General features: G+C 42.1%; 7 protein-coding genes and 1 long non-coding RNA gene across 31 annotated transcripts in view; 5 read left to right on the plus strand and 3 right to left on the minus strand.

Moving 5' to 3' along the window:
• Nucleotides 1–3,580: 3,580 nt before the first annotated feature.
• On the plus strand, nucleotides 3,581–55,349 carry ptprfa (protein tyrosine phosphatase receptor type Fa). 9 transcript variants are annotated; one of them, XM_020702199.3, is made up of 35 exons: nucleotides 3,581–3,718; nucleotides 12,753–12,842; nucleotides 13,042–13,194; nucleotides 14,033–14,178; nucleotides 15,613–15,754; nucleotides 16,280–16,468; nucleotides 19,848–19,865; nucleotides 22,700–22,810; nucleotides 23,352–23,363; nucleotides 26,698–26,967; nucleotides 27,651–28,232; nucleotides 28,459–28,595; nucleotides 28,810–28,954; nucleotides 29,186–29,379; nucleotides 29,804–29,921; nucleotides 29,993–30,574; nucleotides 32,316–32,413; nucleotides 33,397–33,656; nucleotides 34,147–34,222; nucleotides 35,690–35,887; nucleotides 36,304–36,464; nucleotides 37,278–37,289; nucleotides 40,854–40,963; nucleotides 41,168–41,265; nucleotides 42,059–42,182; nucleotides 42,272–42,447; nucleotides 44,399–44,518; nucleotides 44,928–45,082; nucleotides 46,825–47,110; nucleotides 47,182–47,360; nucleotides 48,631–48,757; nucleotides 49,488–49,613; nucleotides 50,327–50,481; nucleotides 50,895–51,030; nucleotides 53,569–55,349. In XM_020702199.3, exons 3-35 carry the CDS (start codon nucleotides 13,056–13,058, stop codon nucleotides 53,635–53,637), a joined length of 5,451 nt encoding a protein of 1,816 aa, XP_020557858.1. In that variant the 5' UTR covers nucleotides 3,581–3,718; nucleotides 12,753–12,842; nucleotides 13,042–13,055; the 3' UTR covers nucleotides 53,638–55,349. The 9 variants fall into 9 exon arrangements, with proteins under 9 accessions (XP_020557858.1, XP_020557860.1, XP_020557859.1 ...); XM_078946503.1 differs by lacking the exon at nucleotides 3,581–3,718 and adding an exon at nucleotides 4,234–4,268; XM_078946502.1 differs by lacking the exon at nucleotides 3,581–3,718 and adding an exon at nucleotides 9,532–9,678.
• A 4,773-nt stretch (nucleotides 55,350–60,122) lies between these two features.
• Nucleotides 60,123–81,601, plus strand: kdm4aa (lysine (K)-specific demethylase 4A, genome duplicate a). Of its 12 annotated transcripts, none has more exons than XR_013655492.1 (22): nucleotides 60,123–60,333; nucleotides 61,475–61,640; nucleotides 63,352–63,527; nucleotides 63,611–63,725; nucleotides 63,793–63,986; nucleotides 64,329–64,378; nucleotides 67,117–67,220; nucleotides 68,482–68,619; nucleotides 69,048–69,277; nucleotides 72,074–72,234; nucleotides 72,721–73,124; nucleotides 73,191–73,305; nucleotides 73,386–73,570; nucleotides 75,177–75,378; nucleotides 76,898–76,974; nucleotides 77,772–77,827; nucleotides 77,934–78,042; nucleotides 78,978–79,166; nucleotides 79,242–79,412; nucleotides 79,944–80,080; nucleotides 80,975–81,067; nucleotides 81,142–81,601. XR_013655492.1 is itself a non-coding variant. In XM_023954054.2 (22 exons), the coding sequence occupies exons 2-22, from the start codon at nucleotides 61,503–61,505 to the stop codon at nucleotides 81,280–81,282; spliced, it is 3,168 nt and encodes a 1,055-aa protein (XP_023809822.1). In that variant the 5' UTR covers nucleotides 60,123–60,333; nucleotides 61,475–61,502; the 3' UTR covers nucleotides 81,283–81,601. The 12 variants fall into 12 exon arrangements, 9 of the variants coding, with proteins under 9 accessions (XP_023809822.1, XP_078801823.1, XP_023809818.1 ...); XR_013655493.1 differs by having other exon boundaries at nucleotides 73,206–73,305; XM_023954054.2 differs by having other exon boundaries at nucleotides 79,961–80,080.
• Nucleotides 81,602–84,215: 2,614 nt separating this feature from the next.
• On the minus strand, nucleotides 84,216–96,227 carry map1sa (microtubule-associated protein 1Sa). Of its 2 annotated transcripts, none has more exons than XM_004067808.5 (7): nucleotides 96,041–96,227; nucleotides 92,758–92,859; nucleotides 91,562–91,644; nucleotides 91,328–91,468; nucleotides 87,111–90,144; nucleotides 86,819–87,033; nucleotides 84,216–86,749 (listed from the first exon to the last, which is right to left on the minus strand). In XM_004067808.5, exons 1-7 carry the CDS (start codon nucleotides 96,162–96,164, stop codon nucleotides 86,594–86,596), a joined length of 3,855 nt encoding a protein of 1,284 aa, XP_004067856.2. In that variant the 5' UTR covers nucleotides 96,165–96,227; the 3' UTR covers nucleotides 84,216–86,593. The 2 variants fall into 2 exon arrangements, with proteins under 2 accessions (XP_004067856.2, XP_078801819.1); XM_078945693.1 differs by having other exon boundaries at nucleotides 96,055–96,192.
• Nucleotides 96,149–107,082, plus strand: trmt13 (tRNA methyltransferase 13). Of its 2 annotated transcripts, XM_004067656.5 has the most exons (12): nucleotides 96,291–96,430; nucleotides 96,590–96,741; nucleotides 99,297–99,346; nucleotides 99,477–99,543; nucleotides 101,623–101,682; nucleotides 101,769–101,838; nucleotides 102,219–102,325; nucleotides 102,725–102,910; nucleotides 103,569–103,641; nucleotides 103,723–103,797; nucleotides 106,129–106,519; nucleotides 106,599–107,082. In XM_004067656.5, the coding sequence occupies exons 1-12, from the start codon at nucleotides 96,391–96,393 to the stop codon at nucleotides 106,777–106,779; spliced, it is 1,452 nt and encodes a 483-aa protein (XP_004067704.2). In that variant the 5' UTR covers nucleotides 96,291–96,390; the 3' UTR covers nucleotides 106,780–107,082. The 2 variants fall into 2 exon arrangements, with proteins under 2 accessions (XP_020557867.1, XP_004067704.2); XM_020702208.3 differs by lacking the exons at nucleotides 96,291–96,430; nucleotides 96,590–96,741 and adding an exon at nucleotides 96,149–96,283.
• On the minus strand, nucleotides 105,756–111,607 carry lrrc39 (leucine rich repeat containing 39). Of its 2 annotated transcripts, XM_004067809.5 has the most exons (9): nucleotides 111,468–111,607; nucleotides 111,075–111,352; nucleotides 110,513–110,621; nucleotides 110,289–110,445; nucleotides 110,024–110,160; nucleotides 109,565–109,710; nucleotides 109,325–109,477; nucleotides 107,389–107,567; nucleotides 105,756–107,185 (listed from the first exon to the last, which is right to left on the minus strand). In XM_004067809.5, the coding sequence occupies exons 2-9, from the start codon at nucleotides 111,191–111,193 to the stop codon at nucleotides 107,166–107,168; spliced, it is 1,020 nt and encodes a 339-aa protein (XP_004067857.2). In that variant the 5' UTR covers nucleotides 111,194–111,352; nucleotides 111,468–111,607; the 3' UTR covers nucleotides 105,756–107,165. The 2 variants fall into 2 exon arrangements, with proteins under 2 accessions (XP_004067857.2, XP_078801826.1); XM_078945700.1 differs by lacking the exon at nucleotides 105,756–107,185 and having other exon boundaries at nucleotides 107,424–107,587.
• A 2,549-nt stretch (nucleotides 111,608–114,156) lies between these two features.
• dbt (dihydrolipoamide branched chain transacylase E2) lies at nucleotides 114,157–120,956 on the minus strand. Of its 2 annotated transcripts, none has more exons than XM_004067657.5 (11): nucleotides 120,808–120,956; nucleotides 118,341–118,473; nucleotides 118,140–118,215; nucleotides 117,840–118,021; nucleotides 117,639–117,766; nucleotides 117,273–117,528; nucleotides 117,034–117,200; nucleotides 116,883–116,960; nucleotides 116,607–116,798; nucleotides 116,460–116,531; nucleotides 114,157–115,753 (listed from the first exon to the last, which is right to left on the minus strand). In XM_004067657.5, the coding sequence occupies exons 1-11, from the start codon at nucleotides 120,850–120,852 to the stop codon at nucleotides 115,586–115,588; spliced, it is 1,497 nt and encodes a 498-aa protein (XP_004067705.1). In that variant the 5' UTR covers nucleotides 120,853–120,956; the 3' UTR covers nucleotides 114,157–115,585. The 2 variants fall into 2 exon arrangements, with proteins under 2 accessions (XP_004067705.1, XP_078801829.1); XM_078945703.1 differs by having other exon boundaries at nucleotides 120,788–120,875.
• Nucleotides 120,957–127,790: 6,834 nt separating this feature from the next.
• On the plus strand, nucleotides 127,791–130,007 carry LOC144991846 (uncharacterized). Its single transcript, XR_013655499.1, has 4 exons — nucleotides 127,791–127,896; nucleotides 128,621–128,801; nucleotides 128,876–129,006; nucleotides 129,183–130,007. It is a non-coding gene; the product is annotated as an uncharacterized LOC144991846 (long non-coding RNA).
• Nucleotides 130,008–130,578: 571 nt separating this feature from the next.
• The window catches only part of LOC144991845 (uncharacterized), a 13,416-nt gene continuing 3,949 nt past the window's right edge, over nucleotides 130,579–140,045 (plus strand). The window contains exons 1-3 of the mRNA XM_078945704.1: nucleotides 130,579–130,698; nucleotides 130,818–130,947; nucleotides 135,885–135,980. Coding sequence (XP_078801830.1) covers nucleotides 130,630–130,698; nucleotides 130,818–130,947; nucleotides 135,885–135,980 — 295 coding nt within the window. The 5' untranslated portion in view covers nucleotides 130,579–130,629. The remainder of the gene's footprint in view (nucleotides 130,699–130,817; nucleotides 130,948–135,884; nucleotides 135,981–140,045) is intronic.

The raw sequence follows: 140,045 nt of genomic DNA on the forward strand, positions 1-140,045 counted from the left end.
TTTGATGCTCCAACCAGCGGAAACGTGCTGGAGCATAGAGGAGAGGGACGACTGGCTGATTCAGAACTAAATACAGGTAGCTCCAGTAAAAATGGAAAGAAAAGCATCTATCTATGCTGTTTTGATAAAAATGATTTTACCTTTACCAACTACCCTAAATAGAGAAACTAGTCTTTACCACAGAGTTATTTTGTCAGATGATGTCAGAATAACTTTCGCATTTCAAACTAAGATTTAATACAGATTGTTTAAAATGTTGAGCCAGGAAAACTGTGGAGGAGCTGCTTGGACCAAACAGTATCAGTTCAGAATTAGTCATTTATTGTCATTGCAATTTACAATTGCAATGAGATTCAAACAGCTCAAAAACAGTCAGAAGAGGTCAGTTGTGCAAAAATGAAAAGTAAACACAGTGTGCAAAAATGCAGATGTAAAGAGATGAAAAAAAATGCAGTTTATTAATAGAAAGGAGTAAATGAGTAAACAAATGAAATACAATTAAAAATAAAATAGATTAAAGTAAGGAGTAACAAGTAAACAGTCACTTCTGTCTTATTGTAATTAAAACTTCAAAAGGTCCAACTGAGCAATCTTTTTTTAATTGGTAATTGTGAAAGGAAGTGATTTCACAGAATGGAAGTCAGTGAAGTTAGGTGGTGGGAAATCAAAAAAGTTCTAAGATAGAGCCTTGAGGAACCCCAAACAAGAGTGGAGCAGTTCAGGAATCAGAAATACTTACACACTCGTTCTGTACTTCTTTAAAATAGGAAATCTACTCTATCAAGATTAAGAATTGTTTTTTTATTGACTATGCTATGATTAAAGGTGTTTTTTATTCACATCTGCAAAGATCTTTCCTTTATAATCTCAAGATTATCTATCATCCAGGGCCTTCTAACCACTACTCCACTGTGTGAGCTTTCATCCATCTAACTCCCTCCTCAACCATCCTTGGTGTAGATCCACCTCCATCTTGAACTCCTCTGTCACACCTACAGAACATCTCACCACTGTCTTCCAGCTCTCATTCATGCCCTGAACATCTCCAACGTTCATCCAAACCACAGCTCCTCTCTCTGGATTCTTTCAAAGACTTTCTGTAGATACACGATGCAGCTCTTTCTGACCACCTCTGTTCTTCTCCAAAAGACCCTTAAAGCAAACATACAGCAGTGAAGCTTTTTCTCAGCATGAAACCAAAGTGTTGTTCACTCCTTACCTCAGTCTAGCTTCTATTAGTCTTTCCTATAACTTCATTGTGACTCATCAGCTTGTTTTTCTCTGTTGTTTGTACCGCTCGGCATGCCTCCACTCTTGTAGAAAATGGGGACCAGGACATTTCTCAGACATCCTCTCACTCTTTTGTTGTCAGTTTAGTCAAAAACTCTACTTTCACCTCTGCCAAACACTGCATTTCTTCCGTGTTGTCAGGACGAACTGACTTTCCACTTTTCATCCTCTTCATTGTCTTTATCATTTCATCCTTACTGATCTGTACTACCTCTACTCTGTTCCTTCTGCAATCCACACCGCAGGAAGACAGTTTCAGCAGTGATCAGGGAACAGCAACTTGGTCTGATTTCAATGATCTGGACTGAACTGGATCATATACATCAAAGTCCATTGTCTTTTTGCTTTTGCTTTTTGTGTTGAGAAATTTTGGGTTGTGAACTGGTAAACTATAAATAAACTGAATTGAAAATTGACAGTTGACGGTTATTTTGGTTACTGAAAACCTACAATCCAACAAGGTATATCTTTCTTAAAGGTGGTTGGGGGTCTCAACTGTTTCATTTATTTCAGGTTGCACAAATAGAGTTTAGTTAAACAAACTCTGAGTGAGGTTTTTCCACACACACAAAAAAATCCCATTTCAAAAGTTTGTTTCTGGAAATATGGCAGATGTTGCAGATGTTGCTATCATTGTTGCTGCAGTTCTTGTTTTGTCAGATTCTTTAAGTTTCAGTTAAAGATGCTTTTTGATATTTGTGTGTAGAACTCCAGGAGAAATGCTTACATGTGCCTATTAATAGATCTATTTCCCAGCATACATCTCTTCATTTGCTGCATCCTGAGGGAGACCATCTGGTGGCTTGTTAGATGATTTGTTTTGCTGGCAGGGGTGGAAATGAGGAGAATTAGACAGTTTAGTTGCTTCCAAAGGGTCTATACTTTCATTAAATTAGACATGCCTTGATACAGAGGAGAATGGTTGAATATTTGTTCAGCGCTCGCTCTTGTATCTGTACCAAAGCAGGAATATCACTGGATCAGAGCTCAGCTGGGGGCTTGCAGCACATTGCTTTGCTGAACGAGTTTTCTCTGGACATCCAGCCTCCTCCCACAGTCTAATAAGACCTGTCCTTACTAAGGGATTTGCCCTCCTGTTCTTTTCCTGTTTTAATGGCATAATAAAAGCCCCTTAGACCTCCTAAAAACTGACTGATCGGTGGATACTATGACAGAGCAGCTGAAGACACTGATCTGCAGCTAAAAGCCAATTTACTTGTGGAGTCTCAAAGATGTTAACATCATCATCATAAAAAACAGAGTTACAGTAAAATGCTGAAATTTTTTCTACGTGTTAGATCGTTCTGTACTAAAAGCAATCAGTTATGGTGCAGGCATTTTGCAGAGGTAGAACGTTCAACCTCTGATCAGAAGATCGCAGGTTCAGTCGCTGCCCTGTCAAAGTGTCCTTGGGCAAGACACTGAACCCTACATTGCTCCTGATGTGGGCTTCGTCCAAATTCCCACCCTAATCCCTAACTACTTAAAAACTATATATTGCAGGACTATGTAGTGCCCTGGATTTTAAAAGCAATTCGGACACCATGCTCACAACATTTCTTTTTTTTTAAATGGGAAATGTGACGTCACAGATTACACGAAGTGAAAATTTAATCAATACGAGCATTTTAAAAATACTATTTATGAATCCACTGAGTTCTGAAGATGAAAATGTTGATTGTTTAATTAAAAGATACATTTAAACACACTTTTTGTTTGCAAAAAATGTTCAGATGAAATGCATTGTTGTCTACATTTGCCAATTTAGTGAAAATTGATGCACACTGGTTTTTCGCAGAGACTTCTGGGAAATCTTTATGAAATTGTAGATTGGGACACCACTACAAAATGGCGAACGCACTATATAGAGCACAATGTAGTGAATAGGGAAGAAATTCGGACACAACTATGGTTTATCCCCAGAGAACCCGAGCCTTTTAAAGTTGATTAAACAATTTTGGTTTTCGTTTGGTCATTTTGGGGAGCAGCAATTGACAGCAGCCAAAGAAATAGATAATAATAAAAACATACAAAAAAATTACATAGAAAAATAGGAGCAGATTTGATATTTTGGGTTGCTGTCACAGTCTTTGTGAAAATGTAAAAAAAAGTGAAAACTTTTTTTTTTATCTGAAAAAAGAATAAACCACTTTTTGAAGTTGTGACTTTAGCCTGAGAACAGGTCTGACACCGTGCACGTGAGCGCTCGGACAGCGGAAGATGTTGTGCGAACAGCTCCGGAAACAACCGAACGTGGCCGAAAAGTCCCGAGGGAAGAAGCGTGAAAGTGAGAGTCTGCAGCTCTGAGAGCAGCGCTCCTTCACGGAGGAGCCTTCATCGTCTGCGCTCCCGGGAGCTCCGCTTCCTCAGGACTCCCAGAATCATCTCCCCTCTTCTGGTGGACATCTTCTTCTTCAGAAGTTCACAGGTGAGGGACGTTCACGGTCTGTCAGAAATGCAGAGCTTTGAGTTTGAGGAGACTCTTGTTAGAGGAACTGGGGTTTCTAGACACTATTAGGATCTCTAAATGTTCCAAAAAAAATAAAAATAAAATAGGAATATTTAAGAACTAAACTATTCTGTTTTTTATTAATTCAGCTGGTTAGGATTTGGTCAGAACTAAACCATCTGTCTGCTCTGAGCTGTTGAAACGGGATGTAGGTCGTTTGGAGGATCTCTGACACCTGTTTGGCTCTGGAATCATCATTAAAGGAACAAAATAACACTTTGAGAGGATTTTTCCCGTACCAAAGACACTGGCAGCTCTGCGCTCACTCTCCTCTCTGAGGATGCTGAGATGCTGTCAGCATACCAACTCAGCCAGATCCCTCCATGAAGGCGCACACTGTGCATCGGAGGAGCAGGCTCACTCAGAAAAGCAATACCAACTTAACATCCTTTGCAGTGAAATTCCTAAGGGAAAAAAAAAGCCTTAAAAGCAACAAAACAAGAATATTATGTGGAAAAATACAACAAAGGTAAACAAAAATTATATCAGCATGTTTTTTACTTATGTGGTTATTTAACAACAATCACAACACTAATACAACCAGCGATTGAACCACTTGGCTTCTGAATTTGTTTCCAGCCATCAAAAAAAAAAAAAAAGATGCTAAATTAAGGTAATTTTGGAGCCAAAGTGGAATGATGCATATATGCATCATTAAGGTATTCAATCTGTGGACATTAATGGTGGCCAGGCTTGATCGGAGCAGATCTAGGGCTTTATGTGTGGTGGTAGCATGTCTGATGCATCGTAAATCAGTTCTTAAGAAGTTTTTTAAAACCAATTTTGTAATGGCAATTCTCTGATGGCTTGAGGAACAGAGCTCCACTCCTTTGCAGCTGTTCCAGAGAAAGTTCTTTGTCTAAAGACACTTTTTTGCAGATGGACCATACAGCCATCAGTCACTTCCAGAACTTTAGAGCGGGATTTAACTTTGACAAAGACCCAAATGTGGTTGCCTATGTTTTTATTCCTAGAACATTAAACTTCAGTGTGGGATTAACAGCAGCTCCGTAAGGTGTTGCTCTTTCATTCTCTCTTCCCTCTATCAGTTTTCTTTTTTCTGCTGCCTGATTAGTGGAAACTGGTGCCTAAATTTTCCTTCCTGCATATTTCTGATTCTGTTTCACCCTCAGTCTTCATGTTTATGCTCAGAAGGGTAGCTTCTTTGAACCTGAGCAGGTTTGTTTAGCTCTTCACCTGCAGACTCAGATGTGACCCTCCTCCTCCTCGCTCACTTCCCTATAAGCTTGCAGAGATTGTGAGGAGTCTGCTTTCCAGCCCGTACTGCTCTGCAGACCTGAAGTGCTCTGAAAGTAATTGCGTATATTTTCCACTGTGGACATTTTTAAAGAGGCTGGGAATCATCTGGTAACACATGAAAGAAGTTGTGTTTGACCTGGGAGAGCAACTTTTGTTTTGTTTTTTTGCAACTTTTTCAAATTAAAAAGTGAAATCCTCTTTTATTTAATTTGAAACCAATGCTAATATTTACTTTTACCTTTTTCTGTTAAAGACCCACTCAAATGAAAATGGAAATTTAGTTTTTTTAACATGTCATTGTAGAAAGTTTCTCTTGGTGGAAGACACATTAAAAGAAAATTACGTTTTAAATTTCATTTTTGAGTATTTCTTTATTCAAATTGTTGTGAATCAGGAGCAGATGAAAGATGCAGTTGTAAAAAGACTGTTGAGATGATGAAGAAGCTACAATGGCAGGCCACAAGCTCCCTGCTCTGCTCCATTCCGATGCATCACTTACAGACAAATAGATCCACAAACGTCTTTGTTTTCCTCGTCTCAGCTGAAATCTGGATCTAAACTGTAAGGCTGGATAGCTCTGGTATTGGTCACCATTTTTGTTGCACCGGTAATGTTAAGTTGGGGGTGTGACGGGGGATCAAGCTGATGGGAGAGAGTGTAAACGGATCGATGTTGGGAAGGGGATGGACTTACTCAGCACCGGCCCACAACTCAGAGGTCAATTTCTAATGATCTTCTGCCCCTCTGCAGGAACTATGTTCTAAATCAGTGTTTCTCTTTTTTTCTCCACGCGTTTCTTTGGTGACTCTGGAAACTGTGCTTTCTGGAATACCCCCCAGATCTGAAAGTCCTCTTGGCTGATATTATTAATACGTTTGTTGATGTTAACATCGGACTGAGGAGTACTGATGATTTATTTCTGCAACCTTGGGGAGGATCTTTGTCACCTGAGGCCTTCATGTCTCAAAAATCTTTTGTTGCATTATTTTAACCCTTGTGCCATCTTAGATGACCCCCCTCCCTTCCATTGACGTGTTCTCCCTACCATGACAAAGGTGGATAAAGGTGGATAGATTTCATGTAATCCATGGACACCAGTGAAGATCACAAATCACTGAAGAAAAAAGGTTCAGAGCACTGTCTAGTGGGTCTAGATGACCCAACTCCCAATGTTAAAGTGCCTAGGATAGCACAAGGGTTACAAACTCTAACATCATCATTTGACAGAGGAAAGGGTGTATTCCAGGAAGCATGTTTAAACTACCCTGACTTTAACCCTGAACTCTGGCTGAAATCCACCTGAACTCGCTTACTCTGGGTATGTCGGTTCCAAAAGACCAGATATGAGTTAGCCTAATAACGCTCGACTTGGTAACCCTGGGTTAATGGGCGCGCACGGCAAGTACATAAAGACATTCTCAATGGATCGCTGATATCCCGAGTCACCATGGAAATTCGTGGAGAAAAAAAGAGAGCGCTATACTTTAGTGAAGCGGAGTTGGAGATTTAAATGACGGCGTATGAAGATTATAAACCCATCAATAAAGTAATACTGGTGCATCAGCAAGAAAGAGTTTCTGCTTGGAGAAAAAGAACGGACAAAGTAAACGCATGAGTTTCTGATCTTATTTCCAATTACATTGTGATATATACATTTATACAACTTATAAAACTAAAATGAATTGATTCAATTGGTAACAAGTAATTGAATTAAATTTGTTCAACCTAATTTCTTACGTCTATCCAACTCAATAGTTGTTTATACAACTCAAATTTACATATCTGACTAAATGTCATATTACTCCAATTCAATTGAATGTTTTTCCATATCCTCCTGAGAACCAAGGAAAAAAAGTGTCTTACAATTTCTGTTTTTGTGTGATTTACTATCTATTTGGGCCTGAAAAAACACCTTACAATTACATTTTTTTTAAATATTTTTTATTTTAAATTCACAACACGTCCACTGTAGAGGACAACAGGACAATAGTTCCATACTAAATTCAATAAATCAGAACAATATTTCAACCATAATACAGAATCTGTTCCATGCTTAGACAGTTATTTCTAACAACTGTTGACTCAGCACCTGTGGAAAAGTACACTGTCCTACCACAATTGAACACAATGTCCAGTTTCTCTCCTGTAGCAACCAGGGACCTGAAGTTCTTGTCAGATGCTTGTCTTCAGACTCCGGTTAGCTGGCTCACCATCAGCATACAAATCTTTTATTGACAATTTAAGACTAATTACTTTATTGAATGTTAATAATAAATTATTCACTCATGTCTTAGCTGACAGACTGAAAAATGGGATCTCCAATTTTATTAGTAAAACACAAACTTTAAGCAATAAACACAACCCTAATAAACTCAAAGACAAAAGATTCAATTTATTTTCAACAATTTTGTAATATTAGGAATTTTTTTTATTTATACATTTCGTTTTCTGAAATAGAAGCCAAATTGTTTGTATTTCAAAAACTATTTTATGCTTTTTTTATAAATTCCTACAGAATTTATTGCAATTTTTATTTTGTTAAATTATATATATACTGTATATATATGTAGTTTTTTTTATTTCTTCTGTTGGTCAGACTTTGTACTAGTTTTTTATTTGCTTTGCATGCTTTGCAGCCATGTGTTTTGGATTACAGTTTTCCAAATGAAAATGTTGCGTATTTTGAAAAAATTTTGAAAAAATCAAGACAAAACTCTTATATCCTTCCACTGAAGTTCTTCTGCACTTCACAACATACTTCATAGGCTAAAAATACCATCCTCTCTAACAAGGTCTAGTAACCTGGGTTACAATCGCATCTGTCGGTACTGGAGGTAGAACTAACAGGGTCAAAGTAACAAGATGGGAAAGATTATTTTCTGAGAATTTAGATGCATCCTCATGCTTGTGTGGAAACAAAGGCTCTCTTCCTCTATACTGAACTAACATCAGCAGGAGCTCTGGAACAGAGTTTTAACACAGGAGATAGCCCAATTCCTTTAACCAAAATGAAATAAAATACAGATATGCTCATAGTACGGTATTAGTACAGTTAGTATTGTTGTTGTTCACCTTTCGGCATATGCCTTCAGGGGTCCCACAGCAGGTGGTTTGGCAGAGACTTTTACGCCGGATGCCCTTCCCGACAAAACCCTGATTTAAATCTGGCCTGGGCACAGGGGCACAGGGGACCAAGACTTGACCCCCTAATGGCTACATAGTTAGACGGTACTGTGAAGGGTCTTGCCCAAGGACCCACACTGAATTAACCTCATCACGCCCCTGGGAATCAAACCCTGACTTCCCATCCGCCAGTCCTCTGAGACAGCTCTGAGACTTCCAGCTGCCTTAGTGTTAGTATTACTATAATATACCATAGGGTAGTATAGCATAGCACAGTATGGTAGTATTAGTATCACTGTGATACAGTTTAGTATAGTATTTCTATAGTATAGTAATACTATAATACAGTTTAGTATTAAGTTTATATTCATATTTTTACATGGTCCCACATTTGTCCATTTATTGCCCCAACTCCCTCAGCGCAGTAGTTGTAGTAGTTTCGCCCACAGCAAAAAGACTCTGGTGGAAATTCCGGTTGGGAATTTTTGAGTGGAGTTTGCACGTTCTCCCCGTTCATGTGTGGGTTTTCTCTATGCACTCTGGCTGCCTCCTACGGTCCAAAGACATGCTTCTTAGATGAACTGATGACTCTGAAGTGTCCCTAGGTGTGACTACAAGTGTGAATGGGTGTGTGATTGTGTGGCCCTGCGACAGACTGGCGACCTGTCCAGGATGTGCCCTTCCTTCACCCCACAGTAGCCAGAATACTGACAGAAAATTAGCTTTATTTGCACGATATTATTTGTAAAACAAATTCGAAAGTGTTTTTTTTGTTTCGTTTCTTAATTATCCTTTTTTTTGGACTGTCTCTTTCCGTTCAGAGGCTACAGGGCTCAGCTTGGCCCACCATTTTTAACACACCATCCTGTCTGCGAGGTCACAAGGCTGACCAGAGGTTATCATCTATGTTGTTCCCACGGCAGTGCAAAGAAACCATCCATGTGGTTTCTTTACACTGCCGTCCTCACATACGCCGCAATGTTGGATCCAAATGTGACATAATTGGACTGTGCGTGGTTGTAGGGAGGGGGGCTGGCTGTAGACAGCAGGGGTTGTTTAGTCCTGGTTGCATCTCTCATATATTGCTTTAATGTTTAAGTCTGAGTCTGATTCCTGCTGTAATCTACTTGCCCCCCCGACCCCCCCCTTCCAATTGGGGCAACAGCCCTGTCATTCACTCCCTTTTCACTCCTAAAGCTCGCTTTGCGGATATGAATCATGACCGTATGTCCGGGACATGATGTTCCTGTACGGTCAGCTAGGAGTTGAAGAAAGAGGTATGTGTGTGAGTGGGGTGGGGGGTGGCTGGCACTGTGCTCCTCGAGGCGTGACGTCCACTCTGACTGTTGCTGGTTCGATGCCTCTAAGGGGATGTGACCCACTGAGCCTGGCACTCCCCCCAGCCCTGGCAATCTGCTGCTTTCCTTCATACTGGTGGATGTGGGGGTTGCAGGAGGAGAGGGAGAATCACAGCATCAGAGCAATTTCATGGCATGGTAAGTCGTCTCAGCCTAATGTTCAATTTATTTTAATCTAGATTAAATAAAATTTTTATTTAAAATGAAACCACATCAGAAAAACGTCACTTTTGAATTGAATCTGCAGAGATCCTTACAGTTTCAATGATTTAAACTCAGAAATTTTTATTTCATTTGGCCGAGCCTTTTTGGGTTTGTTTTTGTACTTACATGTCAGTAATTGTATACATTTGCCTATTCAGGGTGTATCGAGAGAGTGCGGTGGCTTAAAGTTCCCCTCCGATCATCTTTTATCTATTATAAAAGTATTCCCAGTGATCTTTTAACTGTGATTTAGCTGTTTAGTTAAAATAAAATAAAAAACTGTATTGTTTTCTAGGACATAGTTTCTGCAGAGCAGCAGTAGCTCATTAGAAATTCACCTCTGAATTTTGCACAGCAACCCTACTTTTATTTCCCATCATCCTTTTGTTTACATGCTCCCCCGCTAGCTTACAGCCCCTCACAACCCCAACCTAGCATTGCAAAAAAGTGTCAAACATCGAAGCTTTTCAGCCGTTGTGAGCCAGATTCCAGCTCAGACGAGGGAAACCAAGACATACGTGGATCTATTTGTACAAGATGGAGCGGAGCAGGGACCTTGGCACCTGCCAATTGTGGTTTGTGTGTAGCAACTACAAGCTCTTTCAAATGATATTTTTAGTCTGCTCTTGATTCATAATGATTTGAATTAAAAAAAAAGTAGAAATGCAGTTTTAAGCTTAATATTCTTTATGTCCTCCGTCATAAGAAAAATGCCTCAAGAATATGTTTAAAACACCGTAAACAGGATTTTCATTGGGGTGGGTCTTTAATGAATTTGTTTTATGGTGCTGCTTCCAGAAACAGACATGTAAACACTGGACCAATAACCACTGACGTCACCCGTCTGATGCTGAAAGGTGAAAATGAAGCCTAATATGGGATGGGCATGTTGACGGGAGTGTTTTCAGCCCACTACAACAACGTTGCTGAAAAGCAGCATATACGATTATAAGAACACACTACCAAAAGTGGTCTTTTTGGGATCGTCCGTGGACTACCTCACAAATCGTCCACATACGTGCGTCTGCACAACTGTGTGTCCGAGGTGATGGTCTGCAGTACTAGAGCCCCCTCGTGCCCTCACAGTTCTTCTTCACCCTCTACAGTTTGGCTCTAGCACTACGGGCGTCCCATGGTGCAGTGGTCTAAGTGTCCTTGGGCAAGACACTGAACCCCACCTTGCCTCTGGTGGAAGGTTGGTGTTTATGTTAAGCAGCGGAGCCACCACCAATGTGTGAATGTGTGTGTGAATGTAAAGCGCTTTGAGCCTTCAAGGAAGGTAGGAAAGCACTATACAAGTTTACGCCATTTGCCATTTACCACTTCATGTATTCCACCAGCTGTCTCAGCCATTGTGAGCTGTGTGTCTGAAGGAGATTATGGGTAGTACCAGTCAACCATCAGGTACTTTTGTTAGTGAAAGCAATCACCTGTGCTTAAAGACCTGCAAGACCAAAGGGATGGTGATTGACCCCTGAAGATGAAGAACAGTGGGCCACATTCCGGTGATCAGCTAAGAAAGTGACATTGACGTGGTTGACAGTTTCAAGTACCTGGGTGTCCACCTAAACAACAGACTAGTTCCACAACAGCGATGACCTGTAAAGGAAGGTCAAAGTCGCCTACAACTTCCAAGGTCCTTTGGAGTGTGCAGACCTCTACTCAGAACTCATGACTGTGGTGGTGGCCTCTGCCTTTTCTTACACTGTTGTCTGCTGGGGGGTGAGCAGAACTGACCAGAACTGAATAAGCTGGTCAGGAGGGCCAGCTCTGTCCTGGGCTGCTCGTTGGACTCTGTGGAGGAGGTGGGTGAGAGGAGGATGTTGACCAACCTCAGATCCTTCATGGACAGCAGATCTCACCCACTGAACCCGTCTGTGAAGGGACTGAGGAGTTCCTTCAGCGACAGACTCAGACATCAACAGTGTAGAAATGAGCGCTTCCCAAAACCTATTCAAACTCCTCCCCAAAAGTATATCAAGTATTCTTCCTTCTTTAATGTCCACCTCTTGCCCTTGTCCTCTTCATCCTCCTCACCACCAGAGTCATCCTCACACCACCAACCTGTGGTGTGCAGCTACACTTTCCCCAGCCACAATTTTGCTGTCCCTGATGTCCTTCAGATTACAACATCTGCTTAAGGTGTAATCAATGTTTATGCTGCTCCCTCCACTCCTATGTTCTTTTCTCTTTTCTAGAAAATGTCTTTACCACTTACATTCCTATCCTTGATCAAAATCGAACCCCATCTGTTCTTCTGCAATCCTGTCCTGAACACCAAATTTCTCTGTTACCTAATTTGCTCTGTTCACCACTCTCTCCCCTCTAAAAATACTCTGGATTTCCTCATCCATCTCCCTCCAAAATGTCTCCTTCTTCATGGCTACCAGGGAGAGTGGGGGGATAACCACTGACAACATTCAACAACAAACTTCAGCTGCCAGCTTCACACTCATCAACCTATCTGACACTCTCTTTGCTTCCAGAACATTCTCTGCAGACTCCTACCTCAGTATTACTCCCTCTCTGTTCTTTTTTCATCCACCTTTCTTCCTTCCATCATGTCTATCAACTGTCTGTCAAAGTATGTATATTCAAACTTTCTACGTTAAGCTCTTCACTCCTGCTTTTCCTTTTCTCTTCGTCTCCCTACAAACATGCCCTCCTCCTCTCCTTCTTCGACCAACAGTAGTCCTTTTTCTGTCTGTACCCTATATGTCTTCAGCACTGAGGACAGTCATTGTTAACCCGGGTATTGACAGATCTGTTATGAAAGTTCTGATCATATGTCACATGATTTGTTTGGCTTTGGTTTTGTTCCTGACAGAACCTTGAGCTGGATTTGAGACTGGCCCTTAAAAGAACTGGATTGTGCTTTTTTGTGGTTTCATTTCAAGTTTGTAGATATTTGCAGAAACATTCTTCGTGTGGTCTGACTTCAGATCTAAGTGATGTTCTCACAATATTTTTTATTCTGAGCTTGTTTGTCTGTGTGTTGATGTGCTCAGGACTGTGTCTGTGTCTATGGATGGAGCTGCGCCTCCTTCCAGCTGGGATTTCTGGAGCTTTCCTTCATTTATCCCATCAGCCAAGTCGCTGTGAGTTGAGCAAAATCATGTTTTTTTCAGAAAAACGTTCAGATAAGTGACTGCATCATAACTGTTTTGTTTTTGTTCATTTTTAAAACCTTCAAAGGTCTTATGTCAGACTCAGTCTTCACCCTCGTCTTCTGTACTTTAGTGTACATGTTACTTGCTTCAAATCAGCGGAAATCTGAAGTTTCCTGTTTCTCTGCAGGTCTTGGGGGATAAATGTGTGTGCCTGCAGCCAATGAACTCCAGTTTCAGGACCATAGGAGGTCCCTCACCCCTGAGATGATGGATCTTCAATTCAGAGGGCTTCTTTCCCTGCTGCTGCTGGCCCAACTGATCCTGTCTGTTCACACTGACAGTCAGTACCTAGTCTAGTTTGTTTTAGCACCAGTGGTCTTGTAAGTCATTGTGTGACAAACATGCATGAGGCATTCTAATGTGTCAACAATATTAAAAGAACAGACAACAGTTATGATCTTGCGCTGCTTCTTTTTTGGGTGGGAAAGGAGATAATCAACCCCTCCCATCAACAGATTTGTTTCAAGAACCAAATACTGAGATGGAAAAATCACACAGTTGTAATAGCTGCTTATTTGAGGTTATCATTCCTCCAACTAAGCTCTGTCCAGGACAGGAAGAAGAAAACAGATGATATGAATAAGCGCCAACAGCTCCTCACTATGCACCAAGTTTACCTAGCAGATACTTACACATTTTTGTACGACTTCTGCTTTTTCAGATTTACAGTGTGGTAGTTTTTTTTCTCCTAACAAACAGACTTCTCTTCATTTGGTTCTCTTCCAATCTCTTTAGTCCATGGAAAGTCTTTCTACATTCACAGTGAAATAAACCACACCAGAGTTCACTTGCAAATAAGGCAGAGACTCTGGTTCTCAGGGCCGGTGCTCTCTTGTTTAGAGATACAACACTTTGATCATCATGTTCCTGTTAAAGTCCAGGATAACTCAGGTCAACCATGTGCTTCTCTCCTTATCAAAGAAGTAAGGGTCAAATGTGAGTCCAGTAGTGATCCAAGCACAGCAGCAGGCATATGACAGACAAGGCAAAGACAGAAGAGGACTGAGGTGTCGCTGTAATTCAAACTCGAGATCTCAACCTGCTCAAAATACTCTAATAACAGACTAACTCTCAACCAGTTCATTGTCTTCCTCCAGCTAAACTTCTCCCTCCTATAGGCATGCCAAACTTCATCAAAGCACCGGATGACCAAATAGGGATTTCTGGAGGCGTGGCATCTTTTGTTTGTCAGGCAGGAGGGGAGCCCAAACCACGGATCACCTGGATGAAAAAGGGAAAGAAGGTCAACTCTCAGCGCTTTGAGGTAAGATAGGCTGCAGCTGTCAGCTTGATTCTATGGATCAGACTCTGAATGATGTCTGCAAATGTAACTGAAGATTGGAGGGTGGTGCAATGGGGGCCTTCATCCATCCATTTACCTTTCCAATTTCTGGGACCAAGACCCACACAACATCCTGACCCCCCTTTTCCCACTGAGCTCCTTCAGTTCCTGTAGATAGGCTGATGGAGCGGTCTGATCCCTCCAGGTCATTCCAGATCTGCTGCAGGACTTTGCTCCTTTTAGGATGTGTTGTAAATATTTGGAAGATATTTTAAAAGTTCAGAACAGATTATGTGATATCAAATATCTCATATTAATATGAAAAAAAATACACTCTGTGCAGGAACCCAATCTGATAATACACAGTGTTTGCTTTTGGAAACCAAAAGAACAAGAATCTGATGTTACAATCCAACCATTGATGCTGCTTGTTAACATGAAATAAACAAACTCTGTGGTCATGTGACTCCAAGGTCTTTACTATATTGGCTGGGTGTCATCAAATTTCTGCTTTTACAAAAAAATGAAAAATAGGTGGGACAAACACAACTGCTAGATGCGACCACAACTCCAGTTTGAAATACAGTGTTCCCCCACTATTTTAGTTTATGTTTTATGTTAAAGAAAAAGTAGACTGACTTGATTTTGCAACCAGCTTCCTGGGGGTTATCTGGTGAACTCACATGGCTTCACTCGTTTCGTTTTTTTTCTGCAGCCTGAAGGTAGAAATGTTAACCAGGTGTCCAGCAGGGAGGCTTTGTATGCTTATTTATTAATTGATATCTCCCAGTCTTTAAGTGGATAGGGTTTTTAAATTCGGTTTTCAATTGGATTCAGGATTGGGATTTGGATTAGGATTCAAACCTTCATGTGTGAAAAGGTGTTATGCAGAAAATGACAAGGATATTTTGGATTGTACTTGATCCCACAAACCAGACTTACAAGTCACACCAGCAGAAGACACTCACTCGTTGCGTAAAGACCTGAACCTGCTTCCGCTCCACAAAACATCCCCACCTGCAGGTCTGAAGGTCTCCCTGCCTTTTGTTTCTTGAGCCTGCAGGTTGCCCCATTACATAGATCCTTATCTTCATGATTATTTTTTCACTTTACAAATGACCAAAGTTGAAAGTAGAGATGAAGATTTGAATGGAATCTGCTCCATCACTCTGCCTTTTGTCCCGAAGCTCTCACTCTCTAAAGAGTAATTCCAGTGTTTGATTCAGTGTTTCTCAGTCCTGGTACTACCGACAGAAATCTTTGTGGTTTCCTGGAACTAGTCAACTCATTCATGTCTAACAGAAAGTCACTGCACTTCTGATGTTTGTGACTTTTCTGACCACACTCAGTCTCTTCCATCATTATCCAGCGCAGAATGTCAATGACTTGTCCTTGCATGACCTCTCAACCACTCAGGTGATTGACTTTGACGACGGCGCTGGCTCAGTGCTGCGGATTCAACCTTTGAGGACCCACAGAGATGAAGCCCTCTATGAGTGCACAGCCACCAACAGCGTGGGGGAGATCAATACGAGCGCCAAGCTGACGGTGCTGGAGGGTAAGTGCTGACCTCAGCATCTGATGACTCAAGACGTTTCACAAGTGGGGTTGAAGGTTTGTGACTGCTGGTGTCCTCAGGTGTTCCTGTATTCACCTTCTGCTTCCACAGGGTCAGGTTAAACCCAGGTGATCAAGATCCTGAGGAACTTTTCACATGCAGTCCCAGTTCTCTGTTACATTTTTTCATGTTTCGTGTTTTTTGCTCAGACTTGGAAAAAACTTCATTTGAGGAAGTTCTGCAAAAACTTAAATCCTTTACTGTCCTTGAGAGCTACATTTCAGCACGTGTGGTGTTTGTGGTGAATCTGTGTCATAGTGAACACTTGAAAAGATGTATCACAAATGGGAGAAAGCCTATCACTGCTTTCTCCCACTCACTTGGTCAGGGGTTCAAATCCCAGACCTCCATTGGGTCTTTGTACAGAACTTCAAGTCTCTCCTGAGAATAAAAAGAATCTTTACCTTTCTTTCTGCTAAAAGCGGTGTAATGTTGTGTGTAATGGCCTCTCCGTCTGTTCCACAGAGGACCAGATCCCCCATGGCTTTCCCTCCATAGACATGGGCCCCCAGCTGAAGGTCGTGGAGAGAACCCGCACTGCCACCATGCTCTGTGCCGCCAGTGGAAATCCAGACCCAGAGATCTTCTGGTTCAAAGACTTCTTGCCTGTAGAGATCGATAGTGGCAATGGACGGATAAAACAGCTGCGCTCAGGTAAAGTGAGCTTCTGAACTGTTCCTGCTCTGTCATTGGGGAGTCCCTTATTCCAGCTTTCACATTTGGCGAGACCATCCCAGAGAAGGAGAGCCACCGAAAGAAACCAGATCTGTGTAAATGTAGAGGAAAAAGACTGCAGGGTGACAAACCCCTCTAAACATTGTGAAAATATAATAAAGTCTTATTATTTTTCACAATGAAACCTGAAATTTGTCATGACCTGGATATGGAAGTTTTCTTTTTAGTCATAATTCAAAGTAATTCTTAATTGACAATTCAATTGGCATTTTTCAGTTGACAATTCAATAAGCAATTCAGGTTTGGAGTATGAAAATACATTTTGCAATTAAGAATACAATGTATAATAATTACAATTCAATATGACAATTTAAAAAATAAATTATTAAATAAAAACAAAATCAATTGCATTTTAGATTTTCATGGCCTTTTGATGCCATAATTCAAATGGAAATGCCGTTTACAATTAAATATGCAATTTGACCATTCAGTAGAAAATGCGTGTTGCAATTTACTGTACAACACATTTCAATACATGGTTTGCTTTAAATTCATTTTAAAGTAACTTCAAATCTATTGCATTTTTAAAAGTCATGCTGTTGTGTCAAAATTCAAATGAAATTGCAAACCAGGTGCAAGTAGTGTAATGCATTTTCATTTGCACGGCATAAATAGATCAAAATAAAATGACACAGCTGTCAAAAACTGGCATTTGCTAAATTTAACTATAAAACATAAATTCAACTGTCTGCAACTTTATTTTCTGTGTGTGAGAAATATTCAAAAGTTAGTTGCCGCATGTCCCAAGTGGCCCACAGACCGATCCGCAGCCCAGAGCTTGGAGACCCCTGTGTTTAAGGTCACAACAGCAATAAAGTTGAGTTCCAAAAATAACTGTTTAGGGGCTGCAACACAGCAGTTGCACTTGTATTCATAAAAATTGAGCTAATTCATTAGCAGATAGCATTTTGTCTTGTCTAACCTATGATGCCAAATTATTCCATTGGTTTGTTGAATGTCTTCAATATTTTTCATTGTTCGACCAAAGGAAATGGAGGCGGGATTTAAAAAATTTAGGGAGGTGGTACGCCCTGCCCTGATGAGTCTGATAGTTTGCATTTCAATTTGTATTTATAAAGCGCGATGCTTAGCAACTAAATATCCATAACAGCAGGGGGCGCTGTTTTGCAATTTCATTTGAATTTTGACACTAAAACAGAACGACAATAGATTTTATTTTTATTTAATATTCTATTTTTAAAATTGTCACATTGAAATGTTATTTTTTATATAAAATTCTAAATTGCAAAATGTAATATTGAATTTCCAAGCTTGAATTGCATATTGAATTGTGAATTGAGAATTGGATATTACTTTATAAAATGACTCAAAAAAACTTCCATACCTGGAAGCTGCTGATGTGCCTCTGAGCAAAACCCCTACAGGCCACACAGCTTCCAGTGCCTCATGTGTTACTGTGGGCTGATGAGTGGCTGCTTCATTATCAGATGGCTGGCATCTGCATAGGAACCACCACTCCAGCATTTGATACATATGTCCTGATTTGCCAAAATGCAAAGTTGAATCAGAAATATCAAACGACAGGAGGAGCGCAGGTGGAGTTGTGCAGTGATTGACTGAAAAAGCTTTAGAGCATCCACTTCCTGTTGTCAGCTGACTAACTGCTTCTCATGTAGACTACCAGAAGTTTCTTCAACCTGAGTGCTTCAGCGTATAGTTCTTTCAGTTACTGAAAGGAAAAATATAATATTTTTCAAAAGTTAACAAAAAATCTATTAACAAATGTGATTGCAAAAAAAACAGGTGATGGATGAGGTCATTTACAGCTGTAGTTGTGTTGCTGCTCTACACTAACACGTTGCAGATTCAGTGCCTAAAGCTTAGTCACAACTGCCCTCGTGGGTGGATACAGGTGGGTGAAAAATGGGCAAACCAATACGGGACACGCAGCTGGCCCGCAGGTAATTCTAAGATTATAGACCACACGGACGTGTAAGGGGAATATTCATGCACATTCTTTTCCAGAGCAAAAATTTTTTGTCACATTTTTTCTATGGGCATGCTGTGGCCGCAAGATTGTACTGAACACTTAAGCAACACATAAGAAAGAGGAAGGCGAAATGCAACGCAGGTGGGGCATTTCATTTTTTTCATCTCCCCAAAATCTGCACATTGCTCAGATAGTTGGTTAATGCACGCAGGGGACTCGCACAAAATCTTAGGATAGTAGACCACTCCGTCAGCCTGTGGAGCAAAAATGTTTATTTATATTCACACTTACACTGAAGTGTAAAACAGGGTAAAGAAGGTGAGATGCAGGCATGTCGTACGATTTTTTTATTCTTTCAAAGACCCCAAAACCTGCGCAAGGAGCCTGTTGATGCTGTTGAAGGGATAAGTGCGCCTGTTGCGCGCTTCATGCTCACAGTCTGACTGTTAGCATCCAGGGTATTAAGACAATCATAGAGTAGTTCGTGTCAGCACTTACATACAGTATTACATGCACACCCCGTGTGTCCAGCATTTTCACACGATCTGTAATGAGTCAGCACACGCACCTTAATGACTGGAGTACTGCGTGAAGGGCACCAAATCCCAGCATTCACCCATACGTCATAAGTGCGTGTAATTTGTATTATTCCGACAAACTCTTCACGATACACTTACCACATGTACGACAATGGTATGTTCCATTTTCATGATGTGCCTTAAGGCGGCTGCATGAGCCTCAAGGGAACTAACTGCAAGCCACACCTGCGCTCCCTTTGAGAAGCAGCTGCTCCTCTCGGTGACCCCGCATGGGTCCAGACAACCTAAAAACCCAAAACCCGCAGCCCAGCACGGGTAACCCCCATACGGGTGCATGCTACTAAGGCATTAGGAACGTTAAATTCCAGCTTGATTCGTCATGAAAAGTCAAACCGTGTTTTTTGATGATCTACATGGGTGACAACAGATGAGTTGTAGTGTTTAACTCCTGTACTGAGCATCAATATAGAATGGATCCAACTTTACCGAAAGTTTCTTGGGCAAAAATACTTACATAGACAACAGTGGAGACAAGCTTAAATCATCATTTAAACATACGGCTGAACACTGAATTTAGAACAGAGGTGTCTTCTGTCTTTCCCGTTTATGCAAACATGAATAAATTGTTACACTGAGTAGAATCCTCTCTCATCGTATCAAACTTTTGTTTTTGAAAATGTGCACTGAGGAAAACCTGGATAAAACAAAAGTGTTTAAGAACTTTTCTTCAAAAATCCTGCTGCTCTCCTGTTTCTGTCTGCAAACTAACACTTTTCTTTAATCTATTTGCATTCATATTACCTCACAGGTGGTACACCCATAAGAGGTAAGAATGCTGGGTACAGAAAGCACCCATTCACTCCCCCCGAACCCATCTCACTCCTGCCATTCTGTCTTCATCATCTCTGTTGGTCTGTTTCCATACATCCTCTTCCTCTTTCTGCAGATCAGGGTTTCAGACATTTGGATGGTTTTGTGCGCGAAAAAACCTCCAGAGCTGAGACTTTTGCAAACCAAACCTCCACCCCACAGAGAAGAACATGAGACTGTTTGAGATAACGTTCAGATTGAGACTGACATGAGAATGAAATCAAAAACCATCAGACACAAAGTGCTCTGCTCATGATTTCAGCCATGCTTTGTTGCAAAGATCCCATGATGCATTTCAGGTTTTCTTCTACATAATTTCAACATTTCCGTCTCGTGTTTCTGGTTCAGTGCATGTTTTGTGGAAGAACGCTTCATCCTGGTTTTTGTTTTCTTTGAGGTTTCGTCAAGTGTTAAAGGTTAAGAAGTCTCGTCTTGTTTCATCTTTATCAACAACAGGAAAATAGACAACAATTTCTTTCCAAATGTTACAAAATTGTACCGTTTTACTTTTCTGCAGCTGATTCTTATGAATCCATATTCAATACTGAGAGGGATCTGCAGAACACGAGAGTGAAGCTCATTCAAATGCAGTGTTACTGAGTCCAGATTAGTCCTGAAAGACCTTCGAATGCTCCTGCAGCTGGTCAAAACTATTGACTGTATAAGGGAACTGGACTGAGTGGCCCCCTCCCCATCATGTTCCAAGCAGGAATTTCCTGCTGGCCCCAAGAAGCCAAGATCCCATGGACTTCTATAGAGAAGTAAACAGTTGTTACTCAGTCATTCTATTGGTCAGAACAACCGTTTTAGCTCTGCTATCTTTTTTAACATGATCTTAATAATCCTCTTTTTTTCCCATATTTTCTTGAGGTTATTGAGTTTTTGAGGTATTGTTGTTGGCATATTCTACCGAGCTTGCTTTCAAGTGGTAGGAGTGTGAGCTTCCAATAAGCTCACTCCTGATTGATCAAAGTGGTTGACTTTGATGACTTGGACCAATCACTGCTTACTGACATCATCGGGCTCCAACATGGCCCTATCCATATCATGATAAAATGGCGACTGAATTGACTTATGCAGCTGGTTGGAGCTTAATTTAGTTGGAGCTGGAAGTAAGTAATTTTCTGTAGAAAAAGAAGTCATACTCACTCGATCCTGATACATACAGTCAATTGTCAAAACCAAATCTGCACAGGTAACAGGTAGAAATACAGCAGAAACTGAAAAAACTGGCTAATCTCAGAATAGTGGCATATATCTCAGAAAAATGCAGATCAAGGTTGCTAAATGCAAATTATAATCGTCAAGCATGCCTGTCCACCATGGACGTTCTTGATAACAGTCACTTCAACAAGCTGTGGTCCTGGAACAAGGCTTTGAGGAGTCTCTTTTGCACGAGCTTGCTTTCCACTGTGTTTACTGACTAGTCAGATGAGTTTCGGAGTCCCTGCAAAGATTCTGCAAACAATGTCATTTTTATTGTTGCCCTTTTCAGACAGAGATTTCTTCAAATTCTTTGATCTCTTGGGCTATTGGTGGTAGGAGTTTTAGGTTCTCTTTTTAACTTTTGAAGAGCTTTTTTCTGAATCTGATCAACTTTTGTCCGTTAGTCCCTGAGCTGCCTAAACCTATTTACATTCACAAATTTGTCACTCATCTTTACTGAGAGGTTTTCACTGAGAAGTGTGCTAATTTAAAACCAAAACCAAAACCATAGTCTGGATTTGTTTGGGGAAAAGTATTTTTGTTTGATCTTTTCCATCACGTAGAAAAGCACAGATGAGATCCTGAGAGCCTCTTATGTTACTCTAACAAGAGAAGTGAAGTAAACTTCACCTTGGAGACTTCAGGAGTATATCTTTTTTGAAAATCCTTAGTAAGCCAAATCTTTTATGTGTGTGTGTTTGTTGCCTAAAAATTATTGCGCAATATGGATGTGAGCACTGAATAAGTGACATTTTTTTCTTTATTTATTTTATTTGTGTGTATTTTAATTTGTGAATACATGTCAGGCTGCATTGTCATTGTCATCCTTTTTATTATTTTTAATTTGTGTTTTTACTGTTGTATTCATGACTGTAGATGTTTCTATTATATCTTTGTATCGCTGTCTTAGAAATAAATATTTTTACTATATATGTTGTAGTCAGTATAGTTGTTTTTATAATTTTTCTCATTCTTGTTGTTTTTTCTTATTGCTGTCAGTGTTTGTTTTTGTTGTTGTTGCTTTTTTATGGTTGTCATTGTCAATGTTTATTTCTCTGTGTTGTTAGTCCGGTTGTTGGCCCACTCACTGGTATCAGTGGTGTAGCTATTTTTCTCCTTATTGTTCTTATTAAGATTGTCACTGTTTCAATTTTTCTAAAATTTTTTTATATTGTTGTCAATGTTTTGGTTTTTTCATCAATAGTGTTTGTTTGATCTCATATTGTTAGTGGTTTTTTCTCACTGTTATAAGTGTTTTTTCTCACTGTTATCAGTGTTTTTTCTTATTTTTATCAGTGTTTTTTGTTATTCTTTTCATTGTTTTTCTTTTTCTCATTGTTCTCAGTGTTTAATTGTTTTTGTTGATGTAAGTCTTACTGTTTTTCTCATAGCTGTTTGTCTAATTGTTGTATGTGTTGTTTTTCTATTATTGTCAGTGTTATTGTTGTTTTCCTCACCTTTATGAGCGCTGTTCTAATTGTTGTTAGAATTGTTGTTTTTGTCCTCGTTGTCAGTGTTTTTCTCATTTTTGTTTGTGTTTTATTTTCATACTGCATAAATAAAGTGTACTACATTCGTCCTCAGGAGCGCTGCAGATAGAAAACAGCGAGGAGGCGGATCAGGGCAAATACGAGTGCGTGGCTGTCAACAGAGCTGGGACTCGGTACTCCGCCCCCGCTAACCTGTATGTGCGAGGTAAGCTTCCTCTGCCGCCCAGCACAACTGAGATCATCCTGCTCCTGTAGATCTATTAGTGTGTCTATCGGTGTTTCAGGTGTTTAGGTTAGGACTCGGTTTGGTTGAAGGTGTTTTTGCTGGTTCTGTGTGTTTTCTGCATTTCAAAGTTGAAAAAAAAAATGAACTGTCTTTTTTCTAAGTGAAGGAGTTTCTTCATTTCTGATGGTTTTTGACATTGTTCCAGGTGTTTGTGTTTGACTGTGAGGCTGAACTGGAGTCACCATGCCGTCCTGTGTGAATGTTTCAAAGTTTCATCTTTTCCTGTTTGTTGTAAATAAAGTTTCTGCTGCAGACGTCAGTGAGGAGCTGAGTGTTTGTCTTGTTTCTTCCGTCATGAGCACAGATTTTGGGCCTGTTTTACTCTCTCTGCTTCTCCTTGTCTTCTTCCTCCCGCTTCTTATTTTACACCTCTTGTTAAATTTTTGTTTTGCTCTTTCTTGAATCCCCCCATCATCATTTCATCCATTCACCAAAAATCACTCCACATGTCACCACTCAGATCAACGGGAAGGTTGGTTCAATTCACTCTTTCACTTCTTAAATGCACGGCTGGTGGACAGGCGCCGTGCTGCGCCGGCATCTCGCTGGTCGCCTCAGGCCCGTCCCAGCCTCTCTTAAGACCCTGCTGCCCCCCTTGCATGTTCGATTGCATGTGAGCTACTGCTGCAGATTTTGTCAAAAGAGCAGCTTTCTGACTTTAGTTGTACAAAAACAGTTCAGGAAGAACATTTTTATGTTTTGAACAACATTGCTGCAGATTAAAATCTTTTATCAAACAACTCTGTTCTGCAGCTCATGAAGCAAATGCAGATCCCACCCTGAGTTCAGGTGAACTTTCACATTCGTCAAACCATCAGAGGAAGTCAGGCCCAGATCAGGATCAGAGGGATATGTGGCAGCAGCTGAGATATGTGTGGCACTTAGCAGGAAAACAGACAGTTTACCCTGGAAAACTGGGATTTGCTTATGGTATTGACAGATTGACGGACCTTTTGACAGATGAAGAAGCATTGTTGTTGATATAGTAAGCTTAAGTTATTCATAGCAGTAAAAAAATAAAAATAAAATCCTCTAAAACCTTGATTCTCTGATGATGTCAACTATTTCAAGACGTTTTATTCAAAATGAAGCATGTTCAGATATTTTCCCACATCTGATGTTTTGAATTGGTTCTCTTTTTGCAAAATTCAGCAGTATCCCCTCCTGCATGAAGGTGGCGCTGTTGTGCAGAGTTCTCTGACATCCTTTGTCTTGTCTGTCTGCTGATGAACTAACACTCCTTCATCCATCCCATTGCCTTCCTCCTGGTCAAGCCGCAAACTTCAACTTCGTCGTACAGAAGTGGTAAACTGAGAAACTGCAAATTTTTCCTCCATCCTGTGATTTCTGAGCTAATAGAAAAAAACTACGAGGATATTTAGAAAACCTGGTAAAGGGTAAATGTCCTAACAGTTTAAGTTGCAGTAACTGTAATAAATCTCTTTAGACTTTTTCTGCTTTGATAAAAAACTGGTTTTAAGTTTTTACAGCATTCCTCCATTGTTGCTTCATCCTTCGGGCCCTGACATTCTGTGTCTGTAACACCTGCAAAGGAAACTCCACTTGTAATGCCTAAACAATTCCCCAACACCCAAGGCAAGGCATGAACCTCATTTCCTAACATCTATGATTCCACTTACCGCAGAGATTCAGGTTAACGAAGGCCACAAAACACATTGTTTCACATCATTCACAGCTAAAACCGGATCACATTGTTGGCTCATTCACAGTCCTTGAGAAAACTAACATGCATGTTTTTGGAGAAACGTGTTCAAACATGAGTAAAATACAGCAGTGGCTCAGCTTGTTTGGATTCAGGAGCCAGTAGAAGGACAACCTCTAAGAAAACACGACTGTCTTCACCCTCTTCTTTAAAAAGATCTCATTCAACTGCCTTCAAATGGCTTTCAGCAACTTAGCTTCGTTTTGTCTTCTAACTCCTGTGGAGATATGTTTTGGTTCTGTCTCCACAGAAATGAGGTACGTGAAACCTCCAAGACACATCATACTATTCCAATCAATCTTCAGTGTCCTGATTTGACTGGTCCCATCAGAGGCAACAATCCAACTGAGTACAGATCTTTCATGCATTTAGCCTCAGCAGCAGATCCAGAATGTAAAGTTGTGCGCACACCGCACTCGCCAATGCCCGTTCAAGCAGCCACTTCCAATGAAAGGTCTATGTAAATGCACGTTTTGGGCTTCTGTATTCATAACTCACGTTTACGTGCATTGACACAAATTTCTATAGCTGTTTTCAGGCTGTATGTACAAAACACGGGTTTACAGTTAAACCAGGCTGAACTTTGACCAATCAGGGACTTGGATTTAATAGTGACTCAGAACGTTGCTGGTTTATTTTGTGAAACCCAAACACAGCGACAAGCCTGACCACATCTGCGTTTGTTTTTCAAATAAAAATAAACAAAGGCTCCTCTCCTGACATGATGGTAATCTACACTGACCAAAAATATAAACGCAACACTTTTGTTATTGCTCCCATTTTTTATGGTATGAACTCAAAGATGTGAAACATTTTCCACATACACAAAATAACCAGTTCTCTGAAATATTGTTCACAAATCTGTCTAAATCTGTGATAGTGAGCACTTCTCCTTTGCCAAGACAATCCATCCCACCTCACAGGTGTGCCATATCAAGATGCTGATTAGACAGCATGATTATTGCACAGGTGTGCCTTAGACTGGCCACAAGAAAAGGCCACAGCAAAATGTTTCACATCTTTGAGTTCATACCATTAAAAAATGGGAGCAATAACAACAGTGTTGCGTTTATATTTTTGTTCAGTGTATATTTGCCATTGGAAAGATGCAAGCAATGAGCCAAACTGTCTCTATTTGGTGCCCAAATCGCAAGATTTCCACCGCTTCGGCATTTTGCACCAAGCCTCTTCCAACTATAGGTGGTTTGCATGGGCTAATAAAAGAAGTAGGAAAAGAAGAGGAAACCCCTGCCTGCTTGTACATTGTGAACACCGTGGGCTAAAGCGTTAAAGAACACACATGCAACTCAAGAGCCACCTGTTAGCCCCCCCCCCCCCCCCCCCCCGCTCTGAAAAACGAAAGTCCCGCCCGCTGCCTCGCCACATTTGACCAGCAAATTTTGGCCAATCAGATCAACCAGAACGGTTACTGCCCCCAACTGACAAACACACCCCTGCATACCGTCCCCCAAGTGACAAAACCACCCCCTTAACACTGAGCGCAAATCCTGGTGTGGGCGCAAAGGGGAAGTGGGCGCGCAGGATCACTGCTCAGTTAGGATTGCCGGTGTGCAGTTGTAAAATGCGAGGTCGCTCGGTAAGAAATGCGCCTGCGCGGTTGTAAGGTTCCTCACTCAGTTCCTGAATACGCCCGCTCAGTCGTCTTTACGCCCTTTCACTTTATGGCAGCGATGAAACGCCATATGAAGCAGTGAAAGTTGAGGTCCATTTGTAGGAAATGCAACATAGTAGATGCTAACGTTAGCATCCGTTTTCCTTTAGTCACAGCTGTGAGGGAAAGAACATCTGAGTTGTGTAAAACTTGATTAAAAATGGCAAAATGGTTCTTCAGCTAAAAGGGTAACAGTTTAATGGATGGGCCGAATGTTTGGGTTCCTGAGAAAGATGCATCATAGAAAAGCATTTCTACCTATCAGGTGAGTTCCATGTGTGGTGCCCTCGCCAGCCACGTGCACCATCACGCTGTCATTCCTTCCAGAAGCTAAAATTACATTGCAGCATTGCAGAATTCTAGAAAGCTTCAGTTAGGGGTCATTCATGAAGGCTCTCTTTGTCTCTGCAGTCAGGCGTGTGCCTCCTCGTTTCTCCATTCCCCCCATCAGCCAGGAAGTAAAGCCAGGCGGCAGCATCAACCTGACCTGTGTGGCGGTCGGTGCTCCAATGCCTTACGTCAGGTGGGTGAGTGGAGAGGCGGAGCTGACGCAGGAGGACAAGATGCCCGTCGGCCGCAACGTCCTGGAGCTCACCAACATCCACCAATCAGCCAACTACACATGTGTGGCCACGTCGTCCCTGGGCACGATTGAGACCACGGCCCAGGTCTTCGTCAAAGGTCAGGGGGTGTTGGGCACGTACAGAAATGTTGAAAAGAAATCACAGTCTCAGCTTCATTTTCATGTAGCTGTGAGCGATAGCCCTTCCCACTAAACCCCCCCCCCCCCCCCCCCCCCCCCCCCGGTCTTTACACACAAGGTTTTTGAGCTCACATGGTAACATCACAATAACAAATAAATGGTTTTGATGATTTTACTTCATGGTAAAGTGAAACTGCAGCCAGTAGATATTTTGACCACCACCACTGGAAAGAGAATCAAATCAATCCAACTTTATTTGTAACCAATTTTGTTACAATTGTAACAAAGTGCTTGACAGTTACATGAATCCACTAAAACCAAGTATGAGATCAATAAAAAACATTAAATAACAGCAGTGAAATAAAAATAGCAAAACATTGGATTATGTTAAATATGCTTTAAAAATATTGACAAAATTGCTGTGGATTAAGATGAGGTTAAAACACAGCAGAAAAGCCCACCCCCCACCCCCCAGTTTTTGTCTGTGACAGTTAGGCCACTCTGAAATCTCATTAGATTGTGTTGTTTAAAACAAATGGTGCAGCAAAGGATCTGAAATCTTCTTGATTCACCTCAAAACATCAAAGGCATAAACTCATCTTTCTCCTTATGACTTTATCTGTTTTTATCTAAATTACTACTTTGCTCAATTTCCTAACAGCTCTTCCTAGGATGCCTACCTCCCTCATCGTCACGGAAACGACTGCCACCAGCGTCACTCTGACTTGGGACTCTGGGAACCCTGACCCAGTGCCCTACTATGTGATCCAGTACCGGTCCAAACTATCTGAGAATGGTTTTCAGGAAGTAAACGGCGTAGCCACGACTCGGTACAGCATTGGCGGACTCAGCCCATTCTCTGAATATGAGTTCCGCGTCATGGCAGTAAACAACATCGGGCGGGGGCCTCCGAGCAGCACTGTACACACCCGTACAAGCGAGCAGGCTCCATCTTCCCCACCTCTCTATGTGCAAGCCCGTGTGCTGAGCCCCACTACTATGCTGGTGAGGTGGGACCCCCCAGAGGAGCCCAACGGCCAGATACAGGGCTACCGCGTTTACTACACTTCAGAGCCCAGTGACCCACTCAGCACCTGGCAGATACACAACACTGACAATAGCCAGTTCACCACCATCTCAGGACTGAAAACAGGCCTCACCTACAGCCTGAGGGTGCTGGCTTTCACCTCTGTGGGGGACGGACCTCCGTCTGAGGTTCTGCGACTCAAAGCTCAGGCGGGAGGTGAGAACATAAGTCCAGCACAGCAACCGCACAAGGAAACAAAATTCCAGTTTTTCCTGCTTTTACATAACTGTCAATAAGAGTGGTTACATGTTTGATGTTTTAATGAAGTGTAAAGATCTCCTTCTCTAGTCTAGAAAACTGTGGAACAGCATGTCAAGCTAAACACACATGAGCAACCCTGGTTTGGGTTTTCACCCTGATCTCCTCCTGTTTCTGCGCTCAGTTCCAGCTCAACCAGAAGGGTTTGAAGCTGAGACCGAGCTGGACACACGGATCTGGCTGTCATGGCTTTGGCCTGTCCAAGATCCTGTAGTTGGATATGAACTTCATTACTGGGAAGCCAATACTCCTGAAAATAAGGTAAACATCTGTCTTTGAAGCATTCGTTGTCAGCACAGGAACTTTGGAGGCATCTGGCATTAGGCTGCTTTGTCACGCGTGTCTGTAAGATAGATCAAAGAATTCTGAAGCAAACCTCACTCAGTTTTTCCTGACTTTGCTTCCCTTTTCTCTTGAAACTGTCGTGGAGCAGTTGAAAGAGTCATCATCAAATCCGGTTTTGTTTTCTCCTCAGCACCGTGTCTCTCTGGATGCTGCGGGCTCCTACGGCGTGGATGGCCTGAAGCCGGACACGTTGTACGGCTTTTCCCTGGCAGCTCGGTCTGAAATGGGTTTGGGAGTTTTCACCGAAACCATTGAAGCCAGAACCGCTCAGTCGAGTAAGCAAGTTGGAAACATCAGCTCAACCGTTTTAGTTGTAAACAACCATTTAAATGATACTTTTCATCTTGATCTCTGTTCTAATTCTTAAAATCAATGGAGCGGAAACCTGCTGGAGCGACAGATTAAAGGATAACTTCCACAACACGCTGCCATGAAGAAGTTCTATCTGTTGATGAAGATGAACCCATGGTTTCAGATTAATGTTGTGCGGTCTGGTTCCCTTTCAGTGACTGGAGCTCCTCCCAGGAGGGTGAAGGCAGAAGCCTTGAACTCCAGTTCCATCAGGGTGAGCTGGTTGCCCCCCCTGTCAGTGAAACACCAGGGGCAGGTCATGGGGTACCATCTAATCGGCTTTCGGCTGGAGAACGGGCAGCCGCATGGCCAGCAGATTCTACTGGACGTGCCGGTTGATGGAGCTCAGGTATGGTTCCTTCAAGTGGTTTCTGCAGGTGAATAAAAGCTTGGGGGGGGGGGGTCACACGGGGCACAGTGGGGCGGCAGTACATATGATCATTCTGTAATAGGTGACTGTTAGGGCAGGTTCTGAACTTTAAAGTTTCTAAGAAACTTCTCCTGATTAAATGGAGAAGGCAAACATCTGGAACTCTTATGTTGGGTTTAAAACTTCTGCACCTTCTGACCTTTAAAGATTATTCCGTGGAGGAACTCTCAGACTCTCTGCAGTAAAGACTGTGGTGTCTTCTTCCAGAAATATTCAGAACTTTTTCTGGAGACCTTGTGGTCGTGCAGTGACTCAGTAGAGGAAGCTGAGGTTGTCATGTGTCCCATCCATCTCTTCCTGACTTCCTGACTTTAGATCTATCCTTCACCTGTCTTTCGTTCAGGAGGCTGTCATAACCGGCCTGCTTCCTGAGACAACATACTCAGTGACTGTGGCGGCCTACTCCTCCAAAGGTGATGGAGCTCCTAGCAAGGTCAGGCAGGTGACCACCTCAGGAGCAGGTGAGCACCGGGCCGCAGACACGATGGATTTCTGAGTCCTTCAGGAATGACGGTCTTTCGTTTGTGTGCAGTGCCGGGGAAGCCTACCATGATGATCAGCACCATGATGGGGAACATGGCTCTGATTCAGTGGCAGCCCCCCAAAGAAATGGTTGGGGAGCTTGTGGGCTTTCAGCTGCAGTACCGAAGAGCTGATGAAGACGCTTTCTCTGTCAAAGATTTCAGGAAGACAGATGATCACTTTGCTGTCACCGGCCTCCACAAGGGGGCCACCTACACCTTCAAGCTGTCTGCAAAAAACCAAGCAGGTGTCGGTGAGGAGCATGTCAAGGAGATCAGTACCCCTGAGGACGTCCCCAGCAGCTACCCTCAGAACCTGGGCGTGGTGGGCCTGGGCTCCACGTCCACCAGACTGGCTTGGGAACCTCCGCCTCCAGCAGAAAGGAACGGCAGGATCGTCAGGTACATGATCGTGTACCGAGATATCAACAGTCCGCACAACAGCTCCAACAGCACCCCGGAAACGCAGATGACGCTTCAGGGTCTGCAGCCAGAAACTACATATGACATCAGGGTCCAAGCCTTCACCAGCAAAGGAGGAGGACCCATCAGCCCCAGCATCCAGATCCGAACCACGCCCACCTCAATGCCAGGTAAGAACCTTATCCAGTGCACATCTTTGTCATATTGGGGTTCATTTACTCTATTTTCAGCTAACTTAGCAGCATTATTGCACCATTTGATGCAGTCCTGTCTAACCCTGACGAGTGTGATGCAGGGAGGTGTTGCTGTGAGCAAACTCCAGGTTCAAACCACAATTCTATTGTTTTAGCCGGACACTCTACCACGTAGCCAATAGGCTGCGGCACAAAAGTGAGCCCCTCAGGCCTCCCCTGGAGAGGTGTCACTGCCTCCACAACCACTTTAAAAGACAAGGTGACATTTAACAAACGAAATTATCGTCTTTAATCAAAACATGAAGCAGAACTTAAAAACTAAGATTTACATTAGGATAGACTCAGTAAATATTTACTAAAATAATTTTCCTGCCTTCTGTTAATTTGATCCAAGTGGGGGCTTTATCAGAAATAATAGCTCCGATCTTCCCTTATGAGGGCAGGAGCTACAAAACCATGTGCAGCTTTTCCAAAGAGATAAAAAAAGAGTGCCCAATGACATCTATAGCAAATTATTTACCACAGAGGCAAATAAACCAGAATATTTGTAATTTTGTGAACTTCAGTCAGGAATTTGGTCGCTTTAGTCACATTTAGATCTTTATTTTCCTTTTGGTCTCTCTGGTTCAGAGATTGATCATACAATGAAAAAAATAGCCAAACACTCAATCTGTAAACAACGGGACATTAAGTTTAATCTTTAAATTGATTTTTCTTTTGGTTCATGTGGTTATTTTGTCTTTAATACAGTGTTGGTAAATGTTTAGAGCAGGGGTGGGCAAGCCACAACCCAGGGGCCCGTATGGGGCCCGTTACATTATTTAATCTGGTCCACCAAAACTGGAATAAATTTTATTGATAATGTTTTTTTTCCTGTAATTCTGGTGCCGCCCCATAGACGGTGTATACTGCAAACAAAATGACCTTTGTTTACGTGCAGAAAGTTTATGTCATGCTTCAAGATTTCCTGTTTTTTTTAACATCCATGTGTGTTTTCAGAGTAATTTCACCACAATCTCTTCCCCGCCACATGTACGCAGCATTTCCCTAATTTGTGTTTTGCCCATAGCGACATCAACCCATCGGTGTTACTGACACTAAAATATGAACAAAGGCCTCAATTTTTAAATAAAAACTTCAAAATGTTCTGCTTTAAAATATATATTTCAATTTTCAAACAAAATTAAAGCATGTTTTCGTTCAGATGTTATTTCTTTCTCTTATGAGGTGGATTACTAAAACACTCCACAGTCAGAAGGTTTGCACATCCCTGATTTAGAGATTTTTATAGTCAGCCAAATGTTAAAAAACTAGAGACACATTATTTTTGGCAGGTTTTACTAAGCAGAAGAACTATCAACTGTTAGGTTTTATTTTGTTATTGTTTTACAGCTTTATGCTAAAAAAAAAACTTCTCACAAATGTTCAGGAATGCCTGCATTGCCTGACACTCAAAGCAACAATTGATTAAATGTAAAGGTATCCTGAAGGCTGGGGGTTCAGTGGAGCTCCTGTGCTGCAGATGAGCACATGGTTAGGGGCTGGTTTCCTTCTCCAGCTTCCCTTAAGGCTTAATGACGCTGTAAAAAGAAACGAAACACTTGAGATATACAAAAAGGTCCAAAATGACTTTACTACCAATGTTCTCCTCTCATGTAGTCATGTCATTCATTTGGCCAGTCAACAGAAACTAAGCCACCTCAGGTTTCTCCTTCAGTGTTTGCCAAGAACTTTGGAGTGCAGGCTGTGATGAAGACTTCAGTGCTGTTGACCTGGGATTTGCCGGACTCATACGAGCCTCAAGTTCCACTCAAGGTGAGATCAGGTAGACCAGCTGGAGTGCAAAAACACATCTTCAGAGCTTCAAGTTGTTACCTGAGAAGTCTCCTTCAGAACAAAAGACTGGGAAAATAAAACGATTTGATTCGTTTTGTTCATAAAGCTCAAATTCATAACCAAGATAAAATCAAGGCACTTAGATAAATGAGTAAACACTAAAAACCAATTCAGTCCGGGTCATTCAAAATAATTTCCAAAACATTGCTTGTAAAAATAAAAAAATAAAAAAATAGAAAAGCATGTAAATTTTCTATTAGTCTTTGTTTCTCCAGATGTGAAGAAATCTAATTTCTTAAAAAGATGTGATATGATTCATTTTACAAAAGGAGATTGAATCTTTAAAACATCAAAAATGAAACAGAAAGAGTCTCAGACCAAAGTCTCTACAAAAAAAAAAACCTATAAATCTATTCATGTGTATGTAGTAGTCTGATTACTGCCAGCGATCACACTTTTGAAAAATGACTTTTAATCGCGGGGTGCTCTGCCTTCATTTTTATAAACAGTGTTTGTATTTTCAGAGGTTTGTCTTTTTGTGAGAACTACGGAGCTGAGTGAAATCTGAAGCATCACAGCAGAAACGCTCACAGATGTCAAGATTGTTCACAGTTTTTGCACATTTGTCAGCAAGAGGAGCACTTCCAGCTGAAAAAAAGAACTCAATGTACGGAAACATTGCTCATTGGGTGAATCAGGTGTTTTGGTACAGAAAGCAGAGTTGCTTTTATTGCAAAACATCATCTCTAGGTCCCATAGGCACAGGGGTGGGACCCAGATGGGCTGCAGTTTAAGTCTGTAGCTTCTTCCAATTTTTTATGCTTGTTTTCCTATTGTGTACAGTACACTGTTAAATTACTCACTTTCAGAAAGGTGTCAGCATCTTCCAAGGAAAAGCTTTGAACTGTTGTGAAGAGTCTTGGCTTCTCCTTTGACCACAGGAAGTCTGCTGTCCTCTTTAGATTCTGTACAACCAGAAGAGCGTGGAGGTTGAAGGTGGCCTGAAGAAGAAGCTAATCACCCAGCTGCAGCCTGACACAGAATACTCCTTCGTTCTCATGAGCCGAGGGAATGGTGCTGGCGCCATCCAGCAGCAGGTTTCCATCCGCACCGCTCCAGATTTGCTGAATTTCAAACCAGCGCTGTACCCATCAGACGTGGAGGAGGATGGTCAAGTGGCCATTGCTTTGCCCCAGGTTGCTGCTGCAGATGCTGCTGCCAGGTCTGTCAGGCTGAGCAGAAACCAGAAAAAAAACACAGTGAGAAAACCCACCCATACTTGAGGAGAACATGCAAACTCCACACAGAAAGGTCCCAGATGGGATTTGAGCCATGGCCTTGTCACAGTGAGGGGAAAGCTACCCACTGTGCCACCGCTCAGCCCATTCCCAGACTCCATTCTACATTAACTATTTTAGTTTGGCACCAGTCCCAGTATGAACTGGATCACCCTACAGAGCTGCATTTTCCCTAAATTTGGACTTTTTGAATATTTTTTGTTCCATTTTTTAAATTTGAAACAAAAATAGGAGTTTATTTTTTTTTTTTTTATAGAATCTTTTTCCAAGAAGACAGTTTGTTTTTAGTTGAAAATACAGATGCTAGTTAGGTTACATGTTCAAAGGTTTATAAAACCTAATGCAAGAAATTGTAATCATCAAAGCTGACGAATGTGAGGACTTTTAAAAATAAAACTGGATGTTTTCTCGCAGGTGGTTCTATGTGGTGGTCGTCCCAGATACTACAGGTTCCCTACAAAAAAACCCTGAAGACATGGACATGCATTGGGTCAGTGTTTCTATCATTAACGTCCATAAATCTCCATTAACCTTCAAGTGAAATGTTACAGAATTTTACGAAAAGGATTCATTTACCCAAATGGCCTGTGCTTTCCTGAAATCCATGCATCCATTTTTCAAGTCAGTTCCATCTCTCTGGGGTCACATGATGCTGGAGCCTATCCCAGCTACTGTTGGATGAAGGTTGAATTCACCCTTCACAGTTTGCTTTTCCATTACAGGGCCATTAAGAAGAATACAACAACACACACCTAGAGATAACTTTGAAGCATTAACTAACTTGTAAAGCATGTTTTTTGGACTGTGGGAGGAAGTCGAAGTGCTCTGAGAAAAACCCACACGTACACAAGGAGGACATCCAAACACCATGCAGATTTGTGCGTGTTGATTTGGGCCTCTTTACTGTGAGGGAGGGGGCTAACCACTTCATCCCAGTGCAGCCCAGAACAGAAATCAGATCTCAAAGATATATTTGTTACATAATCAGAGTATTGCAATTAGGGACCATTGGTCAAAAGTCTGTTACTAAAACAGCTCCTTGAGTCCATCTCCTGATCGACTGTGGTTATTCTTTCAACTGACCGTATCCCTACTGCTGCACAGGCACAGCACTCATGGGGCCCTATAGGGGTGCTTGAGTGCCTGCAATTTTTGCCTCATAATAAAAAGTGCCCTCTTTTTTGGATATTTACATATATTAACAAATATTAACTCCTGTTAGGGATACGTGAAAAAAAATGCTACAAAATCCCCACAATATTCTTTTATTGTGCCAATTTTCCTTTAAAATGGTGTTTCTGAGCTGCTTCTTCTGTCTTAGCGGCGCAACTCAGACTCAGAGCCGACAGAGAGAGAGAGAGAGAGAGTGAGGGACAACAAGAGAAACTGCTGCCCCAATTAAGATATGTTATTGTTTAACCACACAGAAATTACATTAGAGACAAGATAGTTTCTTATGAGATGAAGCCAGCACCCCATCACCACATTATGTGTCTGTTAATTTAATGGTCTCATATTTCATAAGAAGTGCCAAAAAATGAAGTCTATTGAGATATTTATCTTCATTTTGTAAAGGTTAAGAAGGTGAACAAACAATTACCACAGTAAAACTCTTCATGTTCGGGCTCACTTTAATAACTATGTTGTTCATACGTTGATGTTTTTAAAGAAATCTTGAAACATGTTTATTTCAAAGTCAAAAGAACATTAATTGGATGCAAATAAAAAATTTGATTTTTATGTTTTTTAGTAAAAGAAACTAAACGTAAACTTTTCATTGATGCAACAGAGTTACTGCAGCACCCCAGAGTAAGGATGGGGTGGCAAGACGATCCTTCTTTTTCTAGAAGACAGACTTTAGAGTCTTTAGACCCAACCTTTTCCGTTTAATTGCAACTATTTGTCCTAGAGAAGCTTAACTGATACCAACAGTGTTTTATGCATTATTTCGGCTTAGCTCCTGGATGTTGGTCCTGATGGAGAACTGCAAGGCCACGTCCTCCTACAACCTTTCATCGCTGCTAAGCTCGACACTCTGCCAGAGATTTTCATCCTTGGAGATGAGAAGAAATATAATGGCTACTCCAACAAACGCCTGCAGGACCAGCAAGAGTACCGCTGCTTTGTTTTGGCTGAGCTAATGGGTCACCAGTATGTAAGTTTGTCTGGGAACGCAGCATGAGATCTGTGAGCTGACACCAAAGACTCATATGCTGTTTGAAGGCAGCAAAAGGTCAATGCTTGCAGGCTAAAGGTTCTGAAACATTCTGACAGATCCTTGAAGATCATGTAGACTTTCTGGAAAATGCTAAAAGATCTTGATAGAATATCCTTAAAGAGCCTGAACATTTCCAGAACATCCTCAAATTTACAGAAGTGTTTTTAAATGAAGGATCTTGGAAGTTCATAGTAGATCTTGACATCTTGTGAAAGGTCTGGAAAGAAATTGAACGTTTAGTAAAATTTGATTTTGTATCTGGTAACTTCTTTCTTGTCTAGTTTTGAGTGGCAGTGATGAAGTGAAGGCAACCCTTCCTTTTCTTCTTCCTTCTTCCGGTCTCTTTCGATCAGAGGACTTTAGCGGTCAGCCCGTTCTCAGAGACCTTCACGCTGAACTTCAGCGGGGTGATCAGACACCCCCAGGAGGATCCAGAAATGCTGTGGGTGATGGGTCCGGTCCTCGCTGTCATCGTCATCATCATAATAGTCATCGGTATTTTACTCTTCAAGAGGTGAGTGTAGGCCCCTCCCACCTGTAAATTTTACAAAGATCTGTTATTTGAGACCTTCACCTTTTTGGCTCAGCTCCTTCTTCAATATAATGCACTGATACAACAGAACAGAACACAACCCTCTATATGTCTCTACCAAATCGGAAGCCCTGACTGGTTAAAGTTCAATCTAGTATAACCTTCAATGCGTGTTCAACGGCTGCGCGTTTTGTTTGTAAAGCCCAAAAACTTTGTAAAAATTTGCGTAGCTACGCGTGAACGTGAAAGGTTTTGAACACAGAAGCCCAAAATGCTCGTTTACCTTCATTTACACAAACTTCATTTCAAGTGGTCGCTTAAATATGCGTTGCCAAGGGCAGTTTGAACCTAGCTTCTAAGAAAATCCTGGACCATCTGTAGGAAAATAAACAATTAGCTAACTGCAGCAACAAGAGAAGAGGCAGCAGAAATACACACTGTGAACACAAAATTCCTGGAACATCTGTTTTAGAGTAAAATGGATGTTAGAAACACAACAAAAGAAGAAAACGATTGAGATGAATAACATCTGTAAGATAGACATCATTCATCACCCATTTCCTGTCATTGTTCCGAACAAAAAGGTCCCAAAAAACTTGAGAAATGGACGGAAAGTCTTTATCTCCTGAAAACATCAACATGTTTTCAAAGAACTTCTTACTGAGGAAATATTGGAAATGTCTTTTCCACTAAGAACGTTATTTTCAAACTTTTAACTTCTGCAACTTTGAAATGTTGAATATTTTCCTTCATGCTGTTTAGACTTTTCTCCTCTTTTTTTCTACATGAACACAGCAAACAGGAAAGGTGAGTGTTTGCTGTCTCTTCATGTACATCGACCAAGCATCATAAATGTGTGCTGTTGTGCACCACACGCATTCACATTTGTTCGGGCTCAAACCCCCATAATACCACCAGGACACTCTTTAGTTCTCCTGACAAACCTCAGTTTTGGAAATATCCTCCATCCTTGTTTGTCCACTCAGATCCTCTATGTCTAAACCTTTTTAAATGAAGGGCAGATGCTGCACTGTGGTCCAACTGACTGGAGACCTGCAGTAGCATCACCATTCACTTAAGATAAGAGGATGGTCAAACATGGGATCTGACATTTCTTTAGTGTAAATTTTATTACAAGTAATTTTTTTTACCTAAAGTCACTAAAGTTTATCAAGACAAGGTCAAAGAGCTGTAGTTTATAGCGCCCCCTGCTGGTCATGTATATCAAATCCTCTCAGATTTTCTTTTAATGAACATCAAACATTCTGCTTCAATAATGTTGCCTTAGCAACTAATCTTTATTGATTTGTTGATCCACATTTCAAATGATCTTTTCCTGTCCTATGATCTCATTTGTAAGTAAAAACATTGCTCACTGTGCAAAGTCACGCAGTAAAGACGTCTGTTCACTTCACCTTCAAAGTTGAGTCTGTCCCCTGAGGGTGCAAAACGTTACGCCAGGTGACATGTTTTTTTTAATGTCTGTTAGTGTCAGGTATCAGCGTCCACAGGACGTCTTTATGAGGGATAATTACGAGGACCTTGTGAAAGTATTCAGCCCGCTTGAACTTTTCAACCTTTTGCCACATTTCAGGCTTTAAACATAAAGATATAAAACTGTAACCTTTTGTGAAGAATCAACAAGTGGGACACAATCATGAAGTGGAATGAAATTTATTGGATATTTCAAACTTGTTTAACGTATTAAAAACTGAAATATTGGGCGTGCAAAATGATTCAGCCCCTTTTCTTTCAGTGCAGCAAACTCTCCCCAGATGTTTCTGTGAGGATCCCTGAATGATCCATTGTTGACCTAAATGACTAATGAGGATAAATAGAATCAACCTGTATGTCATCAAGTCTCCATATAAATGCACCTGCTCTGTGATCATCTCAGAGGTCCGTTTAAAGCACAGAGAGCATCATGAAGAACAAGGAACACCCCAGGTAGGGCTGAGATACTGTTGTGCAGACGTTTTAAGCCGGATTTGGATACAAAAAGATTTACCAAGCTTTAAACATCCCAAGGAGCACTGTGCAAGCGATAATATTAAAATGGAAGGAGTATCAGATCACTGCAATCTACAAAGACCGGCCATCCGTCTAAACTTCCAGCTCAAACAAGGAGAAGACTGATCAGAGATGCAGTCAAGAGACCCATAATCACTCTGGATGAACTGCAGAGATCCACAGCTAAGGTGAAAGAGTCTGACCATAGGACAACAATCAGTCGTATACTGCACAAATCTGGCCTTAATGGAAGACTGTAAAGAAGAAAGCCATTTCCTAAAGATATCCATGACAAGTGTCGTTTAAAGTGATGAAGATGAAACCAAAATCCAACTTTTTGTCAACAATGCAAAACGTTATGTTTGGCGTAAAAGCAACAATGCTTATCACCCTGAACACACCATCCCCACTGTCACACATGGCAGTGGCAGCATCATGGTTCAGGCCTGCTTTTCTTCACCAGGGACAGGGAGGATGGTTAGAATTGATGGGAAGATTGAGGGAGCCAAATAAAGGACCATTCTGGAAGAAAACCTGATAGTCTGCTAAAGGCCTGAGACTGGGACGGAGATTTGTCTTCCAACAAGACTAACTGCTGTTCATAAACGCTCTCCATCCAACCTCACTCAGCTCGAACTGCTTTACAATGAGGAATGGGTAAAAATTTCAGTCTCTCCATGTGCAGAACTGATAAAGACATACCCCAAGCGACTTACAACCGCTACAAAGTATTAACTTAAAGGGCTGAATAATATTGCACGCCCAATTTTTCAGTTTTTATTTGTTTAAAAAGGTAGAAATATCCATAAATGTTGTTCCAGTTTTATTTCTTTATGTTTGCAGCCTGAAATGTGGCAAAAGGTTGAAAAGTGGCTGCACGGTGGCGCAGTGGTTACCGCTCTTGCCTCACAGCAAGAAGGCCCCCGGTTCAAGTCCCAGCTGGGGGACATGAAAAACAAAACATCAATGGGGGACCTTTCTGTGTGGAGTTTGCATGTTCTCCCCATGAATGTGTGGGTTTTCTCCGGGATCTCCGGCTTCCTCCCACTGTCCAAAAACATGCTTCATAGGTTGATTGGCAACTCTAAATTGACCATGAGTGTGAGAGTGAATGGACATGTGATTGAGGATATTCCACCCTGCGACAGACTGGCAACCAGTCCAGGGCATCCCTTGCCTACGCCCAAGTGGCCGGGATAGGCTCCAGCAACCCCGTGCCCCCGAAAGGGAAAAACGGTCAAGAAGATGAAGGAAATTTGAGTGTGTGTGTGGATAGGCCCCGCCCTTTTTGTACTACATTTGAACCTTACCATAATGATTAACAACCGGTAAACTTGTTGCTTTATGCTGCTTCATGGTCTTACCCCCCTTCCCCTCCTATTATCACCCCCTACCCCCCCTCTCTCTAACGTCCCTCTCTCTTCTTCCCCTCTTTCCTTTTCCGTCCGGTCCAACACCAAAGATTTTCAGACATGATTGAAATTAATAAAGTTTGGCCTCAATTACAAAAGGGGTTTATCCAGACATACCTTTGGTTTGTCTGAAGATTAATAACCCCTCTTGTTAAAATAAAATATGTCCAACACAAGAGGCCCTCAGCTCTCATCTGTCTGCCCAGCTGTTGGACAGGACAAAGTAGAAAAAAAAAAAAAAAAAAAAAAAAAAAGAAGATGAATGAAAAAGGTTGAAAAGTTCAAGAGGCCGAATACTTTCCCAAGGCACTGCAGTTCAGATGTGGTTGTTGTAGACATCTGTTCTATCTATGCCACGCTTTTTTCTACGTCTGGCTAACATCCATAATTGACATATAAGGGAAGTTTTTATGAGGGCGTTTTGCAGTTTATTCTACGTCAAACTTGGAGTTATTTTATTTTAGACATTGTTTTCTACTGCTCTGTGTTTCATTTCAGAAACTGGCTACTGTTCCAGTTCATTTTCATATGGCTTCATTTGCAGTGATAACATTAAATAAAAATAACAACTTATAACTTATTTCAGTCGTTTAAACAAATAAAAGAACATGGGAATACAAATCAGGTCTGGGGTTCCTTCACATTTTATGCAGAGCAGCTCTCTGTCCTGTTTCTTCTCCGCTTGTGCTTTATATGCTCTGCAGCATGCGTCCTTATAAACTCCTCTGTCATCTTATCAAACTTCATGACTTATGCGATTCATGCTAGTTTATGTAGTTCATACACAATTATTACGTGCATCATACACAATTGTGCATGATTTTTGAAAGATGCATACGCACTAAAATTTAGTAGATAACTTCTAGGTGTTCTGGATGTTTCTGCCTGTAACTTCCAGTCAGGTTTTTACTAATCCTTCATGATCCTTTCTGATCTTCCTCCACTCCAGGAAACGAACTTGTCCAGCGAAGGATGAGCACATCCTGGGGATGAAAGAGTCAACAACGACTCATGTGGTGGATCCTGTGGAGATGAAGAGGATGACCTGTCAGACCCAAGGTGAGGACACGTGCTCTCAGACGGTCCAGCAAGTCAAAGTTCTAAACCTGTTTAAATCTCTTTCAGCATCTCTTCTTTTTATGACTGTCCCTCAGACATTTAGTGTGAATGTTTCAAAATCCCAGCAGAAACTTGGAGCCACACATGTGCAGAACTCTGTGAACTGCTTGATCTACTCCTCTGCTGATTGATGCCTGTGTGCAGGGATGAAGGACCGTCCTCCTGTTGCTGTTTGTGACCTGGCAGAACACGTGGAGAGACTCAAAGCCCATGAGTGTCTTCGCTTCTCCCAGGAGTATGAGGTGAACACTCCTCGACTTCATAACACACTTTTAGGCATTTTTGGGGTAAAATAAAATGGAAAAGTCATTTTAATTATGTTTCTTTTTTTTTACAAAATAAAATAAGAAAAAGAAAACACGAAAAAAACAATTTATTGCAAACAATAAAAGTTGATACGTTAAAATGGAAAAAAATGTGAAAAGGGCTGAAAGAAAATACTGATTTATTTAATCTAAAATTATTAAAGCTGCTATATATGATACTACTGTAATCAAAGTTTGGCAGACATATCTCTTAAATAAATGGACGTGTGAGTCAAAACTTTTGACTGGTAGGTTTTTTTTTTACTACAAATGCACTGAATTTGATCGATACTATGGATGATACTGTCAAAAATAGAACATCATGACAGTTTTATTAATGTTTAAGTGTTACTCAGTAGAACAACGACATAATCAATTTTCCATCAATGTGTTTGGTTTTTATAGGTTTTCATGGCCACTGTGCAGTATTTATTATGTCTGAGGTCTGAGGCGGATATCTGAAAAAAGAAAAAAAAAGTTCACTTCCAACATTATTATCTATTCCACTTTGGGGTCCCTGATTAAAAGTCTTTAATACATTGCGTTTTACACCTTAGACAGGTGGTGAAAAACTACCAATTGTCTGGCAGTTTTTCAGATACCCCTGTTTCACTTGCTGCGGCTCTGATGTGATCCTACAATTGGTAAACAACAGTTTTGGTGTAGTACTCACCTGCTGTCTCTCTTTTCTTTCTTCTTTTTAAATGTCTTGTCCCTCTCTGTAATGTAGTCTATTGATCCGGGACAGCAGTTCACCTGGGAAAACTCCAACCTCGACGTTAACAAGGCAAAGAACCGCTATGCCAATGTCATCGCTTATGATCACTCCAGAGTGACCCTCACTGCAGTGGATGGTGAGTTTGGTCTGTCTGAACAGGTCACCGCTCTTTAGCAAGAAAACTGAAACACAACAGCAGACATTTTTTTATGGGTTTTCCCTCAGGAGTTCCAGGTAGTGACTACATAAACGCTAACTACATTGACGGCTACAGGAGACAGAATGCCTACATCGCCACGCAAGGACCCCTGCCTGAAACCCTGGCTGACTTCTGGAGGATGGTATGGGAGCAGAAGACCTGCACCATCGTTATGATGACCCGTCTCGAGGAGAAGTCACGGGTGAGTTGGTCACGTCCAAAAACTGAGGCTCTACTTGCTAGACTTTTTAGAAGGTTAGGGTTTCAGAGACAGAAGAACAAAGTGTGAGATGGCCCTGCAGAGCAGTGTGTCATCTGCATCTCTGAAGTCAGTGACAAACTATTTTCTGCAACCGTACAGTTGCTCCTCCAGCACTGTAAGTTTTTACTGCTTATTTATCTCAAAAAACAACACTACTTCTTAACCGGAGGTCAAAAATGTGTCAACCTTTGGACACATTCTCCCAAAATTTAGGGAAAACTATTCATAACACTAAAACATCTGTTTGTCTTCTTGGGAAACTCGCAAAAATACCGAGTTACCATTCTGCTCCAGTTTCTGGTCCCAGCATTCTGATTCAACAATTGTTCCTCATGAGAATGTTCAGGTCCAAAATAACTACAGTACATGATGTGCTTAATATGATATTGTCAGGAATAAACTAAACTGTTACAGAATATAGAATGAAGCCATTCAACATTTTGCTTGTGAACGGGTTTTAACATCAGAATTGAAAAATCAATTTTAAAAATCCCAACTGAATCCCTCATCATCTGGTTGTTACCTACATAGCCTATGATTAAAATATGTTAAGGACATGTTGGCTGTTTTGAAATGATCTAGAGGAAATGGTACTACATTGTTGGATAACATTTTACAAAGTGTTTTTTTCATTGATTTTCTTGCTTGGTTTGACCACCCCTACTTTGGCTGTGCAGCCTTTGTTGAGATCACCATGGTTATGAGTGGATTCTTATGAAAAAAATTAATAAATTCAAATAAAGTTTAGGGCAAACAACACATCAGGCGTGATTTAATGTGCTGGTAGTCAGGATGTTCATGGAGCACCATAACCACAGCAACATATGTGTTGAGTACATGGTAGAAAAAGCCCCATCGTCAAGGTGGGAAATTTTGATCATAGGATGATTTTGGTGCAGAGGTGTAGACTACTGATTGTTGGTTCAGTTCCCATTCTGAACGAATGCTGAACCCCACATTGCTCCTAGGGGCCTGGTTAGCATAGCTGCTCTGCCACCACTGGTTTCTGACTGTGTGTGAATGGGTGAGGGGGACTGTGGATGTAAAGTCCTTCGCTCCTTGAAGGTGAAAAAACACCACATCCTATTGAACATTCACTGAGATGTGGCAAATGAACAGGCCAAGATCCTGGGAATGATCAAGTGCCATAAAAAGTCACAGAAATATTTCAAGAAGGAAAACACAGATGTTAGGAAAATTGTAAAGTCTAAGACAAGATGTGGAAGTATATGCTTCCTGTTGTAATTGAGCCCATAACCTCAAAAATGGTAGAATGGCACCAGCAAATTGTATGAACAACAAGAACAGGAACAGCTATGGTGCAGGCCCCTCAAGGTCCCAGGCTTCTGGTAGGGGACCTAAGCTTGGTGGGAGGCATTAGGGACCATCCTGAGATCTGATTCTAGTTTGTAAGTTTTCATTTTGTGTCCTTATGTGAATCTGCAGAGGCTCAAAGCAGTCTTTTCATTTAAAATGAACGAACTTGGGAGTATTTCAGGCAGGCAGCTCAGCAGTGCGTTTACCTGTTTACACCTCCCTGTGGACAGTTCAGCCTAATTTACTCACCTGTTCCGTGACCTACTTAAAGAACCAGGTGTGTGCTCTACACCCTCTTCATCCATTTCTGCAAGCGCTGCGCTTGTCGCCCCACTCCACTCTCCTTCCTGGCTCCCACCTGTGAGCACCGTTAGGGGTTAGTTTTTATAACCGAAGTTTTATTGAAGATCTTGTTTTATTGTATCTGAAGGGAGCCTTATGCCAAACTAAAAGAAAATAAAGCATTCTCTACTGCATGAGTTGTCTGACTGAAATTAGGCATTTTTATTTCCAGTTGCACGTTTAAAAAGAGCTCGAACCAGAATTTGTAGCTCTGCTTGTGTTTTGTATTCAGGTTAAGTGTGACCAGTACTGGCCCAGTCGAGGCACAGAAACTTATGGGATGATCCAGGTGACCTTACTGGACACCGTGGAGCTTGCTGCACATGTCATAAGGACATTCACCATCAGCAAGGTAAGACTTGGTAAGGTGAGGTACGGGTGGGGCATGGGGGTTGGTTGGTTCACGGAACAGCAGCTTTTAGCTTGGTTAAGAACCTGTGGTGAAATCTTGGTCAAGTATTTCTCCAGGACTAAGTTGTTCTAAGCATGTAATTTCTCAGTCCAGACTAAGGTATGGAGCTTGTACCTGACCATCATTAGTCAACAACCTTGGTTCTCCTTTGTTTGAGCTTTCTTTATGGCGACCCAAATTTTTAGGATTGTATATATAAATACAATTTGTAGTCATAATATATGTTATAAATGCAAGAACTTGTTTTAATTACTATGTTTAATTTCTTATAAACTTGATGCTACTAAATCAAATCAGTCTGCGTTATCCTCCATCTGGTGTTGATGGATGACTTGTTGTGCTTCAACAGAACAATTCAAGTGACAAAAGGGAAGTTCGACAGTTTCAGTTTTTAGCTTGGCCGGATCATGGTGTTCCTGAGTACCCAACGCCGTTTCTGGCCTTTGTTCATCGAGTGAAGGCTTGTAATCCTCAGAGAGCTGGACCCATGGTGGTTCACTGCAGGTAAGAGTCCTTGCAGTCAAACCCCAAACTGTTTGTCTTCCTGGCAAATTTTGACTTAAGACTCCTTTTTTTTTACTGGAAAGAAATGACAGGGGCATCTCCAAAAATATAATGAGATTATGTACAGAAGGCATTGTTTCCAAATAAGGAATTCAAAATCCACTTAACCTTTTGCAAATGATAATCCAGTCAAAGAAGAGGAATTATGTTCTTCTGTCTTATGGTCTGACACAAGAATTAAACGTTTGGCCAAAGTGGGGATTAAAAGTTTGGGCACCCAGGTAAAATATTATAATGTGCATACAGAAGCCAAGGAAATATGGAAACATCTCTAAAAGGCATCAGATGAGACTTTCTTGTAATATTTCCCCCTCAAAAATAAGACTTTATTTCCATCATTTATTCTTTTAAAATAGCACCAAAAAAAATATTGGCGTGTGCAAAAGTTTGGGCACCCTGCAGAATTTATAGCAGGCACCGCCCCCTTTGGAAAATCTGAGACCAGACAGTGTCATGGATTGTTCACAGTCATCGTTTGCAAGGACCAAGTGATTTTAATCTCAAAGATTTGAAATAATCAGACCTTCCCCCAACAATCAGCATCATGGGTTCTTCCAAGCAGTGGTCTAGAACCCTGAATCTGAAAATAGTTGATGCTCACATGGCAGGAGAAGGCTATAAGAAGATGGCAAAGCATTTTCAGATGCTAAATATCCTCTGCTCGAAATGTAATTAAGAAATGAGAGTCAACAGAAACAGTGAAAGTTAAAGCAAGATCAGGAAGTCTAAGAAAAATCTTACACAGAGCAGCTCACAGGATTGTGAAAAAAGCAAGCCTTTGACTGCACCCTCCCTCCAGAAAGGCCTGGCAGACTCTGGTGTTGTGCTACACTGTTCTACTGTAAAGAGATATTTGTACAGATATGGCCGAAATGAGCGAAGGTACGTTTGGAGAAGAAAGGGCACAGAGTTTAATGAGAAGAACCTCCGTCCAACTGTTAAGCATGGGGGTGGATCACTGTGCCACTCTGTGCCAACGGCACAGGAAACATTTCACGAGTCAAAGGAAGAATGGATTCAACCAAATTTCAGCAAATTTTTTACACTAACTTAATACCATCTGAGAAAAAGGTCAAGTTAAATAGTGGAAAGTCGAGGTTCGTGCAGAGGCTTGGGTCAGGAAGTGAATCTAATGTACAACTAAAGCTCGTCACATCAATTGTGGAATGACTCTCTGTGGTGATGCCTGAAGTGGCTCACCAAATAAAAAATTAAAAAAACCCTCACATCCCAATGAAGCATTTTAAACGCTGTATGAAAGACCTCTTTGTCTCGTTTTAATGCTCAAGTGCATGAACGACGTGAGACCTGTGGTGTACACCTCATAGGGTTGGGATCCACAAAACTTATTTAAAAGAACGGTTTTGGTTCCAACTTGGAGACCAGAGGTCCCACTGGCCATTAAAATGTGCCTTAGTCTGTCATGTTTTGATTGAAGTTCAGGTCCCACCAAGAGTTTTTTCCAAAGTTCTTGGGTAATTATTGCTTTAGTCAACTGATATGCTTACCAGGTCTGTTAAAATGCCATCAGACCTCAAAGCTTTTTCCCACAAAATGGATGTGAACTTTTGTGCGGAAACATTCTCAAATATTGAAATCCTAATAACCCTGGAGTTGACTCAGAGTGCTAATGCCATGCCTTCTGTTTAACATCCTATCATGATGTTTTTGCATGGTGTTAGTGCGGGAGTGGGGCGCACAGGCTGCTTCATCGTCATTGACGCCATGCTGGACAGACTGAAGCGTGAGAAGTCGGTGGACATTTATGGTCAGGTGACTTGCATGCGAGCTCAGAGGAACTACATGGTGCAAACAGAGGATCAGTACGTGTTTATCCATGACGTCTTGCTGGAAGCCGCTATGTGCGGCAGCACCGAGGTTCCTGCTCACGGCCTGTACGCCCACGTGCAGAAGCTCAGCCACATCCGTCCTGGAGAGACGGCCACAGCCATGGAGCAGGAGTTTAAAGTAGGTGTTTCTTGTATTTGGACTCATCTGTAGAAAACCTTGTATGCTTAAATATCCTTCTGTTTCTGCAGAAACTGTCCAATTATAAAGCCCACACGCTGAGATTCATCAGCGCCAGCCTACTGTGTAACAAGTTCAAGAATCGTCTGATGAACATTCTGCCCTTTGAGTCGACTCGTGTCTGCCTGCATCCAATAAGAGGGCTGGAAGGCTCTGACTACATCAACGCCAGTTTCATTGACGGGTACAGGTGAGTCCGCAGACCAAGAGAGTGGAGTGTACATTGACCAAACAGCCTTAACTGATCATCGAAGAGACACATGTGTAGAAGGTAGCAGACTGTCTTTAATTCTTGCTTTAAAGATCTACTTCAATCACCTTATGATCTGTTTTTAAAGTATTTCCAGTGATCTTTTAACTATGATTATGTTGTTGTTTTTTTAGCCAAAACGAAAAAAAAAAAAAAACATTGTGTTTTCTAGGACATGGTTTCTGCAGAGTGGCAGTAGTTCATCAGAAATTCAGCTCTGAGTTGTTAGCTGGGAGTAAGCCTTTCCTGACTTCCCATCATCCCATTTTTGACATTCTCTCCTGCTTCTAGCCCCTCACATACCAAAAACTTGATTTTTCATTGGAGTGGGTCTTCAAGTGTAAAAGCTATCGTAAAAATTTGTTCACAGTGGGGTATAATATGGAAAAGTTGAAGTAGAAATGGAGCTGAAAGAAAGAATAAACTGTAGTATCATCCAACTGTTACAATTGGATTGTGGTTAGTGCGCTCAGTTTCCCTAAAAAACTGTAGCTTTAATTCAGGCAACAGATATGTTTTAATCTAGAGATGTACAGATTCCTTTGCGGATCAGGGCTCAGGTGTTGTTCAAGGACACATTGACTATACTTTACCCCCAATCGCAATTTTGATCAAAAAGGCCGAACTGAAATGCAGAAATGTCTTTAAGGTATTCTGTTGGTCTCCTTTTAAGACCAACATCAAAATACAGCTCAGAATATCTGGTTGTAGTGCAATATAATGATCTGGGCTGCATTCTAACAATCTTGGTAGATCAAAGTTTTTGTTTGAGTTGATCTCTTTTTTATTTCGCTTTTGAGCGAAGCCTTGAGATGACAGTAACTGCTTCAGAATAAAACTGAATTAAATTGATTTTCATAACCAAAATATCTGGAGCAAGACTGATCAAGATTTGGAAATGAGGATTTTACTGCAGAGCTGAGATAAATTTGAGTCTAAACACACTGGTTCATGGTTATTTGTAAACAATATCATTATTTTCCTATCATAGAATACAGTTTCAGCTCTAACTTGTTTGACTTGTCCAAAAATCTTTCTTCCTGCTTTGTTTGCTCTTTCGGACACAAATAGGAGAATAGTTGAAACACTTCTCACGTTCTCACGTCAAGTTCCAGCTTCCTCATTATAAAGTTAATTCCAAAGCCGTAGAAGAGGAATGCAGAAAGAAGAGGAAATTAGGTTGAAATTATGTTTCCTGTCCAATCTGCAGGAAGCAGAAGGCGTACATCGCCACCCAAGGTCCACTGCCGGAAACCACAGAGGACTTGTGGAGGATGCTGTGGGAACACAACTCCACCATCGTTGTCATGCTCACCAAACTTCGCGAAATGGGACGGGTAAACACAGCCTGTTATGTAGTACGATCACTGCTGCAATAATCAACTTCAGCTTCAAATGAATTAGTATTCTAAAGATGAAATATATTGGATATTAAGTGAAAACTAAACTCTTTAATAGTCCAATCTTATATTTGTTTAAATAAACCTTTTTAAAAAGGTGTTAATTTCCACAAAGAATTAAGTGTTTACTCTCTGACACAGACTGGTGACCTGTTCAGGGTCTACCCCACCTTTGCCTTACAGTAGCTGGGTTGGCTCCAGCAATCTTGTGACGCCTAAAGGGATTCAGTGGGTTCTGAAGATGAATGGATGCGAGGATGGAATTAAATGCTTAAGCAATTTTAAGCCAACAAGCAAAAATCTACTTCAAGTAAACTTGAAAGACAAAAGTTGAACTATTTTTCAAAAATAAATGAAGATCATGAGAGCATCAGAATGAAATCCTCGGGATCTGCTGTTTTTGAACAACTCTAAGAAGTACATTGATAAAGCCTGTTATAACAAACAATCATCAGTTGATTGAGTAATAGATAATTAACATGTTGCATTGATATACAGATTTATGTAAAATGTGCTAATTTCCTGCTTTATTTCAACGTTTTCTGTGCTGAGATTTCTCTTTTGGACGGAAATCTATAATAAATTTGACATTTTTACCTTTGTTTTTCTTTAGTTCTTAAAGTCAGTTCATGCTCTTTGTGCATCTGCTCTGGTCCTGACCTTGCAGGAGAAATGTCATCAGTACTGGCCAGCAGAGCGTTCTGCTCGTTATCAATACTTCACTGTGGACCCCATGGCTGAGTACAACATGCCAGAGTACATCCTGCGAGAATTCAAGGTCACAAACTCCAGGGTTAGCTCTCTTAATTGTTTTTGTTCAACAAGATTCAGGAAAACTTTCAAATCTTGTTCATCGCTGGGTAACCAGAGATTAAAAAACAAATCGGTTTCACAAGGAAAGTTTCCCATATACTGCAACCCCTGTAATAATTCACCAGTTTTTTTGGTTTTACTGCAGCACATGCATGGGACATACAAAAAAGAAACCGTGTTTGAGTTACTAATATGCACAGTACTTAGGGTTTGCACGGGATAAGTACCCACTGGATGCCCATAGGATGCTCACACAAATTACACACTGATTGTCTAATTTTCTCACTTCTAACAGCCAACCAGTGAGCAAGGGACGCCCGACGAGCATGCATGTACCACTTTAAATGACATTAAAGGCCTGCTGCCATAGTCTGCAGGATTTTGGGTGGGGGGCTAAAAAAGTTAAACATCTGTATGACACCCCTGCGTCTCACCTACTTCTTTCTTACTTATCCTTACATGCTGTCTAAATGTTCACTACAACCTGTCACCCTCCTCTATATGAACATTTTCACCGCGTGGTCTATAAAATTCTGTGTACAGATTTGCCCTGGAGACAGCCCATATCCAGCCATAAGGACAGTTGTGACTATAGCTCTACCAGTAATGAGCTTTGTTAGTGATTGATATTAATGTTTCAGGACGTGAGATGCAGTTTGTACATGTTTGCCCATTTTCCTGCATGTTCATCAGGACGGTCAGTCAAAGACCATTCGGCAGTTTCAGTTCACCGGCTGGCCAGAGCAGGGAGTTCCCCAGAGGGTGGAGGGCTTCATCGATTTCATCGGCCAAGTTCACAAAACTAAGGAGCAGTTTGGCCAAGATGGGCCTATCACTGTGCACTGCAGGTAACTCATGGACAGTCACATCTGAGAGGGACAAACCTTGAACTCACATGACCTGTAGGTTTTTTTGGGCTAATCTGAATCCAGTTTATTAACATTGGATTTGACATCCAGCTGAGATTTTTTGTAGGTATGTCCTTTTTTAAAATAAGTTGGACAGTTTAAAACATGGCAGTTAATGCGACTAACTTACTATTGCAGTTAGTCAGTGGTTACTTAATGACCTTCAAGTGGCTTCAAACTAGCAGACAATGTAAAGTGTTGGACACGCCCAACAGAGCCGCTTCAATAATAAATGCATGGTTAACTCGGGAAAATATGTCACAGTTTTTTAACATAAAAACAAAGATAGCTGTGTTATGCAGTTTGTAAAGAGGTTTTTGTTTTGTAATTCTGACCGTATTTGTTTTCATTAGTACCGGGGTTGGGCGGACTGGAGTCTTCATTACTTTGAGCATAGTGCTGGAGAGAATAAGGCAGGAGGGAGTGATCGACGTCTTCCAGACGGTCAAGGTCCTGCGGACACAGAGGCCGGCCATGGTGCAAACAGAGGTGAAGTTAGTTTTATTGTTTACGACCTTTTACATGGATCAGAACATGGAGAACTTTTCAGCCCACGCCACTCATGATCTAAGTGCATTTGAGCCAATAATGTGGTGGTTTTTCTGTTGTTGTCACTCTGTTCTGAGCTCGGCCATGATTTGGTGAACCAAATCTATAGATCTATAGATCGCAGAGGTGGTTAGGATCATGGTTCAGTGCAGTTGCGGTTTTAGGCACTCGCCAAACAGGTGGCTGCCAAGTACGCCAATTTAAAGGGGGTAACAGCTCAGCGCTTGGAGAAAAAAAAATCTGTGCCGCTATGGTTTTCTATTAACTGTTATATTACGGTGATTGGAACAGCCTCAAACCAGCGAATTGTGGGCCCCTGCAGCTGCTCCTGTCGTTCTGTGTTTTAAAAAAAACAAGGGGGGGAATTCTGAGGGAATTCTGGGTCTCTTCAAAATGAAGGGAACGTATGGGAGAGGAGGGTGGGCGGGCGAAATTTACCTTATAACATTTTTAAACTCAGTCATACCGTGATATGCTATAACCCACATTTTAATGCAGGTATATAAATTCTGCATTTTGTTTGCTTTTGTGTGAAATGATCCAATAAAAATAGAGAACACAAAACAATGAGGTCAACAAGGTGAAAATTGGTTTAGTTGAAGCCTTTGGTGGAGAAGTTTATTGCCAAGCACCAAAACGCCAGATGGACAGAAAATGGAGCCCAATTTATAAAATAAAGTAAAGAAAGGAAGAGGAGAATGTGATAAGGACAAGGGTAAGTTCTCATAGCTAGGGATGTATTTTCTAGTGCTACCTGCCACAAAGATGATTTTTTTGGGTCGATGACCTAAACAGAAGTAGGCCAAAACGTTGCAATTGACAACATCTGCAAGGCTGATGAGCAATGCAAGGCACTAGGCACCACACAGCATTTTGAAGGGAACTGTGGCTATTTTCCTTGCCATCAACAACCATAAGGAGCTATCAGAGACCTATCCCAACTTTTGGACTGCTCTCAAGATCGTACTTACTTTGCCCGTCACCGTGGCTCAAGCAGAGAAGAGCTTTCCAAAACTCAATTTGACCAAGTCATACCTGAATGTCTCAGGACCAACTCACTAACCTCGCCATCATCAGTATCAGTCAATCATTAGGGGAGCAGATTTCTTTTCATGACATCATTGACGAGTTTGGATCATGGAAGGCCAGAAAGGTTAGATTTTAGTTGGTCTTTTCTGTTTTTAGTGCAATGGTGCTGTTATTCGTCTGATAAAAGATTTGTATTTTATTATATTTATTTTATATTATTTATTTAATATTGTGTTTGGTTTCATTTTTTTTACATCTACCTTTATTTTTGCCATGCTTATGTAGTTTGTTTTATTTTTGTTTTCTGATCATGCTGTGTAGAATTGTGTTAAACGTCTTTTGTATCCAGTTCTCAACTGTATTGGCAATAAATCAATTAATAATTAATAACACAAATAATTCAGTTGTGACTCTATCAGAGTGGGGGCGGCTCTTGCCCGGGAAGTTTTTGTGTAGAACCGCCACTGGTGGAGTCTGGTGCCTTACGGATCTGCTGTGTTTGCTAAATGTGCTGGAGCATCATTCTCCAAAGCTTTGAAGTCGGTTACATAACACCCCTACAGCGTATCAATCTCTCAAAACTTCCCAAAGTAACCCAAATTCCAAACTGCCAAACTGTCGTAAACTGTGCATCCGTGGTTAATTGTCCCTTAAGTGTAAATCTACGGTCAAGTAGATAGTATCTCCATGACTTGAACGTAAATAAGCAGATAAAGACGATGGATGGATAAATGAATGCCATCTACTTAATGGGTGGTAATCATTTGCACTCAGACCCAAATCCGTTAGGAACTGGTGGTGTAAGACCTAGTATGCAGGAGAACAGGCATGGTGACAGAAACTTAAACATTTATCAAATACATTTTGACATGACAAAACCAAGGCAGTGACAAAAGAGTGACATTGCTGATGACCTGACAATAAAGAACTGAAAGCCAGACACTTTAACACAATAAAGGGGATTACCTGAAATGAAGGCAGCTGTGGATGATTAACCAGAACCTGGTATGACTGTTAAGAGGTGGACAACTCACAACAGAGCACGAACACTAAGAAATATCACTAAGAACAAATGAGGAAACTAGAGTCCCCAATCCTGACACAAATTACTATATATGAGGTGGGACAAGGATATGTTGAATAAGAAGAACAATGAGAATGTAGCAAATAACTGTGAAAATGTTCTAGTGTGCGTTGACTTTACTTATTTTTGAGTTATCAATGTCCTTCCTTCTGCTGGTATCTACATCCATCCAGTTTATTCCCCCAATAACAAGCTTCTATGGTAGGTGTCTTTGGAAAAGACAGAAGCAAAACTCTCTTCAATTGGAATTGGATACTCTTGGTATAAGGAGTGGGATGACATTTTATTCTTTTTATAGAGAAAGTTATCTATATGTTCTATTTGAGCTGCTTTGCTTAGCTGACTGATTCTTTTTCTTTGTTTAGGAGCAGTACCAGCTATGCTACAGAGCTGCTCTGGAGTATCTTGGAAGCTTTGATCACTTTGCAACATAACCTTCAGAAGACTTTGGTGTTTTCTGAGCTGGATCCTCGATGCACCACAAGTTTGTGAGGTGGAGGAGGAGACTACAAGCGGGACTGGTCAATATGACACCTGCCAGACTCAGGAGAGGTGAAAGGGCAGAAGAGACCGTGGACTACTGCCATGAAGCTGCTACAGACCCCCTCATGACAGTCTACTGGAAGCCAATCAGAAAAGACTTGTGTTGAGCTTTTACCACATATCAATTACTTTACTGTCCAAATTTTATGAAATTATTCAAGTTCTTTATTTTTTTAAATCCATATAGTGATATGTTCATAATTTAATTATTTTGTCTGGAGAACATGATTTGAAAGAACATTCATACTAAGCCACTACTATGATTATATTTTTTCAGACATCTGATATTTTCATGTCATGGTGATTATCCACATAATTACCTGAAAATTAAGTATGACTGCAGCACAGGTGGAGTGTTGCTGAAAGCTCTGTCACATCCATCACATGAAGCTGTTCTTGATCTGTCAGGTAACATCTGTAAAACGAGCTCAGTATTTTCCTAATGTCAGCAGTAAAAACATTTTAGAGGTTTTAATGAATGATACTGTCATTTACAAAAAGGTGTCAGAAAAATCTCCCCTCAGATGCAATGGTAATAACTGCTTCTTCCTGCTAATATTTATAAGATGTTTTTTTTTATTTTTATGTATAACCTCAACATGTCATACGGACTCAAACCTAACTAAGGTTTTATGACATTTTTTATGCACGCAACACCTTGATCTTTCTTCTTCCGGTAATTCTTTCCTGGTGGTCAGACTGTGTGTGCCCAGCAGTTTAAGGTTGCTGCAGCCTTGAACTATGGAGGGATTTTGGTGCCATTATTCCAAGTGAAACACTCACTGTTTTGAGCGTAAAACTTAAAAAATTTTGTGTGCTCGAAATTTTTTTTAAATTGTGGTTCATGTCTGTGATAGGCTGGCTTTTGTGGCACAGGTGCCCTGCTCTGTTTCGAGGAGGTGAAAGTGTTTTGATTGCAGTATTTTTTCAAGTGCAAAATAATTTTTTAAGCACGCAAAATTTTTAAAGGGTCTATATTATGCTTCTCTTAAGCCTTTCAGAGTAAATATATGATAATATATTACCTTTGGCACACTAAAGAAGGAATTTTTTATGAAATATTAGTTATTTTTGCAGTTCATTTTCCTACGCGGAAGTAAGACGCCTTAATCTCTGAGGCACCGCCTCTCACTCCGTGTGGGCGCTGCTCGTTTCATGACGTCAGCCCAGAGCCGGCCTCGGCAGCATGTCTGCGTTTGGCCAAAGCAAACAAAGAAGATCTAAACTTTTGCAAAGATGGATGTGCATAATGTGCATAGAAAAAGAAAGAGTTCAGCCGATCACTGCTAGCTCCACGGAGAAAGTGGGTGACAGCCTGTGGGGCGGTGCTGAGAATCTTTCTGGAAGGGGCCGTTCTCACTTGCCTACGTAACAATGTGAGAACCCACTCGTTTTGGGGGATTGGGAGGGGCTGGTGCTTAAAGGAATACTCTGAATACAAAGCTCAAAAAGTTGATTTTGCTTGATATAGACCCTTTAACGTTATACGCTCAAAACAGTGAGTGTTGTAAAAATCCCTCCATACTAATCTGGCTGGTCTAGCAATGATGAGCCTGTACCCAACTATCGGTACCATAATTTATTAAAATCCTTCCAAAAGCCATTCTTTGTCCTTTTTTCTGCAGTAAAGGCACTGTCAAAGAGTTTTGGTCACAAATAAGAGCCATTTTAAGCCTGACAAGTTAACTATGTTCTCAAGCTTCAAAGGAAAATTTAGATTATGTCATAATCTTTGTTCTGTGTTTAACCCCATTTACATTTACATTAAAAGAACTCAAGAGAACAGTGATGCTGTGGTTAGCGCTCTCGCCTCACAACAAGGAGGCACGGTTTGAATCCTGGCTGTGTTCTTTCTGTGTGGAGTGTACATGTTCTCCTCGCACAGGCATGGGTTTTCTCTTTTTGGCTTCCTTTTGCAGTCCAATAAACATGCTTCATAGATTCAATGGTGCTTTTAACTTGTCCCCTAGGTGTATCTATGTGTGGTTCTGCAACAGACTGGCAACCTGTTCAGGGTGTACCCCGCCTTTGCCCAACAGTAGCTGAGTTTGCTCAACAAGCCTGTGACCTTACTAGGGATTCATTGGGTTCTGTGGATGGATGGATGGATGGATGGATGGATGGATGGATGGCAATATAAGTATTTCCAGTAGAACAAATGTTATTGCTGAAAACTGAATGGTTTCAACTTCCTCTCTTGACGGCTTTGAAGTACAAAATATTATTTCAGCTCAAATGAATCTATCTGGGAAAGGTGGTGAATAATGCAGAACTATACAAAGATATTATAATCTCACCGTTAAATGATAAAAGAGAAAAAACAAAGTTCATGACGCAAACAAGGAAAAGCATGAAACAACTTTAAATGCATGATATATTTTTTGTAACGTTTCATTTAACCCTTGTGCTATCTTAGATGACCCCATCCTTACATTGACGTGTTCTCCCTACCATGACAAAGGTGGATAAAGGTGGAAAGATTTCATGTAATCCATGGACACCAGTGAAGATCACAAATCATTGAAGAAAAAAGGTTCAGAGCACTGTCTAGTGGGTCTAGATGACCCAACTCCCAACGTTAAAGTGCCTAGGATAGCACAAGGGTTAATGTACTTATTTTTTTAGAAAACATTACACTTACATTACAGTGTATGCGTGTACATTAGCCAGCTTCAAGAAAGCTTAGGTAATGTTAAAAATGGCTAAATATATCATAATTAACCTCTTGAGACCTGGCGTCCTCATACGTGGACATCAAATTTGAAGTTTTATTACCACTGAAGTTAATTCTGATAACCTTGGGGGTTTGTGAGTACGAAATAAAAATATCAAAGAAGAGATTGGGCCTCAAGGGGTTAATGAGATATTAAAGGATGTGGAAGACATTAAAAAGAAGCCGGATGTGCCAAGCCAGGCTAATAATTATGAAACACTAAATTACCTTCAAAAGGTGAAATTATGGCTAATGGGAAGCTAAACGGTTATAATTCCTGCTTAAAATAATAAATAAAATTCAAGTCCAAATCAAACATTCAACTTTTTAGCTAAATATTTAGTTTGGATGATAAGCAATTTTTAATTTGTATTCAATAATTATGATTAATGAAGCAGACAAAAGGCTGTGGACCAAAACAGCAAGGTTGTAGACTCTACAAAAGTAAACAGACCGCCAGTCCACCTCCGGTGTCAATCAAACAAATACATTTAAAAAAAGGAAAAGTTATATTATTCCAGCAAAGGTGGCTGTATCGACAGGTTTTCAAAAGTGCTGCGACGCTCTGAGGGGAAGCCTATTTACAAAAGAATAGCCGTTAAAACAGCTCGTCCAATGTTTTCAGCAGGTTGGACATGTCTTGAATCAGTACAGCACAAGTACATGCATGGACGACGACTCTGGCAAGAATCATTTCAGAGACAGAGCAAAATCCAGCTTTTATTTTGATAGTCCCTTTCCGCTTTTCAGCCATTTGCATGTGAGCTAAATATTTATATTTAAACTTCAAATAATAAATATTTAGCTCCAAAGAAAACATTTAGTTAAAAAGCTAAATATTGAATTTGAACTAAAATACAGTGGTGGACAAAATTGTTGGTACTCCTCAGTTAAAGAAAGTCCACACTGCTCACTGAAATGACTTGAAACGTTCAAAAGTAACAATAAATTAAAATTTATTGAAAATTAAATAATCAAAATCAGCCATTACTTTTGAGTTGTTGATTAACATAATTATTTTAAAAAACAAACTAATGAAATAGGGCTGGACAAAAATGATGGTACCCATAACTTAATATTTTGTTGCACAACCTTTTGAGGCAATCACTGCAATTAAACGGTTTCTGTATTTGTCAATGAGCCTTCTGCACCTGTCCACAGGTATTTTGGCCCACTCCTCATGAACAAACTGCTCCAGTTGTCTCAGGTTTGACGGGTGTCTTCTCCAAATGGCATGTTTCAGGTCCTTCCACAGATGTTCAATGGGATTCAGATCTGGGCTCATAGAGGCCACTTCAGAATAGTCCAACGCTTTTCTCTGAGCCATTCTTGGGGGTTTTTGGCTGTGTGTTTTGGATGGTTGTCCTGTTGCAAGACCCATGACCTGAGACTGAGACCAAGCTTTCTGACACTAGGCAGCACATTTCTATCCAGAATGCCTTGATAATATTGAGATTTCATTTGACCTTGCACAACTTCAAGACACCCTGCAGAACTGAGCCTCCCCCATGTTTCACAGTAGGGACAGTGTTCTTTTGGTTGTATGCTTCATTTTTGAGTCTACAAACATAGAGCTGATGTGCTTTACCAAAAAGCTCCAGTTTTGTCTCATCTGTCCAAAGGACATTTTCCCAGAAGCTTTGTGGCTTGTCAACATGCATTTTTGCAAATTCCAGTCTGTCTTTTTTATGATTTCCTTTCAACAGTGGTGTCCTCCTTGGTCGTCTCCCATGAAGTCCACTCTGGCTCAAACAACGACGAATGGTGTGATCTGACACTGATGTACTTTGATCTAGGAGTTCACCTTTAATGTCTTTGGAGGTTGTTCTGGGCTCTTTGGATACAGTTCCAACTATCCGTTTCCTCAATTTGTCATCAATTTTCCTCTTCCGGCCACGTCCAGGGAGGTTGGCTACTGTCCCGTGGGTCTGAAACTTCTGAATAATCTGTGCCACTGTTGTCACAGGAACTTCAAGCTGCTTAAAGACGGTTTTATAGCCTTTACCTTTACCATGTTTGTCTATAATTTTGTTTCTAATTTCCTGGGAAAATTCTCTCCTTCGCTTCCTGTCGTCCATGTTCAGTGTGGTACACACCTTTTCACCAAACAGCAACCTGACTATTTGTCTCCCTTTAATCCTTGTGCTATCTTAGATGACCCCACCCTTACATTGACGTGTTTTCCCTACCATGACAAAGGTGGATAAAGGTGGAAAGATTTCATGTAATCCATGGACACCAGTGAAGATCACAAATCATTGAAGAAAAAAGGTTCAGAGCACTGTCTAGTGGGTCTGGATGACCCAACTCCCAATGTTAAAGTGCCTATAGGATAGCACAAGGGTTAAGCTGACACTGATAATGGAAGCAACAGAGTGTGAATAAAACACAAGTCTCTGTTTTTTGCTTTTAAGTTTCGTGTGAATGTCAAAGGACACTTTAAATGATAAGTCCTGGACTTTTTGTAGTTCTTGTGATTTTTTTTCTTCCATAGAGTGATTCCTCTAGAATAGGAAGAGTGTCCTGCCTCTGATACCAAAGCTGATGTTCAAAACTTCATCTTGACACTTAATCGCATGCAGCTAGTCCAGAACTCTGCTGCACGCCTTTTAACGAGAACCAGGAAGAAGGAGCACATTACACCAATCTCAAAATCTCTGCACTGGCTCCCCGTCAGCTTCAGGGTTGATTTTAAGATTCTTTTAATAGTTTTTAAGAGTGTCCATGGTCTTGGTCCTTCTTTTATATCCGACTTGCTTTTAACTTGTGAACCTCCCAGAGCTCTTAGGTCCTCAGGTGCAGGCCTGCTGAAGGTCCCTAAGGTCAGGACAAAAACCCCGGCGAGGCCTCGTTTAGATATTACAGGCCTCGTCTGTGGAACAGCCTACCTAATGATGTGAGGGCTTCATCAACTGTCGAGGTTTTTAAAAAGAAATTAAAGACATACCTGTTTAATTCAGCTTTTAATTAGATTTCATATCATATATCTTTTTGTCTTCCTATATTTTATGTTTTATCACATTTTTATCACATCATTTCTCCATTTTTATATATATATACACACACTGTAGTTATAGTTATATTTAGTTATATATGTGGTATATTAATTGCTATGTAAAGTTAAATATAACTTGTAGTTGTATTTAACTGCTGGAGGCATTAAATAGCTCTGTGTTTTTTAATTTGATAGATTTGAATGTAGAAGTAACAGTTTTTTTCCCTACACTTTGACTTTGAGCATATGTTGTAACTTATTTTTGTGTCATTTTTCACACTATTGCCTGAATTCTAATAAAACCGCGTTATGTCTTGAACCAGGTTCATTTCACAAGGTCGTGGTTTTATAAAAAAAAGTTAAATAAAAGACAAGAGGATCTTGTTTGTAATAACAGATTTCCCCTGAGGAATTTGTATATGCGTGGAAAAAACTAAAGTAACGAGTAGTTAATTACTTTTTCAAATAGGTAATGAGTAGTTTAACTACAATTTCATCCAGTAAGTTAAGTGAAGTAATCAATTACTTTTTTAGGTAATTTACCCAACACTATACATATATATGTAGTGAATGCCAAATGGGTAGAATACATATGTGCTAAAACAAAGGAATTACACTTTTATAAATGTGTACTTACTCACTCTCACTATAAAAAAACGGCCCTCCGCACAGCCCTAAGAGGCGTGGTTCAGAAAGGTGCTACGTTGTGATTGGCTGGAGGAGTAATCAAACCTCTTGACAAGTCGTGTAAACAAATACTCACTGGGCATGCGCCACAGGAATAATGGAGGTCTGTCTTTTCCCCTCGGAGCGATGATGCCTGTTTCTACTGTTTCCTGCGATGTAGCGAAAAATCAACCCGTCTACATTTCTGCGTTTGTAAGTTTAAGTTTGTCGCAAGATAACTTGTTAACTTTGCGGAAGGTAGGACTTAATTTAAGCATATTTAAGAAAAAAGTAACGGTCGGCAGCCAGCCGTGTTTGCTAGTTAGTTAGCTGTCAAATCTCTGAGTTCGCCTTTCACTTTGCGGATGTTTTTGTATCAGACTACCATCAGGTCTGACTGTGCCACATAGATAACACGTAACTGTCGCTAACAAAACGTTTCTCCTCGACTGCGCTGGGGCGTTTGCTTCTTAATGACAAAACTTTTAATCCTGGAAACACTGAGCTTGCTAGCGGTTAGCATCTCAGCTAATAGACAGGGTAAATATTTTTCGAGTAGCTTATTTGCTATTGGTCCACTACATGTGACAGACAGGGGGTTTATCCAATCACAGAGCGAGAATCAGAGCGGTCACGGCATGAACTGTAAACACGAGAATTTCATTTTTTCTGCAAACACGAGATTACTGTTTGTAGTTTAAAACACGGGTTTCAAGCCAAGTTTCAGGAATAATTTAACATTTTTAATTTAGAAAATTATCGAGATGACAGTATTTTTATTGCCATATTTTATTATTTGGATTAAAAACATTATAAAGAACCAACCTGGTTAGATACTTATCAACATTTTGTAACATTAGGAATTCGATGCAGTTCAGTTAAAGTCGCACTCTTCCGATTTATTTTCAAAGTGTTCCCAGTGATCTTTTAATTATGATTGTGCTGTTTTTAGCCCAAATCAAAAACCTGTGTCGTTTTTCTGAGACAGAGGCCGATGTAGTTTGGGCCTCTGAGTTGTAGGCGGGACCATAGGCTTGGAGCAAGGCTACTCTCATTTCCCATCATCCATGTCCCGCTGGCTTACAGACCCTCACAACCCCATTTATGTTTTTTGCAACAACTCATGTGGTGTTCAGAATGAGAAGGATTGGGTAAATAAAGGTTATTCCAGAACTTTTCAAGGTTCTAACTTGCAGTCATGTTTGTCTTGGTCTGGTGAACCCATGAAGTTCTGGAGTAATGACAGAGTGACTGTCTAAAAAACACCTCTTTTGGAGGTCAGACTGTTCTTTTACATTTGTCAGCAGTCATAGAGTGCTGAACTGTGCTGATGTGTCTGTGCTACATCTATCAGAGTCCAGGTTGTAGCAAGGTTCTTTGAGATGACCACAGATCCCCCAGTCCAAAGTGAGGCCTTCAGGGTCATGACCTTCACCCCCTCCAAAGAGGAGTTCAAGGACTTTGTTCGTTATGTTGCCTACATGGAGTCACAGGGAGCTCACAGAGCGGGAATAGCCAAGGTAAGTTTTTTTGTTTTAAATATTTAGTTTCATAAACTTTCCATGTTCTATGAAGATTCCAACATTTATTCAAGTAAATTGTTGACTTTCAACTAGGGGTGTGATGATTATTTTATACAACAATTTGATTCATGTCATAATTTGTGGTTGCTGGTCCAATTCATAGTGGATATTGGTTCATTTTGAATGAACTGATTTAACTTGGTTCACTGACCTAAAATGGATCCAGAACACCTTTGTCCAAAATTTCCACCAGTGAGACTCAGACAGAAATTCCTGCTACTGAACAGTGAAGTTTTCCAGATTCCTGGATTTCTTCCAGTGTAAATGAAATATGTGTCCAAACAAACAAGTAAACTAGAATGAATGTTAAATCCATTCACATTTTAGTTTCCTAAAGTTCAGTCCACTGTTGTTTTTCCACATCCAAAGAATCCAAAGGGAACATTTTTAGAACATTCTAGCACACTGGATGGTCACATGAGTTTGATAAATTCAAAGAGTTTTCACTCATTGGACTGGAATGATGGACTGATCTGTTTTTGATGACATCACATGTGTGTTGTCTGCTGTGATGCACTTGGTCATTTTTAAGCTATAATCAAATGAAGCAATCTAAACATTATTTTCCAATATCGATATAATTGATTTATTTGAAATTATTTTATAATGATACAATTCAATTCAATTAATAACTTGCCTCAGACAGTTCAGTCTGGTTGGATTGTAGGACTATGAAACGATTCATTGATTTGGTTGATGAATCATTACACTTTAACTTCCAGCTGCAGCCGTGTCTGATAGATAGGCTTACTGAGCAGTGGTTGAGATTCAGAGGGAGTTCATGGTATGGGCCCCCATCTCTGCTCAGCTGTAGTTTCAACCAGTTTTCACAGCTGCTGTGCTGACCAGGGAAGGCAAGTGGTTCTGGGTCCTACCTGGGTGCTGTCTTTGGACTGGACCAGGTCTACCTCAGCAATGCTGCTGTTTTCTGAAAAGATGCAGCATGCTGTCACATCTATCACAAACAGTTTTTAAGGATGGCAGGAAACGATTTGTTGTTCTTCTGGAAAGGTTTTGCTGGAGGTGTCTGCCAAATTCAGCAGATGGGAAACACACATGTCCAAAGAACTGAAAGTTTTTCTCAGCAAAACGTCTATTATGTACTGTGTTTACGTTGTTTTTGCTGGTTCCCACAATACTTGGGGCAACCTACCTCTGCAGGAGGGAAGGAACCTTGCACTCTGCATTCTCTGAAGTAGGAAATGTCCTGGCTTAAAGTGTTTTTCTGTCATGGTTGCACGCAGTCGCATGCACAAAGAGAAACGCCCTATCTTTGATTATTTTTGTGTTTATAAACAAATCAAACGATTACAGAGTTATGTGTAATTCAGTGTGAACCCTCAGTTGGTAACAGGAATGATCCACCCTACGGGATGCAGTGTGAAATGACCTCAGAGGAGTGGAGGCGGAGCTCCAGTCTTTTATTAAATGTGTAATGTGGCTTCAGTTTAGAGTCCTTTTCCCCCTTCCACTCTTGAAACTTGGTTACTTTGGTTACTGTTGTTCTATAAGTCAGAGTGTCTTTGGAAAAAAAAAAAACTCCTAAAGAATGTCGCATGCAAATCTCATTGTGTCTGCAGCTTCGACTGTCTTTCTGAGCGGCTGATCATTTCACAATTAAAGACTTTTCTGTTTTCTTCTCTTCTAGGTTATTCCTCCTAAAGGCTGGAAGCCAAGAAGGACGTATGATGACGTGGATGATCTGCTGATCCCTGCTCCCATCCAGCAGGTGGTGACCGGTCAGTCAGGCCTCTTCACGCAGTACAACATCCAGAAGAAGCCCATGCTCGTCCACGAGTTCCAGAAGACCTCCAACTTGGACAAGTCAGTCCACCTCACAGAGGTTTTCCGTCAGGAAGTTGAAATGTGTTTGAACTTCAATGACCTGACACTGTTGTGAGCTGCAGGTTCTGCAGTCCCAGGTTTGTTGACTTTAACGAGCTGGAGAAGAAGTTCTGGAAGAACCTGACCTTCAACCCTCCTCTTTACGGAGCGGACATCAGCGGGACGCTGTTTGATCCTGTGAGTGCTGGGAAAGCTTCGGGAAGCGATGTGGATCATCCTGGTCACAGCCTCCTCTTCCTCACAGGACGTGCCGGACTGGAACATCAGCCATCTCGACTCCATATTGAACGCGTTGGAGGGCAAGTGCGATGACAAAATCAAAGCGGCCCAGGGGCCTTTGATTGACTTCGGAATGTGGAAGAGCGCCTTCGCTTGGCACACGGAGGAAATGGATCTGTACAGACTTAGCTACATGCATTATGGAGAACCCAGGAGCTGGTAAGTGCTCTCCTGCGCGGCACAAACATGCACACGCACAGTGGACCCCCTCATATGCACAGGTGCCCTGAATGGGTTGATAATCAGATTTTTGAATTTTTCTGCAAACTTATCATGAAAAATTTACAATAAAGTTGTTGCAGATTTTAAAACGTTTTTATATCCAAAAAAAAAAGTGTTTTCATAAAACAGTCCTGATCTGAAAGTGGAGAAAAAAATATTAGATTTCTGTACAACAAAGGAGAGAAAAACATTCAGCATCCCAGATTAACACACATCTAGGATTTATCTTCATTGTCTGGTGAAGTTGATCCGCAGCTGTTTATTCCCTTTCTTCTGTAGGTACGTCGTTCCCCCAGAACACGGCAGAAGGTTGGAGAAACTAGCCAAGGGTGAGGAAATCTTCCTCGTTTTGTTTTTTCATTTGATCCTAACTGAAATTAAAATAGTTTTTCCAGTAATTCAAGCTCAGACTTTTGACACACCATCTTCTTACTAGTTTGTATTTTGACATTTAAATCTTATTTTTTGAGCTCAAACATTGTTTTTTTTAAATAATTTACTGTGAAACCTGAACTCATTTATGAAGGTTTGGATTCTTCGCTTAAGGCTCTGTGGGCTGGAGAAGGAAATGAGGTTCTGGATCAGAAATGTTAACATTTCTTTTTGATATTTACCATAAAACAAAACTACAACCTTTAAGCAAGAGCTGCTGAACAAAGTTTCTTACAGGTTCCTGACATAATGACTTAAACAATTCTTGATTCTAATTGATCAGTAGATTTTCATATTTACACTGACCAAAAATATAAACGCAACACTTTTGTCATTGCTCCCATTTTTTATGGTATGAACTCAAAGATGTGAAACATTTTCCCCATACACAAAATAACCAGTTCTCTAAAATATTGTTCACAAATCTGTCTAAATCTGTGACAGTGATCACTTCTCCTTTGCCAAGACAATCCATCCCACCTCGCAAGTGTGCCATATCAAAATGCTGATTAGACAGCATGATTATTGCAAAGGTGTGCCGTAGACTGGCCACAAGAAAAGGCCACTCTGAAATCTTCAGTTTTGTTTTATTGAGGGGGTCAGGGGACTCAGACAACCAGTCAGTATCTGGTGTGACCACCATTTGCCTCATGAAGTGCGACACATCTCCTTCGCATAGAGTTGATCAGGTTGTCTATTGTGGCCTGTGGAATGTTGGTCCACTCTTCTTCAATGGCTGTGCGAAGTTGCTGGATATTGGCAGGAACTGGAACACGCTGTCGTACACGCCGATCCAGAACATCCCAAACATGCTCAATGGGTGACATGTCCGGTGAGTATGCTGGACATGCAAGAACTGGGATGTTTTCAGCTTCCAAGAATTGTGTCCACATCCTTGCAACATGGGGCCGTGCATTATCATGCTGCAACATGAGGTGATGTTGTTGGATGTACGGCACAACAATGGGCCCCAGGATCTCGTCACGGTATCGCTGTGCATTCAAAATGCCATCAATGAAATGCACCTGTGTTCTTCGCCCATACCATAACCCCACCACCACCATGGGCTACTCGATCCACAACATTGACATCAGAAAACCGCTCACCCACACAACGCCACACACGCTGTCTGCCATCTGCCCTGAACAGTGTAAACCGGGATTCATCCTTGAAGAGAACACCTCTCCAGCGTGCCAGACGCCATCGCATGTGAGCATTTGCCCACTCAAGTCGGTTACGACGACGAACTGGAGTGAGGTCGAGACCTCGATGAGGATGACGAGCATGCAGATGAGCTTCCCTGAGACGGTTTCTGACAGTTTGTGCAGAAATTCTGTGGTTATGCAAACCGATTGTTTCAGCAGCTGTCCGAGTGGCTGGTCTCAGACAATCTTGGAGGTGGACATGCTGGATGTGGAGGTCTTGGGCTGGTGTGGTTACACGTGGTCTGCGGTTGTGATGCCGGTTGGATGTGCTGCCAAATTCTCAGAAACGCCTTTGGAGACGGCTTATGGTGGAGAAATGGACATTCAATTCCCTAGCAACAGCTCTGGTGGACATTCCTGCTATCAGCATGCCAATTGCACGCTCCATCAAAACTTGCGACATCTGTGGCATTGTGCTGTGTGATACAACTGAAGATTTCAGAGTGGTCTTTTCTTGTGGTCAGTCTAAGGCACACCTGTGCAATAATCATGCTGTCTAATCAGCATCTTGATATGGCACACCTGTGAGGTGGGATGGATTGTCTTGGCAAAGGAGAAGTGCTCACTATCACAGATTTAGACAGATTTGTGAACAATATTTCAGAGAACTGGTTATTTTGTGTATGTGGAAAATGTTTCACATCTTTGAGTTCATACCATAAAAAATGGGAGCAATAACAAAAGTGTTGCATTTATATTTTTGGTCAGTGTAGATGAATACATCGATCTTTATTGTGATTGTCACTGGTAGAGTGAAATTCTAAAAGTGCTCATGTAACACCTATACGTTAATAAAAACTATTTGTCATGATAACATTTATGACAAAGTGTATAAATAATATATAAAATGTATAAAAAGTGTATCATTCCTTCACTGAAAACAGGAAATAATAATTAAAATGATGCTCTCTGACTTTAAGGGAGCTGTCATTGCCGCTGCTGCCTTCTTGTCTCCATGTTTTCTATATGAATGAGCCGTGCTTATTATACTCATCAGACTCTATAAGCGGAACCCGCAAAAATGGAACCGGTTCAGTCTTTTATTTCATGGACGTCTGACATTATAAGGGGTCTAATGACCAGCAGATGGGAGTTTTCATACTTCTTGTTTTGGCTTCAACAACATAAAATAAAATAGAAATAATATAAAAATAACTTTATAGGCATATAATGAAACGCAGTTTTGTAATTAAAAAGGCTGAGCAAAATGTTATTAACTAGATAACTATTAGACTTTTTCCTTTCCTGTGAAGCAGTTCCCTGCATGTTGCAGAGATGCAAACATCTGACTGAATTCTGCATAATTCTGCAGGTGGTAGTCCTGTCTGTCTGTTAAACAGAAACTTGGTTTCTGGATGTTTACAGCGGTTTTCTCCGCTCTTTTTGTGCCACAGTAATTTATCTTCTAAAAGGTTTTTCTGCTCCTCCAGGTTTTTTCCCCGGAAACGCTCAAAACTGCGAAGCCTTCCTGCGGCACAAAATGACTTTAATTTCTCCTACAATCCTGAAGAAGTACAATATTCCATTTGAGAAGGTAATCACACTTTACTTTCTCATGTTTGTTTGAGAATCAATATTTATATTTCACATCATAAACGTGTTAGCTCCTTCTCTTTGTTATATTTGCAAATGCAAATTTTACTGCTTTTCATCTTGTCTCAATTTCTACAGTTTTATCTGGATTTTGGCTCATTTTTAATATTTAAAGATGATTTTTTTAATCATTTATCATATCTCTATTTGGTCTTTATTTTACACTTTAAAAATATTTTATTTGAAGAAGTTTTTTGTCTCTATTTATCAACACATTCTTTTTAGTTTATTTCATTTTGAGCATAAGTGAAAAAAATGATTACATTTGAACAGAAATCTTCAGCAATTGTTGACTTAGAAGCTAAGAAAGTTCTCAACCTGAAACAGAACTGAAGAAATGAAGAGAGTTCTCCTCCATGTATTTCTGTTGACCTTGTCAATCAATCTCCTCCATGCTGTGTCTCCTGTACAGAAATCTGTTCATTTAAAGTTGACATTCTTAAGTAATGCAGACTTTTACTGACAACTTAGCCGAACTTTAATTATGAATATGTCATTTTTTATATAAAATTTAAAGAAACTGTCGTTTTCTCAGGTTTAGTTTCTGCAGAGCGGCAGTAGTTCATTAGAAATTCTCCTCTGAGGGAGGTGCCGGTCGGATTGATGTGTGGCAGGAAGTCTTCTGTGGTTACTGTGAATTGGTATAGATATGCTTAAGACTTATAAACAGTCGTGTAGATGCCACGTGATGGTGTGTGTACGTGTGTGCATGAGCATCATCGCAGGTAATGTAAGTTATATATGACTACCTTCCCATGACCTTGTATTGTCACACACACCCCCCCCCCCCCATCCTGTCCTGCCTGATTGTAAAAGCAAAACATGTCCATCACAAGAGGCACTCAGCTATTATCTTTGTGTTTATATGCTGGACCGGACAAAAAAAAGGACTTACCCTCTGAGTTGTGGATGGGACGGTTGGCACCGGGCAACCCCGTCCCCACCTCCTCTCCCTGTTGCTGTGGGCTCAGTGCAGGGAGCTGGTGGCCCACTCAGCATATTTTATGTCACAAATACAATTTCAAACGTCATCTTTTCGTCTGCTTCTGATTCACAATGATTAGAATAAAGAAAAACTCAGAAATGGAATTTTGACCTTCATTTTCTTCATACATGTCCTTCATCCTCAGAAAAAAAAACACCATTTCCATTGGAGTGGGTCTTCAAAGTTAAAAGTCCTGTTGTGATTTTGTTCTTTTCAGGTGATTCAGGAGGCGGGGCAGTTCATCGTGACATTCCCGTTTGCATACCACGCAGGATTTAACCACGGCTTCAACTGCGCAGAGTCCACAAACTTTGCCACGGAGCGATGGATCGAGTACGGAAAACGAGCAACATTGGTATGACCACACAAAGACATCTGTATAAACCACTTTTTTTGCCCCGGCATGGCTGGTGCTTGTTCAAAAAGGCTGCTCCCCACAAAAAAAGCTTGCTGTAAAAATGGGCAGAACAATATGGGAGGTTTGGAAATAAGGAATGCGGTTACTTTCCTCTTTCACTGCACCCACAAACTCAATGATCTGCCTCTCCATCTGTGGTGTTTTTCCCCAAACTGGGTCTCCCTTTTACACTCAACCCAACCATCTGATCCTCTCACTTTATGTTCCTTCTGCTGTTCTTCTCTCTGTTCCCATCCTCCTCACTTCCAGAGAACATCTCCTGGGCCCAGTGAAATCCCTAAAGTTAATGTTGTTTGTTTTGTAGTTTAGTCATTCACTGCAAAGTTTCAGCAGGGATCACAGTATGGATCTGTGTCTCCTCTCAGTGCTCCTGCCGTCAGGACTCAGTGAAGATTTCCATGGATGCATTCGTCCACAAGTATCAGCCAGAGCGTTACAGCCTGTGGAAGGCAGGGAAGGACCATGTCCTCATCGATCACTCCAAACCCACTCCGGAGGCTGCCGAGTTTCAAAGAAAAGCAGACGTCCAGCCACTTAAGGAGAGTTTGTCTAAAAGGTCAGCGAAGGAGCCTTCGGGTCGCATCCAGTACAACAGGTTAGGATCAGAACACTCCCACTTGATCTTACTAAATATTTTTCAGATCTGGTGATCAGGAACTCTGTAACTTAATTTTATGTTCTAGACTGTTTGCTTTATTCAGGCAGAGGAGCAGGTCTTTATGATCTCCAAAGATCTGACTCAGAGGAGCTGTAACTGCTCAGCTGGTTTCATATCATTTTACCGTTTCATTCTAAAATCAAACATTCAGAAAGGTGTTTTTTAAGATCTTCTGCAGATTTCAAAGGTCACTTCAGAAGATCTCCAACAGAATCCATAAACACATGTTTTCTTCTCCGCTTTAAACAGGGTTGATCTCAAACGTTATTGAAGTGCTTTTGATGGAGCCTTTATCTGACCCAACATGTGAATTCATTTTAGATTGAGTTCATTATGCTAGAAAACTTTGGTCTCTAAGTATTTCCTTTTGACTTTTCAGTCTCAGATTTTGAGAGGCATGTGCCGAACCATGCACCTCTTGATCATCTTCTACGCAGATGACCCTGTTCTCTCTGCTGTGAGAATACCTGCCTCTACAGGACTTCCTCTTGATAAAGAACCACCAGCTCTTTGTTTTATCTGTATTTTTCTAAAACAGGATCACCTTCTTGAGTCATGTTCCTCTGTGGTTCTGTATAAGACATATAGATCCTCTTTTTGTTCTTCAGCTCGTTTTCTGGTTTTAAAATTTTCGGTTTGGGTTTTTGAAATTGTAAGCCACGTTGTTTAATGAAAATCAATGGGAAAGGCTTGAAATCCTTAAAAAATAAAAAAGCGTCCTTGAGAGCTGTGAACATTGACAAACTTTCAGCTTTAAAAGTCACTCAGTCTTTGAGTGACTTAAGATTCATTTAAGATTTAAGCGTCTTTCACTTCTACAAGACTTTGAAAATAGTCCTACTTTTCCTTTTTTTTAAAACTCAGTTTGGATTTTATGTTCATGGCAGTTCAGGACTAGACAATATATGACATCACACAGGATGTTGGATTAGATATCATATCAGTATAGAGCTGTGACGGTGTCGGATTTTTTATCACCGCGGTGATGAACCACCAGGGGGCGAGGTGTCGCGGTTAACCGCAGCCCCCCCCCAAAAAAAACGCACACACAAAATCCCCCTGGCGGCCGCATCGGAAATAAATACAATTACAACGTACTATTCTTCATTAACAAAGAACAGTAACAACTAACTACTACCTAGATTGACTGTGACCGTGTGAGTGCAGTGCGTCTTGTCGGACTAAGAGGGAGGTGCGCACACGTGTGTTGGGGGTGCGTGTTAATTCCTCTGCAGCGGACCACTCTCCAGCGGCATGCGAGTTTCACCTGTGCTCTCTGGTACAGACATCTTCTCAGAATATTATATATTGCCCAGTAATAAACGAGACTGCAGACACTTTGTCACCTGTCTGGTTGCCATGAAGCCTGACAACCATGAAGAACGCGGGGCAGGAGGCTCCGCCTTTGTTTATACAGACACGGAACGTTACGCTGCACAAAATAGTTCCCAAACAAAAAGATGTAGTGATATTCATGGAAATCTAACAGCGCGGGTTCCTATTTGGTGTTGCAGAGTGACTGAGTGCCCCCCCCCCAACACAACGCATCCTTTGGGCGGCCGTGTCGCGCACTTAAGAACGCACACAGCTTGTAATGGAAATTAATTAAATTAGATTAATTAGAACGCAGTAAATTTGTCGTATTTCCTCATAAAACAGAAACCTCTTTTGTACAATAAGGATGTGTGTGTTTCTGAAACAGCGCACTTGTGTGTAAGTAGAGTGAGCACGCGCCGCATGCTTCAAAGAGACAGTACTGACAGCCGTGCAGGCCGGTGCAAGGAGAGAAGGAGAAGAGTGATAAAAGGTTTCCCATAGAAACCCTTGAAGTCTGAACACAGGACTAGCAGAGAAAGTAAATTATCAGCAAAGATGAATGTGTTTAATGTGTTTATTATAGTTCCAGTCACGCGCCATATGCAAAACAAAAAAACAAAAAAAGGTTCGGTGATGAGGTCATCACCGCGGTGATGCGGTTATCGTCACAGCCCTATATCAGTATCCTGCCTTATTCTGCCTAGCAACTGGAACATATTTTGCTGAAACCGCTGTTTAATTTTGAACTGTGGTTAGCTAATTTATAGGCCTGCACAATATACCGCAAATTTATCGTTATCGCGAAATCAAGCTGTGCAATATGCATACCGCAAAAGACGGCAAAAATCGCAATAAATGATTACCTTAAATGTGCTAAAACAAACTCATGGCAGCTTGAAATATTGAACAAATGAAATAAATCCCTTTATGCATTTAACCAATCGGAAGGACCCGTTTACGTTGTTGATCAATCAGATGAGCCCTTTTATGTTTGATGTTTGCCTCCTACGTCGACAAGGGTCATTTGGAGTATAATTTTTAAACTGTTGCAGTGAAATGGAAATGATGTTTTTTTTTTTTGCTATTTGTTTATATACCGCAATTTATATCGTTATCGCAATATTAATGACCAATATCGCATATTGCAAGTTTTCCTCATATCGTGCAGCCCTACTAATTTATTTATTTATATATTTTAGCTTGATTTAACTTTATCAACAAGTTTTAGCAACCATATAGTGTTCTTAACTTAAATGCATAAGTGTTAATAATTGATACCATCATAATAAAGTTTTAAACATGTTTTTCTTCTGTGAATTGTTTTGTATCAAAGCTTCTGCTAAATAAATGAATTAAGGTTTGTGTCACATGTCTGAGACTCTGCTCTCCTCATGGTTGTTAAAACTGTTGTTTCAGTCTCAAGGCAGAGGGTAGGAGGCGTCAGAACGAGGCTAAAAAAACCTCCGAATCGGGAGCTGTGAAGTCCCAGCTGACAGAGAAGAAAACTGAGGGGGCGGAGTCAGACAAATCTGATCTGATGGATGAGGAGAATCCTGCCAAGATTTCTGTCCCCCAAGGTACGGAAGCAGTCATCCAGTATCAGTAATCTCGTTTTTTTTGTTATTCTATCAATTACAATAGATTTATATATAAATATATATATATATATTTATTTTTTATATATAAACATCTGAATCATGGTAACGTGTGCTCCTCTGCCCTTTCTCTTCGTTCACTTGAATTGACACATTTGACATCTGCATTTGCCAGGAAATGTTTGAAAGTATTTGCAGTCAATTAAATTCAATTTTCTGCTCATCATTTCTGGGTGAGAGCCATCCTTATCCCCCCCCAATCAAACTCTCATACACCTTATTGCAGGTTTTTTTAAAACTCACTATAACTGTTGTGCTAACTCCGCCCTCTGTTGCCATGGAAAAATTTAGGACATGAGGTGAATCAACTGCGGGAATCTTTCCTTCTCTGTGAAATTGGCGTTGAAATCGACCGAGAACTGTTGAGTCTCACTCTTGAGTATGCGTCTATTAAATTTCTTTGTTCAGACACTGAAGCAGCTGAGCTGGAAGCAACCAAGGAGAAGGGCAGCAAGCAACAACTTCAGTCCAAAGTTCAGTCTAAAAGCAGCAGCAAAAAAGGCGTCAACAGACGGAGCCCTGCAAAGAAAGAGAAAAATGGAGAGACGGCTACAGATGTTTCTCCTCATCGACCTCCTGCCACCAAACTGGTTTCACCAAACTCTAAGGAGACTGGCCACAGCATGGATTCTCCGGGTGAAACCCAGCTGAGTCCCGCTGGTCTGTTTCAAAGGCCGCTGAGCTCTGCGGATGTCCTGCATGTCCACAGCTACGCCAAAGGGGACTATGGGGACGAGGTCCCACCAAAGGAGGAGGAGAACGATGGCAGGGACTTTAAGAAGGCAGAAGACTTTGGACCCAGCAGCAAAGTTGTAAGTTGATAAAAAGGATGAATCTCCAAAGTGCCCTTTTCCTTTGACCTAACTTCACATGGACAGAGTCTTTGTCTCCAGGTGATGGAAGTCAGCATGACTGGAGATCAGGAGCCAGAGAAAGTCCAGGTCCAGCTTCCAAACCACGAGCCGCCCCCACAGGATTGTACGAGTGATGAAGGTGTGTCAAAGCAAAATTTTCTCCAATGTTATCCTCTGGAGCTCATTCAGATGAGTGTGTAATCCTCTTGCTTGCTGCAGAGGGCGCTGATGAGCTTTCTACCTCAGAGGAGTTTGGTTTGGAGGTGGAGAACTGGGCAAAGGCTCTGGCCCACCTATGGCAAAACAGACCAACCAACCTAAAGAAAGAAAAGGAGTACAACCAGCGCATGGGCTGCAAACCTCCATACTGCTCTATCTGCGCACTCTTTCACACTTACCAGCAGGTAACACTCACCTGAGCAGATCCTGTTCACCTATACAGGTTACTTTTGCATAATGTCTTAGAGTTATGGTAATCAATACGTTAACCAGCCATTCATCATATGAAAGTAACCATCCAACAAATCTCTGAGATTTACCAATTTTTAAACAAACACCCATGGACTCTCTGAGAGTTAACCACTAGAGGGGGGAACGATACCCGTAGTTGAACAGTACCGTTTTTGTACGGCAGTTTCGGTTCGGTGCACTTCTGTACCGTTTCGGTACGTTTTTTTTCTTTTTTTTCTCCCGCACATGCATTGTAACGACTCTTTGTCACTCGTAGCAGGGAAACGAGAGCCGAGCTGCTACTAAACTATCTGCATTGACTGTCCTTGCCCCATCCTCCACTCGCCTTCAAATAGACTCAGAGAGAGAGTAGACAGAGAAATAGATGCTCCATCTCCTTTCCAGCATTAAAACTAATTTATTATGAACACACACGAACAGCGTAACAACATGAACCTCACTTCTCTTCATAGCTCTCTCAGTGATGGTGAAGGATTCAACACACTAGATTTCACACTTCCTATGAGTCTTAGTGGCTGTAGGCGGGGCTAACCCGCAGGGCGCCACTGTATTAACTTTGCACCAAGGCAGAAGTAATGTTAGCCGTGAGTTTCCTCTGAGACACTATTAGGTGACGGACAGTAAGCATGTCAAAATATGACTAATGCAGACGTGAGGCCAGAGATGAGGACCCCCCCCATCTCCTTACACCCTCCTGTGTGGGGGGAACACTTTGGCTTTGTTGTTAGCATCCATGAAGGAAAAAGACACTGTGGTCAATGCTGTGTGTTGTCATTGTTACACAAAGATAGCGTATGCCATAGTAACACATCCAATCAGTTAACAAATTTAAAACAGCATCACCAACTGTAACAATCAGGTCTACAAGAAAGAAAATGTTCAAGTTCAAATGGTTTTTTTCAGGCCAGTGTTAATTATCCAAAGATTTTGGTTCCTGGCAGCTAATAGTTGTTCTTATTTTATTAAGCAGATCACCTACATAGGTCAGTTTTATTTTTTATGTAAAACCAATAAATGCATTTTGTAAGTAATTTTTTTCTGACTTAGTTTTTTGTACAGAAAAATTACCGAAAATAGATGGATGTATAGATAAAAAATGTATTAATCTCCCAAGGGAGAAATTCAGGTGTAGGGCAGCAAAAACACACACAAACACACACAATAAATAACAATAAAAGGTTCATTTCTGCAGATTTGTTAACCAGCAGGACTGAACGGAAATGTACCGAACTGAGCCTTATGAAATTCCGAAGCAAATTGAGATTTTAGTGTATCGTTACACCCCTATTAACCACGAAAACAACTTTTTAAATGTCACCTATTCCAACGTCTTTCTGATAATCACTACCAAAAGACTTATTTTAACAGAGGTAGTTAAGACAGGCCTTCATTGGTAAAACCGAAGAGTTTAGAGTGTTTTACCCACTCTCAGCATGACATGATCTGTGGAGGAAATCATCTCATTTTCAGAATATTATTTTGAAATATTATACATTTTCTGCTTAATTGCCTTTAATAACAGCTTCTGTTCTTTGTCAGATGGAGTACAAAAGGGCAAATGCCCCCGTCATGGGGGCAGGGGGCCATATGCGGACCAAACCTCTGATCCCAGAGATGTGCTTCATCACAACCACAGAGGAAGACTCTGAGCAGCAGGAGGAGTCTGTCGCTCCTTATCTTGAGGAAGACGGAAGCAGCCTCCTCATCAGCTGCTCGCAGTGCTGCGTTCGGGTTCATACCTGTCAGTGCACACACAAACACATACTCACACAAACCACTCAGACACAAATAGACACTGACATGTAAACACGCAGACATACACTCACCGGACACTTTATTAGGTCTACCTTGCTAGTACCAGGTTGGACCCCCTTAATCCTTGGTGGCTTAAGATATTGGAAACATTCTTTAGAGGGTTTGGTCCATATTGACATGACAGCATCACACAGTTGCTGCAGGTTTGCCGTCTGTACATCCACAATGCCAATCTACCGTTCTACCACATCCCAAAGGTTCTCTATTGGGTTGAGGTCTGGTGACTGTGGAGGCCATTTGAGTCCAGTGAACTCATTGTCATGTTCAATAAACCAGTCTGAGAGGATTCCAGCTTTGGGACATGGTACCTTATCCTGCTGGAAGTAGCCATCAGAAGATGGAACACTGTGGTCATAAATGGTCAGAAACAATACTCAGGTAGGATGTGGCATTGGAAACATGCTCAACTGGGACCGAAGGAGGCTTGAAGTGTGCCAAGAAAATATTCCCCACACCATTACACCACCACCACCAGCCTGAAGCCTTGGTACAATGCAGCAACCTAATAAGTGGTCCAATGAGGGAGGACGGTAGGTCGAGGACAGTTGATTGACTGACCCTGATTGGTGAAAAAACCATCCCATGGAATTGAGTCTCCCCACCCCAGGGGCCCCATCGCTCGAGGAGCCACCCCCCACACACAAACAAAGGGAGAGGAGCCAAAAAAGAGCCCGTCCCAGGGCCCCGCCCCCCCGCGCTGTTACTGCGGGAGCTTTGGTCAGGCACTGCCTCTCTCCTCTGACCTCTGGCATCAATAAGGCATTTCTGCCAACAGAGCTGCAGCTCACAGGATATTTGCTCTTTTTCTGACCATTCTGTGTTAACCCTAGAGATGGTTGTGGGTGAAAATCCCAGTAGATCAGCAGTTTCTGAAATCCTCAGACCAACCTGTCTGGCACCAACAACGTTTAAAGTCACTTAAATCTCCTTTCTTCCCCATCCCGATGCTCAGTTTGACCTGCAGCAGATCGTCCTGACCATATCTACATGCATAAATGCACAGAGATGCTGCCGTGTGATTGGCTGATTAGAAATTTGTGTCGAGCAGTTGGACATGTGTGCCTAATGGGGCGTCCGTGGTGCAGCGATAGGGCGGTCGACTTATGATCGTAAGATTGCAGGTTTGATTCCCGCCTTGCACGCCCATGAATCGAAGTGTCCTTGGGCAAGACACTGAACCCCACCTTGCCTCTGGTGGTAGGCGGGCGCCTGTATTTGGCAGCGGAGCCGCCACCAGTGTGTGAATGTGTGAGTGACTGTAAAGCGCTTTGTCCTTGTAGGAAGAAAGGCGTATACGCCATTTACCATTTACCATAATAAAGTGGCCAGTGAGTGTATGTATACAAACACATGGACACACACAAACACAAGTTCACCAATACAGACATTCATCTTTACAGACACACACACACACACTGTTCATCCTTTGTGCTTCTGCGTTTCAGCCTGTTATGGTGTGGATCCCACCACTGTGACCAAGGAGTGGAAGTGTGCACGCTGCAAAGCCAACGCCATGACTGAGGTGAGTCAGACCGCAGAGGTCAGACAGGGCAAGAACACATGTTTAAAAACAAAGGGTCATGGCAGAAACTGGAGTCATGCAAACTGCTACTTTTAACTGCAGCCAAAGCTCAATACAACAGAAAGGACAGTAACAAATAAATACATTAAACTTTCAAAGCTATGCAAAGAAAGAAAATGTTTGTTTTTTCCTGTGTGAAATTAATTGTTTTTCTGACATTGATTTGTTCTTAGAAGACAATCAGATCCTTCTTGCTCAAATCTGGGTTTTGCTTCTGAGTCATTGTGTTGACACTGGAAACTTAAACCTTTATTTGCTCGTAGTACCATCGCCACCTTGTGGAGCTCAGGCTCTCACCTGTCCTGCTGTTTTGTGAAGGCAGAAATGTTCTGCCCCCTGCATGAGCCCACAAACTGGTCCATCACCACTTGGGTCGGTTGTTGACAACCAGATGAGAGCAGAGAACTGCTCTGATTAACAGTGCTTGCCCCCCCACCACCCCAGAAGAGTGTGAGCTGATTTCTACAGGCCTTTAGGAAAACGTTCAGTTCAGAAACATTCAAACTTTCAGGAGAGAAACCTCTCATGGCCATGAGCTGCAATGTCCTAAATAATTACAAATGTAGAAAGATAACTAGAAAATGGAACTTAGGTGACAGCTTGCAGAAACTGTTTTGGGTTTTTCCTCTTCTCCAGGTTCCAGCTGCTCCTCCTCCTCCTTCTGTGCTGCAGTCACATTTGTCTGCCTTTTCCGTAGCTTGTGTGAGTTCTTGGTTGATGTTGTATTCTCGTTGCAGGATTGCTGCCTTTGTTGGTTAAGAGGCGGAGCTTTGCAGAGAACTAGCAACCACAAGTAAGTGAGCTCATCTGCTGAGCGGGTCGAGGTGGTCAGGGCTTTAAAATCGTTTCTTTTAAATTTGACCGTACCAAAGCCGTAAGCGTCTGTCTGAATGGTATAGGTGGGTGCACGTGTTGTGCGCCGTGGCGGTTCTGGAGGCTCGCTTCGTCAGCATCTCTGACAGAAGTCCTGTGGATCTGAGTGGAATTCCTCTGCAGAGATTTAAGCTGGTGAGTTCAGTGGAGGGTCTGAAGTCTAACATGTCTGAGTTCTGCTCCCAGGCTGCTGCAGCAGTCAAAAGACCTCCCAGTTTCCCGTTAGAACCCGTATTCTGTCGCAGGACAGAAGGTTCGGCTCATGGATCGGGAACTGAGTTTCTGAGCTTGAAAGTGACAAAATAGTGAAGCTGCTCTGGTCTGATTTAATAAGTTTAGCTCTGAATGTTAGGTGGAAAGAAATAGTGGAGGTAATTTCAGGCGTTCAGGTACCAAAGAAGCTGGAACAAGGTCATAAATGTGTCAGACGCATAATGAAGACATGTTGAAAAGATATATGAACAAACTAAATCAACAATAAAACAGTAAATTCTTCATATGATTAAGGAAGGAATTCCAAGTGGTATAAAAATCTTGTGTACAACTTCTAGCAGAGAAGTGAATTTTCTCCAAAACCAAATAATGTAAGAGATCATTTATCCACATCTTTAACGTTGGAGGAAAAGGATCCTTCCATTTGAGAAGAATAAGTCTCCTAGCAGTTAAGGTCCCAAAGATAATTCTCTTCTGTGCTTTGTGGTTGAGATTAAGATCCTGTGGGATTACACCAAATATTGCAGAAATTACAGAAGGTTTTATAGGTCTTTGTAAAACATCTGAAAATGCTTTAAATATTGACTGCCAAAAGCAACTTTATTTTGTAAACAACAATAATATTTTGACTATAATTTACAAAGTAGCCAGTTTTTAAAAGAAAAAGTGATGGTTTCCATTTTATTTTCTAGAAATTGATGTTTATTTTTGGGAAACTGAGAACTATAAAAACCGTTTATTAGTGCAGGTCGTCAGCGTTCGGCTCTGGTGTGATTGTTAAGACCGCAGTGGAAAAAATAGAACTCTGGACGTTGAGAAGAAGCAAACCTTCATGACTTTTGTGTTTGATGCCACAGAAGTGTTACTACTGTAAGAAGAGGATGAAGAAGGCGTCAGGCTGCTGCGTTCAATGCTCGCACGGCCGCTGCCCCACTGCCTACCACCCCACCTGCGCTCAGGCTGGGGGGGTCCTCATGCAGCCCGGAGAGTGGCCCTTCGTCGTCCACGTCACCTGCTGTCGCCACAAAGGCCCCGCCCAGATCGAGGTAGAGACCTACCGAAGGTTTTTCTGCCCGTCCTCTTTGTCCTCGAGCGTCACGACTTCACTCTGCGTTTCCCAGAGGAACAAAGCTGCCATGCATGAGCTGAGCGTGGGACAGAAGGTCATCTGCAAACACAAGAATGGACGCTATTACCAATGCGACGTGGTCCAGCTGTCCAAGGAGACCTTCTACGAGGTCAACTTTGATGATGGCTCCTTCAGCGATAACCTTTTCCCAGAGGACATTGTGGTGAGTTTCCTTTTTCCCTCCTGCAGCATCCAAACATCTTCAGTGTTGAGTTAGAAGACGATGCTAAAACGCGACCGGAACACCTACACAGAGCTGTCAGTCAGCTGCTGCATGGCGTCTGAAGGTGGATAACCTGCAGGTTTGAAGTCTCATCAGGAGTGCAGACAGACAAGGCTTTCACTGAGTCCAGCTCAACTCTACCTATGCTGGATATATCGTGAGGGAGTGTGGGGTTGAGTGTCTTGCTGAAGGACACGATGCCTGTCGATAGTGAGGTTTGAACCCCTAATCAACTGATTGGCTGAGCTACAGCCATCCCATATTGGTGTGCCAGTCATTTTGAATAAATGGATTCAGATCCAATCGATCTCTAAAACAGTTTATACTTTTTATTTTTATTTTTTATGGCAGAAAAGTCAAAGTCTTAAAAAACAGTGGTTCATATTTTTAATGTACTGAGAAAAAAAGCCTTTGAGTTTGTTTCTGAGACTTGAAGCTCAGATGTCTGTAGCAGCAGTGACCTCTTTAAAGGCTTGTTTTGTTGGCAGAGCCGGGACTGCGCTCAGCTGGGGCCACCGCCTTCAGGAGAGGTGGTTCAGGTGCGGTGGACAGACGGGCTGGTGTACGGAGCCAAATTTGTGGCAGCTCACATCACTCAAATGTACCTGGTAAGATCTTGCCTCTTGTTTGGAGCGTTTGCTTTTTGAATCCGGCTCAGGCGGATGTTTCTTGCTGTTATGTGGGGCCTCGGGGCGACCTGGCTAAAACCTAATTTTATCTTTAGATTTTGATCTTTAGATTTCAGATTTGGATTTAGGTAGACCTGATCCTGCCGTCATGAGCATCTTCACTACAGGTCCTGTATCCGCTGGACCCACACACCCTCATGGGCTCAGACTTCCAGGTCAAAGAAGAGCTTTATCTGTGGGGGGTTTCTCCAGAATTTAGGTTTGATGTTTTTGCAGGACCTGTCTCTGCTTTCCATCTACCTCAGAAACTCACAATCTCTGTATGTTTAGCCAATAATGGCATCTGTTTGAGGATGGTGGTAGTTTTTTTGGTAACTGTGGTAACTGTGGTAACTGTGGTGGTAGTGAAGAAGCCCATCTGGGTGCTGCACTCACACCAGCAGCTTTTACCTTATCAGAAGTCCACATCCCACGACTCAACTGCAGGACAGCATCACAAACATCTTCTCTCTATTAAGTCTGTTCATTTCAATTATTGATAAAGAACCTTTTGTCAACTAAGGTTGTCTCAAAGTGCCTCACAAAATGCAAAAGATAGAGCTGTATGATTGTCTTAGGTCAGTTCAATTCTGACTAATAATACTAATAGACTATATAAAAGACTTAAAGATGACATGGAAGACTTTGTGGTGTAATCCCAGGGCTTCCTTGCGTGTGACGGCTGTAACAGTCGGGTTGAAGCAGCTTCTGTGAGACAAAGACAACAGCTTCTTTTGGTTTTTGCGTGCGCTCTCCAGCTGCGAGTGCTCGGGTCATAAACCTGGAAAAACTTGGAACTTTAAATCAAGGTGAGCTTATGTTTCTGCTCTGCAGGTGGAATTTGAAGATGGGTCCCAGCTAACAGCTAAGAGAGACGACGTCTACACTCTAGATGAAGAACTTCCCAAGAGAGTCAAGTCCAGACTGGTGTGTGCAGCTTCTCACCTGACTCCTTCCGTGCAGATTCGGTTTGTGACTTACTGTCGCTGTCCTCCTTTCAGTCCAAAGCCTCAGACATGAGGTTCGACGGGATCTTTGAAGAGAAGGAGATCATCCGAGAATCAAAACGGCAGCGAGTCATCAACTCCCGTTACCGTGGAGACTACATCGAGCCTGTGATCTACAGAGCCATCATGGAGTAACATCAGCCAAGTGTGTCCACCTAAACACCACCAGCATCCACAGAGAAATTGCACCTTGAACAGCCTCAGACCGTTTTTTTATGGTTCCCTACTCGGTCTGCGTGGACTTACCTGTGCTCGGTTTTTTTTACATCGGTCAAGAAACTCACCGTTTTATATTTTTTTATTCCATCAGACACATCAACAGCAGGCGAACGTTTGGTCCTGTGGCATATAAACCAGAATAGAAATGACTTTCAGGAGAGAGAAAAAAAGAAACATTTATTCAAGGAAACTTCCACCTATGTAAAAATATTGATCAAATAAACGTTTTAGTTCATTTTGCTGCTTCAGTGTTTGTTAGTGTCCAACAGGTGGCAGTATTGAGCTTTTGAAAGAAACACAAACCGGATTGTCACCTTCGGCTTCCCACCAGTGTTGGTGTAAAAGAATATACGGTGACCCAAATTAAAACAACAAATCGCTTGATGCAAAAAACGTTTTAAAGATCTCAATGAAAAAAATATATTTAGATATTAAAAAACAGCATTGCATTTTAGAAAAAACAAAATTCCAGAAACTGAAATGTAACAAAGCAAAAATGAAAAAATTCTGGAAAGCAAAAGCAAATTCCAGAAAGCAAAGTGAAATGATGTGAAGGTTCACAATTAGTCAATGGACAAAGATGTGGTTTCTTACAAGATCTTTTAATATATATTTTTGTTGAGTTTTTTTCTTTTTGGTAAAGGACGACAGAAAAAGTTCAAAATTGTTGCAAAACTAAAGCATTGACGTGTTCTCCCTACCATGTCAAAGGTGGATAAAGGTGGAAAGATTTCATGTAATCCATGGACACCAGTGAAGATCACAAATCATTGAAGAAAAAAGGTTCAGAGCACTGTCTAGTGGGTCTAGATGACCCAACTCCCAATGGTAAAGTGCCTAGGATAGCACAAGGGTTACCCCTTGTGCTATCTTAGATGACCCCACCCTTACATTGACGTGTTCTCCCTACCATGACAAAGGTGGATAAAGGTGGAAAGATTTCATGTAATCCATGGACACCTGGGGGGTATTCCAGGAAGCAGGTTATGCTAGCTCCCACGGTAAATATAAGGCTAAGGAAGCGGATAACCTCAGCTTTCAGTTCCAAAAACAGTGGTATGTTTCAGGGTATGCTTAGTTACCATAGCAACTCATGCTCTGAACATAACCTGGTCTGGAGCAGGTTTAGTTGAAGGTTAGGTTGTTTTCAGAGAGGTGAAGCAGCATGACGTGTCCATTTGAAGATGATTTAGTGGATGAAGAAGCTCAGATAATACTTTTTCCACCATGAGAGGGTGATAAGACCACATATGGATGTTGGAAAGATAAAATTTTTACTTTGATCTAACTTAATAATTTGCTTCAGTTAAGATAAATCATATTTTTGTTTAGTCAGTTTAAAAATAACACGTAGTTTTCAGACAGTTATTTTACTTTCATTCAAATTAATTCAATGAAGTAGGTGTAACTGGTGCTGCTGTTAGATCGGCACCGCAAGGGATTGTGGGATACCATTCCATTTGCCTGTCTGGAGCTGCAGCTCTGTCTGCAGCTCTGTCTGCAGCTGGCTGGCCGCCTTCTGGTTTCCTGCTCGCCCTGGGCGGGGGGGCGCCTACTGCGGCTGGCTAGGGGGCTGGTCGCTTGGAGGGAGCCTTCTTTTTTTTTTTTTTTTTTTTTTTACTTGTCCTGTCATACAGCTGGGCAGACAGATGAGAGCTGAAGGCCTCTTGTGTTGGACATCTTTTACTTTAACAACAGGGGTTATAGATCTTCAGACAGACCAGAGGTATGTAATTGTAATTGAGGCCAAACTTTATTAATTTCTATCATATTTGAAAATCTTTTGTGTTGGACCAGACAGAAAAGGAAAGGAGGGAATAGGAGAGAGGGATGTTAGAGAGGGGGGGATAAGAGGGTGATATGGGGGGGGGGCGGGGAAATAAAACCATGTAGCAGCATAAAGCAACAAGTTGCTGGATGTTTATCATTACGATAAGGTTCAGATAGAATACATATCTCAAAGGCCGGGGCCTGTCCACACGACAATGTAAGGGTGGGGTCATCTAAGATAGCACAAGGGTTAACCATCTAAACTTATCCACCATGGGAAGGACTGAGTAGAAATTTTGGCCTCTGCCTCTGGGGGATTCAAGTTCTCATTTGGGGTCTTTTACTGGGTGAGGTTCTTTTGCAAAGACAACACAGACTGTCTTATCATTTTCCAAAAAGATTGGGCTTTTTTTGAGAGCTTTTCGGATACCTTCATGGAGATCCCCCTTATGTTCAGAGTTACCCTTTGCTTCTCAGAATCTGCAGTGAACAGATGGACTTAGACTCCAGACAACAGCGCCTGCTGCTGGACTGGTTCTGTTGTGGGGCAAATGCAAGATGGACCTCTATACCAAATATACGTGATGAGAGTGGCCTAATCTGTACATTATACATTAACCCTTGTGCTATCTCATGACCCCAACCTTACATTGACGTGTTCTCCCTACCATGACAAAGGTGGATAAAGGTGGAAAGATTTCATGTAATCCATGGACACCAGTGAAGATCACAAATCATTGAAGAAAAAAGGTTCAGAACACTGTCTAGTGGGTCTAGATGACCCAACTCCCAACGTTAAAATGCCTAGGATAGCACAAGGGGTTACACTGCACATTACAGGACTGTCTTTTAGGTCTGGTCCCTAGTGGTCAGTTTAGGATCTGCAAGTCTTTACTCACCAATCACAATGTTTCAGACTGGGAACTGAAAACATTGGATTCTAACCTATTTCTTCCTGCTTTTACTTGGAGCAGGATTTGTTTGTTCTAGTCCTACCTGGTTCTGCTCTGTTGGACCAAGTGTCCTGTGTGGATCTGACTCCCAACAACCCCATGCAAGAACGTCAAAATGAAGACAAGTTGTTGAACAAGTGCTTTTTATTTTGAAAGGGTGTCATTAGTGTTGCATACACGTGTGTTTTGTGTATCTGTGTGTCGTAATGTGGCTCAGAAAAACATTTGAGCTCTGGAATCCTGAAGCCTCTCAGCGTTCAGAACGTTGAGCTGCTTCGAACGGTTTGTGTTTCAAAGCCCAACAGAATGTGGGGAGACGGCTGTAACTGCACGTCTGGAAGACACCACATCAGATTTAGGAAGTGCAGGTGCTTGCATGTCATTTAGATTTACCGTTCTCCATCTTGAAGTGGTTGGAACAGTTGGGTTTTAGAAGGACACTTTGGAAGAAGTGAATACAATAATAAATACCTTGAAATGATTGGTCCTGCAGCTTTAAAAGCTCCAACAAGACTACGACTCCCAGCATGCATTGCCTGCAGCATCAACATCAGTTTGGAGCCTCGTGAGGCAGCAACCTGAAGATACTCTGCTTTCTAAAAAAATAAACCACAGCACAACTGAAATGTCCCATGAGGAGGAGGCGCTCAGACTAAAGAGTCAAACCTCAAACTTCCTGTACCCCTTCCAGGTTTTTACTTTCCAGAGTCCCCCTAAACCAAACCTTTAACTCCACGGTGGATCTCTGAGAGAACACATCTGCCCCCCCTTTTCATCCCATTTTAGCCTCTGATAACCTCCTTTCATAAATTCTTGCATCACTGGACCTTTCTTTCCTGACAAAACTCAATAATCGTTCTGTTTTCACCTTCCTGAACTTCTCTCTGCATGTTTATAGCACATATCATTTGTTCTCCTTTTTCAGTCATTTATGTTCTACTGTTACTCTACCATAGTGAAGTCTCCTTTTTCCAAGCCAATTATTACTTGTCATATTATTAATTTTCTTTTCAGTTGTTTAAACACAAATTTAGCTATTTTAAGCATGAACAATTCTCAGTTTTGTTTGCTTTCTTTTCTGCTGAATAACATTCTTTGATTTTTTTTAAAGTGTTTTCTTTTCAGCTGTGAACATTTTCTTTTCCAAAAAGTCAGGCTTGTTTTTAGCAGTCTTCAGCTCTTGTGTTCTAAATCTTTTTTACGTAATTTAATATTTAGTTAAGCAAAGAGAGCATTACTTTATTCCATTTAGCTGCTTTGCTGCTGCCGTGCATTCCCCCCCCCCCCCCCCCCCAATTCACCTGCAGAATTAAATGAAACTGCTTCACCTTATTTTCTTTCAAAATAAAGAAAAATTCAACATTTTGTTAAATTACTTATTTAAATTAATCTGTTTTTAACTGTTTCAACAGCTGCTTAATTTAGTAGCTATTTATTTTAGGAGAAAATTTAGGAAATTATGAGCAGTCAGATTTTTTTGGATGCAGGATAAACAAAACCATTCTTAAGTTCAGCCGCAGCTTTTCGCTTCTCTGTTTTGTTTTCGGGTGTATTTAAGCTTTTAAACAAAATTCAAGCAAGTTTCTAAACTAAAAATTGTCCCCTGAATCTTTACCGATGATTTTTTTCAGTAAGATTTCTTCATACTGACTGCAGTTGAACACAAGCTGTCGTGCACTGAAATCCACGGACACGCCTGTTTGAATGGACGATGCTCGGCATATTCCCAGAGGTTGTGAAGATGACCCGATCACTCGGGAACTGATTGAAAAGGTCCTGAAAAGCATCCCGGAGCTGTGGTTTTAGCGCCACAAAGCATCATGGGTAGTGTTTGATCAGAATGCAAATCTATGAACCTGGACGGCGAAAGAACGCTCGGGTTCAGACCGGCGGACAGGACTGGCCTCTCTGTGGTTGCTATGGCGATGTGATGCAAACACCGGTCAAGAGCAAATGTCCGTTTCACTGTGTTTTTAGGAAATACTGTCTGGTTTGGCAGGAACTTTTGATGGCGTCTTCAAATTATTCTGGGGGGGGCGGAGTCACCGTTGTGGAGACGGTGAACTGGCTTGGAGGTTTTTTTTTGCAAGCTTGACTGACGTCATTAAAGCGGAAGCTTCATCAAGAGGTAATTATTGACTCAAACCTGGACTAATAATAAAATTCACATTTAAAACTACGTTAAAATAAAATAAAACAAAATACTTCTGCCCTGAAACTGATTGCAGAGATAGCTGTCAGGCTAAAGGATGCGTGCTGCAGAACACACCTGTCTGTCACCAGGTGTTTCTGTCTGAATGTTTCAGTCGGTCCATCGATGGTCAGGATCAGTCGTGGAAGGGTTTGTACCTTTGCTTCAGGTGAGCTGAAGGTGTGGATCCTGAAGGCACTATGATGTCACACAGGCGAGGGGAGAATTCAAGGTTTCTAATGAAGCATGCTCACTAAATAGAGAAACCCCTCCCCCTGCAGGAGGTCAGAGGGCAGCTGGGTGGGGCTTGGGCTCAGAACTCCACTTTGCATGCTGGGAAGGTTTCCTCCTGCATGGCCACAGTGCTGTTGCTGCCCAGCACGGTGACCAGCAGCTGCCTCTGCTGCTCGTGTGACTCCTGGTACCACTCGTGCATCGCCAGCGAGTCAAAGGTCGGGATGAGGGTCACCTGAGTGTCAAGGAGATTATGAGGAATCCGGCTGGAAGACGGTAGGAAAGTAAGGCCGGTTCTACCCACCTGAACGTCGGGCCAGCTGCCCTTTGCCTCCAGCAGGGCGTCCAGGATGCTCCTCATGGACGCTTCCTTTGCAGGATCCTCTCCGCTTATGATGTAGTAGGAGGAGCGCAGGCGACTGAAGAAGTCTGAGTCCACAGTAGAGGAAGCACTGGATGACGGCAGGTAGGCTAGGTCCACGTACGCAACAGAACCCTCAGAACCAGCAGCCCTGGAACCTGGAACTCAAAAGAACTTATTTCAGGGGGGGGGAGGGGGGGCAAAATGCAGGTAGGGATTTCAAACTAAATCTCACCGGTGGATGCTGGTTTTGCAGGTCCACCTCTAGGTCCCCCGAGCAAATTGCGAGATGAGGACCTGGTGTCGAGGGCGGGGGCCGTCTTCCCCCCGAGGGAGGAACTGGCCCTGGATCTGCTGCTCTGGACCGAAGACCCCCCTGAGGCAGTCCTCTGCAGGGGTTTCTTTCTGCCAGCCGGGGCCTTCAGGCTCTTGTCCGCCTCGGGGTCCGTCATACAGGCTCTGGGCTGGGGAGGTAGCGGGGGCAGGTCTTTGAGCGGGGCTGGCGGGGGGTTGTGGGAGGAAAGCTGCCCCGCCCTTGAGTGGGAGACTGAACTGGAATTGTCAAGTGACTGACCAGGATGGAAGAAGCTACTGGAGTCGTCGTCAGACTCCAAATCTGCGGTGGTGGAGGGACAGTCTTCTGAGGCCGGGGGGACGTCTGAGTCTGTTGCTGTCGGGAGGGACTCGCTAACAGATGTGGGCGGGGTTTCTTGGCTGTCAGCTGAAGGGGCGTCGCTGCTGCTCTGCTCGTGGGAGTTGTTGTCGTGCGACGGCTCCGGGGAGAGGCCCGCGGCCAGGCCCGGACTCACGTACTGCTGCTGGCTCTCAGTTCTGGGATGGTGGAACTCGCATGGGGACACCAGGCACAGGTCAACGTCATGTGGGACACCGGAGGTCAGGTCCGAAACCCCGTGGATATGCTCCTCTGAGCTATTACCGCAGCACCTCTTGAGGGCAGACTTGAGAGGGGGAGCCCCGTCCCCGCTGCAGTCCGGGTCGCTGGTGTGCCCGTTGGTGTAGAAGGGGGGCGCCACCGCTTGTTCCGAAGAAGCAGAGAGAGACTCGTCAACTTCTGTGGAGTGAGGCGAGCCGACTTCCGCCGGCATCGACGTCATGGTGGGAGAGGAGTCCGGCATCATGTCCCTGAGAGGGCTCAGCGTGAGAAGGGTGGACTGCTTCTCGTGAGAAGATGTGGAGTTTTCTGGACCCTCCCTCAGGGAGCTCAGGTCTGAGGTCCTACAGGAACCGGCCTGGTTGTAATCCTCAAATCCCAGACTGGAGCCTCTAGCGTCAAAGCTGCTGTCTTCCCCAAAACCCTGGAAGTCGTCCGCAGAGGACTGATGGAACGGGGTGTGTCCAGCACTGTTGGGAGCAGAGTCTTTGTCTTCTGAGCTCGGACTAGCATCTCCCCTGGCTTGTGGTCCCTCTGCTGGCTGATGTGGAGTAAGGTCAAAGTTTACACTAAGATCACCCTTTGGGGTTTTAGTGAGAGCTGAAGAGGCAGACTGGAACCTCTCTGGACTCTCAGCTGCTGGCAGCTGGTTGCCGTTGGCCTGGACCTTTAGGTTCTGCCCAGACTCATCCTCCACTCTATCAAACCCACCTGCCGGGTTCTCCGGCGCTGATGCTTTAGACGAATCCTGCTCCTTTGAGTCCGACTTTGTTTTAGTTGCTTTGTTGGAAATGTCTTTCTTTGGAAGAGGAGTGTCCTTCTTCACGATCCCAGTTCTGCTTGAACCCCTCTTCAGCTCGGTGCTCGTGGGTCTTTTCACTTCTTTCCCAGCTGACTTTGGGGGTTTCTTCTCCTCTGCTTTCACATCTTTTTTGGTCTCTTTCTTTGGTTCGGATTTGAGTTCTTTCTTTGGTTTTGTGTTTAGGAGTTCTTTTTTGGAGTTTTCTTTCTTCTTCTCTCTGACCTCCTCCTTCTTTACAGCGGGGAGGGGGCTTTTCTCATCCTTCTTCATGTCTTTAGGGACATTTTTGTTTGGAGGAAGCTTTTCAGCAGGTTTTGCAGGCTTGGATTTAACATCTGCATCTTTTGTTTTGGGCTTTACTTCTGCATCCAGTCTTTCCTTCGTTGCATTTTCGTGAACCGCCCTGGCCTTTCCTTTGGCGTCTTGCTTAATGGCCTCCACTCGCCCGGGTTTTTCTTTCTGTAAGGCACTGCCTGGTCTGACGTCCTTGGACGAGGACTTAAGGCTTTCCCGGCTCCCTGCGTGCTTTAGCTGCCTCTCGGATTTGAAGGCTTCTAGGTCCTTCAGGCACACAGAGGGGTATTTAAGGAATTCCAGATGTTTGACTTTTTCAAGTCCTTCCAGAATTTTGGCCTGGGGCGTGCACCCGGGAAAAAGAACCCGGACAATCTTCTCCTGAGGACAGAATGGGTGCCAGACCAACAAAGCACACATGGAAACAAGGCACGATAGAGGAAGCTCTGAGGCATTGGAGCCACTGTTTGGCCAAAGCTGCATGAAGGCTTCAAGCTCTTTACTGCCGCTGACGGGGTTCAGCACGTACAGCTCCAGGCGGCCGACCCCCATTTTCTGAAACAAGACCACAGCATCGGCGCTTGGTCTGTCGGGCCGACTCAGTGGTTCGGGTTTGATTGACAGTCTCTTCAGAAGCTGCAGAGTCAACGCTGCCTGGTCACAACTTCTCAGCTGGTGGAGATCCGGCTGGATGGACTCTAGACTCTCTGAGGCGTTGAGGAAAACCACACCGACCTCAGGGGAGATCAGGTTTTTCATCCAGTCCTCCTCGGTGTGAGATCCAGCAGCTTCCAGATCTTTCTCATGGACCTTCCTCAGCAGCAGGTTGTTCACCCCGGGCAGATTGTCCACGCCCACGTGAGTCAGGAGCACGGAGTCGATTCTGTCCAGGTGCCGGACAAGCTTCCAGAAGCAGGAGCGTGGATCCGAACCGCCATTCACCAGGATGTTAAAACCGTTTACAGCAAAGAAGGCAGAGTCGCCTCTTCCTCCAGGGAAGATGTAGCAGCAGGGTCGAGAGAGTTTCAGGAATCCAACGGTGCTGGGGGGCTCCAGAAGGTCGAAGGGAGACTGGGGCTCCAGGGACTCAGACAGATATTCCGTGAACTCTTGCAGACCTTCCATCTCTGGGAGGGAGGGGGGCGGGTTGATCTGGATGCTTATGAAATCCTGCAAGTTGTTTCTGCGCAGGGCGGAATCTGTCCAAAGACCAAACTCTGGACCGCTGAGAGTGAGGGTGGCCTTTCTGGATGGGTCTGCAGAGCTCAGCAGCTCCCCCACCTGCCAACAAAGAGGTATTACAGTGCGTTTGATCCCCCACAGAGCAGCTCAACCCACACAACAGTTCACGACAACAAACAAGGAAAGAGGAGACAATAACATAAGGGGCTGTGGAAAGTTGGTTTAAAAACATTTACCATCGCCAGGATATCAGCTCAGTTTTCATCCAAACAGAACCAGGTTTCACACGGAGTAGTTAGGAATATGAGAGAGCATAAAATACTTTTTATTTGTGATTTCTATTCAAGACACTTTGATAAGAATGGCTCTACCACCATTTAGCTGCAACTTTAGGCGATAACTCTCAGTCTGGTAAAAAGACCAACCCCTTAAACCGGGGGTGTCAAACTGCGGGCCTCGGGGGCCGGCCTCCTGCTGGTTTTCCTGAAACCCTGCCTCATCTGCTGTTGATTACCTGGATCAGGCGTGTCAAGCCAATAAAGAGCTTCAATAGCAGGTGGGTTGGAAAACATGCTGGACGCTGGATTATGACACGCCTGCCTTAAAACGGTCCCCGCCAATCATTCCTAAAGGCTTCATCATGTACGTCATCAGTCTAACCAATCAGACAGCGTTTATATCCTCGATTCTTTGTGCCGACATGGCTCATGAGTTCTCTCAGTTCTAACAGAAATAACAGCTAAAGATGGTGTTTAGCAGTGTAGCCTTCCAATGGATTTGGCGTCAGACCGGGGAAAAAGTACATCAAATTATGAAGCTCGGAAACGTGAGAAACAAATCTCAATGGTTTGAGCTCCACTGCAGGTTAGCATTAAAGACCTCCTCACAGCAATCAACACGAGTGAGATCACCATCATCAGAGTTTAGTTGATTCATAAAAAAGCAGTTTGATGTTTGGTTTGTAACGTGGTTTTACGCTGACATGTTTTCCAGCATGAGGTGTCACATAACTTGACACCATAGTTTTGAAAAACGCCCCAACGATCAAAGCAGATCCGTACAGCGCCACAGTTCGCTGGACCGCCCTCTGGACGCCGTCTGTAACCTCGGAGCGGTTCACCTAATCGCATCGGAGCACCTGGTGGGTTTTAAAGGAGCCTGAGTGTGCTGAATCTGACCCCCAAAGTGATGATCCTGGGGGGCCCGATCTCACAGTTCAGGGGGGAGGACATGCCTCCAGGCTTGGGCTGATCAGAGCAGCGGCCTGGATTTTGGAACTTACCTCCTCGTCAGCAAAAATGTGGATGAAGTCGTTAAAGGAGAAGCTGCCCTGCTGCAACACGATATCGCCGCTGACCTCCAAGCACTGACCGGCCAGAACCAGCAGTTTGTGTCGGGACGGGCTGCAAACCAGGCGCCGCACCTGAGGGCGCACAGACACACAAGCAGCCGTGAGACGCCCAGGAAGTGACCTCAGACTCTTGATGCTCGTGGCGTCAAGCGTTCCGTCTCTCACCTCTGAGCAGACGAAGCTGTGAGCGGGATTCACCACGATCTGCGTGTCCAGGACGTCCCCGCTGTGCTGCAGAGTCCGCTGGCCTGCAGGAGCAAACGCCACAGGCAGCCGTGACCATCAGGAGAAAGTAACCACCCCTTCAGGGCAGCAGAGGTGGTGGTGTGTGTGTGGGGGTGGGGGTGGGGGGGGACAGCCTGCAAAATCTTCAGTCCAGACTGGGTCATAAGTGGAAGCAAAGCTCCCTGTTTGTTGCCTTATCGAGTTTGAATGTGATCAAGAATCCTTTTGATGTAAGTCTGTGTGTAGATTGTGTGTGTGTGTGGGGGGGGGGTCACAAATTAAAGAATCCCTCCATCCCCAGGAAATATCAGGAAAAACCCAACATGTGTTCATGCGGGCTGATCAGCAGAGTCTCAGCTGACAGAATCCACACAACCAGCTGTCTGTGACAAAAAAAAAAACACACTAACAAACACACAGGCGCACACACGCGTTCTCTGAAGCTCTGTGAAGTTGACTAAAGCTGCCTTTAGAAAATATCCACTATTGCTAGAAGGTTCTTGGGAAATCTATGAAAGATCTGCATCACTGATCTACAGGTGAACAGAGGAGGTTCTAAAGCCCTCAGATCCTCTAGAGAGGGTGAGCAAAACCATTGACTGTATATGAGAACTGGACTTAGTGACTCCTCCCCCCTGCTGTTCCAAACAGGAAGTACCCGCTGGCTCCAAGGTGGCTCCAAAATGCCACAAACTTCTACAGAGAAATAAACAGCTGTTATTCAGCTATAACCATTTTTAACGTGTTCTTGTTAATCATATTTCATGATCATGGCATTTTTGCCGTAGTGCCAGTTATAAACTGACCAATCAGATGCCTCAAGAAAAGTAGGTGGTCTCTCGTTGAAAGCTAAAAACATTTGACAGATTTCATCGACCCCACTTTCAATGGTAGGGGTGTGGCTTTACGACACGTTCACTCCTGATTGACGAGAGTGGTTGTCATAGAAACCGTGACTCAGACTGAAGTCATCTTGTCCAGACATGGCGAAGTCTGTTTGGCAAAAAAAAATGGCGACTGAATTGACTTTGTTTGGTCGGAGCCGGAACCCTTTTCTATGGATAATTTCAAACTCAGTCCAGGTCTCTTATGTGCCGAACCGAAACCCTGCAGATGTGAAGAACTTCAGTTCTCACCTGTAACATCTGCTGACAGGAGCGCCGAATGTCTGGACACGAAGAGCTTCAGCTGCTGATCCAGAACAGAAACATTCAGATCAACGGGCCAACAACGCACACCTGCAACACAAACACAGCCTGATCAACACAACAACACAAGTTACTGTTCAGACCCCTGAATTGTTTTGGATTGAAGACACAGACGCCCTGGAATGGACCGACCAACCAGGGGTCTGTCCAGCCCTCGCCTGAAAGTGGTGGGGATAGGCTCCAGCAGCCCTGAAAGGGATTAAGTGGGTTTGGAAAATGGATGGAAGGCCATGAGCCTCTACAGCTGCTTCCAGTCCAGCACTGGAAAAGTACACATCTGGCCTGTGATTGGACAGAGGTGGGCAGTTCTTGAATTGAAAAGTCCTGGTTTGGTTTCTCTGGTTGACTGAAAGTCCCTCTGGATTCACAGTGAAGTGAACCGCAGCAGAGACAAATACACACAGATGCCGTTGTTAAGAAGACCAGAGCTCTATAGGTCTGTGTTACTGCTATAACTTAATATATCTGACTTTGTTCCTTTTTGTCAGTCTCTTGCTGCCCTCTTAGCAAACAGGAAGCCTCGCTGAGTTTGGTTCTTCTGCTGCTTCCACATCTTCCATTTTTCCTCTCCACTGACGCTCTTTGTTTCCTCAAAATAAAGTTGAGCTCATCTGGCCTTCATAGAATGATCAAGACTGAATCAATTAAAACAATCATGTGATTTGACCTTTCACTCCTTTTGTTCAGCGCTTTGGTGGAGAATTGACGCTTTGTTTGCTTCAGTCGGGGGAAATGTGTGATTAAAGCGCCGTGTGAAATCAAACCAGACCAGATGAAAGGAGGCTGGACAGAAAGAGGCCTCGCAATGGTTTGCAGCTATGAGTATTAGAGAAACGTTAACCCTTGTGCTATCTTAGATGACCCCACCCTTACATTGACGTGTTCTCCCTACCATGACAAAGGTGGATAAAGGTGGAAAGATTTCATGTAATCCATGGACACCAGTGAAGATCACAAATCATTGAAGAAAAAAGGTTCAGAGCACTGTCTAGTGGGTCTAGATGACCCAACTCCCAATGTTGACGTAAGCATCATAAAAACACATTTTACAACCATGCTTTAGCTTTTGATGTGTTCATTTCTGTGCGCAGACAGGAAGATGACGCTTAAGCACACACGCATGTGTTTCTGGTCTGTTGACAGTATTTTTTACTTGCAATCTATGACCCCCAACAACACAACAATCTAATGTCAAACTTGAACAAAACATCCACATTTCTACACTCTGACTGCAACTTTGTTGCAGACAGGAAGCTGAAGCTGAAGCTGTAGTGTTTTCGCAGGAAAACACTACAGCTTGTTGGGATTTGAACAAAGGTCAAAAAACGCTTCAGGGTCAAATCTGCCATTTTTACGGAGGTCTACTGACATTCAGAAGCAGAAGGTAGAGCTGAGCAGCTCTGATGTGATCACATGACCCACAAATCTATTTTTATTCAGCCAAATTTCAAAAGTGTTTCTAAGAGGTTCTGGTTTAAGTCACTTTTAGAGCTTTGATAAGTTTTTCTTGAGAACCAGAAGTCATCAGGGAGATTTTGAGAAATGTATGAGCTCAGCAATGTGGTTGAAAACTAAAATGTGAAGTCTGCAACGTGAAAACGAAATAAGGAAGGAGTCTCTTTCAGGCAGAGGTCTTCCTCTGAATTCACTGCAGACAAATTCAGGATTGATGGCTAACACCACGGCACAGATCTGCCTGATCTACCATCAGCCTCCGTCTCCAATACCCGTCTCCCCTCTGCCAGTAAGCCGTGATTGGATGACCCAAAATGCTTGATACAATTCAAGAACCACAATGAGAAGATCCAACCCCACACACAAACACACACAACCCACGGGTCAAACTTTTCAGATTAAACACAGAAGCCAGCTTTTTGTCCAAAACCACTGCAGAGGCTCTGAGATGTCCTCACTTCCTGGCAGATCAGGGGTCGTACGCTGATGCACAGTCGGAGCGATGCAACGGTCAGTGAGAGTCGTACCTCTATCACAAAAGAGAGAAGTTTCTAAATGCAGACCATGAAGTCGATGATGATGATGATGATGATGATGATGATGATGATGCTGCTGAGTCTCAAAGCAACAAAGCAGTTAAGAAAGTTGAAAATAAACTGCTCACGCTGTTCCGATCAATCCGTTTCAGTCAGACGGACACCAGCTTAGTTTTTCCTATCTATAGCAGATGAGCCACTTCCTCAGCAAACAGGAAGTTGCTGATGTGTCGCAGTTCAACTTCCTCTGTGTGATGGAGCCTCAACAACCTTCTCATCTGAAGTTTGTGTCCGTGTTGGTAGAAACGGTCCGGTTCCACGTCTGCCTGACACAAACTGGACTTGTGCCAATCTGGTACAATGAAATGGTATTTTTTTGTGTTTTTAACATGTCCTTGCAACATTTTCTCATGATGGAGAACACATATGAGAAGTTTGAAAAAGCTACTGCTCTGTTCTATTCTGATGCATCCACTGTCAGACAAATGGATCCATGTCCGTCTTTGTTTTCCTCTGTCTGAGCTGGAATCTGGATCACAACTGTACAACTGGATAGCTCCAATACTGTTATTGTTGCACTGGTAATATTAAGTTAGGGGTGTGAGGGTCACCTACACAGGGGAGTGTAAACAGATGGATGATGGGAAGTGGTGGCAGGCTTACTCCACGTCAATAGTCCCGCCCAAAACTAAGAGGCAAATTTTGAACGTTTTGATGTCTGATTAAAAGTGATTCTTTTTTCACTAAAGTGTCCGGATTATTGGAACTTTCCTCTTGCAAAACGTAACATTTCCAAAACAACATCCGGCGGAACAGAATTTCAAAATAAGGATTAAGTGGAGTAAACCAAATAATTCAGCCCATAAAGTTTTTTTGACCACAGCGTTTTGCATGTTATCAGGGTTGAATCAGATACCAGATCTATGCAGTAGACCAGTGAGAAGACTTTCATCTTGACAAGACATGTCTAAACTGAACAGGAAACAAAGCAATCACTTCAGAAAAAGAAAACAGACGTGTTAACAATAACGAATAACTAGATTTTTTTTTTCATAAAGTATGTGTCTGTATTTTCAAACGTACTCATTCGGGTGGTTTCTCGCGTAGGACTAAACAGAGGACTTAGTTAGTTGGGTCGGCTTTTATTGTGAAGGGCCTGCGGACTTCCTCCGTGTAGTTCGGCAGTGGCTCGGTTCTGCTGTGGTCTAGCATTCACTCACCTGCCTCCACTTGCCTCAACAGCCGCTCCAGTAGGTCGGCGGTCTGCAGCGCTCCCACCACCACCAGAACCGAGTAATCAGGCCCAGAAGAACCGGGACCGCCACCCCGCTCCGCCGCCATCATGGACTGTCCACTCCTGACGTCATCCGGCTGCGCTGGGACCGGAGGCGGGACTGCGGCGATGCGAGACCCATGAAACAACCAATCAGGGATGAGATATGAGTCAAGCTGACCAATCACAGGTTGAGCATTTAGCACAACTTAAAACTAACCAAGATAAGAGACCAAACTTCAAAGCTGTTGGACTTCTGAACAGAAAACACTTTGGATACCAATTATTAAGAAAAGAATGAACCGGTTCAAATATTGCTATGGAGCTAAAAACTGGGGTATTTGCTGCTAAATCTAAAATTCAATGTCTAAATTACATTAACTACATAAATAACGTCACAAACGGATGTGGCGTCAGTTTCGTGTTTTTTAAAATGGGTGAAACTGCTAGTTTACAGTAAACTTTTGCTTTTTTGCCCGGTCTTCCTGCATTTAAGCACGTGAACGCGGCGTCGGCGGCGCGCTCATCATGTCCGTCATGGCGTCCCCGCTTCCCAACAGATGTAACTTCTTCCTGGAGAGGAAGAAACGTTTCTGTAAGATGATGGTGGGGAAGGGACAGCGCTTCTGCGGGGAACATGCGAACGCGGTGAGTTCACGTGCTGACGCTAGGATTTGGCGAGGCGCGTGGTGGGAGAAGGCAAGCGGACAATCACGTGGCTTTAATTCAGTTTTCACTCTCACCAGAGGACAGTACCTGCAGCTTATCGCTGCCACGCTAGTACAGCAGCTGAACTGCAAAAGTTTTTGCATTAATATTTTAACTTTTACGGTAAAACTGTAAGAAAGGCTTTAGGGTGCGTTCAGGGTCTGCACGCAGCCCACAGCCACTCTTGGCACACGTTACTAGTGATGGAGACACCAAAGCTTTCTGAACCCAAATGAATCTAATTGTATTGAAGTGGTTCAGGGTTGTGAAGCATTTGACACACTGAAACTAGTCACATCTATTGGCCAGACTACAAAATTGCATCAAAATGGAACAAAAAACACCAGCATGCCGTGAATGAGTCCTTATGTGTGTCAAACTGCCCCCCAAATCGTGTTTTTAGAGTTTTCAAAATGTGTGACGTTTTTCTTATGAAAGAAATGTAGTAAGAAATCACTTCATTATTGCATTTGTGAGTATTTCTCCTTTTTAAATCGCTGTCAATGAAATGATCACAAATGCCCACGAGTGCATCTGCATGAACAAGCTCCCTGATCTGTCAAAAATAAACATTAAATGTGCAAGAAATAGAAATTGACAGAAAATCAAAAGTGAATCTAGATGAGATGGCAGAAGTAAACAGATGATTTTTGAGTTTTTTTCTTTTTTTGTTTTGAACGTAAAGGGTCAATGTTAAGGAGATCCGGAGGGAGGGAATTCCAGAGTTTGGGAGCCGAGCAGCTGAAGGTGCTCAGCTTCCCATGGTAACGAGTCGGGCCGGAGGAACAGAGAGCTGAACGGAGGAGGACAGAAGAGAACAGAGGTTTTGTTTTTTAATGGAGTACGGTAGGTTGGTAAGATAAGGAGTCAGGTTATGGAGGGCCTTAAAGGTAAACAGCAGGAGTTTGATTCTGGAGGTTATGGGAAGCCAGTGCAGCTGGTGGAGAATCTGGGTGATATGACTGAAGGAGGAGGTTCTGGAGGTGATGCAGGCTGCTGAGTTCTGGACCAGTTTTGCTGCCTAAGTCTAAGTTGAAGCTTATTGAGGTTTGTTTTAGGGAGACCAAAGAGGAGGGAATTACTGACTGTGGACCAAAATAGAATTAGAGCGGATGGTGAGGGAGGAGTGTAGGCAATTAATGTTACGTAAATGGAAATGGGCAGACCGAGCAATGTTATTAAAATGGAACTGAAAAGATAAAGAACTATCCTGGGTGACACCCAGACTCTTCACCTGCAGGGAGGAGGAAGATCAGTGAAAGAGTAAAACTTGTGGCTTTGGAAAGGGTGGACTTGGAACCGACGAGAAGTAGCTCGGTTTTATCACTATTGAGTTTGAGAGAGTTTAAGGTGAACCAGTTTCTGATTTCAGACAGACAGGAGGGGAGGGAGGAGGGTGGAAGAGAGGACTCAGCTTTGCTTGATACATAGAGCAGGGTGTCATCCAGAAAAAATAAACATTTATATTAAATTTACAGAAAATATTGCCAAGGGGTAAAAGATGAGTAATGAAAAGAAGAGGACCAAGGACATAACCTTGGGGCACACCAGAAGAGACAGAGGAAAGCAGAGATTTAAATGATTTAAGCTGAATGAATTTGAAGGCTTGCTGTCCCGCATTAACCAGAGAGTAAAAATAAAAACAAGAATAAAATCAGGGGACCTTTTTATTATCCTCTCGATGAAAACTAGAAAAATATCATGAAGAAGTCTGGAGACCCGAGCAGGCTGGCTCCTCATCCTGCAGCGGCTCTCTGTCTGGCCGCCAGCTCGCCTCCCGGGAGCCAGCATAGTGATCGTGATCGCTCCAGCTCCATGGGCCCAGAGAAGGACCGTCCACTGTTTACCCAACTGTAGTCGGGACGGGTTTCCAATCTTTATGACCCTGATTTGGCTCCCTACAATGAAGCAGCAGCAGTATGAGGTAACAGCAGGAAGGTACCGTCAACAGCTGCAGCTGAGCCATCAGTGACGTGCTGCATACTGCTCTTTGTATCAAAAGGGGATTTTCATTGTAGTTTCTTTTTTTTTGTGTATCAGCCCAAAAATCTTTACAGCCCAGCAACTTTTCTTTTGTTGCCATAAGTAGACTGCAGCAGGCCAAATTTCAGATATGCTCAAAACTTTTTGCTGACTGAAGACGTCATTTGGACTGAATTTGTTACTCTAAACTGACTTGTTGAATATGTTGGTTCTTCCTCAACAGACCCTTTAAAAAAAGATCCAATAGCTTTTAAATGGCCACTATTTTTTTCTTTAAAATGAAATAATCTGCTGTTAGAGCTCCATTTAAAAAAGTGAAAAGAGTTGGTGTTGGAAGTGGGAACTGAAGACCTATTTTCTGTTGCACTAATTTTAACTTGGGGTTGTGAGGAGCTATGAGTTAACAGAAGAGAGTGTAAACAAAGGCATGCTGGGATAAAAAATTAGTGCTACTTCCGTGGCCCCTCAATACTGACAATCTGTGATGTCATAAATCTGTCATCTGTTTCCAGGCGGAGGGAGGAAGCAGCAGGAGGATCATCTGTCCTCTGGATCCCAAACAGTGAGAGTTTAGGCTTTATTTATCAATCAAGCTGTAGATCTGTTACTTGATGCGAGAGAGAGGACGGTATTGACGATTTTGACTGAATATCGGATCAAAAAGTCTGAAAATGATTTTTGTCTTTTCATAGCACTGTGGCCGAAGACAAATTGGAGAAACACCTGAAGAAATGCAACTCCAGACAGAAACCCAAACCTGTAGGATTCAGTCCTCCATCTTTACATCCATCTATAAACACATTTAATCATTTTTCTATTTATTACCCATCTATCATCCATCTGTTTTTTCTCAACTGTCCCACCAGTCCATCACCCATCCAAATCTTTCTCTGTCCATTCATCAATTTATCAGTCCACTTACCCATTTATCTATTCATCTATCGCTTACTCGTACATTCATCCATCCGTCTTTTTAGCCATTCTCAGATGCATCCATTTATCTATCCCTGTTTCCGTCCATCCACCCATCCATTTTGTTCATCCCACACATGTATTTATTCGTCCATCCACCTACATATCTATCCTTGCATTTATATACATTTATACATATATTTGTTTGTTTATATATTCATTGCTAGGGGGTTACGTTCTAAAAATAACCTACAATATGTGTTAATCCATCCGCAAAGTATTTTATACACTTTTGTTAGACAGACGTGAACATTTTCACACTTTTTACTCTTGTTTAAATTCTAAAACTTCAAGTCTTCATTGAAAAATAAGTCTAGTATTATAAAAGGAAGACAAAGATCTGATCGCGATTGAAGGTTTATGTCAATTTTTAGAGCTGAGCAATTTCTGTACAAGAGACAGGCCACAGAGGAGATTGATTGACAATGTGTACAGCCAATCAGGACGCAAGACACAGTTTGCTGTAAAAAAAAAAAAAAAGTACACAAAACTGCAATATACATTACAGACCAGAAGTTGGGACATGCCTTCTTATTCAAAGAGTTTTCTTTATTTTCATGACTATGAAAATTGTAGATTCATACTGAAGGCATCAAAACTATGAATTAAAACATGTGGAATTATAAACATAACAAAAAGTGTGAAACAACTAAAATGATGTCATTTTGTAGGTTCTTCAAAGTAGCCACCTTTTGCTTTGATTCCTGCTTTGCACACTCTTGACATTCTCTTGATGAGCTTCTAGAGGTCGTCACATGAAATGGTTTTCCACAGTCTTTCCCCAGATGCTTAGCTCTTGTTGGTCCTTTTGTCTTCCATCTGCGGTCCAGATCACCCAGAACCATCTCAATTGGGTTCAGGTCTGGTGACTGTGGAGGCCAGGTCATCTGGTGCAGCCCCCCATCACTCTCCTTCTTGGTCAAACAGCCCTTCCACAGCCTGGAGGTGTGTTTGGGGTCATTGTCCTGTTGAAAAACAAATGATGGTCCAACTAAACGCAAACAAGATGGAATAAACAGTTGTTGTAGAGATGTGTCTGCTGCTAGAACTCTGTGAGCCATTGAGCTGCTCTCTGATCTGAGCTGCTGTTAACCTGCCATTTCTGAGGCCGGTGACTCGGATGGACTTATCCTCTGCACCAGAGGTGATTCTGGGTCTTCCTTTCCTAAGGTGGTCCGCATGTGAGCCAGTTTCTTTGTAGCTCTTGATGGTTTTGTGACTGCACTTGGAGACACTTTCAAAGTTTTCCCAATTTTTCGGACTGACTGCCCTTCATTTCTTAAAGTAATGATGAACACTCGTTCTTCTGTATTTAGCTGCTTTTTTCTTGGCACAATACAAATTCTAACAGTCTATTCAGTAGGACCAACACCTGACTTCTGCTCAACACAACTGATGGTCCCAACCCCATTTATAAGGCTAGAAATCGCACGTATTGAACCTGACAGGGCACACCTGTGAAGTGAAAAACATTTCAGGTGACTACCTCTTGAAGTTCATCCAGAGAATGTCAAGAGTGTGCAAAGCAGGAATCAAAGCAAAGGTGGCTACTATGAAGAACCTAGAATATGACCTTTTCAGTTGTTTCACACTTTTTTGTTTTGTATATAATTCCACATGTGTTAATTCACAGTTTTGATGCCTTCAGTTTGAATCTACAATTTTCATAGTCATAAAAATAAAGAAAAATCTTTGAATGAGAAGGTGTGTCCCAACCTTTGGTCTGTACTGTATATATATATATATATGTATATTTAAATCTCTCTCTCTCTCTCTTTATCTCTCACTGCCACTCACCGATCTAATAAGTCACATTCATCCATACTGTACATCATTAATTTATCTGACAGTCCAACCCTCTTTCAGATTTATTATGTGGAGAACATCAATGCAGGTCCAGATGATGGCGATGAAGGACTTCCACAGGTAAGAACTTACCTGCAGCGTGGTAATGGTTCTGATGATGAATATGATGATGATGGTAGTAATAATAATGATGGGTTTGTGCACAGGTGAGTCTGTCAGAACGCAGCTGGTCAGAATTGGAGCTTCTTCTGGAGAAGCTTAAGAAGGCCTCAGAAGGTGAGTCTTCTTTTCTTCAAACACCAACCCTCCAGGTGTCAGCGCATGACTTCAGGTTCAGCAAACGCTTTCCAGGTTGTGCATTTGGTAGATGTTCCACTCAAAGGGAATCCACCATGGAAACAGTTTGAGAGCTTCTCGTGTAGAAACTCTGCCTCCTGGCCAATTAGTTTTACACGAAGTAGACAGAGGCTCAGCTTTGTTTTGGTTAATATGAATGAAATCTTCTGATGGACCTCCAAGATGTGTATGATGGAGTCTACCATTTGGTTTTAACCCAACATCTCTGAACCAAAACTGTAACCAATCAACCAATCAAAGCCGCCAAACTGCAACATCTGCTGTGGGCTTTCATTATTCTCATGGTTTTTGTTGTTTAGGACTGCAGTGTGAGGTGGAGGACAACTTCCTGTCTCATCCCGCCCTCCAGGAAGAACTTGTTAACCCAAAGAATGGGGACCCTGCCCACAAACACCTGAAGCAGCAGGTATAAAAGAAACCCAGAAACACCTGTCCACCTTAGCCAATCAGAATCCAGCGCATCATCCTGACAAAACAAAAAGTTGACTTTACTAACATTTAGAGTAATACTCTTAAATTCACTGATTCCACCCGCTGTGTCACTGAACAACAATTCCTCACTGACTGGTTCAGGTCTGCCTGCTCTGGGTCTGTGACATCATCGATTGTTCAGCAATATAATCACCTCATGAATGTCACGTCATGCTGCACTCAGGGAACCTCAGACATGGGGCGCACACAGCTTTATGAGACTGTAAATGGGGTTGAGGGGGGAGACATTGCACCGTGTGTATCAAAGGAGTTCTCAAAGGCTTCACAAAGACCTCAGGAACCTGCTCCCGTCTGACCCTGCAGTTGTCTTCAGGCCTCCATTTTAGGTCACCTGGACGAGCTGGGTCTCCTTCGAAGGGGGCGGTGCTTTGTGGAGTTCGGTGCGGGTCGGGGGAAACTTTCTCATTGGATCCACGAAGCCCTGAAGAACAACGGGGATCTGAAGGGCAGCGAGGATCTACAGCTGCTGCTGGTGGAGCGCAGCAGCATCCGATTCAAGGTACAGAACGTCCTCCAGCCTTCAGAATTTTCCAGAACCAGAAGGCAAGATCACTGTAATGGACTTCAGTAAACTCAGCAGAGCTTGTCTGTGGATTCTGGAGAAAACTAGGGATGGGTACTGAGCCCTGGTATTGAACGAACCCCGGGGCAACATTCTTCAAGACCGCAGTATCGTTAAGATCTGACCTCAACGGTTCTGCTATCGGTACTGGAAAAGTTAAAAAAAAATTGTCCCACAAGATATAAACGTTATCTGCCATATTTAACTCGCCAAGTCAGTCAATTTTCTGTTAATTAATGATGATATTAATTTCACTATTCTTGCTGAAGAGGAGAGTTCTGTCTGGCTATTTGTGTGCACAAAAAAGTACCAAAAAGTATCGATAAGAGTATCGTTAAAATACTGGATAGATAAGCTGTATCAATAAGAGTAGTAGTACCGTTAAAACCTTCACGATACCCATCCCTAGAGAAGACTAAAGGAAAAATCAGAATCCTTAAAATGTCTTCTCTTTCCTCAGCTCTCTTCTGTAATGTTGTAAAAAAAAATGTCAAAGATGAAGTCCCATCTACATTTATACAAATATATCTACACTTTCAGAATCAGTGACTGACGAATGTTTTAAAAATTCTCTGGTGGCCTTGGTTTGTTTCAGGTGGATGGGAAACACCAGGATGCTGGAGTTCAGTTTGAAAGGCTCCAAGTGGACATAGAGCACCTGGACCTGAGTAAGAACTGGACCTGTGCATGTGCTGCTTTTAGTTGAGTTTATCCAGGGGGGTTGATGTTCTGCTCTGACTGTTTTACAGGTAAAGTTCCCCTGTTGCAGGACAAGAAGTTTCCTTTGGTTGGAGTTGGCAAGCATTTGTGTGGTGCAGCTACCGGTGAGCTCTAAAAAGCTGACAGCCCTCCACCCGAAACCATGAACCACTCTCTTCTTCACTGCTAAGCTTTGCTTCTCCACCAGTGAATTAACTTGAAAGGAAAAGTTCACAGTGGCAGCAACCTTTGTTGATCTTTTGGCATAAATCTATGGAGTAAAAAAAGTTAAAGAGCTTATTTTTTTAGTGGACAGCTGCTAACGACTCCTAACAGATACACTCGCAGGGCTCCAGACGGCGACCATTTGGTCGCATTTTGCGACCAAAATTTGAGAGTGTGCGACTGAATTTTATATCCAGTCGCACATGCGCGACCAGTAAATTTGCCTCCCCCACCCTACGTATTTTTTTTATACATTAAACGTGGAAGGGGCACGTCAGTGATCAATGAAATAATCTATGAGACGCGAGCGCACACGCACGCTGGCAGACACACACACTTGCGCACATACTCATGAAACGCGAGCATGTACACTCTCGCGTGATGCCTGTGTGTGAGGTGGCCACTGCATGTGAGAAGAATAGGGAAAGTCACTGTGAGTGGCTAAAATGCGTGTAGGGGGAGGGGCCTAGAGATAATCGAGTGCGCGTAAACCTCTGTGGGAAGGAAACGGAGACAAATATCACAACCTGATATGTGCGTCTGAGCTATGAGCAAGCGAACTATTGATTCGTTCTTCCGACCTGCGGCTAGTGTACCAGTGCCAGAGCGTACAGCAGGGGTCTCAAACTCGCGGCCCGCGGGCTATTTGCGGCCCCCAAGATGATATTTTGCGGTCCCCGCCTTAATATGAAGGTTTAATGTTACTGCAGCCCGCCAGTTTGTATGAATGACACTTTTTCATTGTCGTGCACGGAGCTGACAAAGCAACCAATCACAGTGGGATATATGACTCTTGGGGGGGCGTGACAATGACAGGGCTTGAAAGCAGGACACCTGACAGCCCCCTCCCTCCCCGGACCACATTAAGGAGTTCCTTACTTTCCTTTAGAACATATCTATTCGCTCGTAATTTTCTAAATACATGCAGTCCGTGCTGAACTTTTCTCTGGGTCACACAGACCCGGAGGAAGGTTTAGGTTTTGGTTACGGTTACGGCGGTGCATCAAACGGTTATGCACGGCCGTTACGGCAGCACACCGCTCCCGTCCCGCGGGAGTCGGGTCAGCTGAGGAGAATAAATGTCCCACACCTACATGCGTGACAGCTAATGGGGCTTGAACTTTAAACACGCTCGAGCAAAAACAACATTAGTTTTAGACACACTGAAAATACGTGGGGAAAATGCAACGATAGACGTGTTTGAGATGAACCGGCACCTCGCCTGGATCGTTGGGGAGACCAGGCGGGGGGGCTGTGAGATGAAAGCGAATCTGCAGCAAGACTGAAGGAGAACAGGAAATTGGAGTTGTCCTTAACATTCAGTTTAGTTTTAATATTCTTCTCCCCCTTAGTGTGATCTGTGTTATTATATATTTTATGATTATTTTAATGTTTTGTGATGTATGTAACCTTTTTTAATGAATTGGTATTTTAAATTATTTTAATTAATCACTCCACTACAAAAACCATCAGGACACATGTCCCATAATGCATTGTTTTGTAGTCTGTAGGGCAGCTTTCAGTCAGTTCAGCTTCCAGCTGTGTCCGGGTAGGTTTGCCCCTTGCTCCCACCCCTTTCTCGCGATATTTTTGTGATGATTGACAGTTGATGTTGGAGCAAAAACAAAAATATATGTCACACACCAGGTGATCTGCGCAGCGTTGAGTTCACCTGGGTGATCTCAAACACACTTATTGTGCATCTTGGCTGCACCTATTTGGTGTCACCAAGATAAATTTCCATCTGTTTTCTTTACTTATTTGTACTGTCATGACAGCGATGCTGCTGTCAGTTTACCTTCTTGTTGCATCTTCAAAAGTGCAGAATAAAATGTGACACTGAATCTGAAACAGCACATTGTAATTTCTGCATTTATTATTAAAGTATTTATTAGTAATACAGTGGAAATTGGTAGATTTGGTTAGCATGTTGATTTACGGTATGCGCCCCTAAATTTTCTGGTTGTGGCCATAAAATTTTCAGTTGGGGGCCACTGTGCTCCTACTGAAAAAAGTTAGTCTGGAGCCCTGACTCGCAGACGAGAACATGATGACATAACAGACGTCCCTGACCTCCAAACTTGTGCCTCATAGTGATGATAGACAAACATTTCCTTACAGTCGGCAATGATACACAAAATACACATTTAACTGAAATGCAGAAGTTAAACCTTAAACTGTTCAGAAATACAATAAAGAGAAGTTCTGACCCAGTTTGGTTCTGTCCTCAGACTTGGCTCTGAGATGTTTGTTGGAAACATCCAGATTAAGAGACCCAGAGACTGAGCCGCCCCAAAAACGCCTCAAGCCATCTGAACCAGCAGCAGAAGCGACCCCAGGTGATTCTGGTGCTTGTTCTGGCGCCAGCGTCAGTCCTGTGCTTGGCCTGGCGGTGGCGTTGTGCTGCCACCATCGCTGCGAGTGGCGTCACTTTGTGGGAAGGCAGTTCTTCTTGGAAAGAGGACTTGGAGCCGCAGAGTTCTCCGCCTTTTGCCGCATGTCCAGCTGGGCCACATGTGGAGTTCGAGCTGCCAATCAGGACTATTCGTCACATCATTCGACCAATCAGGAAAGAGCAGAAGAGGAACACGAACCCTTGGATGAAACGGACACCATGAACAAGTAAATGATGCTAACCCCAACCCATCTAAAAAGTACTTATGTGCAGTAGCTATCAGTTTGTTGTTGCGATTGTCTGCAGGTTCTTGTCTGCGGTGGAGCGAGAGAAGATCGGCCGTCTCTGCAAACGTCTGATCGACAGCGGCAGATGTCACTTCCTAAAAAGCCAAGGCTTCAGCAGCAGATTGACCTGTTACACAGACCAAGGCGTTACGCTGGAGAACGTTTTACTTACTGCTGTCCCATCTTCCTCCTCCAGCTGATGCTCTGTCACAAAGGAAATATGTCCGTTCTGAAGAGGTTTAATTAAGGGGCTGATCAGAGATCAATACACAGATCCAGAGGAGGAGACCTGATTTTTTTTTTTTGAAGGTGCAAATGTTTTATAAAATAGCTTTTTACTTTCTCACTTCTGCAGTTTCAGTCTTCTGATAAATTAAAAGGTCCAAACCAGTTTGTTCTGGTTATGAGGAGCTTTGAGCTTCAACAAAGTGTGAGGCTAAAACGGTCTCTAACAGGTTTGTCTTCTGAGTCCTCTAACACAATAAAAGTTGATTTCTAGAGCAGCTTTCAGAAACCAAGAAAGAGTTCTGCTGCGATCCAGAACAAAAATCCCCAAAAGAACTGAGGCCAGTTGGGTTCTGTACCTTCATGAGTCCTCATTTGTCTCTGAAATATTTAAAGAAAAAAATATGTTTCAGCTCAGATTTTCCTCCCAGAAAAACAAACCAGGTTAGCTTCAAAGTGGGTAAAGATGTCAGTGATCCGATTAGGAGGTCATGCTTCACACTGTGTTAGTGTCCACAGCTTCTGTTAGGGTCCAGTCCAGTGTTAGGAGTTCCAATGTCTGGTATTGTGGCGTTGATACTAACGGTTGACGCGGTGCATGTTGAGCGCAGCAAAAGCTCTCTTTCTGGATTCCTGGATGTACATTTGCATGAACTCTCGTCCAAACATCTCCCTGTCGTCTTCACCCTCGTCATCTTCTGTTCTCTTTCTTGGAGGAAGAGTCAGGTCCAGAGTTAAGGGGTTGTCCCGGAAATTCACAAACCTGAGGATAGATGGACAGACCTGAGGATACAGAGACCGATAAACTTTGAACCGACGTGAACTGACCTGAGGGTGGATAGATGGAGGAAAGACAGATGGACTGACGCAACAATGGACATGCATACTAACTTAAGGAAAGAGTGAACTGAGAATGGACTGATAAAGAGATGGGGCTCAGGATAGACAGCTTATCTGTGGCTGCAAGGACTGATGGACAAACTGAATCAAGGGCACACACCTTGACCTGAAGTTCTATTTATTGAGCTGAGGTTGGATAGATAAACATGACAGTGGAGGGACAAGAAGACCTGAGGATGGACTTAATGACTTGAATATGAACAGAAAAATGAGTATAGAAAGGTAAACTAACTTGAGGCTGGACAGCTAGACTGACCTACATTTAGACAGACTGATTAAAGAATGGATGGATTGATCTGAGCTGAGGATAGACAGCCGATCTCAGGTCTATTTGGAGATAGTAAAGTCAGGATAGAGCAGGGGTCGGGAACCTATGGCTCGCGAGCCATATATGGCTCTTTTGATGGTCACATGTGGCTCGCAGACAAATCTTTAATTATTCTTTTTTTTTTTTTTTCATTAGACCAGTCCTTGTCTGGCGCGATGCTATGCCAGAGGCGCGCAGTAGTAGCGGTGCTTGGAGAACAAAATCTACACCAGCACTATCAGTTACTATTATATATTATTTCACAGAGTTTGTACCAGCTGGAAACCTGTGAATTGCCGTGCCCAAAACTGCGCGCTCCCGTCTCTGAGAAAGAGCGCGCAGTTGCGGGGACGGGATGTGTGAGGAAGGTGGAGTTGTGGGCACAGGCTGCAGGTGAATCGCGCAGGGATTGTAAAAACGTAAAACCCGTTGCCCGTCACTCACTGCAGCGTGTGAGTGTGTGTTTGTCTCCCCGTCTGCATGTGATCAGTCTTTGTCACATCTACAGAACATTCAGACCTAAGATCACGTTTAAAGTCTCAACGCCTGCGTGAAGCAGAAACTCACCAGGGATCAACCGGACTAAACCATCAGCAAAACTACCACGAGAAATACTCATCATTTATTAGCAACAGCATAACGATGTTATAAAAAAGAACCCACAGACTTATTGTTCTTTAAAAATGTTGAAATTAAATCAAATGCACACATTCACTTGTTTAATTAGTTTTAAACATATTGTCGCGGACTGAGTTTAACTTGGCTGTTGGGCCGCGTTAAAAGTTCTGGAGTTCTTAAAGCGCATCAAGCAGAGATCTGATTGGCTCTCAGTTCTGTCGCTCAGGTGGTTGTTAGGTAGTTTGGACCAATGGGGTTCAGCTATGGGCCGAATAAGGGAAATGGGAGGGCTGGAGCGGGAGCAGGTGAATATAAAGTTGGGAGAAGCGCTCTTGTCTCGTGTCGACAGGAGAGATTCAGGAGCTGCAGAATTAATTGTACGGCGTTCGTTGCGGTCTGCAGTAACCAGAATAAAGAACCTTAAAAGAGGTTAAGTATCAGTGCCTCAGTGTGGGAAAGAGACGCTACATTATTGTATGGCTCTTTCGAAATTACATTTAAAAATATGTGGCGTTTATGGCTCTCTTGGCCAAAAAGGTTCCCGACCCCTGGGATAGAGGGACAGGTGATGTGCTGAGCTGACGATGAATGGTCTGTCCTGATGTTGAACATGTCGACCGACCAAAGACATAGATGGACAGGCATACTGACCCCAACCCCAGAGTATGAACGGACCCTACAATGGACAGACTGACCTGAGGTTGGACATGTCCTCCATCAGGGGTGGGATGTCTCTGAGTCTATTGCTACTCAGCACCAATGTGTCCAGGCTTGCCATCCGGCTGATGTTGTCTGGAAGTTTCTCAAGGTCATTCCTCTGCAACCACAACGTGTGCAAGTTCTCCATTCTGAGGACAACAATGTCTCACTGTTCATTGGCTGATTTGCAAAGGGGAGGAGCTCAGTTTGTGCTTCATACTACTACTTCATACTACTTGTGTATGTCCTCAGGTAAGTGCTGCAGGCAGTTACCCCCAATATCAAGCCATTCAAGTGCCGGTAGTGCAACTATGCAGTCTGGTATGAAGCTGAAGCAGTTCATGGACAGATCCAGGTGCTGCAACCGTGTCAGGTTCCTAAACTGGGGTCAGAGATCACACCAGGATTCAGATTCAGGTTTGGTTCCTAGTCTGTTTGCTACTTTGTGTTCATGCCAGGAAAAAACGTCTGGTTTTGTTTAAAAACACATTATGGTGGAGCCGTAAGTTGGATTCAACTTGGATATATTAAAACTTTCCTTGACATATATCTTCAAATCAGTTTCATGTTTCTTTAAAGGGATCTACATGAAGTTTAGACCCAAATCTGGGTTTGAAATACAGTAGTTCTTCGGGCTTCTTCTGGACACTCAGGAAAGTACTGATTAACATCAGCAAGCTGGTCTGGACTTCTACCTGGTCTGGAAGCTCACTAAGGTCCCGGTTCATAGACAATTCTAGTCTCTCCAGACTCTCACATCCACCCAACTCTTCAGGAACAGACTGGATTCTGTTGTAGCTCAGCAGCAGTTCTTTCAGCCGAGTCAGCTCACCTGAGACCAGAACCAGAACACATGTCTAAACATAGACTGAGCCAGTCTCCTATTCTGTCCCAGGACTATCCTAGAACAATTCTGCACTACACTGAAACATCAGTCATAAGGAAACATGCTGAACTTACCGATTTGTTTTGGGATCTCTGTAATGGAATTACGGGACAAATCGAGGACCAGGAGGTTCTGGAAGCTGGGAATAAAATGAGGAATCTTCTGCAGTCCAGTTCTGTGGATCTGCCACTCCTGGACCTGACTGAGGTGGATCAGACACCCTGGCAAAGACTGAACAGGAAGAATATCCAAGTTATAGCTTATTTCCAACCTAGATCAGGCTGGTGGGGGGGGTTACCTTCCACTCTTCCTGTTCAATTCGAAGAATTAATCGTCCATCTTCAGTCTGCAGTTTCTGCTTCAAGCGAGCCAGAATAGCACGATCCTCCCAGACCCCAACACTGAGTCTGAACCAGAACAAAGTCAGACCCAGAACCCAGGATCAAAGCCAGTTTCTGGGTGTTCATGAACAGCCTTAACAATTAAATCTGGTGTCTCTCAAAATAACCAGTAGACCCCCCCCCCTCCCAAAAAAATCATAAAATTAAATTTTCACCATTATTTAATCACCAGCGTGGTTGATCTCTGAATGGTATATTGACAAGTATGTTGGCATTTTACATATATGTGTTGAATCAGAAGTCGAATCGGGCAGCATTTTAGTAATTATGTTGTATATTAATCTGTTAAAACAAGCAGGTTTATGGGTCTCCACAAGTTCTGCTCCTGGCTCAAGACCTTGTCAGAGTCCATGGGTTTCAATTCCAGGCTCTGATCTGGTTCTGATTTTGTAAAAAGGTTTCTGTTACTGCTGTTTTAACCAATGAGGAGAGCCCCTACGTGAGTATGACAATCCTTACCTTCCTGGGGCCCCACCCCTGGCTGTTCTTTTCTGCTCCTCCTCCTTGCTCCTCCGGATCCGGGTCTCCCACAGAGCTTTGATGGAGCTCACGGAGCTATATGCCACCACGCCCACCATGGCAGCCACTTCCTGTCTTAATGTTACAGCGCTCACAGTTTAAATTACCTCTGACCTGTGAGCTGCAACTCTGCCTCTCTGACCATCCCTTTTGGCACAATTGATTACTGTTTGGTTAAAGTGGCTTCAGCCGGTAACCTTGCCGTATAGCCATTTTGCCTTTGGAGAGAACAAGCACAACAGTAGATGAACTAAGATGAAGATGCAGAGAAGTCCAGTTGGTCCTGACCACATTCAACTTCAGCCCGAGTAGGACATCCCCTGTAGCTCTCACCTTGTGGCTGCCCAACCGTCCTCCATGTTGCTGAAATCTGACCTCAGAGCTGGTGGATAATTTTAGACCTAGATCACATGACCCGCTGCTGCCACAGTTGACTGCTGTGAGTGCCGTCAAATGTGTGAGGGAATGCTGTCCTGAGTAGAATACCACAAGACAGTAGAAGTGTTGTAGAGAAGGTACTGCAGAACTGAACTCATTTGACTGCATATTTTGAACCTTTATTTTATGCAAACGTGCACATTTGAATTATCAAGGATTGGGTTTGCATGACATAGCAGGAAATTCTTTTTTGGAGTCCATTTTCATACATTTCTGGTTCACTTCTTCCTTGTTTTTATTCATCATTTAAAAAGCTGCAGGAAGGGTTGTGTTTAATTCTGAGAATTCACTGATCAGTTTCCCTTGGAACAGAAAGAAGGAAAGTGCTGGAAAAGGAGAATCAAAGGATTGTTTTAGAAGTCTACTAATTAAACAAGGTCTATATAGTTTCTCCAATCCTTTAACAGACTGTAGAATATTATAAAAAAAAAATGTTCCTCAGCATTTATATAAAAATGCTTCAACAAATCTTGTTTACCAAACAGAGTATCATAAGATTTCAGAAAATTGGAGAAATCCCTGCATCAGGAACCCTTCTCTCTGCATCTTTCAACCCTTAGGGGACTTTGCATTATTCAGCAACATGATTGCTTCATGATTGTGAATAATATCTAGTACAAACGTTAGTTTTTTTCCCATTATGTTAAGTGAGATTTAAGAAAAATAAAAGGTCTGGACACGAGTTTTTTTTCTCACCAGAACTCATTGCTCCCTCTCCCGGGCCGCCCCAGACAACGCCTCCAGCACAGAGCTCTTTCCCAAGTTCTGGTCTCAAATCACGACAATAGCAGGGAGCGCCAGATCCCTCTTGACATCCAGGGGCAGAGTCTCTCTCCTGCTCCATCACCAAAGGGTATGGGAGCAGGGTATGGGCCCAGCTGGATTTCCCGATCCAAAAATGGTCTGCCGTTGCTGCAATCTCTTTCAGGCAACTGATGATGGGAACTATGTTATCATTTTGCCTTGAGACAGACTTGTTTGCATCCTTCAATACTGTGGACCAGAAGATTCTACTATCCAGGTGAAACGGTTTGGTTGGGGTTTGCGGTACTATATATATGACTGCCTCTCATAATTGTGATCTTCACTGGTGTCCATAGATTACATGAAATCTTTCTACCTTTATCCACCGTTGTCATGGTAGGGAGAACACGTCAATGTAAGGGTGGGGTCATAAGATAGCACAAGGGTTAAGAAAGGTTGCTCCGTTACATACTGTCCTATCTAAAGACTGGACACCTCTGAGCTTTTTAAGTTTTAATGATAAAAAAATGGAAAGTGATGGTGTTTGTTCACTTTGCACCATAAGTTAGTGGGTCACTTTCAGGGAGGACATTACCCTGTTCATTCATGTTGTGTGTGCTTCTTCAATGTTAAAAGGACTATTAAATGGCTTCATCACCACAATCCATGGACTCTACCATTTATTTCAATCCTCCTATTGTTTAGGCTAAGCAGGGTCATACAGTGAATGGGACACAAGTCGGCTTTGGTGGTACAGTCACGGTTTGACAGTTCCCTGTCACTTTGACTCCCTCTCCTGGTCAGTGCTGCTGTTTTCATGTTTAGTCTTCACAGGGGTCAAGATGATGGCACCAGTGCAACTCATCAACTCTCCAGTTCTTAAGACCGGCTCATAAAGCATCACCCTGCCAGTCCATCAGCTTCTCTCTAGTGGTACTGAGCCCACCGCTGAGCTTTATCAACTCTGGTCTGTACTCAGCTTTTTGATTCCTATATAGCTAGCTATAGAGAGCAACATCCCCTGGAAAACACCTTGCTTCGGAAACACCTATGACAAGGGACAAGACAAAAAGCCTCTGTGCACCACTAATCTGATGGTACCAGGGCTCCTCTCTCAACATATCAGCTGACTGAAGCCGGGCATCAAGAACCATCAATGGCTTCCCAAACCCCTCTGTTTGCAGAGAAGAGGAGCAGCAGAATCTTTTGTGCATTATAGGAATTAGCACTGGTGTGGTCGTCAGTTACACCATAAGTTAGTAGGTCAACTTTGTGGTCAAAGCAGCTGTTTGTACTACAATACAAAGTTGGTAGCTTAACACTTAACCCTTGTGCTATCTTAGATGACCCCACCCTTACATTGACGTGTTCTCCCTACCATGACAAAGGTGGATAAAGGTGGAAAGTTTTCATGTAATCCATGGACACCAGTGAAGATCACAAATCATTGAAGAAAAAAGGTTCAGCGCACTGTCTAGTAGGTCTAGATGACCCAACTCCCAATGTTAAAGTGCCTAGGATAGCACAAGGGCTAATGGGGGGGCGCCTGGGGAGGGCCTCACCCAGGGAGTTATTTAGTGTAGAAGCGCTAATGCGCACACATCACTGCTTCAGCAAACACACTTCATTGCAAACCTTCCAGCTTCACCCCACAAATCATTGCTTTTAACCTAATAACTTTTCCTAAAAAAAACCATAACCTTTTTTTAAACACCTAGCTCTTCAGAATAAGTGGGTGTTTTTTTTGCAAATTTAACTACAGAGATTTACACAGATTTAAAGTCACAATTTAAACAGAAGCAAGCCATGTGAAGTTTTGTTTTCAAGAAGAAAAACAAAGTCGCTCTATAAATGTATTTTATTACATTTACTGAAACACAAACAAAACAAAACTAATAATCATAAAAATATGTTCATTTGCAGGTGGTTCTTGTCGCTGACTGAAGAAAGCTCAAGCTTGACTTTCTATTCCAAAGGGTTGTAGAATTAAAGGTGCTGGGAAAAAGCATGTACTCCCTCCAAGACTGCAATGTTTTTCTATCGCTCAGGTGTTAGTATTTCATAAACCAAAGGAAATAGAATATTTTTAATTTTTTTTACTTTATGGAGAAAAAAAACAGTACAAACACATCAGCTCCATTGGGGTAAGATTTGTCATTGCCATGGCAACAAGTATCATCTGAGGTTGTCAGAGACGACATTATCTGTGTTTCAGGTCCGATGACTGAGCTGGTGCCAGTTTATATCACAACTTAAGGTTTGGTGGAACCAGAGAAACTTGAGTCTGTAACCGTTCCAGATTCAGATCTGCTTCAGTTCACGGTTCAGATCAACAGCTTTGTGGTCAGGAACTGTCAGTTTATGGGTCTGGCCTTTTTTTGGTTCATCGTTCAGGCCAGAGATTCACATTTCACAGGGGGGCTATCACTGTCAAAATTCTTAATGACTCGTCAGAAATAGTCATCAATTTCTGACAGTAAAACTGAATTCTTACAATAAATAACAAGGAAAACTGAAGTTAAATTGCCATAAAGAAAAGTAATTTCATGGATTTGATTAGGTAAATTTGCATTGTTTGTGTAGAGATCCATTCAATTGTTATTAGTAATTTTTAAAAAATACTTTAGGGACCGTTTAAGGTCATGGTTCTGGCCTGGTCCAGGTCCTAGTTGTCTGGTGAAGACAGACAGTCTGCAGGACTTTCATAGGAATTTCATTGTAACAGCTCTTCAGAAAACAAAAACCAAGAACAGTCGTAACGGAAAACAGCTGCACAAGTTCTTCAGAAGGTTTAGCTGTGGTTCTGTCCAGATTGGGCGTGTCTGGAGGGTCAGCTGACCTCAACAGACTGGATCAGAGGGATTCTTCTGTAGAGCAGGTTCTGGTCTGAAGGCTGCAGAGGTTCTGCAGGAGCAAGCTTCTTTTGGGAAAGAAGCTTCTTAAAACAGGAACCGGTTCAAATCATTTGGACTTTTTAGGAGTGTGTGGGTTTCTGGTTCTGCTAGATCCAAACTTTCAGCTCATAAAAGCATCAAATCCAACTGTAAAAACCACTGGAACCCAAAAGTCCAGATGAGGCCCAGTTCCAACAGTCCCCGTTCGGTGAGAATGTCTGGTCACCATGGCGACCGCAACTGAAAGGTAGATCACCGCCCAAGCCCCTGGCTCAAAGGCAACAAGGAAGAAAAGTGAACATGAAGGCCAGGAAGTGAGAAGACAAGGGCGGGGCTTTAGTGTGGCGTGGCATGTTTGCCAAGGCTGATGGGAAATTATTTTAGGTCCAGGACCATAGCCGCCGGGTTCTCCAGGTACTCCCGCCACAGGTTGGAGAAACGACACATGGTGGCGCCGTCAATGACCCGGTGATCTGCGGACCAGCTGACGTTCATGATATGTGCACGGACCACCTGATTGCCGGCACCAAACCGGGGCAGAACCTGAACACAGAACAGAGTCAGAACTGTTAAAACAGCAGGTCATCAGCAAATTGGGGATGCTGGAGCCCATCTCAGCTACTGTCAGGCGAAAGCGATGTTCACACATTCACACCTAAAGGACAATTTAGACAGCAACTCAATTCATGGGGAGAACGTGTCAACTTCACACAGGAAGGATCCAGCCAGGATTCAACCCGGAAACAAATTCAGATGAAGCTTTGCTCCTCTTCAGAGGTCTCCTAACCCACTCCTCACTCACACCAACCACTGCATGTCCTTCTCTACATCCATGAACCTCCTCTAGTCCTGGGGTCTGCAAGCTTTAAGGCTAAAAGAGCAGTTTGGGTCAGTTTCTGACAGACCAAAACCCGGCAAGAGTCCTCAAGTCCTTCTTCACTGTTAAAAACCATTTTTGTTACCATTATGCCATTACTTTATTAAATGTAGCTTTTCAATATTTATAATAATTGAATTATAACAGTGTTGCCTTTTTTAATAAAAATATTTTTAACTTTTTAGTTTTGACAGAAGCACCTAAACGTTCATTTCAAAATAAAATACTCCCTGTGTTAAGTCAAAGATGACATCTTTTATCAGAATTCAGCTGGAAAAATGGGCAAAAATCTTGAGTGGAACCATGGCCGCCTTCAGTTTATTAACTAACAATGTGAGAGAATTGACGGTTCTAGAAAGTTCTAGCACTCACCTGGATTTTTCCCAGAGCTCCGATGGCCACTTCCGGAGGCAGAATGACCGGTTTAGCGTACGTCCCTCCAATCTGGCACAGATAAACAGACTCAGTCAAAAAGGTTCTGAGACCCGCCCCACTTCTCGGTGCTGCTGTGTGACTGACCGATCCGATGTTGGAGAGCGTGAAGGTGCCTCCACTCAGGTGGGCGGTGCCCAGCTGACCTGCGGCTCCCAGCGCCTGCAGCCGGTTCAGCTCCTGAGCGATCTCGAAGACGCTGAGCAGCTGGACGTTCTTCACGTTTGGAACCAGCAGGCCCTGGCTGGTGTCCATCGCCAGGCCGATGTTGTGAGACGCCTGCCACCAAGGACAGCCCCGTGAACACCTGAGCTCGCCTCCAACAGACCGCTCGGGTTACAAAAGTCCAGGCTGCAGTCTTACCCGGTAGGTGATGTTCTGGCAGTCTTCATCCACTGAGGCGTTCAGGATCGGGAAATGCAGGAGCCCGAGGGAGGCGGCCTGAGCCCACGAGAGCACGCCATTAGCACTCAAACTCCCCTCCTGACCACTTGTGCATGCTTTTTGACCTCACCTTGATGAAGAAGGGCATGTAGCTCAGTTTGACGCCACGGCTCTCTGCAATGGGCTTCAGCTCGGTTCTGAGAGCCACCAGGCGGCTCAGGTCCACCTCGTCACAGTAGCCAAAGTGAGGGATCTTAAGCGCCGCCGTCATCGTCTTCACCATGGCCTTGTGGAAACCTGTGAATGCATGTAGACGCCCCATGAGCCTGCAGGGCGCCACAGACTACCAGCTACTACAGCTAATCTCACCTTTGACTGGCTCGGTCACATCCTTTCCTGTAAAAACTGGTGTGGTTCTGGGAGGCGGGGCTTTGACAACCGTCGATGGGCTGGTGGGCCTGCCAGCGGGGGCAGCGGCGGAGGGTGGGGAAGGGCCTGGAGTCTGGATCTCCTGGACTGGGGCTGGAGGCAGGATGGCGCCAGTCTGTTTTGCCAGGAAATTCATGATGTCTTCCTTCAAAATGCGTCCGTCTTTCCCAGTTCCCACCACCTCACTGAGTTTGATCTGAGAAACATCAGCAAAACCTGGTCAGGAGAAATGGAAGAAGCTGGAACAAGACTGTGAGGAAACGACCACCAACCAACAGGGAAAAATATGAACGCACACCAACTCACATTGTTCTCAATGGCAAGGCGCCTGACGGCAGGCGTGGCCTGGGTCTTGTGGCCTTTGATCTCCTGGTGGGTGTGCTCCTCCCGAGCCATGGCGGGGGTCTCCACCACGTCTTCCTCTTGGATCACCTCTGCCGGAAGCAGCCGCATGTCAGCCAGGGGCTCTGGAGCAGACCTGGATCAGAGCGCCACCGAGTGTCTCACCTGAGCTCGACTCCGTTTCGATGTCCACCAAAGGTTTGCCGACGAGCGCGGTGGCGTCCACGTCATAGTAGAGTTTCTTGATGACGCCGTCGTAGCGGCTGGTGATGGTGACCGACGCTTTGTCGCTTTGGACCTCACAGATGCTGTCAAATTGGGATACTTTGTCCCCCTCCTTTACGTACCTGCAGCGGGCAAAAAAGGCGGCGTCAGAACAGTCCGACAGAACCAGTACCATTCAGGTCTGAAACCCTCCTGAAGGACGAAACTCGGCCAATCACAGCCGGCCTGCTGTTCACATACCACTCCTTCACTGTCACTTCCATGATGCCTTCTCCAATGTCAGAGAGTTTGAACTGGACGACGGGCCCACAACATGCTACAAGAGCACAGTGACATCATCAGTGACTTCTTAATCAAGGTTTAACATGGAGGCTGTGGGTTGCCATGGTAACTCCATCTACTACATGATAGACGGGTGACAGCTGCAGGTCTTGGGCTCACCTGAGGCAGCGTGTAGCCCACGGAGAGAGAATACCTGCGACTCTCTGCTGCATTTAACGGTGAGTGGCTGTAAAGCTCTGCCACACCGGAGGGTCTGCTGCCGAACGGTCCAACGGCAGAGGTGCCGACTTAGCTGGGGGCACAGAGCAGAAAACTTTATTTATAAACAACAGGTACAACAAAAGTGTGAATGCCAAGGGGGAGGGAGAAAAAATATGTATCAATGCATACAGACCTGATATCCAGCCATGGTACAGAACCATCACATTATCAAAAATAAGTAACAATATGGAAAAAAAAACGGTACCTTTGCAAAAATTACATTTCTTAAAATTGCCTTTTTTTTATTCGTTTGACAATATTACCATATTGCATTAATTCATGCAAAAAGTGCTCAAAATTAAGTTTGAAGTTTAACAATTTCCTTATATAAATTTGAAATTGCTCCCAAAACAAAATCTGTTGTGTTTAAAAATTAAAGTGCAGGTCCAGGATGTCATAATAACAGTCCAAAAATGATGTCCTTTTCTAAAAGCTTGAATGTTTTTCCAGTTTTGCGACTAACGGAGTTGCCAACATGGATCCAGAACATTTTTGTGTTTCTACATTTTACAAACAAATGACAATTTTTTTCTCTCGTGATCCACAAAATGTACACAACTGGTTCATATCCAGAATAAATATACCAAAAAAATGTTTAACAGAATATATGCAATGTAGTGATTTAAAGGATATTTCTTTTATTTTGTTATTTAACTGTATTTGTTACCAATGAGCCAGAATTTATTCCACTTTATATCCATAACTTTGGAGTTTCGGTAAAATCTACTTGCAGGTGTGGTTCCAGATGTTAAAGATTTCTTATTTGTTGGAAACTGATCCAATACAAATATCCACCTCATCCAAAAAGATAGTAAATCTGATGAATGGATTATTAATAGTTTGGTTGGTGTTGCATCAAATACTGTTGTATATAATTTAGGTGAAACTGGGAAGCCAAATTTTAAAAGAAATTCTTCATGATAATAAATATTCACAAGAATTGAAAAGTCGTCTCATCCAAAGTAAATTGTTCTAATACCATCTGGGGAAAGGGGGATTTTACTTATATTGAAAATCTTGGTTATTCCAAACAAAACTGGCCTTTGGAGAAAAATTATGTTTATAAATGAATTTCCAGGCAAGCAGAGTTTGTTTATAGAAATTAGAAAGTTTAGTTGGTAATTTTTCAATTTTATAATCACAGAGTCCTCCCATCATGTTGAAAATATAGTTAGGAAAAGTGTTCCAAATATTATTTTCTCCTTTCAAAGGGTTATTCAATCATTTTACTTTAAAGGAGTTATTTAAAGTTTCAAAAGTTAGTTCCTCCAAGCTTTTTGATGTTACACAAAATATTATTTCTAAAGTAGTGAGTCATTTTCCTTCAGATAAAATCAGAGTTTTGTCCGATTTTATTAATAGCATTATTTTTTAATGTAGGTTTATGATGTTGTTTTGTTACATTCTGTTTTCCTTTATTTTGAACTAGTTAGTTTTCTTATTCTTATTCTTATTATTGTATATGACATTAATATAAATGTTCTATTTTTCATGTATGTTCAGTTCAGATTGTTGTAATTAGTTATTGAACATTTTTATTTGCCGGAAGTCTCTTTATTGTGTTTAATTATACACTTAATTAACAAAAAAATGTATTTTCTAAATTATTCTATACATCATTTCAAGAAAAAGTATCAGTTTTGGTATCAACATGTGCGATAGTAGCCCTGTAATCATTTGGTACCGGATTGATGCCCAAATCCTCAGTATAACTCACCCCTACCGGGCTTTATCGTCAGTGACCAGGTTACAATCTTTTAGCAAATATAAGTGCAAATATTTTGGAATCATTCATTGTTTAACAGACTTATTGGTCTGCAGTTCTCTATACATAATGATCTATCTTTTACTGGTTTAGGGACAAGTTTTATGACACCTTATCAAGAGTGTGGGATAATATACTGATTTCCGAAGCCTCTTAAAATTACTTCAAAAAGGAGTTGTTTTTTCTATAAAGATTTTATAAAATGCACGTGTCAATCCCTCATTCCAGGACTTTTATTGTCTTTTAGAGATTTAACACAAACTTGGCATAAAGCAAGTATTACTTGAGCTGAGCTCCGCAGGTGATTACTGCGCATGCTCCGTGCACCTTTGGCAGACCCAAACACGAATTAAGATCTGGTTCCACCTGGTTTTACAAAAAAGGTCTGCTCTAAAGCTACCTCGCATAATGACGCACCACGGGCTTGTGACTTGGACCGGGTCAGAATCACCTGATAGCCGAAACTGGCCCTTAACAGACCATTAGCCTGGACAAATTCAGATTCTGACCCGCGCGGACAGTTAGCAATTAGCCTGCAGGTACCGCAGTTTAAAGGGGTGCAAGAAGCAAGCGCGCGCACCGAAATGAAGTTCTCCTCACCAAACGCGAGACGAAAATATAGGAGCCCCGGGTCACCGCTGCCATCTTTGCTGCGTGTGCACGCCCCTACGAGCAGCCAATCACCGTGCAGCCTTTCTTCTTCTCCTCACGTTCCACCATTTTTAGGCAGGATGGGGTAGGAGCGCCCCCGATGGCTAAGGGGGGAACAACATAAAGTGAAACGCTGATAAGAACCACAACGAAAAGTTCTTGCGTTAGGAGCCACACTGAAATGAATCAAAACGCCAATACGATGTTTACTAAATTCCATAAATTCCCTCTCTTTGGCCAGCCAACACGCAGTAGCTTAACCAAAACAATATTGAAGCCAAAAAGATAATAAAAATATGTTTGAAAATGTAAAACACTTACATAAATACATGATTAACCACAAATCAAAGCAGGGCAAACAAAATTACAATCAAAAAGGGAGGTAATTATTATAACTCCCCAGTACCAGAATTAGTAAAGTACAAGCCCCACACCCCAACACAGTAAAAAAAAAAAAAAATATGGCTTCCAAACATGAACACCAAGGTTATGTCTGAGTTCCTTCACTACTCACTACATTGTGCTCTAAATTGTGCGTTCGCCATTTTGTAGTGCTGTCCGAATCTACAATTCCAAAACCTAGTGCCCTAGAAATTTGCCAGAAGTCTCTGCGAAAAACCAGTGTGCATCGATGCTAACTAGATTGGCAAATATAGACCACAATGGTAAATAGCGTATGGCGTATACTTATATAGCGCCTTTCTTCCTACAAGGACAAAGCGCTTTACAGTCACAGACCCATTCACCCAGTCACACACACATTCACTCACACATTCACACACTGGTGGCAGCTCCGCTGCCAAACACAGGCGCCCGCCTACCACCAGAGGCAAGGTGGGGTTCAGTGTCTTGCCCAAGGACACTTCGACAATGCATTGCGTTGGACCAATTTTTGACAAAAAAATATATTAAAAAAAACATAAAACGTTTCAGAACACAGTTCACACATAATAGTAATGGCAAAACGCTCATAATTCAGTAAAGTTTATTGTGTCTACAAAGTTAACTAAGTTCTTAAGTTATTTTTTCCTCAGACACGGTTTGTGTTTGTCAACATACCTTTAATGTTTTGACGGAACAAATCGGTTCTGACGAAGGCGGAAGTGACTCCGCCGAAACATGTAAGGTATGTTGACAAACACAAACTGTGTCTGAGGAAAAAATAACTTAAGAACTCAGCAAAATGCTCATGTCAAGGAGATTTTCACTTTATGAAATCGATTACATCATATTCAAATTTCAATATTGATCTTGACATGAATGTGTCAGAAGTCAGAGATTTGTCTCCCCCTCTGGTTACCAGCGGGGAACCATCTCCACAGTTCTTAGTACACCTGACTCTCATTCATTCATCAACCACAGCATACTGAGGCACTGCACTGAGCCTCACTCAATGCAATGTATTGTTATTGCCATTTAACTCTCATTACCGAGAGTTAAATCTGGACGGGATCTTCTGTCTCCTGACCCTGTTTCAGACTCTGTTTGCCTGCGGCCTGCCCCGACTCTCGCCTGGATCCTGACCATCCTGTCTCTCCTTTGATGATCTTTTGTCTGTTATTGACCCCCGCCTGCCTGACCCTGATTTAGCTTTGTGGACTTTTAGCCGAGCTAATAAACCTCCTGAGCTAATAAACCTGCTGCATTTGGATCCATCCGTCTGCCTGTTCTTTTGACAGAATGCATGGAACATTTTCAAAAACTTTGTTTCACCAGATTTTTAAACAGTTTGCAAATGTGTGATGACATCAAATTCCTTTTCATCTGCACCACTTGCTCACTGGGCCCTTAAACGTAGCCCAGAGCGTTGCCTTTGGCTGCTGTAATAGTAAGTATAAATTCTTATTAAATGAAATGCTTTAGTCATTGTTTTCGGGGATGCTTAATTGTGTCATGTCATTTGTAAAAAATATCTTTGAAGTTTTCCTTTCGTTGTAGACTATTGTGTTACTTATCATGATTGTGGATCACTTCTAAAAGACTCAATTCTCCTCATCTAAACGTTTCAACCTTCGGATTTGAAAGGGCATCACACAATTCAATATTCGGATTGTCGCTGTATAGACTCCACAGGGTCCATGGAGAGAAAAAATGACAAATTCATGCTCACAGTTTCCAAACAGGTTCGTACGTTTAGGCATTGACCAATGGATTTTCAATGTCTTACACATGCATGGGGAAAATTCCCTTTCTTCTTGGATCAGAATCTGCTTCGATCATGAAGGAAATGACCCTGAGAACGTTGCAAAAACATGGCTGCTCTCTTTAAGACGGTGCAGTCTTAATCCCAGTCCATCCTGCTTTGTGAATAATGAAAACATTCATAACACAATAATGCAGAGAAGAAAAATCCCTCTGGTGAATACAGATCACCCTGGGATGAATCCTTTCTGAAAGAAAACTGTTTTTTTTAGAGATGAACTTAAGCTACCCCTAATTTTTTTATGTCCGTGATTTTTGAAGTTTGCAATCCTCTTGTCGACAACTCACAAGAAGTTTCCGCCATCTACTGCGTGCTTGCTGACATTCCTGCCACCTTGAGACCCACTCTAACTTCCATCTACCAATTCCTTGAAAAACAGAAGATGTTATCAAGTACTGCTATCCAAAGGTGTTGGAGCTCCTTCTGAAAGATTTGAAAACACTTGAAGATGATAGTTTGGGCAAAATAGTCAAATGAACAGTTTTTACAGTAGTTGGTGATAATCCTGCAGCTCATTCAGTGAGTGGATTTGTTGAAAGTTTTTCTGCCTCATGCTTTGTGTCGGAGAACTAGCAAAAAGTCAGCAGATGGAGTGTTTCCACTGCGCACAAAAATCACTTATCCCATGCATGTTAAAGCTGAAGAATCCTATCATTGTTGCATCAAAAGAAAATGTCCTATTATTTTCAAATCACATTGCATTCTTCCAATTATTGCACTTTGCTTCTTGTACAATTGTGAATCAAATAAGGGTTTAGATAATGTAATAAAAATTGAACCCAGCAATGTTTCCTGTTCCTGACTGCTTAAGTCTGACATCTAAATGAGGGCTTATTTAGGCTGGTTTCTTTGGTCTGATAAACCATATCCAAGTTTGATTTCACAGTAAGTTTCAAACAGTGGTGCTGTGCATGTGGACCAGAGTCCACCGGTTTGTACCTAGGTAGGTCCACTGGGAAGGTAGACCCAGGTTTTCCACCCCACTCAGCCTCTGTGCTGAACTTCCAGGTTTCTGGGAAGTCAGAACAGGTTGTTGCTTGTGACAGCCACTCAGTGGTGAGATGATCTGGTCGCTCAGTTGGAGCGCCTTTGCTCCGGGGCTGTGCTTCTGGGTACTGTGTGATGGAGATCCAGGAGATGACTCCAGCATAAGTGGATGCGCGTGTAATTGTGCCCTCGCCCATTCTCCCCATCTGATGGCCCAGCGAGACCTGGGCGTCTGTCTACTCATTTTGCCTGTAGGGAGTTCCTCTCGGTGCGGCTTACCCCGGCTGGCTGCCTTAAATCTGTCCACTTTTGTATCAAGATCACTCATTGACTTAACATTAATGATCAAGACCGAGGAACAGGAGCAGAAAAATGACATCAGCAGCTCCAGACAGAAACTGAGGGTCAGAATCAACTATCATTAATTGTTCGAATAAAGGGAAAACCTATAAAAAGTTTGTGTGGAAAAAAACTGTCCCTGACTACAATGCTTGACCTGTTACTATGGCAACTGCAAACAAACATGCAACCAATGAGAGCAGAGATCCATGCACACATGCTGCCGCCCACAGTAAAGTCATGTTCAAAACTGTGCAGTCAGGATGCAAACCCCAAAATTTAACACATTTAGAATAAAGGAGGGAACTGAGCTCGTGGATGAACAAATACACTATAAAGTGACTTGTATTTTCAGTCATAACTTTACATACTGAGTATTCCGTACTAGGCTCATCACTCATTGAAAAAAAGTGTGTGGTGGCGCAGTGGTTAGTGCTACAACGTCAGAGTGTTGCAGGCGGATGCTCCCTCATTTTTCAGTGGAACATCCGAAAAAACAAGACATTTTGAGGACTAATCTTTATTTTGACAACATTTCTAGTGAGAAATATACCATTTCCTGCCAGAAGGCATTCATAAAAATGCAGTTTGTAGTTTGCTTTTTTCGCTCTGTCAAACTTTTTTTTCGGGCTCTGAATCGTAATAAAGAAACGTTTACACGTACATTTGTCCACAGGGCAAAACGTATTTATTTTACGACAACACCTACGTATTTTTTTCCTGTTCATTTCTGTGGGTCCCGTGACTGACAGGTTTCCTAGCAGGAAGGACCCCAAAATATTTATTTATTTATTTATTTAAATATCTTTTTTTAAGTTGTATTTTGTCTGTATTATTGTTCTAATCTTTTTATTTATCTTGCATTTGTTGTTTGTACATGTCGTTTACATTTTTCTATTTTTCTATACTTGTCATAATTGTATACAACTGTCACAAATTGTAAGCCTCAAGTTTTTTTTTCAGATTTATAAACACTTTCTTTTGATGCATTTTATAGCGAGAAATATACATTATGTAGCTTCCGTTTGTATTCGCTACCTATATATATTTTTTTCAAACGTACATTCCTTAAGGTCCCTCAACAAAATAGTATCAACGGAACGTTTTTATGTTGCTATGGCGGTAGCTAAGGATACTACCGTCGACTGGAAGGAAGCTGCGGTGTCTTTTGCGGTTATTAATGTGTCAAATGATTATTCCTTTTTGATTCGAAAACAGCTCTTCAAAAGAGAAATGCATATAGATTTCACAAACCAGAGCATAATACCTCACTAAAACGGTTGATTGACTAAACTTTATTTCACAATTTACAGGACTTGACCACGTGACTACACATAAGTCTTGACTGCCGAAGTAACGTTTGTTTTGGGGAAATTCGCTATTTTGATTAATTATACTGACGTTTGATTCTTTTTAATTGCTTTTACTGCGAGAAATGGACACAACATTGATCTGGTTTATAGTAATGATTTCTACTAAATGTATTTATAGAAAATACAAATACCAGTCAAAACCAGTGCCCTTTACTTTTCCAGCTACATTTTATTCGTTCTAAAAAAATTTTTTTTTTCATATTTACAGATCCATCTTTGGTTAAAACAAATTAAACGTTAGTGTAGCCACATGCCATTTGAGTGATTTAAACAAAAAACAATTTCACATTGCAGGTTTGTTTTGTTTGTCCACGGGTTGCGCAACTAAATGGTGACGCCCACTACCTATTTAAACTTCTGAAAACCATTGACAAAATGCTATTTAATTTTATTTGGAGGAACAAAAAACATTATATAAAAAAAACTGCTGTAATGAAGACTTATGATAAGGATGGTCTTAACTTTCAAGACTTCCTTTAAAATAAATTGGCTAAGACATTTTATTAGGAGTCCAACTTCAATCTAGAATTTCTTATCAAATTACATTTTCTCCAAATTAGGAGGCATAAATAAATATTTTATTTGTACAAAAGATCCCAATAAAACTTTCCTACTTCCATAAACAAATGCTACTTTCCTGGTCACTCATTTCCAAACTCAATTTTTCTCCACACAGATATGACATATGGAACAACAAAAACATTACATATAGACATAAATCTTTATTTTATCCATCTTAGTTTACTCAAAACATCCTTTTGGTTAATCAGCTGTTTGACTCAAACTGATCTTTAATGTCACATGAAGAACTCTGTGTCAAATATAGCATCAAAATCCCTCAAACGGAGTTTAACATTGTTTTGAAAGCAATTCCTGTGTATACAACTACGTTACTCAAAAGCTCATCATTGCAGAGTCCAACTCTATTACCAATATACCCAACTAAAATAGAAATAGGCCCAATTTGTTTTTCTTCTTCATGTAACACAAATCTCTGTATACGCTCACTCTTTCAGAAAGATGTATCCATTCCCTTTGTAGTTTCTTATTGGAATCATTTAGTTTACCAATTGGAATGGAAAAAGATCTGGAATCTACCAGCAAAATACTTTTAACCAATAAAGTGAAAGAAATCTCATTTACACTAATCCATATATTCTACCCATCCAAACTCTATCTGCAAAGGTTCAAAGAAGATATTGATCTAACCCGCTCTTTTTGTCAAGAACACCCTGAAGATGCTGTACATTTATTTTGGTCATGTCCCTTTTCCACTACTCTCTGGTCTAAAGTTTGTCATTTCATTTCTGCCCACATTGACCCAGACTTTCGCCTGTTTTTAGAACATGTTGGCTGTGTCCGAATTACCGCCCTAAACCCTATATAGTGCACTATATAGTGCGGTCGCCATTTTGTAGTGCTGTCCGAATCTACAGTTTAAAAATCATGTGCATTTTAGAAAACAAGAACACAGAACTTATTCTGAATGTTGTAATTATTTTGGGTAAATTCTATATACATAAATGCCGTTTCCTTAAAATCAAACCATTTTTTTCTACATTTCATAAAGAACTCTGCTCTTTTTTTTCATCTGTAAACTTCATGGAAAACAAACTTGCTATGGAACTTCAAAGTATCATATGTAAATTACAGCTTCTTGATAGCCCCCTAAGTTAAGATTAATTGCAATGTCTATGTAAACCCCCCCCCCTTTTTTTTATTTATTTATTTTTTTTTATTTTATTTTAATGTCTTGTATTGATTTTATTTTATTTTTCTGTATTATTGGTAAAAAAAAAAAAAAATTATATTGTCTTTATTCTGCATTGGCTGTTTGTACATGTCCAGTACCTTTTTTCGATGTTTTTGCACTTTGCATAATTGTATACAATTGTCTCAAACTGTTAACCTCAACTGTCTTTTTCAATAAAAAAAAAAAATAAAAAAAAAATAAAAAAAAAAAAAAAATCATGTGCACTAGAAATTTCCCAGAATTCTCTACGAAAAACCAGTGTGGATCGATGCTCACTCGATCGGCGAATATTGCCCAGAATGCATTGCGTGTGACCCACAATACACTGCGTTTGAATTATTCAAAGATGGCGGACGGTTGCGCTAGAAAGAGGACTTAAAAATGTAAGTATATTTAAAAGTATCTTGTATATGTTGTAAAATATATTTGTAAATACGTTAGATGATGTGTTTAATATGTTATATTCCTCAATCGACTATCTACATTGTTTTGAAGCTCATCAATTTCGGTAATGCTAAAGCTAACGCTAGCGCGAATTAGCATTGAAGGCTAAAAACAAACGCTGTTGATAGTACATCAAAAAGCAGTGACTTCTAACCGTAGTCATAAGTTATTAACACATTTATAAAATGTGTTTATATATGTAGGGACAGACGAGGATGAGGAAAATCTGATCCATATGTGGATGGAGAAAGATAGCCTGTTTGTTATCAGGCAAGCCCGTGCCGGATGGGAGTAGAGAGACACTTGATCAGATTTGTGTTTATTTATCATTAAACTGTAATCGTTGTCATGTTGGGGTAAAGGTTGTTGTTGAAAGAGGAGAGGAGGAAAGAGCACGAAGGGACAAAGAGTGACAGGAGAGTCTGTTAAGGTTACCTGAGTTTAAAATATTGTTCACAAAATGTAACGTCATCGTTGTTTTTGCAATTTGTTTAATAAATGCATGAACAAAAATGAATTATTTACATGTATTATTTAAATCTGAGCCATTTTTAACAATCTCAAAAGGATTTTCATATAAATATCAAATGTACATATTTACATTTTCGTTTTATATGTTAACATTTATTTTTATACATCTTAACAATAATTCTGGTCTTCTAGAGTCATGTGTGTCACAGTTGGAGCTAAAAGGAAAGCAGAGATCTGTCCTCGCAGACGGACGCCACTTTACCTGTCCTACTGGTTCCTGGTGTGGCTCAACATCTGTGGCTCCAAGCAGTCCCCTTCTCTGATGCACAGATTGTGCAGAACTGAACTGCAGGCAATGATTTTCATTGCAAAGGTTGGTTTTACTTCCAGTGCCCCCAGAAATATTGCTCTCCTCCTCATTTGCCAAATGCTCTCTCTCCACCACAGAGCGTGCCTTGGCGTGGTGCTGGTTGTAACGGGCCTGAACCGCATTCCTCATGGGTTCCCTGTAGGGTGTCAGCAGCATGATGGGATGTGCAATGCAGGGATACCCACCATCACCCAAAAGGATCCTTCAGGTGGGTAATGTTTGATTTACATAAATTGGGCTTTTACGTAGAACCTGTGAACTGTGGACTGATCCATGATTCCCAACAAAAATATCTCTAAATTTGGCTTAGAGTCACATACAGCCTGCAGTTGAACGGAATAAAAAAAGCTTCCTGTTAAAATAACAAGCTGCATTTTCTTTTAGGGCCTTTATTCTTCAGTGGCAGCCCTCAATGCTCCCCACGACCTTTTGGAAGGTGGAAGACCAAGCAAGCTGCTATAAAACCAGAGGTGACTAATGGTAGTTCATTCCCACTGGATGCTGGGTGACCCTGCTCATCAGCTGGAGGATGCGGTCTGCCATCCTGTGGACAACGTCACTTACAGTGGACCGTGGCATGTCAAAGGCCCTGGTTACCACACTGTATGATGTGCCACACGCCAGCCAGAAAAGAAGCAGGACCTCAGTCTCCTGTGCCCCCCCCAGAGTGTGAGGAACCCGAAGCTGCTCCACCAGATGCTCAATGGTCCTGCGGGTCAACCGATCTGCGGGTCTGCCGGTCTGGTCTTGTGTCGGACTGACCGTAAGCGTGAAGGGCTACGACAGACACCTTTATGTTGGCAAAGCAGTAGAGACGTGGAAGACCCTGTAAAATAGAAAAATAATTATTTCATTGAGAAAATTAAATCTGATTTTTTTGAATGTTTCACTTTATTCTGATGTCTTACATTTTAGTTTATGACGTATTTATAAATGCTGGAAAATCTCGTGGTTTTTTTGGCTGGGTTTTTGGATTTTTATATAAATATTTAAAAATTAAAGTATTTTTGTTTAAAACAAGTGATATGGTTTGACTCTGAATAAAAAATACTAAACTTTGATCTCACAAGTGTTTCATGTAGTTAGACTATACAGTTCATAATCCAGTGTTGAAAAATAATGTTAAGTCTTACCCAGCAGACTGTGTAACCTTGAGCACAATTAGTAACAAATGCTTAAATTGAACTAATAAAAAAACTTTAAGTTTAACTCACAGGTTGTTCATGTCTGGCCAGGGCATCCAGAGTAAATCTGAGACGTCTGCTTCTCCTTGCCGTCCTGTGATGCTGCATATCTGCTCGTTTTTGGTTTGATCCCATGAAAAACGGTTGAATTATTGCCAGGAACACGGACAGATTCATATATAAAGCTATTTTCAGTAAGGTAGAAGAGAAAACTACAGGAAAAAATGCCTCCTCGCAAGAGCCCGTAAATCGTTCAGCGGCACAAAAATAAATATTGCCATGGAGTAATAACATGGGGGTTTATTTATCAACAAATACATAAAATCACCACCAATGTGTTTTATGTGTTTCATAAAACCAAAGCTACAAATCATACCCCTCATTTTTCTATCTTTATCAATGAGTTCAAACAAAACATGAACACAATAAGAAACTCTGACAATAAGAAAGACATTAAAACATTCCATATGTGCGTCAGCTTCAATGTCTTTGTGTAAAATGTAGCAATAACCCCCTGGTTCCTTTCTTGTAGCTGTTTTGAATTTTTGTGTATTGAATTGTTACATTCAATAAAGTTTGAAAAAAGAAAAAAAGAAAAAAACTACCTATTTAAACCTCCTGGAGTTGTAAATGCATTGTGGATCACGATGGAGTCGTTAGGGGACGAAGTCGATGACGCTTTATTTCTTGCAGACGCACTTATAGAAGAATTCAAGGTGGGTTATATTTAATTTAATTTTGTATATTAAAAAAGAATAAAAAAGTAAAGCGTTTATTTATATAACCAGTGACATTGTGTATGAAAATATTACTATATATTGTGTGATGTAAACAGCCTGCGGCTGCAGAACCGTCGGGATCATCAGGCCCGGTGACCTTTGTGTGGCACGACGAGGACGAGGATGGAAATCCTTTACCAAAACGGCGTAGAACAGGAGAGCGGCGGAAACCCGTTTCCTCCAAAAGTGAGTAAACCTGCTCACGTTGCTGGTTGCACCTTTGAAACAACAAAGGGACGGGAAAGGGAAGGAAGCAGCTGCAGAGAAGATGGCTACATGTTTTTGGCATCAGGCGCACACGTGGCTTCGCGGCGGTACCAGTCGGGATTTGTGTTTGCATTGTAGGCAGAACCAGAATAGAATACCATGAAGGAAAAACAAACTATTGGTTCTGTGGATTTTAAAAAGTATTCGGACACCATCATTTTTTTGATTTGATTTGCTTTGAAATGGTTTATTTCAAGCAATCAAATAAGAATAACACACAACAACAACACAATCAGTTATACATTCATACAATGACGAATCAAACTTAGGATAATTAGACATATTAATAAATATTGCTTGAAAGGGAGTGAAAGGAAGCAAACTTATATAATCCGTAACCATTTTATTACGTGATTTATCATTATCTGGTTCATAACTGTTTATCAGACAGAATCCTGAAGTATCAATAAAGTACATGACAAAGATGAATTACTGAAATTATTATGTAAAAAATAACTTTTAGTAATCAACAAGGCAAATGCGGACAATTTATCCAAAATGTATGCAGATTATGTTTGTTAGAGCCATTTAAACGTTCTAAGACGTTTGTACTGAAATGTAGGTCAACTTTGGAGCCCAGCAGTTCTATTGGCTGAAGATTTATGACATAGTTAAAGTGGTTTGTTTTGGGTTTTGTTAGCAAAGTTAGAGAGCTAGAGAGCGCACCAGTGTTTGAGCGTACTTTAAAGTTCTTATGTTTATATGCTTTTGTTTTTACATTTTTTGTAACAATCTTTTGTGAAGTAAACATCTAAAAACGAAGAACTTGGATTGAGGAAGATCATTTAAGGACGCGTCAACTACAAGCTCTGACTCGACAGCTTAAGTGTGGCTATCAGAAATTATACGGATCCACACTAACAATGTTACTTATAAAAGTCATGTATATGATTAATAAAATTATTCTATATCAGTAAAATAAACATAACACTGTTTCAAAAATTTTCTTTGCAAAATTTGATCAAGTGTCAAAAGTTAAAATATGTGCAAAATGATGTTACATTAGGAAAAATCAGGAATCAATTTTTCAATTTTTGGAGCAAGTGAAGTAATATCATTAAAATCAATCAATTTAATCATTTTTAATCATTGATTAATCATTTATTTTATTATTTGTATTTTTTTATAAAAAGGTAATGCTGTGAAGTAAAGTTTTTAAAAATTCTATTTACATAAAAAAACCATTAAAACGCAATGCATTGTGGTCTATACATGCCAATGTGGTGAGCATCCACGCACACTTGTTTTAGCAGCAACAATAAATTAGTAACTCTAACCTTTAAACAAAACATTTTCTGCAACTTCAGTATAAACAATAGACGCGACCTAGAAACCACCCTAATGGAGAAATCTTTTTCTTTATACACAAAGTACCCACTTCCACCTAAAATAAAAGAAACGCACTTTAAAATAATATCTATAATTTACCCTGTTGGAGATTTTTTACATAAAAGATTCAAATTTCAATCGGAACCATGCATATTCTGTTCATCTGAAACTGAAACGTTAGAACATCTCTTTCACAGTTGCAACCAGATTACAATATTTTGGACTGATATTCACTATTGGTTGTCACTCAAAGTTTTAAATATTCCCTTTTTTTCTTTATCTGATGTTCTTTTCTTTATGGTAAATCTGGACCCTGGAATTTCTGATGTCATCAATGTTGTTATTAATTTATGCAAACATTTCATTCATTTATGTAAATGGAAAAATACATGACCCTTGTTTAGTATTTTTTGGAATTATTTTTCTGATTATTATAAGTGTCTTAAATGCATTCCAAACAAAAACAAGAAAACCACAGTCATTTATCAAAATATATCAAGAGTATTGTATTTGAATTGTTTTTTGCCTTGCCTTTGCCTATTATTTTAATTTTGTTATGTTTTTTCTATATATGCATTTATCATCATCATCAGCCTGTCACGCCACTGCTGGCGGGTGGCCTCCACATCTTACTCCACTCATCACGGTTTTGGGCACTCTGGGTCCACGTGCTGCCTGCCTTCTGCTCGATGTCATCTCTCCATCTTTTCTTCGGTCTTCCCCTTCCTCTCTTCCTGTCCCACGGAGTCCATTCTGTTGTTTTCTTAGCCCATTCGTGGTTCTTCATTCGGGCTACATGTCCTGCCCACTTGCCTTTGGCTTCAATCACTTTCTCGATGACATCCTTCACCCCTGTTCTTGATCTTAAGTCTTCGTTCCTGACCTTATCTCTCCTCGTAACACCCAGCATTGATCGCTCCATGCTCCTCTGGGTGATTGCCAGTTTCTCTCTTTGGCGGTTGGTAAGTGACCATGTCTCAGCTCCATACCTTATTGATGGCAGTATGACAGTGTTCATGATCTTCCTCTTGAGACGCATGGGCATTTTTTGATCACTCAGAAACGTGCTGTACTGTCCGAATCTCTTCCAAGCGGATGTTACTCTCTCGTCTCGACAGTCTCTCTAACATCAGTGATCGATGAGGCGCCGCCCTGTGCGGCTGCCTGCAGTAGCAGCTCCCCGCTTCTTTTCTTTTCTATGTGTTTATGTACGTTTAGTCACTTTTGTTTTTGTTTTTGCACCAAGCTAGCTTTTTTTTATTACCAGCAAATCACATCACTGAAGATTTCTGGATACTTTTCCCTTTTTTCGCTCTCTGGGGCCTGGACTAACACATGGCCCCCCGCAGCCTAGCTGAGAAGGCCTCCTGCATATTTTCCACACGCGATCAGCTGTTGGCTCTAAATAACCCACCTACCTTCATAACTAGAGAGAAACCCTTACTCCCGGAGGAACTGAGGAGGAGACGACGAGGGTGCAAGGCAGGAGTTAAAAGGCGGATGAAGAAGAGGCGATTTAAACCCTGCGTCCCCGCGATCATCAGCGGGAACGTCAGATCCCTGCCTAACAAGATGGCTGAACTGGAGGCTCTCGTACGGACCCAGCGGGAGTATCGAGAGGCCAGTGTCATGTGTTTCACTGAAACGTGGCTTCATGAACTGACACCGGATTCTAACGTGACGATCATGGGCTTCCATACAGTGCAAGCGGACCGAGACACCACCGCGAGCGGTAAGAAGAAAGGAGGGGGGCTCGCTTTACTCGTAAACAAAAGGTGGTGCAAACCGGAGCACATCCACGTCAAGGAACGTGTGTGCAATCCCGATGTGGACCTCCTTGCCCTCGTACTTCGCCCATACTACTTGCCACGGGAATTTACAAATGTGATCGCCATCAACGCATATATTCCTCCGACCGGCAAAGCAGACGCGGCCTGTGACGTCATCCACTCGGTCACTGCCAACCTGCTTACTAAACACCCTGGTGCCTTCATCTTCATCACAGGGTATTTTAACCATGCCTGCCTCCCCTCCATTCTCCCTACTTTCCATCAATACATCCAGTGCTCAACAAGGGACAAAAAGACTTTGGACTTACTGTATGCTAATGTCACCAATGCATACACATCCACTGCACTTCCCCCACTGGGCAAGTCTGACCACAACCTGGTCCTGCTCTCCCCATCATACACACCGGTGGTCAAACAGAAACCAGTCACTGTGAGGACTATTACAAAATGGTCTGACGGTGCTACGGAATGCCTGCGTGATGCCCTGGAAACCACAGACTGGTCTGTTCTGTATGAAACTCATGGTGACGATCTGGATGGACTAACAGACTGTGTCTCGGATTACATCAAATTCTGCACGGACAACTCCATCCCGTCCAAGAGGGTGCGATGTTACCCGAACAACAAACCCTGGGTTACTTGTGAGCTGAAGGCCCTTCTAAATGAGAAGCTCATTAGAGTTCAGAAGGAGCTGAAACGCAGCCTGAAGGAGTGCAAAGAGGCCTGTGGGAGGAAGCTGGAGGAGAGACTACAGAGAAACCAGACCAGGGATGTGTGGAGTGGGATGAGAGCGATCACTGGCCTGCAGAGGAAGGGAAAACCTGCAGCCCTACTCCTCTTCTGGGTGATCAACGGTCTTCCTCCCACCTTCTGGGGCCATTAACACCTCAGCTTCCCCCAGCTGCCCTTATGGCATCCAAACCAGTTTTTAAACAGGTCTGACACCAGTTCCCCCTCCCTCATCAGTCCACCCATTTATCCACTGAACGACCACTGGACTCCTCCCACTCACCTTCCAGGGCCATCATCAGCACCTCTGAAATCCCCACCCCCCTCCCCACAGCTGACATCTTTCACAGACCCTACCCCCACCTCCCAAAATGGACTGCTCATCACATCCACTCAGGTGAGGAGAGATCTGGAGAGGCTCAACCAGCGAAAGGCTGCTGGACCTGATGGCATGAGTCCCCGGGTACTCAAAAACTGTTCCAGACCTCGTGGGGATTTCAAGTGCACTGGCTTTTGGAATTGTAGATTTGGAAAAATGGTTAACTTATAGCGCTCTAGGGCGAAAATGGTGAAACAATTTGGGCATTACAGGTCAGAGAACTAGACTAAGTGGTCCAACCCCCCCTGGCGCTTTAAAGGGGTAATACCCGCAGCTCTGTATATTCTGTATTTAAAAACACAATAGATCGTTTTAGTCTATATGATGCCTAACAGGTCAAGATGTTGTCAGCAGGGTATTATCATTATACGTACACCGTTCCAATGATCACATAAGATACCCAATAATTACTTTTAATGTGTTATTAATCTTGTCTCAATTATGAGGTTCTGGATTTTGAGTAATGTGGCTAGAATTGAAAAACTGCTATACCTTTCTTCATAGTGCACTATCCAAAAATAGCATTTTTTTTTTTCAGCTGTAGGTTGCTAAACGACCCGAACAGTGAAAGACCCGTATGTCTGACAGAGATTTCTTTCTTTACTGTCATGCTCTCTTATGTAATTCAGGAACCCCAACAATGGCTCCAAGTCCAACTGTAGACCCATCATGCGTGCCATCGACTAGTGGACAACAGAGCGTGACAGATTCGTCTCAAGATGTAGGTAAGTTATTGTTACAGTCGTCCTCAGAACGTTTTTTTTCTGAGAACAATTTAAAGTATATTTAAAAGTAATTGATCAACATTGTTGACCTCCATTTTGTTTGTTCAGTGTAAACAGTTGCTGTGTGAATTCCCCCCTAATCCATAAGTACTAAAAAACTATATAGTGCAGGACTATCTAGTGGCTGGATTTTAAAATTTGGACACCATGCTCACTACTTTTTTAAATTTCCTTTTTTTTTTAAAGGCGAATAAGACGTCCTTGATTTCACAAAGTGAAAGTGTGACAACATAAAGTTTCATTTGGAAATTCATCGTACAAATGAGCGAGCAAGAGAGCCGTTAGTAGGAACTCTTCAACTTTGAAGGATTTATATGAAGTGGGATCCCCCCTCAAGTGTGACATCACTAGACTAGAATAGAATAGAATAGAATGCCTTTATTGTCACTGTGCACATGTACAATTTGCATCATACGCATATACAATGAAATGAAAAAAGCTGCTCACTATTCAGTGCTAACATGCATAAGAAAATAATTTCACAGAAATAATAGAATAATAAAATAATTTCACAAAAATGAAGAGTACAATATACCAAGTACTAAAAAATTTACAAAGGTACAAAATGTGCAAAAGAAAATAGAAAATAGAACATTTCCACAGAGAGGTAGTAGTTAAAACAAAACAAAAACAGTTATGCCCATGATGGTAGAGAAATATTGCACTTACTATATTGCACATTGATGGTAATATATTGCACATAATGAGATGGTGTTGACATGATGAGATGCGCATAATGAAAGAGGGAGACATGGGGGTGGAGCTGTCAGTGTCAGTGCATGTGGGAGTTCAGGGTGGTCACAGCTTTGGGGAAAAAACTGTTTTTAAGGCGGTTTGTCCTTGATCTGATGCACCTGTAGCGCCTTCCTGAGGGCAACAGGTCAAACAGTCTAGTGCCAGGGTGGGAACTGTCTTTTATGATCTTCCCAGCTCTGCTAAGACAGCGGGAAGAGTAGATGTCCGACAGGGAGGGGAGGGGGGAGCCGATGATACCCTGAGCTGCTTTGACTACCCTCTGCAGTCTCTCCCTGTCCGCCGTGGTGCAGCTGCCGTAAAACACTACTTTCAGTTCCTGATGAATTTATGTATATTTCTGGATAGTCTAAAATTACATGCACACTGTTTTAATGTTTTAACCCTTGTGCTATCTTAGATGACCCCACCCTTACTTTGATGTGTTCTCCCTACCATGACAAAGGTGGATAAAGGTGGAGAGATTTCATGTAATCCATGGACACCAGTGAAGATCACAAATCATTGAAGAAAAAAGGTTCAGAGCACTGTCTAGTGGGTCTAGATGACCCAACTCCCAATGTTAAAGTGCCTAGGATAGCACAAGGGTTAAATCATTATGGCTAAATGAAGGACAACCAACATTTCTTACTCTTCTATAAAAATGTAAGACATCTATTTCAAAGAGCTGGGAGCCCTATGCATAACATAAGGAAATGTGCTACCAGAAGTTCGTAGAAAAAATAGTGTTTAGCCTGCAGCTTGCCTCATTGAGAAGGACAGGTATAGGCTTAGTTCTTAGGTTAGGTTTAAACAGGGTTTTGTTTAAGGGTGTGGAAGGGGACGTCATCACTCTTCTGCAGCATGGACTGCGTTTTTTCTTTGATAAAGTAATCAATAAGCTGTGCACACTGGCTGTCACTTCTGGGTCTTTTTCTCCCTTATTTTGATATGGTGAACAGTGCTAAAGCAGGAGGAGCTGCCGTACGTTTCATCACTTGGAATGTAAAAGGTTTAAATGGACCTGTTAAACGAGCTAGGATATTTAATCACCTTAAACATTTGAAATGTGATATTTCCTTCCTGCAGGAAACTCACCTACTGGTTAAAGACCAAGTTAGACTTAAAAAAAGCTGGGTTGGTAATATATTTCATTCTAATCTTAATTCTAAAACCTGCGGAACAGTCATACTAATTCATAATAAAATCCAGTTTGCTGAAACCACCATTATTCCAGACCCTCAAGGGCGGTTTGTGATTGTGGCTTGGCTCCTGTATCATAAGCCTGTGGTCTTGGTAAACATCTATGCCCCAAATTGGGATGATGAAAAATTTATGAGTAAGATAATGTCATTGCTTCCTGACCTAAACTCACACCAGTTAATTTTTGGTGGAGACTTGAACTGTGTAATAAATCCAACACTTGATCGTTCAAATCCTAAATCAACAAACCTTTCCAAAAAAGCCAAAATCTTATCAAATTTTATGAACGAGATAGGATGTGTTGACCCTTGGCGTGTTTTGTATCCACAAAGTAAATCATATTCTTTCTTTTCCCCTGTACATCACTCATATAGTCGAATAGACTATTTTTACATTGACCGGAATCTTCTCCCATTTGTTTCAAAAGTTGAATACTCATCTATAATTGAATCTGACCACGCCCCTGTACTACTGGATCTTGTGTTTCCTTACTATAAATCAGAACGCCCCCCCTGGAAGTTTGACAGAAACCTCTTGTCTGAGGATAGCTTTTGCAAAATGATATCCCAAAGAATAGACGACTTCATAGAAACTAACCAAAAAGATGACATCTCCCCTTCTATCCTCTGGGAAACATTAAAGGCTGTTATCAGAGGCGAAATTATCTCGTATTCAGCTAAAATAAAGAAAATGAAAAGGACCACACAAGAAGAGCTTATCAAATCTATATCTAAAGTGGATGCTCAGTATTCTGCCTCTCCCTCCCCTGAACTCTATAAAAAGAGACTAGACCTCCAAACAAAATATAATTTGATAGCAACTGAAAAAACAGAACAGCTTCTGTTAAAATCACGGGGATATCTCTATGAACATGGCGACAAAGCTGGACGTTTCTTAGCACACCAACTGAAGTGTCGTTCAGCTGCTCAACTTATTCCCCAAATAACAAAAAAAGATGGCACACTGACTATTGACCCAGCAGAAATTAACGAAGCATTTACTTCCTTTTACTCCGACCTGTATATGTCAGAAATAACAGAAGATTGCTCGGAGATGGAAATGTTTTTAAATAACTTAGAATCCCCCTTAGTAACAGAAATACACAGGACCAATGCTGAGCTTCCACTGGACCATAAAGAAATCACTAATGCAATACACTCAATGCAAAATGGTAAGGCTCCGGGCCCAGACGGGTACCCTATAGAGTTTTATAAAAAATTCTCAAACAGACCATCCCCAATACTACTTGATATGTTTAATGACTCTCTCTCCCGTGGCTCCCTCCCCCAGACATTAACTGAAGCATCAATTACCCTTCACCTTAAACCAGGTAAAGATGGTAAAGACTGTGGCTCGTACCGACCCATCTCTCTCCTTAACTGTGATGCAAAGATCTTAGCTAAAGCCCTCTCTCTTCGTTTAGAAGCCACAATACAGGATGTGATCTCTGATGATCAAACTGGTTTTATGCCGGGGCGCCACTTATTCAAAAATGTACGCCGACTTTTTAACATAATTTACTCTCCTGGCTCTGCAGCAGAGGCAGAAGTGGTAATTGCACTTGATGCAGAGAAAGCCTTTGATAGGGTGGAGTGGAGATATCTATTTGCATGTTTAAAGAAATTTGGTTATGGTCCCAACTTCATCTCCTGGATCAAGCTTTTGTATAAATCACCCAAAGCCTCCATAATTAGTAATAGCAAGCGGTCACAATATTTTCAGTTGTCACGGGGTACTCGCCAGGGTTGTCCTCTCAGCCCACTACTATTCGCTTTAGCTATAGAGCCCTTATCTATCACACTTAAAACTTTACCATCAATCAGTGGAATTCACAGGGGCGGTAAGGAACATAGGGTATCTTTGTATGCAGATGATTTATTGTTATATTTGTCAGACCCCATTCTAAACGTCCCTCACATAATTTATGCTTTGAGGAAATTTGGGGCTTTCTCTGGGTACAAATTGAACTTAAGTAAAAGTGAATGTTATCCTGTTAATGATCTGGCTCTCCAAATACAAAATGGCGCCATGCCATTTCAAATGTCCACAAATGGCTTTAAGTACTTGGGT

This window comes from Oryzias latipes, chromosome 4, assembly GCF_053564925.1.
Source record: "Oryzias latipes strain Hd-rR chromosome 4, Olatipes_Hd-rR_3.1".
NCBI classification, from domain to species: domain Eukaryota; kingdom Metazoa; phylum Chordata; class Actinopteri; order Beloniformes; family Adrianichthyidae; genus Oryzias; species Oryzias latipes.

What these genes read in the sequence shown, in the direction of transcription:
- ptprfa (XM_020702199.3), top strand. Translation starts at nt 13,056, where the DNA reads ATGTGTGTGCCTGCAGCCAATGAACTCCAGTTTCAGGACCATAGGAGG. An exon ending in AGCCAGAACCGCTCAGTCGA is followed by an intron (nt 28,955 to 29,185) that starts GTAAGCAAGTTG and finishes GTTCCCTTTCAG; the next exon opens with TGACTGGAGCTCCTCCCAGG. An exon ending in TCAAGGTCACAAACTCCAGG is followed by an intron (nt 49,614 to 50,326) that starts GTTAGCTCTCTT and finishes CATGTTCATCAG; the next exon opens with GACGGTCAGTCAAAGACCAT.
- dbt (XM_004067657.5), bottom strand. Translation starts at nt 120,852, where the DNA reads ATGGCAGCGGTGACCCGGGGCTCCTATATTTTCGTCTCGCGTTTG. An exon ending in ATATTTTCGTCTCGCGTTTG is followed by an intron (nt 118,474 to 120,807) that starts GTGAGGAGAACT and finishes CTGTGCCCCCAG; the next exon opens with CTAAGTCGGCACCTCTGCCG. An exon ending in ACATGCCCTTCTTCATCAAG is followed by an intron (nt 116,961 to 117,033) that starts GTGAGGTCAAAA and finishes TCGTGGGCTCAG; the next exon opens with GCCGCCTCCCTCGGGCTCCT.
- kdm4aa (XM_023954050.2), top strand. Translation starts at nt 61,503, where the DNA reads ATGACCACAGATCCCCCAGTCCAAAGTGAGGCCTTCAGGGTCATGACC. An exon ending in TCTTTCACACTTACCAGCAG is followed by an intron (nt 73,571 to 75,176) that starts GTAACACTCACC and finishes GTTCTTTGTCAG; the next exon opens with ATGGAGTACAAAAGGGCAAA. An exon ending in TTTTCCCAGAGGACATTGTG is followed by an intron (nt 79,413 to 79,960) that starts GTGAGTTTCCTT and finishes TTTTGTTGGCAG; the next exon opens with AGCCGGGACTGCGCTCAGCT.
- lrrc39 (XM_004067809.5), bottom strand. Translation starts at nt 111,193, where the DNA reads ATGGTGGGCGTGGTGGCATATAGCTCCGTGAGCTCCATCAAAGCTCTG. An exon ending in AGAGATCCCAAAACAAATCG is followed by an intron (nt 110,161 to 110,288) that starts GTAAGTTCAGCA and finishes TTCTGGTCTCAG; the next exon opens with GTGAGCTGACTCGGCTGAAA. An exon ending in TTAGTGAGCTTCCAGACCAG is followed by an intron (nt 109,711 to 110,023) that starts GTAGAAGTCCAG and finishes CTCTGACCCCAG; the next exon opens with TTTAGGAACCTGACACGGTT.
- map1sa (XM_004067808.5), bottom strand. Translation starts at nt 96,164, where the DNA reads ATGATGGCGGCGGAGCGGGGTGGCGGTCCCGGTTCTTCTGGGCCTGAT. An exon ending in ACATTTTTGCTGACGAGGAG is followed by an intron (nt 90,145 to 91,327) that starts GTAAGTTCCAAA and finishes CTTTGTTGGCAG; the next exon opens with GTGGGGGAGCTGCTGAGCTC. An exon ending in GCAGCTGGCCCGACGTTCAG is followed by an intron (nt 86,750 to 86,818) that starts GTGGGTAGAACC and finishes CTTGACACTCAG; the next exon opens with GTGACCCTCATCCCGACCTT.
- trmt13 (XM_004067656.5), top strand. Translation starts at nt 96,391, where the DNA reads ATGAACCGGTTCAAATATTGCTATGGAGCTAAAAACTGGG. An exon ending in CTATGGAGCTAAAAACTGGG is followed by an intron (nt 96,431 to 96,589) that starts GTATTTGCTGCT and finishes CCTGCATTTAAG; the next exon opens with CACGTGAACGCGGCGTCGGC. An exon ending in CATAGAGCACCTGGACCTGA is followed by an intron (nt 103,642 to 103,722) that starts GTAAGAACTGGA and finishes ACTGTTTTACAG; the next exon opens with GTAAAGTTCCCCTGTTGCAG.